This window comes from Lissotriton vulgaris, chromosome 12 (assembly GCF_964263255.1).
Source record: "Lissotriton vulgaris chromosome 12, aLisVul1.2, whole genome shotgun sequence".
Lineage (NCBI taxonomy): Eukaryota > Metazoa > Chordata > Amphibia > Caudata > Salamandridae > Lissotriton > Lissotriton vulgaris.
The window spans coordinates 711,396,717-711,540,895 of record NC_141700.1 but is presented as its reverse complement, the minus strand read 5'-3'; the positions used below and the strand labels follow the sequence as shown (position 1 = coordinate 711,540,895).

Below are 144,179 nucleotides of genomic sequence, written 5' to 3'. Positions count from 1 at the left end.
GTTTTGGCACTTCTGCCTGGATCGCAAGATCTCAGTAGTGGCAGAATATCTCCCAGGGAAGTTCAATCAAGTAGCGGATTGGAACTCCCGCTTCCTTCGGGACTACAGCGACTGGAGACTTCATCCCTCGCTGTTTGCTCAGATCATGGCTATGCAAGGCCCATGTCAGATAGATCTGTTTGTTATTCGCCTCAATGCCCAGCTTCCCCTGTTCTTCAGCTGGAGACCAGACCCGATGGCGATGGGGACGGATGCGTTCCTACATCATTGGGGCTTGCAGAAGAACTATGCTTTTCCTCCGTTTGCATTGATCCCGAAGGTGGCGGCCTTTGTCCGGCGCCAGATGGCTTCACTAGTGTTAATGACCCCGTTTTGGTCGACTCAGTCATGGTTTCCCACTCTGTTGGAGTTGTCTGTCAACCTCCCCTTTCTGCTTCCATCTTTTCCGACGCTTCTCCAGGACCCAGTGGGGTTGTGCCACCCACTGGTCCTGCAGAATCAGCTAACCTTGATGGTGTGGACGCTCTCCGGAGACATGAGAGCATTGCAGGACTTTCGCAGGCAGCTGCCAGCTTTATTCACCAAGCGTGGGCTCCTTCCACCCGAAAACGATATTCTGCTTCCTGGAAGAGATGAGTGGGTTGGTGCCTTTCAAAACAGGTGGATCCCGTGGGATCATCTATAACTGATATGTTGAATTTCTTGTCAGAATGTGCAGAGTCAGGCCTTGCATACAGGTCGGTAAATAATTTCAGGTCTGCTATTTCTGCTGGTCACGATCAGATCGATGGTAAGCCTGGGGGGATGCATCCCCTGGTCTGTAAATTGTTTAAAGGTGTTCGAGTGGCTATCCCCCCTCAGTCCAGGTATTCCACCTTATTGGATGTTACGAAGGTTCTTAATCTTTTAGAATCCTGGCCCGAGAACAAGGATCTTTCTTTGAAGCAGATTTCGGCTAAGCTTACTATGTTACTCTGTCTCATATCATGTCGTAGAGTTTCTGATGTTAGAGCTTTAGATCTGGCTGGAAGAATGTTTTCTCCGCAGGGTGTTTCTTTCGTCATCACAAGGCAGACTAAGACCATGGCTCAGTCAGTTGAGTATCCTGTTTTTCTACATAATTACAAGTTATGCGTTTTGCGGTGTTTAAAATGCTATGAAGAACGTACTGTTTCACAAAGGGCTGATCCTTTAGGTCAATTGTTGATTGCTGTGCAAAAACCTTTCAATACGGTTGCTGCTGCTACTCTGGCTAGATGGGTTCGATGGATTATGTCAGAAGCTGGCATTGATGTCTCAGTGTATGGAGCTCATTCTGCTAGGGGTGCTATGGCTTCTAAAGCATATTTATTAGGGTCCCGGTTGGAGGACATCCTTAGAACAGCAGACTGGTCTTCAGATTCAATGTTTAAAGTTTTTTTTATTACAAACCTATTCCTCATGTTTCTGATGCTGTGATTGATGAGCTTTGAACCAGCATAATCAGAAGCCTCCGGTCCTGCCATAGAATACAACATTTTTAAGCTATTGCAGCAAGAATTTTAGATTCTATTAAGGACACGGAGGCGAGGATTATCCCACCCGTTGGGACAGTTATGCAACTGTAAAGTTGTTTGATGTTATGTTGTTTAACAACTTTGATTCCCACCCGATGAGAAATGCAGTTGTGGGCTCCCTTTCTCAAACTTGTTTTTCTGTTTTAGGAAATGGTTCCAACAAAAGTTGAGTGCCTTCTCCGGACGGAGATGCTGTACCTTCACGACGAAAGTGGACGCCTTCGCTGGTTTGGGATTGTTCTCCGTTGAGAACTTATTACTGGAACTGTTTATCTCTCCGTTGAGAGTTTGAGACTTTATTCTTGGAATGATTAGCACAAAGAAAGAGGAGGCCAGATTAGTGTCTCCCTGCTTTGTATGCTTAATATACACTGTGATTGGTTGTTGTGATAGAGGCGTGGTTCAAAGCCTCATTGGTATTGTAGTTGTTCAATACTATAGTTTTATTTTCATTGGCTGCTGTGTTTTGCAGTAAAGAAATGAGAAAGCATAATCCTCGCCTCCGTGTCCTTAATAGAATCTAAAATTCTTGTTGCGATAGCTAGAACATTTTGTATTCTTCTTGCACAGACGTTGTGAGAAGTTGGCCTGGTATATGGTGTTCACTATTCTAGTGAGCACCTTGCACCAGTCCAAACGACCCTTATGGTGATTGGTTGTAAGTCAACCTTATAGACCAGCTATCCTAATGGTAGCGTGGACAAAGCAGTCGTAGGCTAAACTCAAGAGGGCATGTGAAGCCAGCTGTTTTACCATATGCAATCCATTTTAATACCAAATGAAAGGACACCACACAAGTTATATATTACATAATATATGTATTTATTTCTAGAATAATCCCCTTACCTCTTTATGAGCACAGGAGCACAAGCGTTAAACAAAGAACACAGTATAACATACAATAAGTTGCACAATTATGGATAGGCCGGGTGGCCACTCAAGCCATATATTAAGAAAGTGGTATAAGTACCACATCACGAACAATGAACAGGCCTAGGGCCTTGGGAATTACTGGGCCTACACTGGACTAACAAAGGTTAGGTCGGGGGAGGCCCAAAGTATACGGGTGCAGAGTCTATAGGCAACCGCGTTTACCATACAAGTCAATGGTGCGTAAAAATCAGAAAGTTATAGGTTTCGGAGACTTCCGACTGGACTAAAACTTAGCCACTTAAAACTAGGACACTACAGGTGTACTCCACTATAGGAGCACCGGAGTTAGATCGTTACCTCACCCACAGGAAGCGGGTGCATAGGTGCCAAAGTGTGTCGGGTTTCGTTGTGAAGTTCTATGGAGCCTAGAGATGAAGATGCTGCAGGCGGCCAGGAGAGAAGAGTCCGGTTGGATCCAAGGGTGGATCAAAGATGTAGAGTACCTGAAAGCAGAGGGAGCAATGTTCAGGTCACTAGCCAGTGACCAGCGAGGAACCAGGCGATGTCGGGTTGCGATCAGGTGATGTCGAGGTGTTTGCCTCCGCTGCCACGTGGACCAGGAAGGATCGAGGATGACTAGCTGGTGAACACGAGCTGTCCCACGAAGGCTCTTGCTGTCGGCAGTGTCGGTACTCGATTCGGAGTCACCAAGCCTTGGCAAAGGCAACCCACGCAGGACTCGAAGATGTCTTCTTGATCGGACCGGGAAGGTCAGAACAATGGCTCCTTTTCAGGGGAGCTGGGGCCAGTCTGGAGCAACCAGACCAGTAGTGTAGTTTTGATGTTTTGTTGTCACAGAGTTCACCAGCCAACAGGCAAGCGACCGGACAATGCGTCAAGCAGGAAAAGTGCAAAAGGGCCCCACGCAGCACTTGAAGAGTGTGGAGAGGTGATCTTTGGAGCACAGGCTTCTCAAACCCCAAAGCACAGCGTCGAGGGAACCTTGGGAGCTGCACAGGAAGCACTTCATCTACATTTCAAGATGGCCGGTCCCACGTCTCTCGTCACCTCCACAGGTCTAAGCTTTGCTAGGACTGTGGATCGGGCTGTTGGAAGTCTTGTTGGTCTCTGTCGTTCGAGCTCCGGCGGGAGCAGCGGCAAAGAAAGTCTTGTCGCGCTGATGGTGCCTGCTTGCACAGGGTGGCCAGTCCTTGATCACAAGGGAGATTTTTCAGTCTTCTACGTTGAGTAGGATGTCGAAGGGTCCAGAGTTTTGTTTCAAAGTTTCAGTCAGGATGATCTAAATTGCATTGCACAGCTCCTACCTTTATTCCAAATCAAGGGGCTGGATCACCTGCTAGGTCCCTCCTATTGGTGGGACCCAGGATGGGGATGGTTACACCCCTTTCCCTTTGTCCAGTTTCGCGCCAGAGCTGGGGCTGGAATGCCCCAGCACCGGTTTGAACTGGACTATGCATGGGGTGCCTTGTGCGCCCCAGGCAGTGTCTAGTTTCATTCAACCCTCCCTACAATCCACTATCTCCTGTCTGGGGTGGTGTAACACCTCCCTGTGACAGGATACCAATTTTCCAGGTCTCCCCTGCCGGAGTTTCATTCAGCAGCAGGAGGCCAGACTTGTGTCTGTGGCAGCAGCATCCATTTTGTAATGCTGGGGCTCTGGTTAGATTTAACCGCGTTTAAGCAAAGTAACATGTCTTCTCCCTCTAGAAGGGGGGAATGCTACCCCCGTCGCCAGAACTTGCGAGGGGGTAGTATTCCAAAGCGTATGACATCTTATACGACATGTTTTGATAAAGCCAAACCAAAGTTAGCAAGTAACCGCGAGGATTATAATGCACTTAAGAGTATATGGTATGGCAATATCCCAGAACAGCTAAGGGAGTTGGTCCCGAAAGCTGCAGACAGGCTCAGCTCCTGCTAGAGCACCATCTCACATAAAACCAAGCACTCTGCCTCCAGGATTGATAAGGCCTGCCATAGGAGTGACTTATAGGTGTATAGGTGTCCAGATATAGGCTTAGATATAGGTATACTATATCTAAGCAAGGGGTGATTACACCACCTTGCCCCAGCTGAGTGATCAGTCAGTTGTGTCATTTTGGATGGCCAGCCAGGGGTGGCAAAAGATATGCTGTAGCCCCGGGTAGGCCTTGGATGCACCTATGCCCTGGGTACCTATAGTACACTGTACTGGGGCTGATAAGGTGACCCAATATCCAATTGGAGATGTACCTAGGGTACATGGAGTCCATTTTACAGAGAGAGCAGATAGCCTGGGACCCTGATTAGCAGGATCCCAGGCCAACTAAGTTGAAAACCAGCTAAACACTAGGCAATAAATCTGGGGTAACCATAGTCAGGTATCCACCTTCCTACAGACGTGCCTTAAGCCACTCAGCAAATAGTCACACTAGGTGCTGCCATTTTGAAATTGGCACTTTTCCTCCTATCAACTCAAGTTTACTTTGTGCGACTCCTGCCAACCACGTTTCTATTTGGGAATATTAATATTGTTCTCATGCAGCATGCAACTCTACATATTTTAGTTTACGATCTTTTCACCTTCGAGTCATTACCCTTGTTAAATTTATGAAGTACATCTTCAACCTTCTTTATATGCATGGAGCTAAACTTAAAGGTCAACGTTTCACCAGACTGCGAAAATATTTTATTCTAATTGTTATTCCACTCTAAGAATTCGGACGATTTGGATTTTCTTGAAGAAGACATTTAGTTCAACACTGCCATCTAGTGGTTTTCACTCCTAACTCATTTGAACATTCATCATTGTTAATATTCACAAAACCACCTTTACAGATCATCCTCTGTCACTACATACTTATCGTCGAGGGCTCGTTTTCCTTTCCAGTTCCTTTGATGAACAACGGTGACTACTTTTATTATTTTCTTTTCTTATGTTTGTAATTGTGTCAGCTTTACATTTTAACAAATTTATTGTGCGCTTGATGGTCCCATCTTTATAATTTATTGTGATTCATTATATATTACTTTGTGATTTTCACAGATCACTTCATGCATAACAGTTCAAGTTCTTTGAAGTTCAGGTTGGTTCTTAGCTGAGCAGTCTAACCTTTTGTTGGGAGCCATTCTTGATGCTATATATGTACGTTTTGAGGCGCTTCATTCTCTTATTCAGTTTACTTTTCCTGGAATGAAAGATAGATAGAATGCTCTGTTCTTTCTAGGTTTGCTTTATTAGCTTTCGGGAATGTATTTCATTGGCATTATGTGGCATTGTAATGTATTTCTCCTTCTTTCATTATTGTTCCTTTGATGTCATAGAGAACTTTTAGGTGTAATGTAAAATGTTCGGTATGTAATGTGGATTGTGTTGATTGGTGAACTTTGGTTCTAGACCAGAGAAGCGGTTGGAGCTGATCTGGTCTGGACGCATAGGTTTGAGCACCAGTGGGTCTTTTGTATAATTTAAATAAACTTTAAATTAAACTAATTTCCGCCTCCTCCGCTCTTTACATTGGCGACGAGGGTGGGTTGTTCAGTGTGTGTTAAGTCGGACAGGCACTGGAGGGTGTCTAATGCACCGTTGCCGATTGGTGATGGTCCTATAGGTCCCTGGGAAAAGCTTTCTATCGACCTTTCAGGTCCTTATGAGTGTCTTGGCAAAGAGAGAAGATTTTGAATTGTTCTTATTGATGACTTCTCCAAGTGGCTATACTACTCTTTTGTTGAGCATCCCAGTACTGATGAGGTCATATGTTTTCTGGATAATATTTTCAGGATTGAAGGGGCACCTATCTCCATTATGTCTGATAATGGTGTTCAGTTTATTTCCAATAAGATGCAAGTGTTTTTGAATAGATTTGGTGTGTCTGCTAAACGTGCTCCTCTGTATAGTCCTCGTTCTAATGGTCAAGTTGAGAGAGCCAATAGATTTTTCAAAGAGGGTATTCAAGTTGCTTTAGAGAGTAAAATTGATGTGTTTGAATTTTTAAAAGAGAAGATTTGGAGTTATCACTTGACTCCCAATTCCTGTACTGGGGTTTCTCCTTACACTTTAATGAGAGGTAGACAGGCAAGATCTATGTTTATGCGTCTGTTAAAGAATAATAACAATTTTGCAGAAAGTTTTGAAACTTCTGTTGGTAAAGCCAGAGATAACATGGCTTCTGCACGCATGTCGGGGAAGTTCTATCATGATGATTCTCATCATTCTAAGAGCAAAAATTTGAATGTTGGTGATTGGGTGAGAGTTATCAATCCTTCTTTCACACCTAAAGGTATGTCAAAATTCACCAAACCTTTTGAAGTGGAAGTTGTCACTGAATCTGCTGTTCTGCTTAAAGGCAAGGGGTGGTGGAGCAAGAGTTCTGTGGTCGTTCTCAAACCTGGTCAAGAACGTTTTTTTGGTAAAACGGAAGATGGTGAAGATATTTGGTTTGATGATTCCTCCTGTGGTCCATTACGGTCTGAGCGGTCTGAGCGGCCTGCTCATTCTAATGATGGATCTTCCTGTGGTCCATTACAGTCTGAGCGGTCTGAGCGGTCTGCTCATTCTAATGATGGATCTTCCTGCGGTCTATTACGGTCTGAGCGGCCTGCTCATTCTCATGATGGTCTTGACAGTTCTGTTCTCTTAGATACTGATCCTGTTTTCGATTCTTCTGTTTCTGATTGTGATGTTGGTACTAATTTATCAGTTTATGGTTTACATGATTCTCTTAAGAGATGTGTTAGGTTGCCAAAGAAATTTGATGACTATATCTTAGATTAATTCTGTTTTTCTTGGTTTTGTTTTATTTTATTGTGGAAAAGGTACATGTGGTATTGTAATGTCTTTCTTCTTCTTTCATTATTGTTCCTTTGATGTCATATAGAACTTTTAGGTGTAATGTAGAATGTTTGGTATGTAATGTGGATTGTGTTGATTGGTGAACCTTGGTTCTAGACCAGAGAAGCGGTTGGAGCTGATCTGGTCTGGACGCATAGGTTTGAGCACCAGTGGGTCTTTTGTATAATTTAAATAAACTTTAAATTAAACTAATTTCCGCCTCCTCCGCTCCTTACATTTGTATGATAAGTGTTCAATTTTATTGCTTAATATTTATTATGAACTACCATAGTACTTTAATTATTAGTGGTGTTCAATGTTTTATACATGCATCATTTTGGTTCTAATTCCAATTTTATGATTCATTTTGTAGTTCTGCCATATTTCCATATTTCTGATGAAAGTACGTACGTTATTTACTTTTACCGGTTTCTAATGTTAATTTCTGACGTCAGCCTTCAGGTTCAGTGCACAAAACCTGTTTCTGATTTTCATGAGCTCAATGTTTGTTATTCAATTCTTATGCCAGTTTCTTCCTTTGCGCAAAGGTGTTATTTCATGAAATTTCCTGGCAATTGAGGTTTTCTTCTAATTAAGTTCGTACTCCGTCTTTGTTATTCTTAAGTTTCATTTACTCTTCTGTCAGGAGTACCTTTCTTCCATTATTCTAGCTGTTTTCTTTCTGCCATTATTTCTGCCGTTCGTTGGTTTTCATCTCCACTCCTGTCTGGCCAACAGTTGTGTTTTGGATGTATCTCTCAACTTTGCGTCGTATCCTTTTTTTTGCTTTCTATTTTCTTTCTTACTGTATGTTTTCCTTTCTTTTCTGTAATATTTCAGGGAGAAGATATGTTCCATCTCTTTCTATTTCCTATTTGTTCCTCTATTATCTCCTTCATTATTATCTTTCTTCTTCGCTTATCTCCTATTCTTCCATTATCTAAGTGTATCTTCTGTTCTCCATTTTATATTTTTGCTTTTCCTTCTTCTTTACTCTGTTTCCTTACTGGAGAAGTGTGGCTCACTGATTAGAGCAAAAAACACAGTTGATGGACAGAATGTAGAACAATGTCATACATTCACCCCAGTACAAGGATCTGGGCCTAAACCATCGTTTTTTTGCACTCCACACCACCCTGGGTTAGACACTGGCTATATGCAAATCAGCTCTGACCCTGTGCCTCATGGGAACAGTCCAGTCTGAACTACCAAGCCATGTCTTTCCCAGACCGGAATCAAGCATCCAAGGACCGGTTTCTGGTTATCAGCCTTCATCAGCCTGGATAGCTTGACTCCAGTGGTGTGGAGAGCCTGGGACTCACGTCTGAGTATACCCAGCACACTCGGGTGAAAATTGCAAAAAACACAGTTGATGGACAGAATGTAGAACAATGTCATACATTCACCCCAGTACAAGGATCTGGGCCTAAATCCATCGTTTTTTTGCACTCCACACCACCCTGGGTTAGACACTGGCTATATGCAAATCAGCTCTGACCCTGTGCCTCATGGGAACAGTCCAGTCCGAACTACCAAGCCATGTCTTTCCCAGACCGGAATCAAGCATCCAAGGACCGGTTTCTGGCTATCAACCTTCATCAGCCTGGATAGCTTGACTCCAGTGGTGTGGAGAGCCTGGGACTCACGCCTGAGTATACCCAGCACACTCGGGGTGAAAATTGCAAAAAACACAGTTGATGGACAGAATGTAAAACAATGTCATACATTCACCCCAGTACAAGGATCTGGGCCTAAATCCATCGTATTTTGCACTCCACACCACCCTGGGTTAGACACTGGCTATATGCAAATCAGCTCTGACCCTGTGCCTCATGGGAACAGTTCAGTCCGAACTACCAAGCCATGTCTTTCCCAGACCGGAATCAAGCATCCAAGGACCGGTTTCTGGCTATCAGCCTTCATCAGCCTGGATAGCTTGACTCCAGTGGTGTGGAGAGCCTGGGACTCACGTCGGATTTAGGCCCAGATCCTTGTACTGGGGTGAATGTATGACATTGTTCTACATTCTGTCCATCAACTGTGTTTTTTGCAATTTTCACCCCGAGTGTGCTGGGTGTCGAAAAAGACGACAAAGTGTCACCTTTGTCACCAGGTGGGACATTGGAAACGCGAGTGTCCCTATAACCCTGAAAATGGAGAACTAGAATTAGAGGAGGAAGAAGTTCAGAGCAGTCCGGTAAAGGGGACAACGATACCCAAGGGTAAGGTGGTCAAAGGGGGGACCCCGGCTCCTCGAGCCCAGTTCCCTCAACCACCCAGAATTGCGACTGGAGGAAAGACATATAGACAGATGCCTCTTTTCGTAGGAGGAGAAGAGTGTTACTACGTTGATCCTCTAACCGGACAACAAGTGAATAGAGAGGAAGATTGCACCCTCGGGGCAGTTCTAGAGGTGGACCAAACGGGACCGTATGTAGAAGCTGAAGTAGCAGGGTGTCCTACGACCTTCTTGGTGGACACGGGAGCCACTCAATCCACTTTGAGATCAGCAGTGGTTCCGGACCTGCCAATGTCAGGGGAAACCATTCAAGTGGTAGGAGTTGCCAATAGGAGAATAACTAGTCCTTTAACGGAGCCAGTATTAGTGAAAATAGGGAAATACAGCGATGAGCATCAGTTTGTGGTCTGTGACTCTAGCCCTGTGTGTCTGTTGGGAAGAGACTTATTATGCAAACTAAATTGTACGATATATTGCACACCTCAGGGAGTGGAAGTACAGACTAACGATGACGATGCCGACTTTAAGGTTGCAAATTCAAGGGTATGTGTAGAACTGTATCCTACCCTGACAGTGGAAGAGCTTCCATGGGACCTAAGAGATACGGTGTCATCTGAAGTGTGGGATTTCACTGGGGAAGAGATAGGACTGATCAAAGGAGTTGAACCAGTGAAAATCATGGTAAAACCAAATGTTGAATATCCAAGAACGCCCCAATACAAATTGACCCCGGAGACGATTGCAGGAATAAAACCCGTGATTGACTCCATGATTAAGCAGGGAATACTGAAGGAAATCGTGGGTAGTCCATGTAACTCCCCGATTATGGGTTTACAGAAACCTAGTGGGAAATTCAGAATAGTGCAGGACCTCCGAAAGATTAATAACATAGTTGTTTCATGTTGTCCAGTGGTACCGAATCCATCAGTAATATTGTTTCAGATACCATTCCAAGCTGAGTGGTTCACAGTGATAGACCTTTGCCAGGCCTTCTTTTCAATCCCATTAGATGAAGAGAGCCAATTTATTTTCGCTTTTAAGCTGGAAAATCGCGTATTAACATGGTGTCGTATCCCACAGGGGTATACAGAAAGCCCATCGATTTTCAACCAGCTGCTGAAGAAAAATCTAGAAAGTCTAGTACTGCCACAGAACTCGGTTCTAGTCCAGTACATAGACGACCTGCTTGTTGCGTCAGAAACCGAGGAAGCTTGTAAGATAGACACCATCACCTTGTTGAATCACTTAGCTGAGAACGGACACAAGGTGTCACCGAGCAAGTTACAGTACTGCTTGACGGAAGTACAGTACTTGGGTCACAGGATTGAAAAAGGGAAACGGAAAGTGTCGCCAGACAGGATAGAGGCGATCATGAAAATGAACTCGCCAACGACACAAAGAGAGGTCAGGATGTTTCTAGGAATGGTTGGGTATTGCCGACAGTGGATAGCTAACTTTTCACTGAAAGCAAAACCCTTACAAAAACTGACGCACAAGGAGGTGAGTGATCCGGTACCATGGGACAAGGACTGTTTGATGGCATTCTTGCAGCTGAGAGAGGACTTGTGTCGTGCTCCTGCTCTGGGAATGCCGGATTACGAAAAACCATTCTTACTTTACTGCTGCGAAAGAGAAGGTTGTGCTTTGTCAGTTCTGGCCCAAATTCATGGAAATGCCCGTAGACCAGTTGCGTACTTCTCGGCTACGTTAGATCCAGTAGCCGCAGCGTTGCCCGGATGTCTTAAATCCGTTGCTGCAACGGGTGTCACCATTGAAAGGTGCGAAAGCATAGTCATGGTACACCAGTTAGTGGTGTATGTACCCCATTCTGTGGAACTGTTAATGACCAGGACCAAGACACAGCATTTGACAAATAACAGGCTCACGCGCTACGAGCAAGTTATTCTTGCTGCGGAGAACGTGACCCTTAGGAGATGCTCTGTTTTGAATCCTGCTACTTTGATGCCACTTCCAAATGATATAGAAGATGGAGAATGTGAAGATCACGATTGCCTTGATGTGACTGAACTATGCACCAAACCAAGACCAGATATTGTAGATGAGCCGTTGACTGACCCTGATGAAATTTCCTTTGTTGATGGCTCATGTGTAAGGGACAATATTGGTCAGTTGACAGCAGCTTATGCTGTTTGCACCATCACTGGAGTTGTGGAAGCTGCTTGCCTGGAAGGAGTACACTCCGCTCAGGTAGCTGAAATCATTGCATTGACCCGCGCCTGTATAGCAGGTAGCAAAATTCGAGTCACCATTTACACCGACAGCCAATATGGTTTCGGGGTAGTTCATGACTATGGGCAACTGTGGTCTCAAAGAGGTTACATGACTTCTTCAGGATCACCTATTCAAAATGGGGAATTTGTACGATTGTTGTTAGAAGCATTACAAGGTCCGGCAGCCATTGCCGTTGTTAAATGTTCAGCCCATACCAAAGGAACTGATTTTTGTGTCCCAGGGAAACAGATATGCAGACGAAGTTGCACGTTATTGTGCAGAGCAAGGATACTCTTTTACAGAGGTAGAAGTAGGAGGGACACAGGAAAAGACAGAGTTAACAATGATGTTGGAAACTGTAGACACCTGGGACGATTTAAAGGGCATACAAGAGAATGCAACAGATTTTGAGAAAAAGACATGGGAAACTGCAGGCTGTGTAAAAAGTGAAATGGACTTTTGGGTTTCAGCAGACGGAAGGGCAGTGTTACCAAATGAGTTAGTGAGTCCCATGGCAAGACAGATACATGGCCCGGTACACCTAGGCAGAGATGCTATGCTTCTGGTATTTAGACAGACGTGGTATAACCCCAAGTTTAGAGTAGCCGCAGAAGCAGTGTGCCAGCGATGTGTGACCTGCCAACAGTTGAACGTAGGAAAGAGAACACGAGTCACGTTGAGTCACATAGGGAGGTCTGGGGGTCCGTTCAATCGGATGCAACTAGACTTCATTGAAATGCCAAGATGTAACCGCCTCCGATACGTTCTGGTGGTTGTTTGCATATTTTCCAGATGGGTCGAGGCTTACCCTACACGCAGGTGTGACACACTCACAGTAGCAAAGTTATTGCTTAGGGAGTTAATACCGCGCTTCGGGGTGCCGGCCTCTTTGGAATCAGATAGGGGAACACATTTCAACAGCGAAATTGTGAAGATGCTTTGTTCAGCATTGAATATTGACCAGAAGCTGCACTGTAGCTATCGACCAGAAGCTTCAGGAATTGTGGAGCAGATCAATGGGACGATAAAGTCCCGAATTGCTAAAGTGTGCTCATCGACATCTCTGAGCTGGCCTGATGCACTGCCATTAGTACTTATGAGCATACGTAGCACACCAGACAGGAGAACTGGTCTCTCTCCTCATGAGGTGTTAATGGGGAGGGCTATGAGACTGCCATCAGTTCCAACTGCAGCTTTGTTGAATATCACAGATGATCTGATCCTGGATTATTGCAAGGGACTTTCTGATGCCATTCATTCTGTGTCTCTTCAGGTGCAGGCTGCTGAAATCCCATCGTCCCAAGACCTGTGCCACGACCTGTGCCCTGGGGATTGGGTCGTGGTGAAGAAGCACGTCAGAAAGAACTGCCTAGACGTGCGTTGGCGAGGACCCTACCAGATCATCTTAACATCGAATACTGGTGTTAAGGTCGGAGGGCTGCCCAACTGGATTCACGCCTCCCATACGCGGAGAGTTCCAGCACCCCTGGAAGAAACAGCTCCTCTCTCGGATGAGAATCCAAGTGTGGACGAAGAATCGATAGAGGGGACCAGCCAAGCTGTGGGGGTGTCGGAGGAAGCTGGGAGTGTGTCAGATCCAGTGGAAGAAGGGCAAGACGACAGTGAAACCGACGTTGCCACAGAAGGAGAAAGTAGCTGTGAGTACGAAACAGACACTGATCAAGCTGCAAGTGATCAAGAGTCGAGTGTGAGGACAAGGAGCAGGAGAACAAGGCGTGGAGAGATCAGTTGGCCTGAAAGAAAGAGGAGGCCGAGCCTAAAGTCAACTCCAGAGAGAACCCTTGCTCCTATATCCGAAGACTCAGACCTGGACGAAGGTGCACAGAACTCAGAAGCGGAAGGTCCAAGGAGATCGAGGAGGGTGCGTGTACCCTGCAGAAGATACGCCACTCCTGAGTGGACCTACCTAGCAGCAGATGTTGTGTGCACAGAAATCCGGGAGGGCGAGGGAGGTGACAGTGATCAGCACTGACCCCATCATAGAGCTAAAAGTGGCGTTGTTGGTACCTGGAGTTGAAGCTGAAGGGTTACTAACACTCACTATTCCCAATCCTCCCTACCTGAGCAGAATAAGAGAATTAGTTTTAAACAGAGTAGAATTTCCGACTTTTGGTACAACAGTATCAGCACTCGAGGAGACCATTCTTCGCCTAGAAATATTGGAATACGCTATTAGAGCCGCTGGAACGCGCACCATAGTAGACACTTAAAGACTTTGTAAATAAACAAGATTGAGAAGATAACCTAGCGCCAAGTGGAAGAAGAAAAAATTTAGGGACCTTTCCATTTAGTTGACGGAGAAGCGCTAGGGTTGTCTGTTGTTGCGATTCAAAAGACTGATTTCGAAAGAGATTGCCAGCTTCCTGTTAAAAAGGGTTCCAAAGACAACCGGTAACCAAAGACCCTTTTATGTTGCCCGGCAGTATCGCCTCTATGACCCACCAATATTAATCAATGAAGAAGCAGGCGCTGGAGACTGGAAGGCGGGAAACGAGGATTTTATTCTCTCCGGAGGAGAACACATCAATTCAGACAGCAAGTATCGTCACGAGGTGCTCTAACCACATCTCTGAGGCCTGGCCTCTTATACTAGGGTTTACGACCTTTATTGCACATAACACATTCTCGCAATACTTTAGAACTTGAAAGAACATCCTCGGAATCTCCCCTTCAGACCCGTTCCCACACACATTTACAGTTGGATTCCCCACCCTGGTCACAACAGGTGATGGTCGTCGCACAGCAGGGCATTCCGCCGATTCACGGAATGCATGGGGTTGATCGGATCTCATGGGGTGGGGGCTTTGATCGGTTCGGGGGTCTTTTGATGGAGAGGGGAAGCTTCCTACTGTACGGGGTAATAAACAGTATCCGCAGAGCCAGGTGGCGGCCTGGGAACAGGGAAGACAAACGGGGGCACAGGAAAAAAGGGGTTTGTATCAGAAGGATCTGAGGCCATGAAAGGAATGAGGGGAGGTGTCGCGCTGGGAACAGGATGGGATTCCGTGGTGAAGCTGCGCTGAAGAGGGGTTTATGACCCGAGGCATGAGAGAGCGGGGGTTGTCAGCGTGCGGGGGAATGCTTGCGAGGTTAAGAGAGAGAGAGACGCGCTGGCTATTAGTGAGGGGCAGGGAGGCCATGGTGCTCAAAATGGCTGTCGCTTACGCGCACGAATGGGCCTGGAAAGGGGCAAGATGGCGCCGATAATGTTCACTAAGTTTGTATTTATTTTTCACAGTCCTCCCTTTAACATTTCCAAGACATCTTGCTGGCCTATTTCCTATCTACCCCTATATGCAGTGATCATAAGTAAGGGAGAGGGGACTTAGGTGAAAGAACTGTACGTAAACATCACATTATAAACATCATATTGAAAAATCTCATCAGTTAGTAGGCGGGTTCATCGTTAAGTTGATTGCAGGAAAAGTCATCGTAATGCAATATCAGACTAGAATTACGTAGCGAGGGCGTTGGGTACAGATCATAGAATAAGAACTGGTAAGTTATCATATGAGTAAGTCCTTTTTGTATACGGCGAGTGCGTAGTCAGTCCAATGGTGCTTGGGAGAGAAAGGAGAGACAGTAAAAATATCAGAGTTCTCGTTGTCTTTTGTCATCTTCTGTTGGCACTGTTAAGCACCTGGATTACAATTCGGTCCGTCAACAGGAATGTTCATGTGGATTGAGTCGTTGGAGGTCTGCGGGCAGGGGTACATTTTGTCTTGTTTCGCCAGGCCTCATAGGAGCAATGCGTTACGGTTTTGGGGCAGGTGCATCTTCTTCCGTAATGCAGAGCATAGATTTTGCAATGGAAAATGCAATTTGTTCCAGAACTGTGAGATCTGTTCGTTCCTTGAGTCTCTGTGGTGGGCACTTCCCGTTGCTTCCATCATCTTCAGGGTGCTTGGTAGCGGGCAGAACCACAGACTTTGTTTATCTTTTCTTCGGGGGTGACCCTTGGTGGAGTTCTAGGTCACCGTTCTGGGATTTAACATAGTTCGTGGTCTACTTAGTCGGAGCTCCCCCCCTTTCTGACGCAGGGAGTACTCTTCTCTGGGTAGCTCAGTAGGTTTTGGAGGAATTTGGGAGTTCGGATGGAAAGGTGCGGGTGTGAACAGTCCTTATGGTAGGTCGGAGGGGGAGGGGATGGAGCAAGGCCAAGTCGGGGACAGATCAGGGGGAGGCGGAGAGTTTGCGACAGGCGAGTCCGTAACCATGTTCAGAGAGCGGGGACTCTTGGCACACGTTGATCATAGAGCAGGGGCTTCAGGTCAGCCCTTTCCTTAGCTTTGTTTGAAACAGTGCCTCGTCCGGCGTCTCCTTACTGCTGTGGTCTCGCCTCGGCCTCCGTCGCTGATGTTCCACAATCCGCAGTCAGGCCGCGTGCTCCCACATCCGGTCTCTTTCTCCTCCGACAGTGATACCCTTAAATGAGTTTTGAAAAGACAGTCTTTAGAGATTTTGCAGAAAAAGGTAATTACATAAGTCTATTTCTCTCCCAACACCAAGCAACTGGGGTAAGCACTCGCTACATTGGAGATTCTTGCGGCTAACGTATAAACAATTGATGATGGGTTTGCTGGATTCCTTACAATTTCCTTTCGCTGGCTAATTCTTTGGCGCTTTGATGATTATTTCGTTCATTTGTCATATGTCTAGTATAGTAGATGTCAGTTCTTCTGGCAGAGACCCATTTCCCTAGTACAAGTCTTGAAAGGCTAGGCTGGTCTTCAGGGCCTTGTATTTTACAAAAAGTGCAACGTGCTATTCACCATAGTCTGATAGGCATCCTTCTGAGGGATGAACATAGGCTAAACAAGTCTGCATTACATAAAAGCATCTTATTTTCAACCATGCTTACTGCAACAAGTTCTTTCGTTTTTCAATCTAATTTTCAACTTTGCACACATCCTTCTAACTTTCTATATAAATCCTCGCAACCTGGTTACTACAAAAACTCGGGAGGGGTGGTTTGCAATAATTATTAAACTTATCCTCGGGGAAGGAGGGATCTTATGGATACCAAACTGGGGGCATTTTGGGTAGATGGGGGTGTCTCGATCATTTCTTACAGCTTGGGGTACGGAGACAATTTTCAATGGGGATGGTCGCATTACCACAGACACATTTTTATCATAGGAGCCACTGACAAATAGTTCCCTGAGAGTGGGTCAAATTTAGGGAACCTTAGTCGTCTTACCTGTCCCTTTCCTATCGGCCAATTTAAATTTCATCCATATTTTAGTAGAAAAGGAGAGGTAGTAACGTGGTACCAATACAATTTTATTTAGGACAAATTTGCGCAAATACTTGTGGTATTTGGGGCCAATCAGGAGGTGCACCAGGTTCGCCAATTAGGTGCCAGTTGCTAGGAAGAGGGAAAGTGTGGAGGGGTGGAAGAGTGAGTGAGAGAGAGAGAGAGAGAGAGAGAGAGAGAGAGAGAGAGAGAGAGAGAGAGAGAGAGAGAGAGAGAGAGAGAGAGAGAGAGAGAGAGAGAGAGAGAGAGAGAGTAAGAGAGAGAGAGAGAGACAATAGGCCGAACAGTACACGTGTGACATAGAGAATGACCGTGTATTGTTTGGGCTATTCAGTGCGTTACCCAACGTTAGACGTTTCGGGTCTGTGTTAGGAGGTAGGAAGCATGCAGTTTTGGGACAGAAAAGCGTTAGATTTGGTAAAAAGGTCGTGAGAGCGTCCTTGTTGTGCCATTTTGTAGCGCTAGTCCGTCTTCCTGCATCGGGCGTGACGTGGTTCCAGATCCCTTATGATACTCTAATCGGGATTCTAATGTAACCTGCAGAGGAAAAAGGGGGGAGAAATAGGGGAGGTAGGGGGACAACATTCGAACACATCAAATGTAAGGGCACGAAAATCCTTTACTTACCACATACTCGTACTTGTCTCTTCGGGATATAATCCCTTAGGGTTCTGGTTTCTTAAAGTCATGGGGGCAGGCAATGTGATAGGTGGTTCATGGGGAGGTTCGAGGATGGCATTAAGGATCGTGTGTAGTGAAAAACGCTAAAAAGAGGAATCGGAGGTGCCTAGCGCGAGGTACCCGGTTTCGTAGATGTATCCGGTCATCGGGGTCCCTAAATCATTCCCAAAGCTGTGATGTTCTTAAGGCATACCAGTTCTTCGTTCAACTGTACCTTAGTACCTTCGACCACCATATCCTTATAACAATTTATCAATCACACCATTTTACTTTACCCACTCTCTGAAGTCGAGGTCCTTCTTCATACGTCAGTTCCTGAGCTTAGTCGCATATCTTGGAGGCAGCGTATCATACCTTCGATTTGACCATCAACCCAGGGCCGAACAACCATTTCTCGGATAACCTTAAAAAGAGAGCAGAACAGTTGCGCACAGAAAAACCCTCCCCCCGATACCCGTATTTACAAAAGTACGCGATGCCTATCCATAGCTTTTAAGACTTTTATTTGTAGAATTATTCAGTACGTAAAATGTGAGAGCGCAATTCATATTTTGGTCTGACATGTCGTCGATGGAAGCACATACAGTAGGGGGTTATTTTGTAGTACAAGAACATGTAAAAAAGGTCTAATTAATTATTTGTAAGTAACCAAAAACATTTCATTGCGTGACGAAGGAATCAGGGGCATTTCAGTTCATAGATGGAAACACAGTCAAGCTCATCGTAATCACATTTCCTAAATGCAAAACCGCGGGCGTGCATCATGAGCGACGTTATGTATCAGTTACAACAAATATCAAAAATAAATTGTTCATTGAAATCAACATTTTTACGGAACCCTTCTTAAATGTTCGCCAAGTGAACCCTCCTCCCTTTAACATCGAGTGTGCAATGGTTCGTATATATATATATATATATATATCTTAGTACATCCAGTTTCATTAGCTAAGGAATACCACGAGGCATCCGTTAGTTTCCATTGATACCAGCGCCATTTTGGGCGAGGCCGGTTTAGTCCGGAAGTAGCATCAGGGGCAAAATATCCCCGCCAATTGGCGGTTGGACCAGAGTCCCTTTCGGTAGTCCAAAAGAAAACTGTGCTAACAAAGGGGGCTGGTGGTGTGGACCGTCAATCAAGAGAGGGAGGGGGTAAAGTCTCTCTTACCAGGTCATGTTGATGTTCAGCCGGAACTTGCTCGAGTTCGTTAGCCCATAATGTTCCTGGGTGGTTCAGACGGAAGCTGATGCAGACACGAGAGCACCGCCATCTTGTTGCTGTGCCGTGGTTATTTCATTTGAGATCAATGCAACTGTTCCTCACCGGAAGCCTAAAGAGGCCGAGGGCTCTTGGGACTTTGGTAGAATCTTCAAAGTCGAGGGGATGTTTGTCGATGGTGGGGGCTTGCGCCCAGGTGGGCAAGCGCCCGAGTTGCAATTTCGGACAAAGTTACTCCAGCGGCCTAGACCCGCCTTTCGAGGGCCCAGATGCCATTTTGAGGCCCTGCAGCAACCTTTGCCGTATCCATCAGGAGTGGAGGAAAACTTCTTGTGATGGCGAAAAACAGAGCATCATGCGGTTGGAGCAGGACATTTTGGTTCGGGGCGCCAGGGTGCAGCGGTGGAGCCTTCGTCTGGGGAGGTAAGGGAGGCTCGTCTGTGCCGTCTCCCTCTCCTGGCGCATCCTACACCGTCCCTTGGAATCAGGGGCGCACATGATGACCACCCTACACCCCTGATTCCGACTCTTGGGGGACCACTGTACATCCGGTGCTCCGTAAATATGCCCATCGGACATTGTGTGTCCTGTACCACGCAAGTATACCAGCCGGGTCTTGTATATCCTGTACTGAGAAAATATACGAGTCGGGCATTGTGTGTCCTGTGTTGCGGAAATATGGCCGTCGCCCGGCTGGAGGACATCGGTGTCGGGCCAGGGCAGGGAAGCCTCCTACCTGTGGAGGTGGAAGAGGCTCGTCCGCGTCGCCTCTTCCTCCCTGCCCACCCTGCATCCGTTCGATGGAGGAATTCGTGATGGCCGGACCAGGAGATACAAGGGAGGGGGTCACCTTCATCCGCCCCCTCCCTACTCGCGGTCCGGGGGACGCCATCCCTGGAAGGGCAATATGGGAAGACCATTTCATTGCCCGCTGTGTGGGGTCTCCAGTACCTTCTCGCCAGCAATCTCTTTTTGGGCTCATGGTTGCTGGCAGGCCCCGCCCCACACGTGCTATGTGTTTCGGATGGGCGGGACCATCGAACTGTTACATTTCGAGGACTTCCGGAGTGAGCATAACATGTTTTGTATTTTTCCTATTAGTCAAGTTTGCTTTTTAGAGAGTTCTACTAGTTATTCTATTTACTGTTGGTTGTGTGTTTTACCGTAATTAAATCCTAAGTTATATAATAGACGCTTGGCTTTCTTGAATCTTTTCTCTAACGGGGGGTTGTTTACACTGACCTGCAGTTGTGTTTGTTTTTCAGAGTGGGGGAGCAACAGAGAGCAATCAGTCCCAGAACTCTAACATGTCGTTAAAATTGGTCTGACGAAATCTGTGCCACCGAGCATAATCGAACGGGGTGGTCCTGTCTGTTCTGTCTGCACTAGTCTGATTGGTTTTTATCTCACGTCTTTTTCCTTTCTGTCGGTCCGTCCTTTCTGTCAACCCTCCATTCTTACCTATGCTTTGCAGAGTCGGGCATTGGGCTTTCCAGTGTCCAAGACATTTACAGAAAGCACATTGGTTTTGTTTTAAATCTGTCCGTCCTGTGCGTAATGTCGGGGGATTACCTTCGGGTCGTTGTGTTCCGGGGTTGGCTTGTCGGCACATCCCTTTACACCATTCGCTTTTCATGTCTACTCCTCGGGGCTGTGCCATCGCTGGTCCTTCCCTTTGCCTACTAGACGTTTGGAGGGTTGTCCGTCGTGTCCCTTCACCTTTTCTAAATTCGTCGCCTTCCCTTCGTTGCGTGGCTTCTTTGCGCCACATACCGAGACTATCGAGCATAATAGGTGTTGTTTCATTCCTACGAAGGGCTATTTCTACTGTTTCTATTTTATCGAGATCAAAGGATCCTCTCAGTGGCCACTGTCTTTCTCGATCCCTTTTCGTATATTTATGCCACAGCTCACTATAGGCTATAGCAATTAATCCATGCTTCATGAACATGTCCTTATTAGGGGTGCCTTCCAGCGGAGCCGGATGGTTCATCTCTAATAAGCGGTCCGGGTTAAACAGGCTATTGACCAGTGGGGAGAAGACAGGCATGACGGATCGCAATGGGATAATAGTCAGCACTACCTATCTTATCACTGCGCGCAAAGACTAGACAGAATATTTCTATTCTACGTTGTTTGCACGTAGTGAATACCTCATGAACCAATTCTGAGCAATCAATCAATGTTAGGTCAAAAATAAAAAATCAATATGGTCAATGGGGAGAATAAGTAGGCTCGCAAAAGTTCGCGTCACCTACCCTTTCACTATCTGCAAAGAGGGGACCTATCTTTCCCTGTTTGCAGACAGAGAATCTCCAGAAAACAATCTATAACAGTTAATCAATAGGGGGAAGGGGCAATTGTTCAGTGGGGGAGAAAGATAGGTCCGACGGGTGCGTACCTATCCTTCGCTGTTTATAAAGGGAGAGCCTGTTGTTTCTCCGTTTGTAGACAGTGAATCTCCAATAAATTAACAAAAAGTAATACTAGTATTTTCTCAACAATTATCAATCACTTCCTATTATCTATCACTATCGCAATTTCGTCGTGTTTACACGACCTTACCCGGACCGCATGGACAGTTTCTCGTCTTCCGAATCCAGCGCCCGATCGTCCTCTTCTCTTCGTACTTCTCGTGGCACTCCTGATGGTTCCCAGTCAGGACCGCAGATCACTCGAGAGAGGTCTGTTCGGAACCAGTGAAGTTCGGATGATCGGCTGTCAGACGAGGGTCTATCGGACAGGGTACCTTCCGATCGTTGCAGTCGTTCACTCTGTCGTCGGGACCTCTCCCACTGGATCCACGAGTCGCTGATGGGCCCCACGTTTGGGACGCCAATTGTTAAAAAAGGTTCCAAAGACAACCGGTAACCAAAGACCCTTTTATGTTGCCCGGCAGTATCGCCTCTATGACCCACCAATATTAATCAATGAAGAAGCAGGCGCTGGAGACTGGAAGGCGGGAAACGAGGATTTTATTCTCTCCGGAGGAGAACACATCAATTCAGACAGCAAGTATCGTCACGAGGTGCTCTAACCACATCTCTGAGGCCTGGCCTCTTATACTAGGGTTTACGACCTTTATTGCACATAACACATTCTCGCAATACTTTAGAACTTGAAAGAACATCCTCGGAATCTCCCCTTCAGACCCGTTCCCACACACATTTACAGTTGGATTCCCCACCCTGGTCACAACAGGTGATGGTCGTCGCACAGCAGGGCATTCCGCCGATTCACGGAATGCATGGGGTTGATCGGATCTCATGGGGTGGGGGCTTTGATCGGTTCGGGGGTCTTTTGATGGAGAGGGGAAGCTTCCTACTGTACGGGGTAATAAACAGTATCCGCAGAGCCAGGTGGCGGCCTGGGAACAGGGAAGACAAACGGGGGCACAGGAAAAAAGGGGTTTGTATCAGAAGGATCTGAGGCCATGAAAGGAATGAGGGGAGGTGTCGCGCTGGGAACAGGATGGGATTCCGTGGTGAAGCTGCGCTGAAGAGGGGTTTATGACCCGAGGCATGAGAGAGCGGGGGTTGTCAGCGTGCGGGGGAATGCTTGCGAGGTTAAGAGAGAGAGAGACGCGCTGGCTATTAGTGAGGGGCAGGGAGGCCATGGTGCTCAAAATGGCTGTCGCTTACGCGCACGAATGGGCCTGGAAAGGGGCAAGATGGCGCCGATAATGTTCACTAAGTTTGTATTTATTTTTCACATTCCCAAGGTGTAGTGCAAGAAAGACTGAATGAACAAAAAGAGACTGTTGAAGAGACAAAGAGAAAAGACTTACATTGAGAAAGAGACTAAAGGCTACACTGTCCGAAGAACATGGAGGCCGGCAACTCGAACCGCAAAGCGAAATGTATAATAGGTACACTTTTAGCAGGAGTAGTTTTCCTTATAGTTTTAGTAGTTACAGTATCATATATAGTGGGACATGAGAACGAGACGAAAGCTACAGAAGCAAAGGTTGTGGTAACATCAAAACCTACTACTGCTAGTAAAAAGGAGGACATTGCAATACAGGAAAAGGCTTTACTAGCAGCAGAAGCTCGTAGGTTACATGTAGATGAGTCACAGGGAAACTTCAAGTCAAACGCCTATGCCAAGCTGTTGTATGAATACATTGATGTTATGGAGGCGAAGGACTGCTATGTTTGTATGCAGTTACCAGCCTCTGTAGACGAAGGTATTAGATATCATCATCTTCCATTGACTTATGGGATTACATGTAGTTTGTTGCTTAGTGTATTTTATGGAAGAGATAGCTTTGAATATTATTTTTCAAATGTTGATGCAATTCTACCTGAAGTCCCGAACTATAAGCACCTAAATAGGTGGGACTACTATAAAAGTGAGGATCGATTAGGGAAATTTTTCATTCCTTGGAGAACTTTAGATACTTCACATGCCCGAAGAAATAATTTAACCTGCAAGGTATCAGAAATTGAGAAAAAGTTTATAGGGCAGGTGGATGATCGATACAGGAGGCAGAAGATTCTAAAAGCTTCTGGCCAATGGAAAACAGATTGGACTGAGGAGGAAAAGTCACACAAAAGAAAGGGTAGTAACGGTCCAATAGCTTTGGATCGAACACAAAAAGGGAAACTATGTATATATAGAGCCAAGACCTACTATGAAACTGTATTCGTGGGAGAAGTAAGTTGTGAACATGCCTTCCAATTAGAATACTACTCGAAGGATTTCTTAAAGGGGATGCAAGTCATCCCAAATGTGTATTTTGTCTGTGGAAGAAATGCCTATGTGAAACTACCAGACAATTGGTATGGTTCATGCTATTTGGCAATTGTCTTCCCCAAAATATATCACGCTAAAGATTTAAAAATCATAGAGGGAAGCACTTCAGCGAGGGGGAGACGAGATGTAGGAGATGCTGAGGTAGTTGGAGATGTGTTTGGTGCTATGTTCCCTCTTCTAGGATTGATACTGAATGATGTTAAGATCAGGAGATTAGCAACAGTTGTAGATAGACTATCTGCCAGTACTGCTAGATCATTGATGCTGGTGGAAGGAGAGATGCAATCGATAAGGGCAATGGTTCTTCAAAACCGACTTGCTCTAGATGTTCTGTTAGCCAAAGAGGGCGGAGTCTGTATGGCTTTGAAGGTCCAGGAATGTTGCACTTACATTCCAGACAATTCAAAACCTCTTGAGAAGTACATACGAAATATAACTGAGATACACCAAGAGATCGAGGATCTGTCAAGAGTAAATGTGTGGGAAAAGTGGGTCACGGAATGGGTAAAGTTGGAGGTTGGTTCGCCAACCTAGGGAAAAGCTTTGTATGGTACATTCTAAAACCTATCATCATAATAGTGATCTGTGTGATCATATTGTGGGGACTAGTGAGGTTGTACAAATGGTACAGAGCAAATAGGTTGCAAAGATCCATGAGAGAACAGGAGCAGAGACTAGCTGCGATGCAGGACAACCAGTACAGGAGTCTGAGGGCTCTAGAGATGATAAAGCGAGGAAGCCTTGCAACGAGCTCTGTCTGATTCGATTCAATGATGGTGTTGTGATAGTGATGACCCCTGGAGGTCATCAAAGGGGGGAACTGAGAGAGCGCAAAAATGAAAAATGAAAAAAAAAAATGTACAAGTGCACCATATTTACAAGTTAGATGCACGTATTTAGTTAAAGCATTTAGAAGTGTCAAAATTATAGAAATGCATATACTCATGAATGTCTAATCAATATAGAAGCATATTGTAGAGTGTGAAACTAATGTAGTAGTGTTTAGAAATGTTAAAGTGATATTAGATTCCATGTTATGTAGCTGCTGCAGATGAAAATGTGATGCTGCTAAACGTAGAGAAATGCAGGCCTCATGGCAATGTATGAAGAACGAAAACGTGCCTTTACATTTTACATGAGATAGATTTGATATTAATTAGAATCTTATTGATCATATGTTAGAAGTTATGTTTTATAGAAGTGTTTCATATAATCAGAGTGTATTAAATAGAATTGTTTTAGTATTAAGAAATAAAGGTTCACAGAGTGCAGGCCTCTTGCAAGTAATTTAGTAAGCCTGGAAAGATAAAGTTGCTTCTTTGAACTGCACGTGTTAGTTAGAATTGAGTCTCGTCAAGCATAAATTGTCATTCTTGTTCGAAGTTTTATGACCTAAAACAGATAACTGGAGGTTGGAATTTGGGGCCCTATTCATGGGTGTCTGTTTGCAGGTGTGAGGGGGTTCCAATCAAGAGAGTGATGAATAGAGCTCTGTCCGGGGAGACAGGCACAGGCCTGGAGGAGGTTCCAGGAATTTAATGGGGGGTACCAGCGAGCGGAGAAGAAGCCTGGGAAGCAAGGTCAACGCTAACAAGAGACCCAGAGGAGTATCAGTATGGAAGAAACCAGAATCGAAACCACGTGAGATGTGTACGTGAGGGGCGTCTCTGAGGGGCGTTTCGACAACGCTTGTGATTTTGTATTAGGGACAGTGCCCTGGAGTGGAGTTAGAGCAGATGGCCTGAGGACCCTTAGAGAGCGGATGGGTAGGCAGAGAGGGCACGACTTCAATGCACAGGATTACATCAGAGACTAAGGGAAAGTGAGTGAACTTCTTTGGAAGTCACCACTGCTGACACTTTTTTAGCTCAAGGGTTGTGTTAAGTAGGGATGTCACTTAGTCTAGTGTAGGGACAGTCTAACCCGAATTTTCTTTTGCTGTAAATGACACTCAAATTACAACTTGTGTCTATTCTGGTAAACTTACTGATTTTCGAGCTAGTCTTGGTGATATTTTTCTGTCGCTTAAGATCATTTAGAGAATTTATGTTTGTTTTAGTGCCAGTATATCTGATGAACCTTTTATTGAGATGCTTGTATCTCCAGTTAACTTTGGCCTTATAATAAAGCTTTAAAACTGATTCTTGGTAAGTGGTTCTTCAGAGTCGTGCCAATTATTGGTTTGATTAACCTGGTAGTAGATTGTTTTTTCCTCTATGACAGGCAACAAAGATTCAGTCGACCTAAGTGGGGATTTAGATCTAAAGTAATTAGATAGGAGATCACAAATCCCGCCTTTCCAATGTCGAAATAAGCGTCCGCACCGGTGATACCGCGGAGCTCAAGAAAATGCTGCGATCTCCTTTGTGTGCTTAGCTACACCTCCAATATTACTTGAACTATAAACATTTCAACCAATTGCAGATGGAATAGCTAATCAAACCCAATCAAGATTTGTAGCAAAAATTCTGCAAGAGCAGTGTATGTATTTATTTATTCAGCACAGGTTGTATGGCACTGCCATCTAGTGGACAGAGTGAATGGCACAACAAGAAACAGTTTAGCATTTCTTGTGTTTTTGCCAACAAAATCGGAGTAACATCATCACATTATACATCTATGGAGCAACGCGTGACTTTGATATAAAGCATATTTACGAAACACAACTCCTTCCCTATCACCCCTTTATCCTCTACAGTCAGTTCCATGCCCACAATACCCTTTAGTACACCATGGGGCAGATTTACAATACCTGGCGGATCCCTGCATATTAGTTGGTATACGCCAGGTATGCGCCAGTTATTTTAGGTGACGTAAAAAAAACCCTTGCGCCACTATGGATGCGCAGCATTTACAATGTGGCGCACCCTGTCGCAAGGATAGACAGATGCATGACGCATCTGTTGGCGCAAAGGTGACACAGTGCTGGAATCATGTCGCAAGTGCGACCCAACTCCAGCACTGCTCAGAGACGGCCTATACTTGCTGTGCTGCGTCACTCCTTACGCCTGCTACAAGTAGGCGTAAGGTTTTGATGCAGCGGGGTCGTAAAAAGTGACTCAGAGAAATCTTGTAGATTTCACTGCTTCACTTTTCCGAGGCTTCCTTGTGATAAAAAACGCCCACCCGGCATACATTATACCTGACGCAGGTATATTGTAGCACAGGGCTTTACAACGTGACGCATCTCCCTAGATGTTTCACGTTTTAAATATGTTGCATAGTGGTGCATTGTTTACAACACAGTTGCGTCACTAAGTGATGCAACAGTGTCGTAAAAATGTTGCAAGGCGCTTGTAAATCTGCCCCATGTGTATTTGTAAGTTGTAAGGGTGTCAGCATTATCGATGATGAAGACCACTGGCCTGACTTTTATTATTGTTCTGAATACTTGTGTAGCACACAGTCTGCTATTAGTATGGCATCACAGCGCTTTCGGTAGTTTAGAGAGTTACGTTCGAAACTTTTTTATCTCACACTGTATTCTGATTCCGTTTTGTGGCAATAAGAGCCAGTTCAGAAGCGTTTTCACGAGCATAAAACATGCGGTGTGCACTTCATAATTCCTTGTCTTGATTGGCTGAATCAGATTTTATCTTTCTAAGCACATTATGATAGTTCAAAAATCCAACTTGCATCATCTCCTGTTGCTTAGTTATGCTTCGTGCGGTAGAAGAAAGGGTTGATTCAACGGAAGCTTGGCATTCCAAAGAAGAAATGACAATTTAAAACGCATATACAAATGCACATTTTACTATTACCTAGCAGTGACTTGCAAGGGTGCTATGGCCCATAATGCAAGCAAGAAAATGGTCCCCATCCGCCACTGTTGGTAATAAAATTAAACAGCTATAACTGGGGTGCAACGGCCCCACAGATTCATGGACCGTGGTGCCATTGCACCAGCTGCACTACTGATGGCTAGGCCCCTGATACACAATTAACTGGATTTTCCTCTGGGCAGAAGCAGGAGCTATGCTGGTCTATGGTTAGCGTCCATTTCTTTGCTAATTCCTTTTAAAAAAAAAATATTTTATTAAAAGTTTTTTTGGTGTTACAGCACAGCTATATTACATTTTCCGTTAATTACAGTACAAACTTAATCACAGTACAATTTTATTCATCATGTTACTAGCATCTTCACGCAGCATCTTTTCAACCAAGAAAAATGAAGAAGAGAAAGGAAAAAAAAACACCCTGATTGTCTAAACGAGAAAGGGGGAGTGGATGGCCGAGGGACTAAAAACAGAAATGAGAAGAAAGAGAAAGAGGGGGAGAGAGAGGGGGAGAGAAGAGTAGGGAATAGAACAGGAATACTAATTTATAGACATTAACAATCAGTTATGAACATTCATGAACATTTTTAACATGTTCTTTCCATTTCAGGATAGGCTCCCAGATTCGCCTCCCTAGCAATCTTCCCCTTCTGCCTTTTTAGCATATATCCCCTTTTCTAGGTTAAATGTGGCGAGTAAGCAAGCCAACCGTTGATGTAAAGTTGGAGGGGCTCTGTCCAACCAGGCTCTTGTTATACACATCCGCAAGACTGCCGTTTTCATGAATAAGAAGCAAGCGTCGGGTGGCTGCTCAGAGTCCCCACTCACACCTAGTATGATCCAGGCCGGGGTAGTTGTGATCTTAATACCCAGGGAACTCAATAGGAAGTTTTCCATGTCGCATCTGAGTGTATAAAGCTGGGGACAACCTGCAAATATATGAACAATATCTGCTTCCGCTGAGTCACACCATGGGCAAGTGATCCCCGTGGTTCCCCCACATTGTGCTATCCTTGCCGGTGTGTGATATAAAGAGTATAATGTCTTGTAATGTTGAGCTTGCAGCCCGGCCGAGCACAATATGGTATGTCTCAGTCCGAGCGACTCCTGGAAACATTCCTGCTCTACCCCCAGCTTATCTGCCCATTTAACGCTATATTTTTCTAATTCATCCGCTTTTGCATCCTGAAGCTCTGCGTAGAATCTGAGAATGGAACAACCCCCCCCCCTTTCTATGGCCTCCAGGATTTTATTCTTGGCAAAACCTGCCGGTCCTCCCTGTTTATTCAAAAAGAAGCTCCGAACCTGCAGATATTTAAAAAAGGACCTTCTATCAAGCTCATAGGTCGCCTGCAGCTCGGTAAATTGGAGGATCCCATCCGTCCCAATGATATCTCCAAGCTTCTGAATTCCCCTCCTTCCCCAGTCAGCCATTACTGTATCAGAAAATATTTCTCCTGGGAGGGACACATTCCCCGACATACGTGTATAATACGTAAAGCTGCCCAACCCAAATTTTTTACAAAATGCTATCCAGATTTTACTGGCCGCCTGAAGCGTCTTGAATCTTGTTCTCTTGAAATAGCTATAATCAACACATTTGAGGAAGTAGTTCTCTGCTTCCTCGCCCAAAAGTGCCGCATATACCTCGGTAGAGCCGGTCTTTACTCTTGTATTGCTTACTGGCCCTCCTACCAACCCCTGCATGTATTGGAGTGGCACTGCCCAGTAGTACATTTTAAAATCTGGAATTGCCCAACCTCCTCTGTCCCTCAGAAGAGTCATGAACTGCAGTGCTCTCCTTGTCTTGCCTTGAGCCCATATAAACCTATTAAGTGTTTGTTCTAATAACTTAAACCATTTAGTCTCGAAGAAGAGTGGGATCATCCTAAATAGATACAGGAACTTAGGCAGAAAGATCATTTTAATCACGTTTGCACGTCCTACGAGCGACAGATGTAGATTATGAATTCTATCGAGATTGCGCTTAGTTTTAGCAATCAAAGGCTCGATATTTATTTCCACTACCTTATCTAGCTCTGCCGAGATTTTGACCCCAAGATAGACGGCTGAGTCGATCACCCTCTCGTCCTCGCATACTGCCCTGCTGTTCTTAATTATCTGGGTTTTGGCCCTATTGAGGGCATAGCCTGAAACCAGCCCGAAGGCCTGGGCCTCGCTCTCAATCTCTGGAATAGCTCTAGCTGGCTTTGGGGTTACTATTGCGACATCGTCAGCATATGCAAATGTTTTAAATTCTCGCCCCATCGGTTTAAATGCTGCAATCCTGTTGTTTAATTCCAGTCTACGTAGCAGCGGGTCTATATATAGGGTGAAGAGAAGCGGCGAACATGGACACCCTTGGCAGATCCGGCGCTTAATTGACAAAGGTGCCGTAAATCCTCTGTTGATTCTAAGCCGGGCTGTAGGACCCCTATATAAAGCCTGAATAGCTTCTACAAACCCCCCCCCCCGATTTCTTTGGTAACTCCGATTGGCTTTTACTGGAAATGTATGAATGTCGTATTCCAAATTATTCCAGAGAATCTTTGTGCATTAGCCCTTATGAGAGAAGTCAGGACTTCGCAAAGCAGCGTCACCCGCAGGGGGTCATGTGTCTTCGCATCTTTTACCATTAATTATATGTTGTATGCACTGTGTGAAACTGTGGGAGCAGAGACCTAATCTGGTGGGCCGCTTTTAGGTTTCAGACAGCCTCAGATGGCAGATTCTGGATAATCAATACTTTATTTATTTGCACTGATGCACACATGGGATTTATAAAATATTGCCACAGCCAGATTACAGTACAACCTTTGTATCTTCACAGCTCCTTCACTACGTGAGAAATGTTAACTTCCGAAGCACGGCCGGGGATAAGGTCTTTTTTGATTCCAGTGGGAACCCTCCACCAGCCTACGAAATACTGAACTGGAGAATATCCGCAGGAGGAGTGGCTGAGAGTGTGGTGGTGGGAACGTACCAGCCCGGACACACATCAGAGCCAGTGCTGACCATTAACAAGAGCCTCGTCCAGCTGGGCGGGTTTGAGCAGGTGACTGGACAGTCCGATCCCTAAAAGGCCTCCAGATACATATGGTTCCATTTATGGATTCATGCAACCCAAGAGCATCTCCTCAGGAGAGACTGTCCCTAAGGTGGTACTGTTTTTGTTTCCCTGCTTTAGCCCTCTGAATACCATGTTGTGCCCTATACATATCTATGGGGAGTGGGACCTTAGATATAATACTACCTTTTTTGTATACAGTGTAGAAGATTTCAATGAAGGAAAGTGTACAGTGTGTTTACAAAGTTATTGCTACAGTGGCTATTATGCTTGGGTAAATTGCCCTTTTGAATTACTATTAATAGCAAAGGCCTAACAGTTTAGATTTGCTATGAACCACATTAATAATTGACAGTATAAAGGGTCATGCACAATTGCCCTTTAAAACCTCAACTTTGTGATGGCTTGGGCCCTAGGCCCTCTGTCGGTGGAAACAACATGGTTGTAGTTGCTGTAACTGGCCCAGGGCACGTGCCCCCAGCCACCTTTAATTGCAGGCTCACCTGACCCGGACACCTGTGATGGATGTGTTGGGGGTGGGTATAGAGTCAACCCTCAGGGAGTGTCTGGGGACATAGGGCTTATGTCAGAACACTAGAACGTGTCCCGCAGGACACTAGATCCCTCACAACTTTATTGAAAAGAAACAAACAAGTCCAACCTATGGAAAGGTAGAAACAACGAAACAAAACACCACTGAGTCTCTACAGGCAGTCCACAGGTGTGAGAATGTGGCTCTATATATAGTGGACCAGAATAAGGTACAGTGTGTATAGTGTCCGCAAACCCCAGAGGTATAACAGAGGTTAAAACCAGGTGTGACCTTACATTCTAAAGTGGTAGCTTGGTCGAGCAGCAAGGCAGTACCAGAGGACAGTGTAAAGCATTTGTTGTACACACTCAGTCAGCAAAAGGTTTCACACACTAAACGATTGAACTCTAGGCCAATTGTTTTTATATCAAAAGATATAGTTGTTTTATTTTTAGAACGAACAGGTATAAAAAGTTACTTTTCTCGATATGAGTACTCTCATATAATTACTTTGCAACGAGGCAATAAACTTTGTAAACACAATAGGTACAATGGTTGCAGTAGGCAACACAATTCTAAACACAATTTAACCCTTTTGATGCTAATGACGGAACGGTTCCGTCATGAGCATCGCTCGAGCTGTGCTCATGACGGAACTGTCCTGTCATGACCACACCCATTTTCATTAGGGCCCAGCACCGGCGGTAAATCTGCACCGCACGGATGAGGTTAACATTGAGCTCAACGGGTTTCCTACATAAATGCAGTTAGTTACTTTATCAATTACTTTTGTAGTCCAAGGACTGGATCCTAGTTTCAGTCTTGGGGTCTAAGCTGGAAACAGTTTAGGAAAAACGATTTGGTTATTGCTATGATTTTTAGGAAATATAAAGCTATTTCAAAAGTTCACACTTAGAAACTTTTCTATGAAAATCTGGCAATGTTATCCAAAGGGAGGAAAATCAAGTTGCAGTTAAAGTACGTTCGCGTTACTTTTGTAATCCAGGACTCAGCTCCTAGGGCCAGCACTGGGGTCTCTACTTAAAACAGGAAAGCAATTACGTTTTAGTAGTAGGTACGATTTTTAAGAAATATTTGCAATTTTCAAATGTAGACAGAAGAAATTTCACAGAAAAACAGTCAATGGTTTCCTATGGCAGAAATTTAGATTACTAGTAATCACGGTTGTGATTACTTTTGCTGTTCAGTACTGGGCTAAAAGATACAGCACTGGCTTCTCTCCCTATTACAGGTGAGTAATTCGGATTTCGATATTCGGCTGATTTTAGATGAACATTTTAACAATTAAAAACTTCAAACTTAGAAGAAATTTCACAGAAAAACAGTCAATGGTTTCCTATGGCAGAAATTTAGATTACTAGCAAACGTGGTTGTGGTTACTTTTGCGGTTCAGTACTGGGCTACAAGGTACAGTACTGGCTTCTCTCCTGATCACAGGTGAGTAATTCAAAATTCGTTATTTGGCTGATTTTAGATGAATATTTTAATGTTCCAAAACTTCACACTTTGAAGAATTTTCGAGTCAAACCAGTCCATGTTATCCTATGGCAGGAAAGTGAGTCATCGGTTTTCAGGTGAGTACTCGACTGGGGAAGTTAAGGTTCTGGGCATAGACTCAGGAGTCCCCCAGGGTCAGGTAGGTCCAGTTAGTTCACCCTCAGCAGCACAAGGGCGGCCGGGTGCAGAGGTAGTTAGGCCCAATGTTATCCAACGAGAGGCAGGGGGCCTTTGGTTGGTGGCTGCTGGCTAGCAGGCCACGCGGCTGTGGGAGCTGGGCTCCTGGTCACTTGCTCAGGGCAAATGGGGAAGTAGAATAGGGTACAGGTTGCACTGCCAGGGGCACTCGGGCGGCTGGGTGCAGGGTGCTTTTGAACCGTCGGGCGCTCAATGTTATCCAATGAGGATCTTGAAAAGGGAACAAAGGCTGCAGTCTCGGGGACGGTGGATCTTCAGGAGCGACCAACACTTCGAGGGGTAAGTTGGGATCTTGGAGGATAGGGCGGCACCCAGGAGTTGGGCATAGGGGGCCGGGGGGCGCTGGGTGCAGGGGTGTCTTTTGAGGTCGGAAAATCCTACCCCCTGCTGGTCGCAGTCGGAGGGGTCCTTTGTCCTGAGGCTGCAGGCATCGTCTGGGTCGTCGAGGAGGGTCCTTGGGCACTGTATTCTGAGTCAGAATCGCCGGGGGGGATGTCCTTAGGGTCTTGGTTCACTCCAGCTCAGGCCAGGCTTGGCAGGTGCAGAGTGTGCAGGGTTTGCGGTTCCGGTCTGATGCCAGGGCTTGTTACTTGCTTTGAGCAGTACCACTGCTCGTGGGAGACCCAGGTAGTCAGAGTCACAAGGCAGTCAGGTCCTCCAGGGTTTTTGAGGTTGCTGACCACTGGAGACACCGGGGTTTAGCAGTAGCAGGTTTGAGGGTCGACAGGCCGGTAGGGCTGGGGCCAAATCAGTTGGTGTCATCCTTTTCTTAGCAGCTGCACGGCAGGTCTTCTTGTTTCTTGTTCTTCTTTCTTGTTTCAGTATCTGAATCTAAGGAAGGAAGGTTTAGGGAGCCCCTAAATACTGAATTTAGGGGCGTTACAGGTAGGGCAAGGACAGGGGGGGTGGGTATTTTTTTTTTTTTAAAAGAGTTTTGTATAGCGCACACAAGACCCATAGGTATCAGAGGGCTTTACATTCCATGAGGTAGAAAGGAGACAAATCTTGTAAAGTAAGGCTATAAATAGTGATATGACATAATTTCAGTATACAACCCTAAAGATAGAGAAAACAAAATATACAGTAAACACAATATATACAGTGTATGAGATTAGATTTGCGATATAACTATCTCTATATTGTGATTTCCTGATTGCAGAAAGATTTTAAGTGACCTTTCCGAAGCGTTCTATATTCTGCAAATTCTAGTTCCAGGATTAGTACAGTACCAGTCGAGGCTGTCTCCCAAAATATTAGTAGGTCTATACAAATGGGTTAAACATAGTATGAACAGTGACATGAGGTAGATATGGGATACATCCCAGTGTAAGGATTGTAGTTCACTTATCCTATAAATTCCATCTTCTCCATTCCTGGAGTATTTCCCTCGAGTATGTCCAACTCAGCTGTTGTGTTTCTTTACACTTCCTTTGAGTAAATGTCTTGGTCTTAGTTCTGACACTGTGTTAAAGAATATTCATCTAGACTATGGGAGGAACTTTCTCATTAGAAATATTTTTGTTTCCCTCTTAAATGTTGCTGTGTTTGTTATCTTTCTAATGTTTGGTGGAAGAGAGTTCCAGATTCTGGGGGCTGCTCCTGATAAAGCTCTATCATAAGTTATCTTCTTCCGGAAAATGGGTGGTCTCAGGACCAGCTCCTTGGCACTCCTAGCAGGTCTATTTCCTTAAGATAATACAATTTTCTGGGCAAGGTATCTTGGAGTGTTGTAATGAAGCGCTTTGTAGGTGATACATGCCATTTTTAGCTGAATTCTGGCTTTGTACAGTAGCCAGTTTAATGCTTTTAGGTGTGGAGAGATTGGTCGAACTTCCTCGAACCGGTGATAATTCTTGCAGCTGCGTTGAGGCATGCTTTTAGAGGTGCTGTGGAGATTTGTGATAGGCCTGCTAACGTAGTGCACCCATATTCAGTCCTCGAGATGACCAAAGATTGGACTGCCAGTTTGAGGTCTGACTTTGAAATGAAAGGTTTCACTTTTCTAATGTTGTTCAGGTGAAAGCGGGCACTTTTTGCCATTGCTTTGATGTGAGTTTCATATCAAGGTTCTCGTCAAGTGTTATTCCTAGTGATTTAGCTGAGTCAACTAAGGTAGGGGTGCAGTTAAGTGCCACGATCATTCTAGCCCATTCCTTAACCTCTGTGTGGTTATTTGAAGGTGAGATTAGAAGGAATTTTGTTTTTTGAGCGTTTAGTTTTAGATGATTGAATGTTAACCATTGTAATGTCATTTCTAAGGCATCATTCATTGACCTGATGTCTTCCAAAGACGAGATCTTGATGTATATCTGCGTGTTGTCCACATACATATGAAAGGAAATTTTGGGGTATCGAAGAATTTCTGTAAGCGGTTCGACATACAGGTTAAACAGTGATGGAGATAGTGTAGATCCTTGAGGTACTCCAATTGTGTTAGGACATGATGTTGAAAGAGATTTATTGACTAAGAATCTTTGCGTTCTATCCTGTAGGAAGGATTCAAACCATTTCAGCACCATACCAGATACTCCCATCTGTCCTGAAGCCTGTTCAGTAATTTTACATGATTTACCATGTCGAATGCAGATGACAGGTCTAGGAGGATGAGTAGACATGTTCTATTTAGGTCTAGGGCCTGTAAAGCATCATCGACGAATATGTAGAATGGCTGTTTGCGTGCTGTGTCCTGTTCTGTAACCCGACTGGTAGTCATCCAGTAGAGAGAAATTATGTATGTTTTGGCTGAGTTGTTTTTGTACACATTTCTCTATTAGTTTGGCTAGTACAGGAATGTTGGTTACTGGGCGAAAGTTATTTGGATCTGCCGGGTCCGTCGTCGGTTTTTTGATAATGGGGACTACTTGACCAGTTTTTAGGCATGCTGGAAGTACCCCTTGTGATAGAGAGGCAGTAATAATTTTTGTCCATATGGGAATCACGACCAGGCTGATTTCTTTCATGCATTTTGCCGGGAGTGGATCATTATAGTGGCTATTAGGTTTGATATCTAATAGCGTTTTGGCAATGTTTTTCTGGTCTAATAACTTCAAAGTATCCCAATGTGCCTTGTTTTTGCCCTACTCTCCTTAATTATAGCGTTGGTAATGATCGTTGTGGGTTTTTGGTTTTCTAGGTTATCCGCTGCACCCTGAGTTCACTTTCCAACGTGTTGGCTTTGTGGGTGAAGAAGGATGAGAATACCTAACAATTTAGTTGTGTTTATGTGATTTCTTGGGTCGTTTTGGCCGCCTTGTTAGATTGTTGATTTAATATTTCAAATACTTTCCGAGGCCTGTTTTTGGCGGAATACAATTCTGATCTAATAAATTCCTTTTTGGAGTTGAGGATCTTTTTGTTGTACTCTTTCCTGGTTTCTCTGAGGGATTTCAGTTCGGGAGATGAAGGGTGTTCTCTCAGCCAGTCTCAGTTTCTGTCTTTCCTCATTCAGTGTCCCATTGAACCAAGGATTTTTAAACTTCTCTGTAACTCTATTCTGTTTTAGAGGCATTATGGAGTTAACGATATCCGTTACAGATGTATAGTAGTGGTCCGTTAGATCATTTACGTTCTGCAAGTTCTTAGGTGGATGTAGGTCCTTCTCACAGCTTTCTTATAGAATTTCCATGTTCTAGTCTTTAGTGTCCCGCATCCACTTTTTAACTATATTAGGTTGTGCAAGCTTGTTCTTTTTCCATGTGGGAATCATGAGTGTTATGGCATGGCGATCAGACCAGTCACACAGCTCTATTGATAAAACTGAAATGTTCTCGTTTTTTATATTATCCAGTCCAACGTAGTTCCTTTCGAGTGAGTTGGCTGTGTGCATGCTTGAGAGAGATTAAGCTCAGTAGAAAGTCTTTAAAAGCGTTGATTTGTTTGTCATTGTTGTCGTTCCAGTGTAGATTAAAGTCCCCTAAGAATATATTGTTTGTGTCGGTGTTATAGTTTGCCGTGTTGATCTCCATTAGTTGTTCTATGAACAGCATATGGGAAACAACCTTTACAACGCAACTTTTACACCGCACTACCATTACAACAAAACTCTTACAACGCAACATCCATTACAACGCATGCATTTACAACGCACACCACTACAACGCATGCCATTACAACGCAGTCATTACAACACATACCATTACAACGCATAGCAATACAACACATAGTACCTTTACACTATCCAACATTTACCCTACTGTACCCTACTGTTGCACCCCCTGGAGTTAGAATAGTAATTTTAACCCCTACACTATCCAACACTTACCTTACATGCAATGTAATGTTATGCGTTGTAATGGTATGCGTTGTAAAGGTAGTATGCGTTGTAAAGGTAGTTTCAAAGAATTTGTTGTAATGGCATGCGTTGTAATGGTATGCGTTGTAATGGATGTTGCGGTGCAAAAATTGCGTTGTAAAGGTAGGCGTGGTAAAAGTATGCGTTGTAACATCATACATCCACAGCATATTGTTACCTGGTGGGTGATAAAGTGCATGCAGGTTTCATCTTTGGTTGTTCGCTGATCTTATATTGAGACCAAGGTATTCGCACGATTTGAGAGGTTCTGAATGTATTTGGCCTACTTCTATATCCGAGCGGTGGATACAGGCTATGCCACCCCCTTTCTTTTTTCGTCTAGCCAGTCTCACAATGTTGTACTGAGGGGGCACTAGTAGGTCCATAACCGGAGATGATGATTCCGATAGCCATGTTTCCGTGAGGATTGTCATGTCAATTTCTTGGCTAATGATGAGGTCAGCTATGTCTGGTGCATGTTTAGCTGCGGACCTACAGTTGATCAGATGGCGTTTCAGCTTTTTTCCAGCGTTGTTTGGGGTCAAAATTTGCGGTTCTGAGATTATCTGGACTTGTAAGTTATTAAGGTTGGGTTTCCTTTCATTCTCTCTGGAGGTTCTATTGGTATTGATCTGGACTGCTCTGATTTCCTCCCCTCTACTTCATTCCGACATCTCATATTCGCGGTGTAAGGATTTGGTTTCTTCTTCCGTTAAGTCTTTAAGTTTCCTGTCTGGTCGATTATGCCTGTTTGTTAATGGCATCGCCGTCTCATTACTTTTTCTTTGAGAGTTATATATTAGTTCTATGATGTGCTTTACTTTTTTGTGGGTGTTTTCTGTAATTTCATGCAGTTTTTCCATCTCTTGCAGAGAGCTTAGTATGTCTTGCGACATGTTGTTCATTTTTGTTTGAAGCTCTTTAATTTCTCTCAAAGTCTGAGGTAATGTGTTTGCTGTGTTCCCCCGTTTGTTACGTGATGCACCTTTTGTTTTCCCTTTTTTTTAGTTCTGTTCTTTTCATCAGGATCCTTGTCTTTTTGAGATTAGTTCAGTTTTCTGTTCCACCTATATTTGTCTTGTTGGATGCTCAATCCTGACTTTGTCTACTTAATACCATGTTTGGGTGAGATACCTTTTTTGTAATTCGAGATGTTCTTTGAGATGTTCTTTGAACTGGAGTAGAGTGTGGTATAGCTGTGGTGGGGTTTTCTATATCTGGAATTTCCCGAAGATCAGAAAGTAGCCTAATCGTCAGAGATGCTCCTTGAATGGGGCGGGATGTTGCATCTTCCCTCTGACCTTCTATGTTGTTTTTCAAATATCGAGTAGATATTTCTGATATATCTGAATCATTTTTGGGCGACGTGCTTCCTAATCCACTTCTGTCTGTTACTTGCGTAGACTGTTGTGGTTCCTGAGATTCTCTGATTATTCTGTTGTCTGTGGAAGTAGTGTTCCCGGAGTCCGGAGTCCCTTCTTGTTGACTCAGGTGTTGTTCCAATCTTGTGTTCTCAGTATACCTTTTTAAAGTTGGGAATATGTTGTTACATTTTTCTAATTCGTTGTTAGTAGCTTGTATCAGCACTATACCGTTCTTGTACATAGTTATGCAGAGGTCAGCTCTGCATCTTGGTGCTGACTCCGTCATTATTTTTGTGCCATGTGGTATATTGGTTATGGATTTTACGTTTAGCATATTAGTAATGGCATAGCACCATTTAGCCGTTCTTCTTGTAAAGAATATCAAGTCATTCACTGTAGTGCCTTTAACTATGTTAAACGTGGGGTCTGATATCAGCGTTTCTGGGTTTCTCCTCAATAGGTTATGCTTGAATTTTTTAGCTGCATTTTTGGAAATTTTGGTAGGATACCTTATGATGTGGGAGTTCATGCTTACTGGTTCTATGCAGTTGTCCGCCATGGTAGTTGATTGGTCGGGAGTGTTGCAATATACTGACCGTGTTGAATGTTCCAGTAATCTTCTTGACTAGCTAGATTTTTGTTTTCTTTTCGATTACCTTCTGCTTAATCTGAGTAGCCAGACCAAAGATTAGTGATCTTTCTTTTATCAATACTTTATTTCGAGAGTATTTCAAGAATATTTCAAGATGGCAGCTGTTTTTTTCAGCCTTCACTGTGATCTGACTGCCTTTCTCTATCTCTCTTGCTGAGTAGTCCTCTTTTCCTTGCTTTTACCCCCTAGCCTGCTCCTCTTCTGTGGAGGGGGGCAGGAGCCTAGCTGTGATTGGGCAGGGCTCCCCATCTTCAAGATGGCCGGAGCCCGGGGTCGTGCTTCACCTCGTCTCCCCCACCTGAGGGGTGGGGTTTGCACAGGCTGGCACACCCGCCTTCCTGACGTAGTTTTTCCCGCCAGTCTTCCCGCCAGAGTGGGGGTCAGGACTGGTGGGGGCTAGTTGCTGGGTACAGCAAATGGTCTGGAGAAGCTCATAGAGGCGGCATGCCTTTGAAGCTTCCCCCTGCCCATCCTGGGGGAGGAGACCTAGCATCCCGCCCAGGATGTGCATTGTTGCAGGCCCAGGAGAGCGGGGGGCTTCCCACCCAGGGGTCCAGCAACATGTCTGCTGCGTGACAGCCTCTGCTATCACTCAGCCCAGATGTGGATTGTAGGTTAGGTTTCAGGGGGCATCTCTAAGATGCCCTCTGTAGTGCATTTTACATTAAATCCCACACTGGCATCAGTGTGGGTTTAATGTGCTGAGAAGTTTGATATCAAACTTGTCAGTGTTCAGTGTAGCGAATATGGTGCTGTGGAGTTCATAATGACAACCTCCCAGCACCATATACTCTTAATGGCATCACTGTGCTTACAGTGCCAAGGAATGGTCCTGGGTACTGTAGGGGCACAGGGCTCATGCACCTGTGCCCACAGCACTGGCATAGGGCACCCAGCTAGAGGGGTGGCTGATGTATGCCAGGGCAGTGGGGTTGTGGGCATGGCACACAGGGATGTGTGCCATGTCGCCTCTTTTTTTAGTTCTACACCTAGACACTCAGCCTGCAAAGGCAGTGTGTGGGTGTCAAGGTACAGGGCCCCTAAGGGTGGCACAATAAGTGGTGCAGCCCTTGGGGGTCTTCTCTGGTCATAATGCCCTGGGTACCTAGGGTACCATTTACTAGGGGCTGACATGTGGCCAGAGATGCCAAAATTGGGTATAGGCTTTAGTATAGTTTTTAGGGAAGGAACACAGGCCCTGGGTACCTTATTGGCAGGGACCCAGGGCACACCTAGGAAAAGTGCATCAGGTATCAGGCAAAAAGTGGGGGGGTATCGCAACAGAAACTCACTTTCTCACAACAGGACAATACGGAATCGGCAAAAAAGTGGGGCTCATCGCACCCAGCATCACAGTACGCACCCTTGGTCTCACCAGATGACTCTAGGCACGAGGGTGACGTGGGTGAAGATTCTCTCAATCCCCCGTCCGTGGTGTCACAGTCTCTCTGTGCAGCATTGTTTGATTCCGTTGGCACTCATGGTGTTGGGGTGATTCAACACAGTTCAAACTGGGGAATGCATCATGAGCAGTGGAGCAGTTCACTGCACAGAATTCATTAATGGCGCACTGGCTCCGTGAACGGTAAACCCTCAAAGACAGAGGACGACATTGTGATGGATGGGAGTCTTCCTCGAAGGTCTTGATGCTTCCTAGTACCGATTGGTAAAGCAGTGTCAGACTTCTCTCTCATGCCAGGACTCCGTCACATGGGAACTTCCTTGAGGCCCTTTATTCTGGGCTGCCACTGGCCACGCAAAGGGGTCACTGAGGAACCACCAATAGAACCACATCCAAGTCCTTGTTTAGCCACAAAGGGTAGTTGTCTTATAATCTGTATGATCTTGCCACCAGGACTCAGGTGCATGGGCATCTTCCAGGTAGTCTTTGGATGACCAGTCTCCCTCCGCCACCTCAGTGCCTCCCTGCCTGTTGTGGAGCTGCTGCAGACACATCTCTCATGCTGGGATTCCCTCATGCCGGAATTCCCTCGAGGCCTTTTCCCCTGGGTTGCTCTGGGACTGCGTGGGCTGTGCAGGGCCTCACTTAGAACACGCAAAGGAGTCACTGTGGAACCCCCACTAGTGCCAGGTGCAAGTCACTCATGCAACCCCAAGGTGGATGGTACGATAGTCAAGTATGCTGTCTTCAGCAGGTCTCAGGTATATTGAGTCTAACAGAGCCAACAGTGCCAGGGATGTCATATTACTCTCCAGGTGTTTCGCAGGCATAGGGCTCCACCTTGGCTGTACGGTGCTCCTTGGGTGATCTAGGATATGTCACACACCTTACTTCTTTTCCTTCATCTTCTTCATTGTGATGTGGTGCTGTGGCCTCATGCCACACTCTTCTGCTCATCATTGTCTCTTGCGTCATGGCATCCCACAACTTCATCCCTCTTTCATCTTCTTCTTCGCAACGTGGCAATGAGCCCTCTTGCTACGCTCCTCTCCTTGCCACGGCATCTTGCCACTAGCTTCTCTTCCTCTTTCATCTTCTTTGCAACGTGGCAATGTGACATCTTCTCTTTGATGTGGCATTGTGCTAATCACTTCTCCTAGACATTGCATCATGCCACACTCTTCTCCTTTGCTGTGGCATCGTGTCACTGTCTTGTCATTGACTCTTCTAACCAGGCCTCTCGCTGTGGTGCTCTCTTCACAGGGACCTCCCTGGTCACGTCCTGTTCATAGGATAGACATTCTTCTTCTTGTGCGGCCTATCACAGATCCGGTCCTGTCACCATGACCTGACTCTTTCACTTCCTCATGGACCTCTCACAGGTCCTGCCCCTCCCTCAGGTATCCGCTTGGTGCTCTGCTCCATGGCGTCTCACAGGCCCGGTCCTAAAAATAGGACTTGACTCTTGCACTTCCTCATGAATCTCTCACAGGTCCTGTCCCTCTATCGTAGTTCCGCTCCATGGATGGAGGGTCACGTCTCTTCCTTCCTCCCTTCTTTACTGGAGGGCATATAGCTTGTGACTCAAGGCTACACCATTGCAGCACTTGGTCCTAGCTAAGTGCAGGCATGCTTGGCAAGGTCAGTCACCTTGTGTGATTTTCGCCACGATGGGTCAATCAGTGCCTATTTGCTATTGGGGTGGTCAACTGGCGCAACCTCATTCCTTCCCCTTTCCTTTTCTTTCTCTGAGGGGTCTGTCTCTCTACGGGTTCGGTCCTCTCTCGGGCCAATGCACCTTGAGCCTTCTCTAGCTGCCAGTGGCTAAAAGACTCGTGCTGCTCTACTCCATTTCTTCCTAAGGCACTATCTGTCATTATGCTTTGCTGCTTTGAGTTCAATTGCCTTCTAGAGTCACTACCCTGGCTGGGGCAGTTTTGGGCTTCTTGGAGCTCTCTGGAGTTTTTCGCAGTACAGCCTCAGGTAAGTTACTCCCACGGTTGTACGTTACTCTCGTGATAAGTCTCTGTCACTTCTGCTAGTGGGGCAATAGTGGCCTGTTGCCACCAGTGTGTTGGCAGCCCTCTGCCCATGTGATTACCGACAGTCCTTGGCCACAGGGCAGGTGCTCCCTGCACTGCCAATACTGCAGAGGTAGGCATATTGGGGTCTCTGTGGCAGCATGGAGGACGGGAAGCTGTGCCAGTCACTTCCCTCCTCTGATGAGTCTGTGTAGGGAGTGAAGACCATGTGGCACAGTTCCTGTTTGCGCTAGCAGGAAACAAGTACAATTAACCTCCCTCCTGGCACCTGTACTTCTGCAAGGAGGGTGAGGTCTTGGGGCATTGCTAGCTCACCCTCAGAGCGGGCAGCTCTACTCTCACAAAACTGCAAGCCCCGTTGGGACCTCTTCATTCATGAGTCACTTGCCTGAGTGCTGTGTTCTGGGAAGCAGCTAGGTGGCGTCTATCTTCACAGGTCTCGGCTGTATTCCCTCCAACTGTGGGCCTCGATGGTCACTAGAGATCCCGCTGCAGTGCTTTTTTCAGCCCCCGTGCGGCCACTTTAGCAGCAGGAGGCCTCTCGCAGATCAGACACACCTCTCCACGATGGCAGACCCCGCTACTGGACCAGCTGATTGGTAATGGGGCCTGGAAACCTTCATAGTGGTGCCTCTAATCCATATTCTCTTTGCTCTCAGACTCCTCACGCTGGTGACACTGCTTTGACCGTTACCTCTCTGGTTAGGCTTGCCATTTCCTCATGCAAGTTAAGGCACTTAGTGGTCAGGGGATGCTCTTGTGTGGTTCATGTACCTGCCAGAGCCGCATCACGCGAGAGCTACCGGTGCATGTGCGGGGGATTTCAGAGTCAGTGTGCCACCTCTCTCACTGCTGGGGCAGGCTCAATCTCGGCTCACAATGCTGGCCTTACTCAGTGCGCTCCACACAAGAAACTCTGCCTAGCTATTTCACACTGGGCCATTTCCACTCTTTTCCTCGCAAGCCCTTCCTCTGCTTGCCGTTAGCACAGTTTTATTTTTGCCCCTGCATGCACTGCCAGAATGGGGTAGGCCCCTTGCTTCTTGCAGGCAGGGACGCACAGTATGGAGACGCCTCAAGCTGTGATGTTTCACTCATCATATAGTTCCACTGACCTCATGCTGCAGAGCCGGTCAGCATTACGGCTGCTGGGGCCTCACCAGAGGATGGCGGAGATTGCACTGGGTGGCTGTACTTTTCGCCCTGCAACCATTGACATCCAGCTGGCAGTAGGTGCAGGGGTGAGCCTTGGACTCTAGCCAATCCTTCCCCCATGACAAACTGAAATGCTGCTACCACCTTACACACAGCACAGACCTGCTCCTCGCCGTTGTGGTGGCTTGGGCCCTAGGCCCTCATGCGGGTGGAATAACGACATGAAGGCGGCATGAGTGTAGTTACTGGAATTGGACCAGGGCGCATGCGCCTTGCCTCTTTCATTTGCAGGGTCACCTGACCAGTGACACCTGTGATGGATTGGTGTAGGGGTGAGTATGGGGCTAGCCCCCAGGGAGTCCCTGGTCACAAAGGGCATATATCAGAACAGTAAAAACGTGTCCGGCAGAACACTGCAAACTTGATATGCTCTCAGTTTTTTCAGAGATCAATAAGTTCCTTTGATCAAGTGTTCAACAAGTGTTAGAAATAAATGAATGAACGACAAGTATTGTGTTACTTGACAACATTTGGATTTAGTGTGCCCTGCTAAGGCATTCAGTCACAACTGGGGGGGGGGGGTCTCGCTGTGCAGAGCAGAACAATGTCCTTTAAACGGATAAACAGACTTCCACCCCATAATAATTTGTCTCTGATCAATTACCACAAGCAGCGGAAGTAACCTCAGGAGGGTACCTGGTAAATACCGCTGATAACAGGTACATTTTGGATGTCTCTGGCAGCTTTACTTGTCAGAGGAGATATGCAATAATCAATGGCTGAAACAATGGTTTAGCCATTTTTTTCTCCAAGTACTCATTGTGGATCCGTATTTGTAACAGAAATGGCTGTCGATAATTAAGTGCTATTGCAACAGTGGTTGCTAACTACTAACCTGCAATTATGGGCCTGAGCTTCTGTTGTGTCAGGTTGAGATTTAATTCCCAGCAGGTATGTCCACACCTGTGAGAAAATGCCCCCTTTTGCATGGTCATCCTTATTTTTTGCTGAACCATAGTGCAGGTTTTATAATTCTGCACAATGAGGCACTGCTTTCCAGTGCCCAGTGCATGTGCTCTGACCTCTAAAACCTGTAAACATTGGCTGGACGCTGATTGGCATACTTAACTCCCTTGTAAGGCTATAGTTTATGGTGTAGAAACTACACTCATAACATTATAAGCAAATATGACCTGTGAACTGCAGCACATATTTACCATTCACTAATGTGAAAAGGAAAACATGGCTTCAGGCCTACTAAAGTAGCCTGACTGCTGAAGTCTCAAACTGCAGTTCTGCGGTTCCTTTTGAATATTAATAATTTTCTCCAAAGTAGCCCTTGTAGTCCACAAGTTTGGGTATCTGGTATTTAAAAGTAGAACATGTAGCAATGTACGTTTACATTGACAAGCCCCCAACAGTTATTTTCACAGTGGAAAGGCACTGGCTCTCCTAGGAGGAAAACTAAAGTGCAAAATAATCAATTAATTTTGCTGTGTTGGGTTTGGGACAAGTTAGAGAAATAGTTCAACTATTTTATTAAAAGTCCAATTCAAAAGTGAATTTAGACTTTTTAAAAAGTGGGGAGGGTTGCCCATGGGACCTCTTTCCTCATTGGCTTTCCTCCTTGATTAGGGAGTGTCCAGTAGTCATGCCCATTCAGAGCGTAACCCTGTTAGTGCCTACTAGGATTGGGTATTCAAGACCAAACACGCCAATTTACAGATTTCATCATTTTGGAAATCCTGATGGAGCTTGACAGGTTAATGGAACTTTGCCACTATGTTACAAATGGAGCTGGAACGAAAACACAAATCATTTATATAACATCAACTGTCAGATCCTTAACCTCTTCAATGCTCATGACGAGCTGAGCTCGTCATGAGCCACGGCGATCCGGTGCTCATGACGAGCTCAGCTCGTCATGGCCCGTGGAATGCTCACATGCGGGGATAATTCCCCCGCTGTGCTGAACGTTCCACGGAGCCAATGCACCTGTGACGAGTTCAGCTCGTCATGAGCATGCGGGCGCTGTGCGCGCCCCCCTCCACCCCAGCACAGTGGGGGATTAACCCCCGCAACAAAGGGGTTAATGTTCAGTCAATGATGAGAAGTTTTCAAAACCTTTATTTATCTTAAAGGACTAGTATGGTTATGTCATCTTCATTCAGGCCAATCAAGATTACAGAAATATTGAAAAAAAGGTTGATTAGTGACAGCATAAATCAAACCAGAGTGTTCCATAAAGGATATTGTCACTAAACTAGCGAAGAGCTTAATTTACCGTACGCAGAGAAACCCACAAATATTTTCTTTTTTAGAAAAGAGCACGATTTTGGAGCATAGATAGAAAGAACTACACTTAAAGAGTAATTATGGAAGCTCAGCTGAGTTCCCCACAGCTGCAGTAGCAACCATCAGAATATCAGTGAATGAGGATTGCCAGTTGCAGTAGCATTGATCAGGGAAAAGGGTATAGGATTAAAGTCCCGTTAGCAAAAGCTGTTGTCAACTAAGGGTAAGGATAAAGGGTCTTCTCCAAGCGAGTCCCAGATAAGAATGATGGTTCATCTCTCCTAACAAGCTAAGAAGATTCATTAAAATAAATCACTTAATAATATAATAAAACTTTAGTAATTGTTGGATATTCTCCTCCAATGGAAACAACTCATCCAATGGTGTTGTCAATATCACGCCGAAACATATTTAAACACTGAAGCCATTTGCTGGAAACATGGAGGAAAATTCTCATGAGAACCTTCTTACCTAAGCTAAAATTGCACTCTGTGTCTAATGTGAAAACAATGGCTAGTCAGTGGCTGAAATAAATATCAATGATGTTTTAGCTAACCACATATACAATATATCTATATTATTATTAATTCTATTAGACTATTCATTATGAATTCACAGCAGCCTTATTGTTCTGTAAAATTATCTAATATGGCATGATGAAGCTAAGGAAACATAATATTGAAGTCAGCACATTCTGTAGCAGGATGATGGTACTAGGGAAATTGTCCTAAATAAATGTCTATTTAACTATGAATAAGAGTTGAAAGAAAGAGGCTTGGGCCTAAGCAAATGGGCACATTTAAGTAGGATAGCCAGGTACAAAAGGATTTTCTTCACCTTATTCTCATACACAGTTAAGCAAGCACATTTTACCTACATTCTTTTCACTACTTAAATGCAATATAATGAATTCCTACACATCATGAGGCAAGCACATTTTAATACGTGTCATGGAATGCATTCTCAAGTGATTCTTCTGTACGTTTTTGGCAAGCAGATTTTTAATAGTGTAATTTTCTGTGTGAAAACATTTCCATAGCATGTTAAATGTATTCAAAAGTGCATTTCTAACATGGGCTGCAAGTCGAAATTTGTTTTTAAAACTCATTTCCTTCAACCCCTTTGCTCATAGGCCTTTTCCTCCCCTGTGCTAAGCCTTTTTTTGGCTATTTAGAGAAGTTCGCACTTAGGCCATCATAACGTTTTGTCCACATAAGGTATCCATGCCAAATTTACTCCATTTTTTTCCAACTTCCTGGGTTTGTTGTTTTCTCTGGAGGAGACCAAGAACTTAGCCAAAATACAGCTAAATGTGGGTTTTGTTTGGGGAAACATTTGAAAAAAGTGCTGCAGACGCAAGAGTCTGTTTTTCCCCCCTGCAAAGGGCATCAACAGATGGTTTGCATGGCTAAAATCACCATCTTATCAGCTTTCAGGAAAAGGTGGACTTTTATCAGGAAACCAAATTTTTCAACACAGTTTTGGCATTTTATTGGAACACTGACCATTTTGTTTTGCTTTATACCTCCTTTCAGTTAGTGGTAGAAATGGGTGTGAATTGGTGGATCCCAGAAAGCTATACATTTCTGAAAAGTAGACAAAATTCTGAATTCGGCAATTCTTTTGTGTAGATCCTTCAATACTGAAATTGAGTTTAAAAAACAGTCATTTGTGTTTACGTTATTGTGGTAGGGGTTGGAGAAAAGATCACTAGTGGAACTGAAGCTTGGCAAAACAATGTTTTAATGAACAGAAGTGCAGAGACAGGAACCCATGGCAAGGAGCAGCTGAGCATATAAAGTAAACAGTCCAACTGCCCCTCACTAGGTAACCAGGAATACATTCCACACATCAATTTTCCAAATGACATAAACATATTCTCCATGAGTCTTAAAGAGACACCATACTAAAGTTACCCACATACTGCACCCCCTCTTTACAAAACAAATCAAAATAAATAAATAAAGAACATAGTCCTGCAATTTAACAGGCTTCCTGCAGGTATGCTGGCTACTAGAGGATGCACACTCTTCACTTGGCAGAAAGTGTAAATGATATGAATGTCCCCTTGATTCAATTCCCACCATGTTATCATCAACAACACTGGATGTAGATCTTGAACAAACTCTACTACTATCAGCAGTAGAGGAAGAGGGAATTACATCAGTTGCTCCTTATGATGTTTGATCTTGAACATCTGAGTTGACCACAAAATCATTTCCAACAACAAAAGATGGATTAAAATCATTCTCAACACCTCTATTGGCATACATGTTGTAAAAAATCTCCACCTGATTTTCTGTAAGTTCGATTACACTATCCTTGTTCCAACAACCCCTCCCTTATAACTAAATAGAGGGTTTACTGACCCTAATTACATGTACAGGTAACAAAAATGTAGGCTGACCTTTGCAAACCCTGTATGGCTTCTTGACCTGTCAGCCTGGGATGACTCCTTGTGGCCAACTGCACTGGAGGCAGCCTGACCCCCAGCGACCACGCACGCAACCTGGGAATCATCCTCGACTCAGCGCTCTCAATGACCAAGCAAGTCAACGCCGTCTCCTCTTCCTGCTTCAACACCCTCCGCATGCTCCGCAAGATCTACAGATGGATCCCGTCAGATACAAGAAAGACAGTCACCCAGGCCCTCGTCAGCAGCAGACTCGAATACGGAAACGCCCTCTACGCGGGAGCCCCAACCAAGCTCATCAATCGATTACAAAGCATCCAAAACGCCTCGGCACGACTGATCCTCGATGTTCTACGACACAGCCACATCACTCCCCACCTGAGAAACCTGCACTGGCTCCCCGTCAACAAGAGGATATCCTTCAAGCTCCTCATCCACGCACACAAGGCACTCCACAAGACCGGCCCAGCCTACCTCAACAGACGGCTCTCCTTCTACACCCCCAACCGCCAGCTACGCTCCGCCGACCTCTCACTCGCCACCACCCCGCGCATCCGAAGAACAACCACCGGCGGGAGATCCTTCTACCACCTTGCCGCCAAGACATGGAACACCCTCCCACTGAGCCTATGACAGACCCAAGACCTGCTGACCTTCAGGAGGACACTAAAGACATGGCTGTTCGATCAGTAGCGGCCCCCACCTCCCCCCCACACCGCCTTGAGACCCTCGCGGGTATGTAGTGCGCTTAACAAGTGACTGATTGATTGATTGATTGAGTGATTGATTGATCATAACTCAATCATTCACTGCCTAATGCTCAACTTTGACTCTTGAAATCCTTTATAGAGTTTTTTTGCAACAGTTGTTTGACAATTACTCTATTTCTAACTAGTTGAGTGCTTTAAAAGGTGTCACACCTGTGGTAGAATGTGGCGAAGATATGCCCAAACCTTTTCTTGTAAAAACTCAGCTACATTGACATTGACTGTAATGGCAGTTTGAATTCCTTTTTTTGTTTTAAATCGATTAGCTCTTTCGAGAAGTCCATTAGAGGATGGACTGTACAAGGCAACTTGACAGTGCTTGATTTCAAATTTTTTTTTTTACTTGAAATTTGCCATGAAACAAAAGATAAACTATTATCTGTGACAATGCAACAGGGTGCACCTTCGATCTTAAAAATGTTTTCAAGAAAAGAGATCACAGTAGTGGAATTGGCAGCCTCCACAAATGAGTAATAAATCCATTTAGAATAATAGTCAATTGCAAATAGCAAGTATCTTTTGTCAAAGGGCAACACACTGAATGGCCCAGCGAAGTCCAAGGCAATTTTTTCCCATGGCGCTTCTGGTAATGAAACAGGAAATAGAGGTTTCTTGTTCAACTTCCAATGTTTATCCGAAACTACACATTTAGGAAAATTATCAACAAAATTGGCCACCTGTTTGTCCCTACTTTGCAACCAATACATTTCTTTGAGTTTCTTGCAAGTGGCTGAAGTCCCCTTATGTCCCTCATGAGCCAAGCTAATAATCCTTTCTCTCAACAAGAGAGGAGGCACATACAGACCATTCCTTACGCAAACCCCATTCTCAAATGAAAACTCTCCACTGATCTGTGCAAAGGTTCTCAAATCTTCACTAAGACTCTTCCCTGTGGGCCACTTGTTTTCAATAAAAAGTTCCACCTCTTTTAAAGACTCATCTTGTTTCATAGCCGTAGACCATTCCTCTTGAGGGACACTCCCATTGCAAGTGGATACAGCATCTACCAGGCCCACAACACAATCTTTGTCGAAATCATCATCCCCTTCACTGGAATCAGGAAGAGGAATGCGAGAAAGGCAGTCCACCCGGACATTCTTTTCACCTTGCATGTATTTGAGTACAAGGTTATATTCTTGTAACTTTGGTAACAATCGTACTGATAGAGCACGTAGGTCACCCGGGTCATTAGATTACCAATTTCCACGCACTGGGCCCTGGCGTGCACGTAATGACAGAGTTTTGCATGAACCGGGTGAAACCTTTACCACGCTACTATGAGTAATTCGGGGGTGTCACTTACACCACTTACTATTCATGTACCTGACTTACCCCAGGCACATTACTCCTGATGAATCAGGAGCTAGCAGTGGACAGGTAACAAGATTCCTACAAGATGTAAAATACCTTTCACGATTGATACATTAATAACATTTATATTGTAAAATGACCACAGACACCTGATGGAGTTTAAAGTTTTATATAAGAAAATTTCAGAATGAATATGCCAGAATAATGAGGCAAATGCAAATCAGTACATCGATTATCAATATTAAAGCCACAATGTAACTATGGATCAGGGCAAGTACCATTAGAGAATTTAGGGAACACTACAGAGTTTGAGCATCAGGGAACACGCTATTCAGCATAGGCTTAAACTAAGGCAAGGGACATGAGAAGGACCTAACGTGTGCACTAATATTCTTAAGCCTAATCCCTAGATCTTATGCTATTCTTACTAAGTTCACGACAATCATGCTAAAGGGAAGGGTAAAATGGAACACACTAAAATAATATGACAGTTTAATAATATCCTATAGGTAGGGAGAGAAGTGGAACATCACTAATAAACAATTGCATATAAATTGCTTTCAGAGGTGATAGAGCAATATCACCAGGGAAGAGAGCTTTATTAAGAAGAGATGGAAGAGTGATAGAAAGACGTACACCCACAGTTAATAATTACCTATGCAAAAATGAGGACTAACCCTGGCCACGGGTCAGTTTGGAAGGATGGGGGCAAGGACTCTCAAGGATTGGAATACCAGAAAGCGAGCAGGTACAGCTCGTGGACAGTCAGGACAGGATACCCCTCAGGTTTGGATCAGGACTGGGCCCACCAAGGTACGACCAACACCCATAGCTTCGGATGCAACGCCTGCGTTACCCCCTCTCTGCAAGTAATCCGCCAGTAACCCCGATTGGGTTTTCGAATTTCCCAGCAAAGTGCTCCGCCAGCACTTAAGACTATTTCCACCCCTTCTAGTTTTGTGGAAAATACGGGCAGAGTGCTCCGCAGCACTCTGTATCAATCACCTATAGAGTTCGTAGGGTCAGTGACAGGTCTGCTACTCGGACAAGTCGGACAATTTCTCCAAGCTATACTAAGCTAGTTATACTGTTTTGGGACCCCTAGACCACCCACAAATGTTGCAAGTGACAAAATTCCCACGTTATGATTGGTCAGGAGAGGTGACTTTGTCATTGTCACCACCTATAATTCAGTGTTCCCATCATGAATATATAATTTTTCATACCCGCCCCTTGGGTTCACGTTCCCAGGCATAGGAATATAGAAGACAATGAGAGTGTACAGTAATATAGAAACATTGTTGCATTAGCAAGGTGAACTGCAGCATCTTCTAGGTGGGTTCCCAGGCGCATCGTGCTTCGGGAGCCAGCTGGCTTGTTTCAGCTTCTGCGCAGTGGGGTTTCTCCCATGTCACGTGACAGGGTTTAGAAGAGCTTCAATATGGAGCGACTCCCCGTCCCCAGGCCCATAGATACGCGGTACATGAAAAGTAAGCGAGAACAAATTAGAATCATACGTAAAAATGATTACACTGTATACCGTTAAAAGCTTCAGTGCACCCCTTACTTTATAATATCTATAGCATTAAGGTTTAGTGCAAAAAGACAGATAGGCATAAGCAGCGGTGGCAAGCAGAGAGCATGGTTAGAGACAAGCGGCCATGTTTGCAACAATTGCTCATGAGCAACAAAATCCCTCCAGAATGCGAGTGCGTCACATCACGTGAGTATGACCGACGCATGCGCAGACTGGATTTCTGCGAAGCAGCCATTTCCGTAGTGCAAGCATGGTTAGGATGAAAAGACACACAGGCAAGCCTCCTGGGGACACCCGCCTGTTGGGGAAAACGCTAAATAAATGACGGACAGGTTGAATTAATATGATTATAAGTTAGACGAGGTTCTTGATTAAGAGCAAGTCGCTTTACGTGCGAATCCTTGCTCCATCAATCCCCTCTTTGATGATATTTACTATCATCACTACAAAGGAAACAGATGCCAACCTCATTCTTCCATATCATCCATCTCAATTTCAACAGACTTATTGTTTAATTTTCTTTCGGCTTCTCTATGAGAGTGGTGATTCTTAGCCTTTTTATAGATTTGGTTCCTCAATTCTTCTAATTCTAACTCAACAATATTTCGCTTCACTCTTCTCTTATTCACAGTGTACTTTTAGCATTTTTGACATTTACAACAGATAAAGATGATCAGTACAATCACACCTATTCCTGCCATTGGCATCAGTATTTTCCACAGAAGATTTTTACCTAAGTTAGAAAACCAACTACCTATAGAGGAGAGACCTCCAGTCAGTCTCGTCCAGGCACTGTCAACCTCTAATGGTTTGAGTTCTTTTTCCAAATTAGTTATGTTCCTTACATATTTCTTAAGTTCGAACTTTTGTCAGGTATGTAGGTGCAACAATGTTGCGCCTTCAGCATTCTACAGACTCCGCCCTCTTTTGCCAATAAGGTGTCAAGAGCAAGGCGATTCTGTAAAACCATTGATCTGATCGCAACCATCTCAGTATTGACCAGCAGAAATCCGGCAGCAGTGTCAGTTGATAACCGATCCACTACTGTAGACAATTTGCAGATTCTGTGAGTATTCAGAACTACCCCCATTCCAGGTATCAGTGCACTAAAAATATCACCTATAATTTCTCCTACACTTTCTCTTTTTCTACGCGCTAAGCCATTAGTTTCTTCATTGCTTCCAGCAGCGTTATTCACATGGTATACTTCGGGAAAACAATGCCAAAGTAGCAGCTCCCATACCAGTGATCCGGCAATTTGAAATAAGCCTTGTTCCCACATATATAATAAATTCCGGGAAACACAGGTTCTGACCCATTTTTGAAATCCCAACCTCCAATTACCTTATAATTATGTTCACACTCGCTGGAACCGATGAATGCATTGTTATAATAATCTGTCCTTTCTCTATGGAGACAAAGTTTCCCTTTCCGTTTAAAATCCAGCAACAAAGCAGGAGTAACTTCGCCTTGTGAGGTGTTATCCATATGTTCTGCCCACCTAGGGATTCTATCTTTTTCGTCATTTGCCTTTTTTCTGAAACTTTTCTCTCCTTCTATCTGCCATTTTTATAAACATCTTTTCCTGTTCTTGTAAGGAACAGGTCAGATTAGCTTGTCTTGCTTCATTTAAGTCTATTTCACCTATGGTCAGGAAATATTCTCCCATGTAGCGGGTCACCTCACTTCTAATATGTACAATGTTCAGGTTTCCTCGAATAGGGAGTTCTGAAAAAATTACGTCAGTATTTGAGTAATAGTATTGTAAAGTGCTTCTATAAAACAAGCTAGCTAATATACTACAGGAAATTCCATAGGTTAGGGGATAATGGTGATAGGTCACACCTTCAGCTACAGAAGTGGGTAGCTTCATGCAGACATAACAATCTTCTATTTCCATAGCCTCTGCATAATGCACTAAAAGGTTAGCGAAAACATTTAAATGTGTCCTGTTTCTCATCTTGTGAAAATGTAGTCCACCCTCATATGATGCTTCTAGTTTAGGTCGGGTGTGTCTCATACTAACTGTATTGTCACGTTTTTCTAAACTTCGTGGTGTTTCTTCAGTCTGTACAACATTTGTGTCTAGTGTCTCTGGTTCAGTAGGTGACAAGTTAGGATCTTTACTTATCATGAAAGGTATAAAGACTGTTAGTCCTATCCATATCACTATTAACAAGGCTACACTACATAAGCATATTTTACAGCAAGTTTTGCAACACCTAAATTTGGATCTTCCATTGACATTTGAATTAGACATTATAGCTTACAGTTGGCTTTTCAACCCCTCTTTGTTTCTTTACACCAGAGGCTCACTTAGGTGTGTTTCAGGGAGGGTCTTCGTCAGAGCTCCGATCAGCAATGGACTCTTCGTCACTTTTGCCACTGTGGTTGGGCTCGTCAATTTCTTCCAACACCAAGTAAGTCCATTCAGGGCTCCGATACAATCTGTTCTGTTTCTTTACTCTGTCGCCTTTTCTGAGAGACTTGCCTCGGGCTTCTTTCCTTTCACTTTCAGCCCTTTTTCGGTCTTTCAGTTTTTCTTCAACTGTCTTTGTTCGGAGTCTCAGTCTTTTGATGTACCGGGGTTCACCCTTACTTTGGTGGCTTTCAGTGGTCGAGGAAACTTGGCCTTCCTCGTGCACTCTTTTTATTTCACTTTGTCGTGGCACTTTTGTTTTGGCAGTGTCTATTTCCCTTCCTGTCTGACTAGTTCCAGGTCTTTCATCTATTTCTTCTGCCTGGCTTCTAAGCTGGCCTTGTTCAGGTTGGAGTGGTAGGCTTTCTTTACTTTCAGGCGATCTGGATTCTGTTTCCTGAACACGTTCGTCTATATCTATCTGCTCCTGTTCATGCACTTCGTTCTCTTGATTTTCTTCTGCATGAACTTCAACTTTAATCACTATCTGTCCCTTTCCAGATTCTGGAGTTTCAGGAGGAGTGTCGATGACTTGATCTGTCCCTACTTGGCCTACTTCCTGATCAGGTTTGATGTGAGTCTCGTTGACCTGACCTTCGTCCTCTAATTCTGTCTCACCTTCACTATCCAACTCACTATCTAGGTAGGAATATTTTCTGGTTCGTATTGGATCAAGAACCTGTTCATCAGCAGGGAACCAATCAATGTTTTGACTTGTGCTCGGTAGTTCGATGTCAGCAAGATCCGGACCCTCCTCGGGAGTCTCCTCAGCTGGACTACCTTCAGCTTCAGTCGCGTTTTCTCCGGTTACCCGCTTCGTGTGGCTGGCATGAATCCACTTCGGTACACCAGCACACTTTACAGCAGTTGTGGTGACAAGGATCACTTGTCTTGGCTTTCCCCACTTCGGTCCAAGGCAACTCTTCCGGGTGTGTTTCTTTAACACCACCCAATCACCTGGTTGCAGTTTATGTGCTGGAGTCTTGGGCCAATCGTCAGCAGTCTCTCCAATCTGGTGAGAGATAGAACGCACTTGGTCACCCTGCTGCCGGCAGTATTCTAGTACCAAATCATCAGAGATACTTAGCAGTTTGTGTCCAGGTACCCATGCCTGTCGCATCACTCTCCCCATTAGTACCTCATGGGGGCTCAGGCCTGTTTTTCGGTTTGGGATGCTTCTCAAACTCATCAGCACTAGGGGCAAAGCTTCTATCCAGTTCATTTTGGTGGAATCACACATCTTCGCCAGTCTGGACTTGATCGTCCCATTTATCTGTTCCACTATTCCAGAAGCCTCTGGATGATATGCACAGTGCAGCCTTTGCTCCATTTTAAATGCTCTACAGAGTTCTTTTAGGACATCGTTTGAGAAATGCCCACCTTGGTCTGTTTCAATAGTCTCTGGAATTCCATATCTAGGTATCAGTTCCCTGAGTAATAGTTTGGCCACGGTTATGGCATCATTTTTCTTTGCTGGGTAAGCCTCCACCCACCTGGAAAACAGGCAAACTATGACCAGGACATATCTATATCCCTTGAACCTGGGCAATGTTATAAAGTCCGCCTGCATCCTGACAAAGGTCCCTTCTGCCTTTACAATTGTACTTTGCTCGACTACTGTCCTCTTTCCTGCGTTGAACTGCTGGCACACTAGGCACCTCTGGCAAAGTCTTTCCGCTTGGTTCCTGAATTTTGAATTATAGAACACTTTGTCAAACACTCGACACATTGCATCCCTTCCCATATGTGTTGGTTCATGTATCATTCTGACCATGGGGTCTACCAGGCTGTCTGGCAGTACAGGCATACCAGTTGGGTTCACCACCACACCATCATTCCTTATTCTGCATTCGTTCGCCCTCCATCTGCCCTTTTCTTCCCTGTCTGTGGCCTGTTGTAAGTTTCTCAATTCCTCCCATGTAGACACACTTTCAAACAACATCAGTTGGCAGCTGCTTCCACCACCCCATAATCCAATTTGGAGGGACATTTTGTGTCGGGCACAAAACTGGGCAATTTGGTCAGCGTATCGATTTCCGGCTGTCACATCATCATTTCCAGATCTGTGAGCCGCACACTTGACCACAGCCAATTCTTTGGGTAATTGAATTGCTTCCAGTAAGTTCTGTACCACCTTTCCATTTCTGATAGGGGTACCTGAGGAAGTCATGAATTCTCTTTGTAACCATAGTTGGCCGAAGTCATGAACAACCCCATAACAGTACTGGCTGTCGGTATAAACAGTTACTCTTTTGTTTTTCCCTCGCTTACAAGCTCTTGTCAATGCGATTAGTTCTGCTACTTGGGCAGATTTCACTTCGCATAGGTAAGATGCTTCCAGGGTTGTCGTCAATGTGACTACGGCATAGGCAGCACTCAGACCTCCATCCTCATGTCTTAAACATGAGCCATCCACAAACATCATAATATCCTCATCAAGTAAGGCTATTTCTCTGATATCAGGACGTGGCTTGGTGCTAAACTCTGTTAAATCTACACAGTTATGCTTCATTTCATCCTCGGCTTCTACATCCAGAGGAATAGGTAACAGGGTTGCAGGGTTCAGGACATTGCACCGGGAAATAATTACATTCTCGGCACCAACTAGAATTCTCTCATATTTAGTCAGCCGACTAGGAGTGAGATACTGGGTCTTTGTTCGGGTCAGTAAGATCACAACAGAATGAGGAACATATACAGTGACAGGATGTCCCATGACAATGTTCTCACTCTGTTCTAGACTTACACAAGTAGCAGCTACTGCTTTCAGACATCCTGGTAATCCAGCAGCCACTGGATCTAAAGTGGCCGAAAAATAGGCCACGGGACGCCTGATCAGCCCATGTTCCTGGGTTAGGACTGAGAGCGCACAATTGTCTCTTGTGTCACAGAACAATTCGAAGTTCTTGGAATAGTCAGGCATTCCTAATGCAGGAGCTGAGCACAGACAATTTCGCAATTTTACCCAGGCGGACATGCTTTCATCATTCCACTTTACTGGATCTTCAACTCCCTTCTTGGTCATGTTTATCAGAGGCTTTGCTAGAGCTGCGAATCCTACAATCCATTGTCTGCAGTATCCCACAACTCCTAGGAACATTCTCACTTCTTTCTGGGTCACGGGTAGGCCCATATTTTGAATTATCTTGATCCTTTCTGTAGTGACTTTTCGAATTCCTTTCTCTATCTGGTGCCCCAGATATTTTACTGAGTTTCTGCAGAACTGCAATTTGTCAGGTGAAACCTTATGTCCTCCCTTTCCTAGGTGATTTAACAAGGCAATAGTATCAGTGACACAGTCAGTTTGATTTTTAGACACCACCAGAAGGTCGTCTATGTACTGTACCAGAACAGACTCTCTTGGCAGTACTAACGATTCAAGGCATCTTTTTAGGATCTGGTTGAAAATCGATGGACTTTCGGTGTACCCCTGGGGGACACGATTCCAGACATAGACATGGCTGTCAAATTCTAAACTAAAAAGGAACTTGCTTTCTGGATGTAATGGGATGGAAAAGAATGCATGGCACAGGTCAATGACAGTAAACCATTCCGCATCCCAAGGAATTTGGTATAGTATCACTGCAGGGTTGGGCACAATGGGACAGCAAGGTACAACAATTTGGTTTACCTTGCGCAGATCCTGCACTACCCGGTACTTTCTGCTAGGCTTTTTAATTCCAATTATGGGTTAATTACAGGGACTGCTCATTACTTCCTGTATTATGTTTGCTTCGAGCAACCGCTTTACTTCAGTTGCGACTCCAGCCTTTACTTCTGCACTCATCTTGTACTGCCGAGTTTTTGGATAAACAGCATTTGTTTTTATGGCTATTTTAACTGGGTCTACATTTGCCATTAAGCCTACATCTCTTCCAGTGAAATCCCAAACTTCGGGTACCACTTTTGACTGTAATTCTTCAGGAAGGTCTTCAATTGACAGGGGTCTAACTTCTGTATCTGGCCTTAGCAGCATCAATTTGTACAGGCCATCTTCCTCAGGGGTCTGAATTTCGACACCATTTGGTGTGCAAAATATGGTGCAATTCATTTTACACAGCAAATCTCGTCCTAACAGGTTCACGGGACTGGAGTCACAGACCACGAATCTATGCATTTCCTTGAAGTTCCCTATGGAAATCTCCATTGGTTCAGTTACCGGAGTACTGATTATCTGATTTGAAACACCCACTACTTGGATTGCTTCTCCCGAGAGGGGTAGGTTAGGAACATCCACTGTTCTCACAGTAGACCGGGTAGCACCAGTGTCCAACAGAAAGGTGACGTCTTTTCCCTCAACCTTTCCTTCAATATATGGTCCGGTCTGGTCTACCGGTAAGGAGGCGCCAAGCACGCACTCCTTGTCCTCCCCTCTCAGGCCCCGTCAATCTTGATCATCACAGGGAAAGGAATCATTTAACAAAAACTGTGGAATCGCTGCATTTCTCTCATTCTCTCCTTCCCATACCTCGGCCCTTTCATTCTGCTGACCCTGATTCTTATCATTCGGTCTAGGAGCGCGAGGCACTGGAGGTAGCTTTACCTGTTGCTGGTTCTTTCGTATCCCCTCTTTCTGCACCTGTGGATTTAAACCATTTACAGGGGCATTACCAGCCTGCAGATGTGGACACTCGTCTCTCCAATGCCCTATCTGACCGCACCAGTGGCATGGGAACTTCTTCATAGCCTCCTCCCGACTCATTTTTACCCGGGGTTTCCCTCCTCCCCCAGCATTGGGATTTTGGGCATTATTAGCATTATTCATTTTACTTAACTGTTTTTCTTGCTGTTCAGCCAATTTCACTTGTGCCCACATCACCTTCTCCTTTAGGGCTTTCTTCTTATTTTCTATCTCATCCTCACAGTACTTGGCATACTTGAGGACATCATCTATGGGCTTGCCTTGCCAACTGATTTTATTATCTCGAATCCACTGGCATATTTCAGGCCTTAATCCTAACACGAATCTGTAACTGAAATGGGTCATGTCTTTCATGTCCACATTATCAATTCAACTGTAAGTTTTGAACACCTGCAGTAACCTTTCATAAAAGGAATGAACAGTTTCATTGCGCTCTTGGGTAGTTCTATCTATACGGGTCCAATCAGTTTCCTTTGCGGGCACCTTTTTCTTCAGGTATTGTATGACTTGCTCATACTTCCTCATTACTTCAGGCGAGGGAGCTCCGGTTCTAGGGTCTCTCACATATTCATCATTGGGCCAATCAATTTCAATTTTGCAATCGGTCCACAAATCTACAGGCACCACAATGTCGAAAAACCCATCCAGGTCTTTCAGAAGGCATTTCTGAACCTTTATGAAGCGTTCAACCTGTCGGTACCAGTCGACTGGTTTTTCCCGCAATTTTGGAAAGTCATTAGTAAATGACACAATGTCTTGTCGGGACCAAGGGATATGGACATATTTTCCCCCCGGTACCTCTCTCATGGGACACAATTTTTCTGCTGGCTCTATCTCTTTCAGTAAGTATTCTGAGCCCTTTGGATTAGCCTTACTCTCTTCTTTCTTTTTCGCACATCGGGTCTTCCATTTTTCTACATTTCCCCAATTCTGGAGGACTTTCAGTAATTCCTTTATCTGGATCTGTTTTCCTACCATGTTCATGTTCTCTAGGTCTTTGTCGGAAAAATCTGCTCTGTAAGGTTTCTTAAGGACTTTGGATCGACTAATATCGATTCCCATGTCAGTGGCTGTGTCCATCAATCTCTCATGTAGCAATCTAGTGTTTCGGGTAAGGTTTTTGCTGATAAACAGTAACTCGTCTTCACTAAAGGAGTTTAACCGGTCTAATCCTACATTACCAGCCACTAGTTCCTCTATTTCTATCCTTAGTCTATAGATTTCTAAGGGTTTTGGTTGGGGTGTGGTTTCTTTTTCCAACTCTTTGGTCCATCTGTCCAATTCCTCTGGAGATACTACTGTGGCACTCCTGACCCCAGAGGTGCTTTCAATCATTACCTCTTTTGTCCTACTCTGACTTCTTGCCCTTGGCACACTGGTTCTAGGTTCCCTTATGGGCAGATCCATTAAGACCACTGACTCACATTCGCTTTCTTGATCATCATCTATGAACGTCTCTTTTCTCGGGAGTGGAACACTAGGAGTTGGCATATTCGGGGTTATAACAGGAGTCCGTGGACTGGCCAGTCTATCCCCGTAAAGGGGATTAGCTGGACCTATAGTTACTGGGATAGTCAGTGAATCTGGATGGGGATGTATCTGGGCTATGGTCCGAATTAAATCATCTTGCTGTCTGGCTAGGGCTTCCTTCTCTCGCTCACGCAAAGCCCTTTCTGTGGAATTGTCATGCACCACTTGGGGTACCAAGGGAGGGTAAATATTTGGGGCTGTTGGAGTAACCACCCGAGGTGGGTCTTCTCCAAACGGACGGTAATTCGGGACTGTAGAACTAGGTCTGCAAAACCCGTCCCCATCACTGGTTTTACTATCTGTACCCGTTCCATCTGTTTTACTATCCCTCCGACATCTAGGATATTTAGAAAACGGGTTCGTTGAACTCAAAGGCTCTGACTCTGCAACATAGGGAGGGGGGTTTTTCATCAACAAATCTTCTAGGTGTTCATCTTCAGAGTCCCCCACGGTCATTAAGTGGTGGTTTTTTTTAGTACATTTTCCTTTCCCTTGTTCCAGTACCCCCATCATTGGAAACAACCCCTCAACCATCATATTCTGCCTCCACTGTTTCATTTTCTGCTCTTTGGTTTCTTTTGGCAATTTTGGATACCATCTACTCAAACCCTTATCCATTCTGGGCCTGTCTCTGTCCAGAGCCTCAATCTCCCATTCCTCTAGTGCCTCGTACTGTGTTAATCTGGGTCTAGGATGCAATTCCTTCATCCGGTTTCTTAAATTGAACAGGATTCTGCCATTAAAGGAACCATTAATAGGAAATGCTAGAACTCCGTCATCTGCAGTATACTTTACCCAATTTTCTAACCATACGCAAGTATGATACCCCTTATCAAACATCATGAAAGAGGCAGGAGTATCTGGTGGAGGAATGATCACACCTTCCCTAGTTCTAATGGGCTGGTCTTTCTTGAAATAATTCTTAATTTTGTCAGCAAGAGACATCTTCCTCTTAACTCCATACATTTTGTTTGGTCTACCTCGTAAAATCTGTTCCTTATAGAAGCCTAAGTGCTGTGGATTAGGTATAAACTCAGGGTACCACATACACTTTTCCAAACTATCCTCAAGCTCCTGTTGCTTAATTGTGTCTACTTTAGTGCTTCCAATGCTAGCGCGACTTTTATCTCGCAGCAACCAATTAAAACCAAGATTGCAAAACTTTTTAGCCAATGGGTGCGCGGCCTTTCACGAGACACGGTCTCACGCTCCGGCACTCACCCCTCCCTTACAATCTCAGCTTCGCTACACACCCGCTGTTCTGACCAATACCAGCGCGGCACGAAGTGACGTCAGGGCAGTCTTCCGACTGACTCCCTCCTTCACAAGGTAACGGAAACTTTGAATTTTTCCTAAAGTACGAACGTTTATTTTAGTTAACAATGTACAACATTCGCCGCTGTGTCTGAGTGTTCTAAAGAGATAGAAAGTTTTCTTTTCACTGCAAGTAAACCACTTCTGTCTACTTTTCATTCACTTAGGGTAGACTTCTCTGCCTAACCTCACAAACGCGCAATATAGAACCTGCTATTCCCCTGACTCATCCACTTCTTTCCGGGATATATACTAAGTCAGGCTTTCACCAGTGGACTACCTTGCTTCTCATTCAAGCTTTGGAGACCCTATTACTCCTTCCGTATGTGACCCTTACTAGGTGATATCACCAGGGAAGTTTTATACAAGGGCTCGCTAGCTATCAATCACTCAGATACAACAAAAGATCCTAATTAGCGCTTCTGGTCTTCTCCTGACCCTGCACTAATAACTCACGACAAGCGACCTCATCAGCTAACCAGATTCTACTCACCGTTAGCTATAGACTTCCCCGGGGATTCGGACTACACTGAACACTTACAAACAATTTCTGTTAATGTAACATATAACACTTATAGCAGCAATGCAAAAATCATATATATATATATCAAACCTCTTTAAAACATCCGTGCAATATTTGAAGCAATACAATCAATAAAAAGATTTTTTTTTTTAGCAGCACATTTTATTTTCACGGTTTGTTTATTAACTATCTTGTCTACCTATCTTAACTAGTCCTAACCATTTCCTCTGCTACCAGAAAATTACTGATAGAGCGCGTAGGTCACCCGGGTCATTAGATTACCAATTTCCACGCACTGGGCCCTGGCGTGCACGTAATGACAGAGTTTTGCATGAACCGGGTGAAACCTTTACCACGCTACTATGAGTAATTCGGGGGTGTCACTTACACCACTTACTATTCATGTACCTGACTTACCCCAGGCACATTACTCCTGATGAATCAGGAGCTAGCAGTGGACAGGTAACAAGATTCCTACAAGATGTAAAATACCTTTCACGATTGATACATTAATAACATTTATGTTGTAAAATGACCACAGACACCTGATGGAGTTTAAAGTTTTATATAAGAAAATTTCAGAATGAATATGCCAGAATAATGAGGCAAATGCAAATCAGTACATTGATTATCAATATTAAAGCCACAATGTAACTATGGATCAGGGCAAGTACCATTAGAGAATTTAGGGAACACTACAGCGTTTGAGCATCAGGGAACACGCTATTCAGCATAGGCTTAAACTAAGGCAAGGGACATGAGAAGGACCTAACGTGTGCACTAATATTCTTAAGCCTAATCCCTAGATCTTATGCTATTCTTACTAAGTTCACGACAATCATGCTAAAGGGAAGGGTAAAATGGAACACACTAAAATAATATGACAGTTTAATAATATCCTATAGGTAGGGAGAGAAGTGGAACATCACTAATAAACAATTGCATATAAATTGCTTTCAGAGGTGATAGAGCAATATCACCAGGCAAGAGAGCTTTATTAAGAAGAGATGGAAGAGTGATAGAAAGACGTACACCCACAGTTAATAATTACCTAAGCAAAAATGAGGACTAACCCTGGCCACGGGTCAGTTTGGAAGGATGGGGGCAAGGACCCTCAAGGATTGGAATACCAGAAAGCGAGCAGGTACAGCTCGTGGACAGTCAGGACAGGATACCCCTCAGGTTTGGATCAGGACTGGGCCCACCAAGGTACGACCAACATCCACAGCTTCGGATGCAACGCCTGCGTTACCCCCTCTCTGCAAGTAATCCGCCAGTAACCCCGATTGGGTTTTCGAATTTCCCAGCAAAGTGCTCCGCCAGCACTTAAGACTATTTCCACCCCTTCTAGTTTTGTGGAAAATATGGGCAGAGTGCTCCGCAGCACTCTGTATCAATCACCTATAGAGTTCGTAGGGTCAGTGACAGGTCTGCTACTCGGACAAGTCGGACAATTTCTCCAAGCTATACTAAGCTAGTTATACTGTTTTGGGACCCCTAGACCACCCACAAATGTTGCAAGTGACAAAATTCCCACGTTATGATTGGTCAGGAGAGGTGACTTTGTCATTGTCACCACCTATAATTCAGTGTTCCCATCATGAATATATAATTTTTCATACCCGCCCCTTGGGTTCACGTTCCCAGGCATAGGAATATAGAAGACAATGAGAGTGTACAGTAATATAGAAACATTGTTGCATTAGCAAGGTGAACTGCAGCATCTTCTAGGTGGGTTCCCAGGCGCATCGTGCTTCGGGAGCCAGCTGGCTTGTTTCAGCTTCTGCGCAGTGGGGTTTCTCCCATGTCACGTGACAGGGTTTAGAAGAGCTTCAATATGGAGCGACTCCCCGTCCCCAGGCCCATAGATACGCAGTACATGAAAAGTAAGCGAGAACAAATTAGAATCATACGTAAAAATGATTACACTGTATACCGTTAAAAGCTTCAGTGCACCCCTTACTTTATAATATCTATAGCATTAAGGTTTAGTGCAAAAAGACAGATAGGCATAAGCAGCGGTGGCAAGCAGAGAGCATGGTTAGAGACAAGCGGCCATGTTTGCAACAATTGCGCATGAGCAACAAAATCCCTCCAGAATGCGAGTGCGTCACATCACGTGAGTATGACCGACGCATGCGCAGACTGGATTTCTGCGAAGCAGCCATTTCCGTAGTGCAAGCATGGTTAGGATGAAAAGACACACAGGCAAGCCTCCTGGGGACACCCGCCTGTTGGGGAAAACGCTAAATAAATGACGGACAGGTTGAATTAATATGATTATAAGTTAGACGAGGTTCTTGATTAAGAGCAAGTCGCTTTACGTGCGAATCCTTGCTCCATCAATCCCCTCTTTGATGATATTTACTATCATCACTACAAAGGAAACAGATGCCAACGTCATTCTTCCATATCATCCATCTCAATTTCAACAGACTTATTGTTTAATTTTCTTTCGGCTTCTCTATGAGAGTGGTGATTCTTAGCCTTTTTATAGATTTGGTTCCTCAATTCTTCTAATTCTAACTCAACAATATTTCGCTTCACTCTTCTCTTATTCACAGTGTACTTTTTGCATTTTTGACATTTACAACAGATAAAGATGATCAGTACAATCACACCTATTCCCGCTATTGGCATCAGTATTTTCCACAGAAGATGTTTACCTAAGTTAGAAAACCAACTACCTATAGAGGAGAGACCTCCAGTCAGTCTCGTCCAGGCACTGTCAACCTCTAATGGTTTGAGTTCTTTTTCCAAATTAGTTATGTTCCTTACATATTTCTTAAGTTCGATACTTTTGTCAGGTATGTAGGTGCAACAATGTTGCGCCTTCAGCATTCTACAGACTCCGCCCTCTTTTGCCAATAAGGTGTCAAGAGCAAGGCGATTCTGTAAAACCATTGATCTGATCGCAACCATCTCAGTATTGACCAGCAGAAATCCGGCAGCAGTGTCAGTTGATAACCGATCCACTACTGTAGACAATTTGCAGATTCTGTGAGTATTCAGAACTACCCCCATTCCAGGTATCAGTGCACTAAAAATATCACCTATAATTTCTCCTACACTTTCTCTTTTTCTACGCGCTAAGCCATTAGTTTCTTCATTGCTTCCAGCAGCGTTATTCACATGGTATACTTTCGGGAAAACAATGCCAAAGTAGCAGCTCCCATACCAGTGATCCGGCAATTTGAAATAAGCCTTGTTCCCACATATATAATAAATTCCGGGAAACACAGGTTCTGACCCATTTTTGAAATCCCAACCTCCAATTACCTTATAATTATGTTCACACTCGCTGGAACCGATGAATGCATTGTTATAATAATCTGTCCTTTCTCTATGGAGACAAAGTTTCCCTTTCCGTTTAAAATCCAGCAACAAAGCAGGAGTAACTTCGCCTTGTGAGGTGTTATCCATATGTTCTGCCCACCTAGGGATTCTATCTTTTTCGTCATTTGCCTTTTTCTGAAACTTTTCTCTCCTTCTATCTGCCATTTTTATAAACATCTTTTCCTGTTCTTGTAAGGAACAGGTCAGATTAGCTTGTCTTGCTTCATTTAAGTCTATTTCACCTATGGTCAGGAAATATTCTCCCATGTAGCGGGTCACCTCACTTCTAATATGTACAATGTTCAGGTTTCCTCGAATAGGGAGTTCTGAAAAAATTACGTCAGTATTTGAGTAATAGTATTGTAAAGTGCTTCTATAAAACAAGCTAGCTAATATACTACAGGAAATTCCATAGGTTAGGGGATAATGGTGATAGGTCACACCTTCAGCTACAGAAGTGGGTAGCTTCATGCAGACATAACAATCTTCTATTTCCATAGCCTCTGCATAATGCACTAAAAGGTTAGCGAAAACATTTAAATGTGTCCTGTTTCTCATCTTGTGAAAATGTAGTCCACCCTCATATGATGCTTCTAGTTTAGGTCGGGTGTGTCTCATACTAACTGTATTGTCACGTTTTTCTAAACTTCGTGGTGTTTCTTCAGTCTGTACAACGTTTGTGTCTAGCGTCTCTGGTTCAGTAGGTGACAAGTTAGGATCTTTACTTATCATGAAAGGTATAAAGACTGTTAGTCCTATCCATATCACTATTAACATGGCTACACTACATAAGCATATCAGCAAGTTTTGCAACACCTAAATTTGGATCTTCCATTGACATTTGAATTAGACATTATAGCTTACAGTTGGCTTTTCAACCCCTCTTTGTTTCTTTACACCAGAGGCTCACTTAGGTGTGTTTCAGGTAGGGTCTTCGTCAGAGCTCCGATCAGCAATGGACTCTTCGTCACTTTTGCCACTGTGGTTGGGCTCGTCAATTTCTTCCAACACCAAGTAAGTCCATTCAGGGCTCTGATACAATCTGTTCTGTTTCTTTACTCTGTCGCCTTTTCTGAGAGACTTGCCTCGGGCTTCTTTCCTTTCACTTTCAGCCCTTTTTCGGTCTTTCAGTTTTTCTTCAACTGTCTTCATTCGGAGTCTCAGTCTTTTGATGTACCGGGGTTCACCCTTACTTTGGTGGCTTTCAGTGGTCGAGGAAACTTGGCCTTCCTCTTGCACTCTTTTTATTTCACTTTGTCGTGGCACTTTTGTTTTGGCAGTGTCTATTTCCCTTCCTGTCTGACTAGTTCCAGGTCTTTCATCTATTTCTTCTGCCTGGCTTCTAAGCTGGCCTTGTTCAGGTTGGAGTGGTAGGTTTTCTTTACTTTCAGGCGATCTGGATTCTGTTTCCTGAACACGTTCGTCTATATCTATCTGCTCCTGTTCATGCACTTCGTTCTCTTGATTTTCTTCCGCATGAACTTCAACTTTAATCACTATCTGTCCCTTTCCAGATTCTGGAGTTTCAGGAGGAGTGTCGATGACTTGATCTGTCCCTACTTGGCCTACTTCCTGATCAGGTTTGATGTGAGTCTCGTTGACCTGACCTTCGTCCTCTAATTCTGTCTCACCTTCACTATCCAACTCACTATCTAGGTAGGAATATTTTCTGGTTCGTATTGGATCAAGAACCTGTTCATCAGCAGGGAACCAATCAATGTTTTGACTTGTGCTCGGTAGTTCGATGTCAGCAAGATCCGGACCCTCCTCGGGAGTCTCCTCAGCTGGACTACCTTCAGCTTCAGTCGCGTTTTCTCCGGTTACCCGCTTCGTGTGGCTGGCATGAATCCACTTCGGTACACCAGCACACTTTACAGCAGTTGTGGTGACAAGGATCACTTGTCTTGGCTTTCCCCACTTCGGTCCAAGGCAACTCTTCCGGGTGTGTTTCATTAACACCACCCAATCACCTGGTTGCAGTTTATGTGCTGGAGTCTTGGGCCAATCGTCAGCAGTCTCTCCAATCTGGTGAGAGATAGAACGCACTTGGTCACCCTGCTGCCGGCAGTATTCTAGTACCAAATCATCAGAGATACTTAGCAGTTTGTGTCCAGGTACCCATGCCTGTCGCATCACTCTCCCCATTAGTACCTCATGGGGGCTCAGGCCTGTTTTTCGGTTTGGGATGCTTCTCAAACTCATCAGCACTAGGGGCAAAGCTTCTATCCAGTTCATTTTGGTGGAATCACACATCTTCGCCAGTCTGGACTTGATCGTCCCATTTATCTGTTCCACTATTCCAGAAGCCTCTGGATGATATGCACAGTGCAGCCTTTGCTCCATTTTAAATGCTCTACAGAGTTCTTTTAGGACATCGTTTGAGAAATGCCCACCTTGGTCTGTTTCAATAGTCTCTGGAATTCCATATCTAGGTATCAGTTCCCTGAGTAATAGTTTGGCCACGGTTATGGCATCATTTTTCTTTGCTGGGTAAGCCTCCACCCACCTGGAAAACAGGCAAACTATGACCAGGACATATCTATATCCCTTGAACCTGGGCAATGTTATAAAGTCCGCCTGCATCCTGACAAAGGTCCCTTCTGCCTTTCCAATTGTACTTTGCTCGACTACTGTCCTCTTTCCTGCGTTGAACTGCTGGCACACTAGGCACCTCTGGCAAAGTCTTTCCGCTTGGTTCCTGAATTTTGAATTATAGAACACTTTGTCAAACACTCGACACATTGCATCCCTTCCCATATGTGTTGGTTCATGTATCATTCTGACCATGGGGTCTACCAGGCTGTCTGGCAGTACAGGCATACCAGTTGGGTTCACCACCACGCCATCATTCCTTATTCTGCATTCGTTCGCCCTCCATCTGCCCTTTTCTTCCCTGTCTGTGGCCTGTTGTAAGTTTCTCAATTCCTCCCATGTAGACACACTTTCAAACAACATCAGTTGGCAGCTGCTTCCACCACCCCATAATCCAATTTGGAGGGACATTTTGTGTCGGGCACAAAACTGGGCAATTTGGTCAGCGTATCGATTTCCGGCTGTCACATCATCATTTCCAGATCTGTGAGCCGCACACTTGACCACAGCCAATTCTTTGGGTAATTGAATTGCTTCCAGTAAGTTCTGTACCACCTTTCCATTTCTGATAGGGGTACCTGAGGAAGTCATGAATTCTCTTTGTAACCATAGTTGGCCAAAGTCATGAACAACCCCATAACAGTACTGGCTGTCGGTATAAACAGTTACTCTTTTGTTTTTCCCTCGCTTACAAGCTCTTGTCAATGCGATTAGTTCTGCTACTTGGGCAGATTTCACTTCGCATAGGTAAGATGCTTCCAGGGTTGTCGTCAATGTGACTACGGCATAGGCAGCACTCAGACCTCCATCCTCATGTCTTAAACATGAGCCATCCACAAACATCATAATATCCTCATCAAGTAAGGCTATTTCTCTGATATCAGGACGTGGCTTGGTGCTAAACTCTGTTAAATCTACACAGTTATGCTCCATTTCATCCTCGGCTTCTACATCCAGAGGAATAGGTAACAGGGTTGCAGGGTTCAGGACATTGCACCGGGAAATAATTACATTCTCGGCACCAACTAGAATTCTCTCATATTTAGTCAGCCGACTAGGAGTGAGATACTGGGTCTTTGTTCGGGTCAGTAAGATCACAACAGAATGAGGAACATATACAGTGACAGGATGTCCCATGACAATGTTCTCACTCTGTTCTAGACTTACACAAGTAGCAGCTACTGCTTTCAGACATCCTGGTAATCCAGCAGCCACTGGATCTAAAGTGGCCGAAAAATAGGCCACGGGACGCCTGATCAGCCCATGTTCCTGGGTTAGGACTGAGAGCGCACAATTGTCTCTTGTGTCACAGAACAATTCGAAGTTCTTGGAATAGTCAGGCATTCCTAATGCAGGAGCTGAGCACAGACAATTTCGCAATTTTACCCAGGCGGACATGCTTTCATCATTCCACTTTACTGGATCTTCAACTCCCTTCTTGGTCATGTTTATCAGAGGCTTTGCTAGAGCTGCGAATCCTACAATCCATTGTCTGCAGTATCCCACAACTCCTAGGAACATTCTCACTTCTTTCTGGGTCACGGGTAGGCCCATATTTTGAATTATCTTGATCCTTTCTGTAGTGACTTTTCGAATTCCTTTCTCTATCTGGTGCCCCAGATATTTTACTGAGTTTCTGCAGAACTGCAATTTGTCAGGTGAAACCTTATGTCCTCCCTTTCCTAGGTGATTTAACAAGGCAATAGTATCAGTGACACAGTCAGTTTGATTTTTAGACACCACCAGAAGGTCGTCTATGTACTGTACCAGAACAGACTCTCTTGGCAGTACTAACGATTCAAGGCATCTTTTTAGGATCTGGTTGAAAATCGATGGACTTTCGGTGTACCCCTGGGGGACACGATTCCAGACATAGACATGGCTGTCAAATTCTAAACTAAAAAGGAACTTGCTTTCTGGATGTAATGGGATGGAAAAGAATGCATGGCACAGGTCAATGACAGTAAACCATTCCGCATCCCAAGGAATTTGGTATAGTATCACTGCAGGGTTGGGCACAATGGGACAGCAAGGTACAACAATTTGGTTTACCTTGCGCAGATCCTGCACTACCCGGTACTTTCTGCTAGGCTTTTTAATTCCAATTATGGGTGAATTACAGGGACTGCTCATTACTTCCTGTATTATGTTTGCTTCGAGCAACCGCTTTACTTCAGTTGCGACTCCAGCCTTTACTTCTGCACTCATCTTGTACTGCCGAGTTTTTGGATAAACAGCATTTGTTTTTATGGCTATTTTAACTGGGTCTACATTTGCCATTAAGCCTACATCTCTTCCAGTGAAATCCCAAACTTCGGGTACCACTTTTGACTGTAATTCTTCAGGAAGGTCTTCAATTGACAGGGGTCTAACTTCTGTATCTGGCCTTAGCAGCATCAATTTGTACAGGCCATCTTCCTCAGGGGTCTGAATTTCGACACCATTTGGTGTGCAAAATATGGTGCAATTCATTTTACACAGCAAATCTCGTCCTAACAGGTTCACGGGACTGGAGTCACAGACCACGAATCTATGCATTTCCTTGAAGTTCCCTATGGAAATCTCCATTGGTTCAGTTACCGGAGTACTGATTATCTGATTTGAAACACCCACTACTTGGATTGCTTCTCCCGAGAGGGGTAGGTTAGGAACATCCACTGTTCTCACAGTAGACCGGGTAGCACCAGTGTCCAACAGAAAGGTGACGTCTTTTCCCTCAACCTTTCCTTCAATATATGGTCCGGTCTGGTCTACCGGTAAGGAGGCGCCAAGCACGCACTCCTTGTCCTCCCCCCTCAGGCCCCGTTAATCTTGATCATCACAGGGAAAGGAATCATTTAACAAAAACTGTGGAATCGCTGCATTTCTCTCATTCTCTCCTTCCCATACCTCGGCCCTTTCATTCTGCTGACCCTGATTCTTATAATTCGGTCTAGGAGCGCGAGGCACTGGAGGTAGCTTTACCTGTTGCTGGTTCTTTGGTATCCCCTCTTTCTGCACCTGTGGATTTAAACCATTTACAGGGGCATTACCAGCCTGCAGATGTGGACACTCGTCTCTCCAATGCCCTATCTGACCGCACCAGTGGCATGGGAACTTCTTCATAGCCTCCTCCCGACTCATTTTTACCCGGGGTTTCCCTCCTCCCCCAGCATTGGGATTTTGCGCATTATTAGCATTATTCATTTTACTTAACTGTTTTTCTTGCTGTTCAGGCAATTTCACTTGTGCCCACATCACCTTCTCCTTTAGGGCTTTCTTCTTATTTTCTATCTCATCCTCACAGTACTTGGCATACTTGAGGACATCATCTATGGGCTTGCCTTGCCAACTGATTTTATTATCTCGAATCCACTGGCATATTTCAGGCCTTAATCCTAACACGAATCTGTAACTGAAATGGGTCATGTCTTTCATGTCCACATTATCAATTCCACTGTAAGTTTTGAACACCTGCAGTAACCTTTCATAAAAGGAATGAACAGTTTCATCGCGCTCTTGGGTAGTTCTATCTATCCGGGTCCAATCAGTTTCCTTTGCGGGCACCTTTTTCTTCAGGTGTTGTATGACTTGCTCATACTTTCTCATTACTTCAGGCGAGGGAGCTCCGGTTCTAGGGTCTCTCACATATTCATCATTGGGCCAATCAATTTCAATTTTGCAATCGGTCCACAAATCTACAGGCACCACAATGTCGAAAAACCCATCCAGGTCTTTCAGAAGGCATTTCTGAACCTTTATGAAGCGTTCAACCTGTCGGTACCAGTCGACTGGTTTTTCCCGCAATTTTGGAAAGTCATTAGTAAATGACACAATGTCTTGTCGGGACCAAGGGATATGGACATATTTTCCCCCCCGGTACCTCTCTCATGGGACACAATTTTTCTGCTGGCTCTATCTCTTTCAGTAAGTATTCTGAGCCCTTTGGATTAGCCTTACTCTCTTCTTTCTTTTTCGCCCATCGGGTCTTCCATTTTTCTACATTTCCCCAATTCTGGAGGACTTTCAGTAATTCCTTTATCTGGATCTGTTTTCCTACCATGTTCATGTTCTCTAGGTCTTTGTCGGAAAAATCTGCTCTGTAAGGTTTCTTAAGGAATTTGGATCGACTAATATCGATTCCCATGTCAGTGGCTGTGTCCATCAATCTCTCATGTAGCAATCTAGTGTTTCGGGTAAGGTTTTTGCTGATAAACAGTAACTCGTCTTCACTAAAGGAGTTTAACCGGTCTAATCCTACATTACCAGCCACTAGTTCCTCTATTTCTATCCTTAGTCTATAGATTTCTAAGGGTTTTGGTTGGGGTGTGGTTTCTTTTTCCAACTCTTTGGTCCATCTGTCCAATTCCTCTGGAGATACTACTGTGGCACTCCTGACCCCAGAGGTGCTTTCAATCATTACCTCTTTTGTCCTACTCTGACTTCTTGCCCTTGGCACACTGGTTCTAGGTTCCCTTATGGGCAGATCCATTAAGACCACTGACTCACATTCGCTTTCTTGATCATCATCTATGAACGTCTCTTTTCTCGGGAGTGGAACACTAGGAGTTGGCATATTCGGGGTTATAACAGGAGTCCGTGGACTGGCCAGTCTATCCCCGTAAAGGGGATTAGCTGGACCTATAGTTACTGGGATAGTCAGTGAATCTGGATGGGGATGTATCTGGGCTATGGTCCGAATTAAATCATCTCGCTGTCTGGCTAGGGCTTCCTTCTCTCGCTCACGCAAAGCCCTTTCTGTGGAATTGTCATGCACCACTAGGGGTACCAAGGGAGGGTAAATATTTGGGGCTGTTGGAGTAACCACCCGAGGTGGGTCTTCTCCAAACGGACGGTAATTCGGGACTGTAGAACTAGGTCTGCAAAACCCGTCCCCATCACTGGTTTTACTATCTGTACCCGTTCCATCTGTTTTACTATCCCTCCGACATCTAGGATATTTAGAAAACGGGTTCGTTGAACTCAAAGGCTCTGACTCTGCAACATAGGGAGGGGGGGTTTTCATCAACAAATCTTCTAGGTGTTCATCTTCAGAGTCCCCCACGGTCATTAAGTGGTGTTTTTTTTTAGTACATTTTCCTTTCCCTTGTTCCAGTACCCCCATCATTGGAAACAACCCCTCAACCATCATATTCTGCCTCCACTGTTTCATTTTCTGCTCTTTGGTTTCTTTTGGCAATTTTGGATACCATCTACTCAAACCCTTATCCATTCTGGGCCTGTCTCTGTCCAGAGCCTCAATCTCCCATTCCTCTAGTGCCTCGTACTGTGTTAATCTGGGTCTAGGATGCAATTCATTCATCCGGTTTCTTAAGTTGAACAGGATTCTGCCATTAAAGGAACCATTAATAGGAAATGCTAGAACTCCGTCATCTGCAGTATACTTTACCCAATTTTCTAACCATACGCAAGTATGATACCCCTTATCAAACATCATGAAAGAGGCAGGAGTATCTGGTGCAGGAATGATCACACCTTCCCTAGTTCTAATGGGCTGGTCTTTCTTGAAATAATTCTTAATTTTGTCAGCAAGAGACATCTTCCTCTTAACTCCATACATTTTGTTTGGTCTACCTCGTAAAATCTGTTCCTTATAGAAGCCTAAGTGCTGTGGATTAGGTATAAACTCAGGGTACCACATACACTTTTCCAAACTATCCTCAAGCTCCTGTTGCTTAATTGTGTCTACTTTAGTGCTTCCAATGCTAGCGCGACTTTTATCTCGCAGCAACCAATTAAAACCAAGATTGCAAAACTTTTTAGCCAATGGGTGCGCGGCCTTTCACGAGACACGGTCTCACGCTCCGGCACTCACCCCTCCCTTACAATCTCAGCTTCGCTACACACCCGCTGTTCTGACCAATACCAGCGCGGCACGAAGTGACGTCCGGGCAGTCTTCCGACTGACTCCCTCCTTCACAAGGTAACGGAAACTTTGAATTTTTCCTAAAGTACGAACGTTTATTTTAGTTAACAATGTACAACATTCGCCGCTGTGTCTGAGTGTTCTAAAGAGATAGAACGTTTTCTTTTCACTGCAAGTAAACCACTTCTGTCTACTTTTCATTCACTTAGGGTAGACTTCTCTGCCTAACCTCACAAACGCGCAATATAGAACCTGCTATTCCCCTGACTCATCCACTTCTTTCCGGGATATATACTAAGTCAGGCTTTCACCAGTGGACTACCTTGCTTCTCATTCAAGCTTTGGAGACCCTATTACTCCTTCCGTATGTGACCCTTACTAGGTGATATCACCAGGGAAGTTTTATACAAGGGCTCGCTAGCTATCAATCACTCAGATACAACAAAAGATCCTAATTAGCGCTTCTGGTCTTCTCCTGACCCTGCACTAATAACTCACGACAAGCGACCTCATCAGCTAACCGGATTCTACTCACCGTTAGCTATAGACTTCCCCGGGGATTCGGACTACACTGAACACTTACAAACAATTTCTGTTAATGTAACATATAACACTTATAGCAGCAATGCAAAAATCATATATATATATCAAACCTCTTTAAAACATCCGTGCAATATTTGAAGCAATACAATCAATAAAAAGATTTTTTTTTTTAGCAGCACATTTTATTTTCACGGTTTGTTTATTAACTATCTTGTCTACCTATCTTAACTAGTCCTAACCATTTCCTCTGCTACCAGAAAATTACTGATAGAGCGCGTAGGTCACCCGGGTCATTAGATTACCAATTTCCACGCACTGGGCCCTGGCGTGCACGTAATGACAGAGTTTTGCATGAACCGGGTGAAACCTTTACCACGCTACTATGAGTAATTCGGGGGTGTCACTTACACCACTTACTATTCATGTACCTGACTTACCCCAGGCACATTACTCCTGATGAATCAGGAGCTAGCAGTGGACAGGTAACAAGATTCCTACAAGATGTAAAATACCTTTCACGATTGATACATTAATAACATTTATGTTGTAAAATGACCACAGACACCTGATGGAGTTTAAAGTTTTATATAAGAAAATTTCAGAATGAATATGCCAGAATAATGAGGCAAATGCAAATCAGTACATCGATTATCAATATTAAAGCCACAATGTAACTATGCATCAGGGCAAGTACCATTAGAGAATTTAGGGAACACTACAGAGTTTGAGTATCAGGGAACACGCTATTCAGCATAGGCTTAAACTAAGGCAAGGGACATGAGAAGGACCTAACGTGTGCACTAATATTCTTAAACCTAATCCCTAGATCTTATGCTATTCTTACTAAGTTCAAGACAATCATGCTAAAGGGAAGGGTAAAATGGAACACACTTAAATAATATGACAGTTTAATAATATCCTATAGGTAGGGAGAGAAGTGGAACATCACTAATAAACAATTGCATATAAATTGCTTTCAGAGGTGATAGAGCAATATCACAGGCAAGAGAGCTTTATTAAGAAGAGAAGGAAGAGTGATAGAAAGACATACACCCACAGTTAATAATTAGCTAAGCAAAAATGAGGACTAACCCTGGCCACGGGTCAGTTTGGAAGGACGGGGGCAAGGACCCTCAAGGATTGGAATACCAGAAAGCGAGCAGGTACAGCTCGTGGACAGTCAGGACAGGATACCCCTCAGGTTTGGATCAGGACTGGGCCCACCAAGGTACGACCAACACCCACAGCTTCGGATGCAACGCCTGCGTTACCCCCTCTCTGCAAGTAATCCGCCAATAACCCCGATTGGGTTTTCGAATTTCCCAGCAAAGTGCTCCGCCAGCACTTAAGACTATTTCCACCCCTTCTAGTTTTGTGGAAAATACGGGCAGAGTGCTCCGCAGCACTCTGTATCAATCACCTATAGAGTTCGTAGGGTCAGTGACAGGTCTGCTACTCGGACAAGTCGGACAATTTCTCCAAGCTATACTAAGCTAGTTATACTGTTTTGGGACCCCTAGACCACCCACAAATGTTGCAAGTGACAAAATTCCCACACCGGCTGAAGTGGATGTTGTTCCCTCCTGCGAAGATGGGGTTGATGGTTCATCCTGCCTTATGGGTGGGGGTAGTGACAAGCTGTTTCAGTCTGATGTTGGCAAGGTAGTCCACAAGGGTGGTGGAGTTGGGGTCATTGAGGTTGTTGAGGTGGAAGTTGAGGTCTCCGATGAATATGTAATCCATGGAGGCGATGGTGTGGGGCTCGATGAGGTCACCAATGGTAGTGATGAATGAGGTTCGAGGTCTGGGGGGTCGGGCGAGGCTGCCACATAGGGTCGTTCTGGGGCTGGTCTGGATATGGAAATGGAGGTGTTCCGGTGGTGGATGGAGAATCGCTCCTGCTGGTAGCGGAGAGTCGGAGGGAGCTCTTGTGTGCAATGGTGAGTCCTCCTGGGTGGTCCTTCCTCTGGATCTTGTATCCATCGGGGATTGGGGTTGGCCATGTCAGTGGCAGAGGTGGCATTGGTGAGAGGTCCCAGATCTCTACAGCATGTCTGTGAGGGAGCACACATTGAGGAGGATGCACCTCAGGGCTTCGGGGGTGCTGGCGTCCGGCGTGAGTGCAGCAGCTGCGGGGTTGCGGAGGATGGTGTAGGATTGTCAGCAGTGTCGGAAGGAGAACTGGCAGTGGGTGATGTTGGGCAAAGACAGCTGTTGTTTCTTCCGGGGTGAGTGCGTGGAGGTCAGCTGAGCTGTAGGGGTGGGTTGTCAGAGAACCGGGGTCCCTGGCACTGGTCATGGTCAGGTCCTGGACAGGTGCAGACCGGCTTGCCTTTGGTGCTGCCGCCATTAAATAGGGATGGGAGGGAAGCACAGCAGCGAGGCGTAAGGGGAACCAGCAGTGGAGAAGGTCCGCGGGGGCAGCAGCAGCGAGAAAAGGGTGGGACATGGGCACGGTGGACACAAAAAAGGGCACTTGTAACAAAACAGGCAAAAATAGACAGAAATACAGAAGATTACAATTAAAAGCAAAATATTAAAGGCACAATAACAAAAGACAGAAAGACAGACAAAAAAACTGAAAAACAGTCATAAACATGAAGACAGACAACAGCGGACCATCAGGTGAGCAAGTATCTCCCACCGGCAGGAGCCTGCGGGTGGAGTTGGGCTTCGAACACCTACCATACAGAGAGGTGTAGGGGCAGCAGCACAACAGCGGAGCTGCTGGGGCAGGAAGCAGAGTCTCTGACCAGGATACTTCTGAACCACCAGTGGAACCTTTTGTCTTTAGGACAGTTATCCAATTTAATAAATTGACATTAACCAAAAAGGTAGACTTTATTCATATGTTGTTTAATTTAGGTGAGGGCCTTAGCTCATGGTACTGAATGCATGGGTAAGATAACAGCAAGCATGTGAAGAAGTACTTAGTACACACTTAAGAAAAGGAGAAGTTTGTATTGAGCTGTGTGAGGAATTATAATAAAAAAACTCTGCTACAAAAATCCATTGTTTCCTGAAAGTTTGTTATAAAGTTCAAAGAAATTGTTCAATTGTTTGATTGACCTTCTCTGCTTTTGCATCTGAATGTGGATGATAACTGCTTGACTTGATTGAATCTCCAGTGGTGGTGTAAATGCTGACCAGAACCTGGAAATCAAATGTGAAACTCTGAAACATTGATTGATTTTAGCAAGGCCATGAAGTCTCGCCACCTCCTTTTGTAAGAAGAACAAAATGGCTCATCTTAGTAAATAAGTCAATAAATATCCACAGGGATGTACACCCATTGTATAAATATATCGTCCATATTGTTTGCTTCTGTGGCTATGTTTGAATTGGTATAAGAGCCAAAGAACGTCTGAGTTTCCCATGTTCAAGTTTGGCTTGAATATAAAACAATGCATATTTTCATATAACCAGTAACCATGTTCTTTGTATTAAGCCACAAAAACGAATGAGTTAAATAATCCTGTGTGTATTTGATTTTGCCCTGTATGTTATTTTCTCATGGCAAGTCTGGATGGCTTGTCATGGGAGCGTTGTGATGTCATTTGATGGTTTGTCATTGCACCTATTTATTAGGAATGAATAACCTGTCTTTTTTTAAAGTAAGTCACTCTGAGCCTGGCATGTCAGGAAAGTATCTATTACCGGAAGAACGGTTGGAGCAGGTTGTTTCAACCTCTTTTCTGAAGGACATGACAGAGCTTCAGCTTTCCAATGTCTTTTTTCAGATCTTCAAATAGCAACAATTACATCTAAAACAATCATTTGCAATGCAATCGGTCTAGCCTTTGGGACCTTATATGTATTTAGCTATCCAGCACATTAGCCTGGGTGCTGAAACATCTACTGATCTTTAACATGGAGGGAAGGTAAGCACCAAACTGCGTGACACGCCAAGTTTGGGAACACATGGAGAGAAATATTGCCTTTCAGCAGGAAATGGTATAGTCCAAAGCTTAGTTTTTAATATAAAAGCAGGGCCTTGGGTGGTCGTATCACTGAAAATACAAGATTTGAAAAATATATTATTGTCTACGGGTGCACCTAAAAATAAAATTTCTATAGACTGGAATCTAGAGATTGCTAAAGTGATTCTGGTATTTTACTGACATATGCTGGTTGTTTTCTGTCAAAAAAGTTAAATAGAGGCAGTTGCCAGAAAAATTTAAAAAAGAAAGTCCCTCAGCAGAAAGCAGTTCTGGTATTAAGCTGGTCGTGTTCTATAAAGACAGTTAAATAGAGGCAGTTGAACAGAAAAAAAGTCCATCAGAAGATGCAGACAAGTCCTCTGGCTGATCTTCCATAGCCCACAAAGTACATACACATATAAGTATATACTAAAGTATATATACTAAAGTATATACTAAATTATATACAAGAGGTCTCGAATGCTCGACCTAAAAAAGTGTTGAGCATGTCTGTGATATTTGCACAGATTTGAACATTAAATTATATTTATGGCCTGTCCAGACTGTGACCTCCAGACCTGTCACCTCCAGAAAATCACACTAGTGAACTAGTGAGTCCTAAATAGGCAATAGTTATCACTCGAAAAATTGTGTAATGTTGTTCTGTGAATGAAAGGGATTCAGAATTGTTAGAGCTGTCAACCTTGGCATGGTATTCCCACAAACGTTTTGCCTTCATTTGTCCTATTTGGCTGAATTAATTTTTTGTTGGCATTAGGACTTTGTTTACTTCACCACTGCTTATCAGTGCTAAAGTCCTTAAACTCTCCCCCGAAAACATTGGCAAAATTGGCCTACAACTAATTAGCACATTTAATTCACATGTAAGTCTCTGTTAAATGGTACTACGTGTACCCATGGCCTATAAATTAAATACTACTAGAGGCCCTGCAGCACTTATTGTGCCACCTGCTAAAGGGTGCCACCCATTTCTAAATCTTCTTTGATGACACTTATGAACAACCCCTAAGGTACTCAGGCAGGGTCTTTAAACAGTAGGACATGTGTACTTACATTTTACATGTCCTGGCAGTGGAATACTCCTAACATTCCAAATGACTAACACTGGCTTACCTTATTACATTTAGTAATTGCTAACTTTGGATTGGGAACAATTAGAGATATACAGTTTACCTATAACTAATTATACTTTAAAATTCTCTCCAATGGTGTAGTCGGATTTTAAGTCACAGTTCTGAAAATGTCACTTTTAAAAAGCTGGTAATCTTTGTCCTAACCTTCAGCCAATATCCTGAGTAACATGACTGTGAATGGCTATTCTGTTGGGGGGTTGTGTATTCCTCCCAATAGTGACACAAAGGGTGCTTAGGTGTGAACAGGATAGGTTATCTAGCCAGGGTGGCAGGAAAAGGACTGTACTCAGCCCCACATACACTTCAAAGAACCTTGCATACTCCACATACAAAGGAATCTAACACTAGGACTGCCCTCTATTTTATCACCACAGACAACTTTGAGCCTTGACAGGGGAAGTGGAGTCTTTTCCAGAACCATATGTGTGGACAGGACAGGGATCCTCCCACACAAAGGATGGCAACAGGTGTAAATATTGCACCCCCAGAACCACTCATCATTCAACTTCTGGACCTTTGAGAGACTCAGAAGAAGTACTGTCCTGCTGCTGTATGGGCTGCCATACTGCCTGAGAAAGGAAGATTGAACCTGCTCCATGAACCCAGGACTACCAAAGTGACTCCAAAGATTAGCTGACTGGCTTCCTGTGTCAGCTAAAGTGAAACATTAGGCTCCAGAGATACTGCAACTTGACTATCTGGCTGATCTCTGCTGAAGTGAGTCATAGCCTCCAGGCAGAGCCCCCAGATTCTGGGTGTGGTGCTAGAGTGGTCTCCTCCTACCAAAAACCAAAACCTAGGGCTTATAAAATTTACCAGCAAAACACTGCTCTAAGATCCGACAGAAGACCTGGACCTACCTGCAGGCCGATCCGACTAAGGTGCATTGACTGTGGGATTGACATCACCGCAACTTCTTCTACATTCTTTTCCATACCAAATTGTCTTTAGTTGGACCTCTCGATGACAGTATTTAGCCTCATGGAGCCCTCTTTGGCTACAGTCTACAGCCCCGTCCAGCCCGAGGAATCCATCCTCCAAAAGAACCTCTAAGTCTGAAGTTAGAAATCATTACCAGACTTGATGACGACTAACACCCCATCGATGATGACAACCTCCTCGGCCTGAAAACCTAGCTTTTCTTGCCTTCATTGTAGGCTTCACCGAGACTTCATACATCGGATTCATACGGAGACTTCGATGACCTCTTCCCCGCTACACCCTGCTGCCTGGCCCCGCTGAGGACTCTATCCCGTTGAGGACTCTACCATCTCTAGGAAATATTCAGAATTTATTCTTGGTGGCTGTATCTGATGTGGGCTCAAGCGGGGGCGGCCTTAACTTGTTACTTGGTTCCAGTCTAGTGCAACCAGATACCTGTGAGTGACATTTTGTACTTTTTTGTGCTATGTTTCTCTGAAATCTTTAAAAATTCATAACTCTGGATACACAAATTGTTTTGGTGTTATTTCATTTAGTAAACTTTGCTCCATTCTTCTAATCTGGTTTCTGATTTTTCTTGTGTTATTTTTTCACTTTATTACTGTTTGTGTGCTGCATAAATACTTTACACAAGGCCTCAAAGTTAAGCTTTTTTCCGGAGTTTTATATAGCGCGAATTTGACCCAAAGGTATCAGGTATCAGAGCGCTTTCTCTGCAAGTAGCATCCAAGGAGCAAGAGCTGTGCAAGTTCCATCAGAGGAATCAGGTTAAACAAGCCAGTCTCAGTTGCAGGTGAGTACATGGGAAAAGGGAACCAACCAATAGGGAAGGAGGAAGCACAAAAATGTGCTGCTAACAAGGTTGGGTGCAAACTCTGTAAATAAAGTAGCCTTCCCGTAATGAACTGCTGCTAGACACTTGATATCAACCTTTTATACTGTTGTCTTCGTTTCCCTTCCTTCCTTGACCCAGAAGTGGACGTCACCATCTTGGATTAGAAGAGGTCTGCCATTCTTGTAAGGTCAAGCTGTCATGCTACTTTGAGTTGCAAGTGGATTCAGGTGATAATTGCTAATTTTGAGGACCAAGGTTGCTATCATTTTAAACAGCTTCTAGGCCTAGTCCTACCTAGTGTTATTCACCCAACTTTAACCCTTTATTTATGAATGAAGTGAACTTTCCTTCCATTATGCCCGTGTGTCTGCTGACTGTACCGGTGAGTTCTTACAGTCTGGGGATACACAACATTGAGATAGAAACATACTTATTTAACACTTCCAGATGTCATGTCACCAGCCCAAAAATCCCAGGATGCCTGAGGCAAAGCTAACGACCTAGCATAATAATGGATCTAGAAGACTTCCAGTGATGGGGCCAGATAATATAATTTTACTAATATTGTAATTTGATAGAATTGTAAGACTGTGGCACAGCCACTCACCTGATGTCCAGGTTGTCTGCAGGAGCGATGAACTGTCCTATCTTATTCTAGAACAGCTCTCGGCACTACTGAACTCACTACAGGAGTCCTGGCAGGTGTCCCAAATGGGACAAAAAAGAGAGAACACTGCTAATCCCACAGCCTGCCCCCCTTGAGGGAATCTGTTTGCAGAATAAGGTCACTTTTTTGAGGACTTGCGTTTCTCTATAAAAAAAGAAATGCAATAGATAAATACAGAGACACTTCTGGCCCACCCAGGTTCACTTAACACAGAACATTCATAATAAGCCAGTTATGTTAATCACCTGCTTCTCAAGGGGAGCTGAGATACTCTCTTAGCCTTTGTCTGTAGGGTGCAGGAGAGTATACTCCAAATAATAGTTCTCTAAAACCAATGCTGCCAAAAAGGAGTCACTGGCCATGATTATGTGTCATCTACAGCCAGGGAAATGAATGGCACCTAGACAAGTCATTTTGCTTGCACAAAACACCCATAAACAAATATTCACATCTAGGAACAGGCCCAAAAGGCTACATAAACCAGTGTCCATACAATGTGATGATCAGAGGGTAACAGGATGCCTTCATGCACAAGGCACGGTATCAAGTTTACAATATTAGTCTTAATTTCAAAGTCACAGAAGTCGATAATGAGTTCAAACATAAAACGTCCCCAAGCGCTAAGCTGAATACAAATATGAAATTAGTTTAAACATAAAATGACTCCAAATGCTAAGCGTAATACAAATATAAAAGGATTTCAAACATAAAATGACCCCAAGCGCTAAGCGTGAAAAAATATGTAAAGACCATAGTCGTGAATCAAAAGTCACTTGGGCCAAATACCAGATTACCAATTCACATGGCAAATATGCAAGGATCAGCCTTCCGATACCAACAGAAAATGTCAAAGTCACACACCCTTTCATTTCACACCCAGCCCTAAAGCGCGCTGCACTTTGCTGTCCGATGCTGGCTGCAGTTCCAGACCGGCGTGTGTTTTTGTTCAATGGTGAGGGAGGAAATCCTGAAGTAGTGACAGAAGCAGTCTTCAGCTGAAGTGGGAACAAGGAGATTAAGCCAAGTACTGACAGGTGCGAGGCTTGGGCTTTTATAGCCAATTCAGGGGCAGTTAACCGCACATGGCTAGCCACGCCCATAAGCACGCCAGGTTCCTTGCCACGCCCATAAGCATGACAGGTGCTTAGCAACAGCACATGTCCAATAATGTGACACTGTAGCTAGCACCCAAAAGCAACAAGCATTGGCAAAACAAGCACTGGCACCAACAAATACAATGACAAGAAACAAACATTGGCAGTGGCAAGAAAAGGAAGAAACAAAACCACTTAGTGGACAAAAACATGAGCAAGCAGTGACCCTTGAGGGTGCTGATGTACCAGACAGGACGAGGAGCTCCTGACAATAATGTGGCTTGGCTAGAGTTAGTGCAACGTGTAGCCCATGTTTCGAGCTGGAATGGCTGGGCATATTCAACCACATACTGGGCTGCTGCTTTGGGAAGATGAAAAGGGCTGCAATGGAGTCTGGGTCAGAAGCAATAGCATGTCATGCTGATTTCTATGGGGAGCCCGTAGTGCTAGCGCACCGGTAAGCCAAATGTTAGAAGCCTGTTTGTGTTGTGTTACAGTTAATATATATTCCAAACTTGAAGAACCATTGTTACAGAAAGTAACTTTTAATCATCATGTGTTCCTTGAAAGCCTGATTTACCTTGCACCCTCTTGTATAAACCTAATTCTCATACACATAAATGTATACTTTCCAAGCAGTGTTTGTTTCTTTCTCCAGATCCCAAAGTCCTCATGCAGTGAAATGTGCACTGTTGGCTTCAGAAAATCCACTCGTGAGGGCCAAGGAGTCTGCTGCTATGATTGCATTCCATGCTCAGATGGAGAGATCTCCAACCAAACCGGTGAGCTTAGATGGCTTCGCCTTAGAGAGCCACCAATTGCCTCAATACATTCTCCACAATATGGTATAAATAGATATATATGGTCAGCATCTGTAATTAAACCAATAGCCAAGAGAAGGGCCTTATATATATTCCAAAGGACAGTATTTGTATATAGGAGCCACAAGAGAGGCATGTCCTGTATGTATGTATGTGGTATGTGTATACCATAAACCTAGGCAAATGGAAGTCCTATACATGGACTAAGGCAAAGATACAGTCAACAAGTAATTGGACTGGTGGCTATGTTCTCAGAGTACAGTACCATGATTTACTCGTCTATGAAGCGGTGTGGGAGAACTACAGCAATTGAAACCAATTGGATGGTCTGTTTTAAAGTAGGACTGTACAAGAGAATTCTCCATGAAATGAGAGAATCTTCAAATGTAGATCCATCAGCATAACCATTCTAAGCAGGGTACAGCAGTTGTGAGACATTGCAGCAGTAAAGACTTTAACTTCTGCAAATGTTGGGATACTATTGCACCAGACACAATTGTGCATCAGTTGCCCTTTCTAGAGTATTATAATGGGCACTTTCACTGCTACGATATGGTTGCATTTACTTCTGCTTTCCCAATGGCTGATAAAGTTAGAAATCAAAACACACTTTTCCACAAATCCCAAGGGAGGCTAGAGATTGTTGGTGGGAGGGAGGACAATGCCTCATCCTCTCTCACCAATATCTATAGTCTCTTGTTTAAGCCTCACCCAATTCTCACCCTAATGCGAGTAAGTAAATCTGTATTTGCATAATAATAAAAATCATTGCAGAAGCGGTCTGGTAAAAAGTTAAAATGTGCTTGTATAGGGGAGATAAAACACAGCTTTGAATAATACAGCAAGCCTTTTATTAAAAATGTGAGTGAGTTAAAAAACGTTAGCCCCTAAAAAGATACAGGATCGCAATAAATACGAAGTATAGTACGAGTGTTTCTTAGCAAATTGTGAAAAGGCAGACACATGAGGTAGCAAGCGGGAGGCTGATGTATGGTGCAAAATTCCCTGGCTACGTTAATAACATTCTATTAACTTGTAGTAAAAACTTTGTTGCCCTACAGGAGAGCTGGATCGAAGGGCTTTTCAGTAGTGTCATCACAGCACAGTGGCAGGATCTTATCTGGAGTGCCTGGAAGGCAGGCATAGCAATTTCCATCAGACATGATTGTCGGCAGGGGAAACATCCATTACAACACAGTCATTACATCACACTGCATTTACAACGCAACTGTTACAATGCAATTGCCTTTACATCACATGCCATTACAACGCATGCCATTGCAACGCATGCCACTACAACTTATGCCATTACAAAACATACCATTACAATGCATGACATTACTACAGATTATAAGGAAAGTAATGGTGATTTTTTAGTTTTAGGGTTGGTATGGGTTTTGGGGTAGATGGGAATAGTAATTTTTACCCCTACACCAGCCAACACTTTCCATACTGTTGCCCTCACTAGAGTGGTAATAGTAATTTTCCCCCTTCTCTCCAACACTTACCCTACTGTTGCCATCACTGGACTAGGAATAGTAATTCTTACCCCACACTATCCAACACTTACCCTACTGTTGCCCTAAAAGTATTATGCATTGTAATCTTATCCGTTGTAATGGAATGAGTTGTAATGGTAGTTTTAAAAAATGCATTATAATGGCATGCGTTGTAAAATCATGCGATGTAATGGTTGTTGCGATGTAAAAACCATGTTGTAAAAGCATGCTTTGTAATTGTTTGCGCTGTAACATCATATATTCTGAGGGCAGGGTAAATGCACAAAAAGTGTAATAAGCTTGCCTCAAAGTGACCGCATAACTGGCAATAGTGGTCCGGTCATGTTTGTTTTCAGGCTGGAACCTGGTCTTTTGATGGGAAAGGCTCCCATACGAATTAGAAGAAAGAAATGTTGGATAGTCAGAGAAATGTGACTTGTAAGGTAGGGTTGTGGGCCGCAATTGGTGTAGGTTTGGAGAAGAGTCCATCCATGCTTTGTACAAGCCATCTCTGCTTTGTCAAGTGTCCAGGATTGTAATTTAGCTGCTTTGTTGGCAATTATTTTGAATGTGGCGAAACTAATGTTTAAGTGCCAGACATTAAACAGGTTAAGGGTGGTTAGCACTTGCTTAAGCACCGTTGGCCAGTCGTTTTTGCATGTTTGCTGGTTCTTCATATCTGACCAGCACAGGGCAGCCAGGGAATCAGGTGGGGCTGATCTCAACTTCCAGCACAATTTGATAAGTATGGCCATCCTTACCGGTGATTGCTGGAATAACCTTAATTCCAATTGCGCATGTGTTTGGGAAATATGTCACGGTAGTTGAAAGATGTGTGTGAGCAGGATGAACTGAAGTTGATTTAGGATAGTTTCATTCCTTCCCTTTAGGAGTTCCGAGCCATAAGTGAGTGAAAGAGAAACTTAGCTCTTCTCACCTTAATGTACATATTTACCCTAGGGCTAAGCGATGATGAGGGAACTGAAGGAGTGAGAGCTGCAATGTGACAGTTATTTATTTCTCTTGCACTGGGTCTTGCATTTCAGACATGTTTAGAATTCAAGGAATGCGCATGGCACAGACCTTGCACAATCCTGGAACCATGAAGCAGCCAAAAGAAGATATGGCCCTTTTTATTGTTCAATTTCCTTGTATAATGTATCAAGCACTTTTATACATACACCAACCTACAACCAGTGGTCAGTGGGGAATGGCAATCACCAAGATTGTTTAAATTATGCTCACAACTCTAGTACAGGAGGCCAAGGGACCTTTTGAACCTGGAAGGGTGGGGAGATCCTTTCATATCTGAAATGATGAGGGGATAGTACTCCCCTGAAATAATACATTAACCTGTAAGGTATCCCCCTGCTTAAAAAGACAGTTGTCATGAAGAGGGGAAAAGTGTGTGGTAATGTGCCATGCCTATACACCACCTCAATAGGAGGTGGGATAAAGGGAGACAATATTTTTTATAAGTAACTCTCACCCACTCTAGTAGTGGAATGCTTCATCATGTTCACCCTGACCCGTAAATGTCAGGGCGGGCTTGACTGTATTCCATTGAGTTCTTTGGGGGTGGGGGATGTAGTAACAAATAAAATTCCTCATTCAACCCCAAGGTTCCCTTTTATTAATGGGGAGGATTTGAAAGATTCAGTATATTGTGAACCTATGACCCTTAAAATTCCAATATGTTTCTGCCCTAGACTATTGGCATTCGTCAGGGCGGATTTGTTTTTCTAATATTACCCCAATTCCATAATTTATGTCCTATGCAAACTGTGTGGCATGCATACCTAGTTGTGGGTAAATTTTACCCTTCAGGGTGTGTAGTGGTAGACCCTGTAGTCAAGCCATTTGCTTTGTTTTATCTGCCTAATAATTGCAACTTATTCTTTCTATGCAAGATTATGATTGTGTCACTGAATGTATTGAAAACTCTATTTGTAGTTCCTTCTGTTCACCATGGAAACAACCAATCCACCTAAATACTTTATTTGGCTCTCGTCAGCCATAAAAGTTTGTAGCTGCACACATTGCAATACACATAAATAAAACGTACATTAAAAATAGATACACCAGTCTAAAATTCATAAAAGGGACGACAACAATAAAACTTCAGGTTCTTAGCGCAGACCTTGGGCATGCATAAGTAAGCAACAAAATGGGTAATATCTGTTTCCATGATTCCCTTTAAGAACCACGAGTCTCCTGAGGCGGAAGCCGGGAGTGAGCTTGTCATTGAACCCTTTTAAAATCTTTGTTGTGTGATACTTTGTGTATTTTTAATAATCACTCACCTCTTAGCTCACGAACAGCGGATTTAGCGCTGCAACGCTTGATACTCTCACATCGCCATTCCCGAGGGCGAGGCGCGACGTAAGACACGCCCACCTCACCTGGCCACGCCCCCTGATACGGGTATAAATAGTGCGCGCAGCTGGAAAGCGCGACACTAAGAACCACGAGTCTCCTGAGGCGGAAGCCGGGAGTGAGCTTGTCATTGAACCCTTTTAAAATCTTTGTTGTGTGATACTTTGTGTATTTTTAATAATCACTCACCTCTTAGCTCACGAACAGCGGATTTAGCGCTGCAACGCTTGATACTCTCACATCGCCATTCCCGAGGGCGAGGCGCGACGTAAGACACGCCCACCTCACCTGGCCACGCCCCCTGATACGGGTATAAATAGTGCGCGCAGCTGGAAAGCGCGACACTAAGAACCACGAGTCTCCTGAGGCGGAAGCCGGGAGTGAGCTTGTCATTGAACCCTTTTAAAATCTTTGTTGTGTGATACTTTGTGTATTTTTAATAATCACTCACCTCTTAGCTCACGAACAGCGGATTTAGCGCTGCAACGCTTGATACTCTCACATCGCCATTCCCGAGGGCGAGGCGCGACGTAAGACACGCCCACCTCACCTGGCCACGCCCCCTGATACGGGTATAAATAGTGCGCGCAGCTGGATAGCGCGACACTAAGAACCACGAGTCTCCTGAGGCGGAAGCCGGGAGTGAGCTTGTCATTGAACCCTTTTAAAATCTTTGTTGTGTGATACTTTGTGTATTTTTAATAATCACTCACCTCTTAGCTCACGAACAGCGGATTTAGCGCTGCAACGCTTGATACTCTCACATCGCCATTCCCGAGGGCGAGGCGCGACGTAAGACACGCCCACCTCACCTGGCCACGCCCCCGTGACGCCCCTTTCCCACAGCATAAACCATGTGTCTCGCCAGGAAGCGCAGCGGACGGGCGCAGCGGGCGCGCCGTCAGCGCGCCGAAGGCGCGCCAAAGGCAAGCCCGTCTGGGCCCAGACGGCCTTAGGCCCAGCCACTATGCCCAATCCGCAAAACCGCATCTCATACTCCAGAGGTTCACTGCTTGCCTGGAACCTGGAAAAACATCCCCAGTGTAAATATGTCCACAAGGAAGACAACCCCTTTGTAGGATGCACCCTCTGCAACAGACCAGAGGAAACGGAATGCCAGCAAGGACTCCGGCTCGGCCTTCTGAATTGCAGATCCTTAGTTAAACATGCCCACGAAATCAACATCCTCGTCCAGGACTCTATGCTGGATTTACTGTTTCTGACGGAAACTTGGTTGACCCCGCACAGTGACTTCGATGTGGCTAATGCAACACCCCCTGGTTATCAAATATGTTGCTTAAATAGACCAATTGGTAGAGGTGGCGGATTAGCCATACTCTACAAAAACCACCTCAAATGCAGAATCGAGTCCGGAACTGTCAAAGATTGCGAGAACTGCCACTTCACTATCCAGATCTCGCCATCTTCCTCCCTTTCGGGGCTGTTGGTGTACCGGCCACCAGGCACTCTAGGCAAATTCACCAATACCTTGATGGACCACATCTTACTCAAGACTACCTCAGTCTTCAACTTCCTCCTATTAGGGGACCTTAACATGCACTTTCTGGACCCCACTGACAAAGCCGCAGCAAACCTGCTCGCTGACCTCGCTACAGCTGACCTCCATCTGCAAAACCCTAAAGCCACCCATGAGAAAGGTCAGCTCTTGGACCCCATATTCTCCAACGTCGGGAACCTGTACGCCCAAGACCCCACTCCCCTACCGTGGACTGACCATATGCTGATCCTCATGCACTGGTCACTCGAAATGACACCAGCGCTCAAACATAAAACAAGGATACAAGCCAGACGATGGCACAAGTTATTACCTGAGGAATGGGAGACTAAATTACGCGATACCATCGCCCCCTTGTCCACGGACCCTAACACCGCGAACAGAGAATTCATGGACTGGCTAGTCCGACCCCTAGACAGCTCCATTCCTTTGACCAGCACTCTCAAACACGTCAAAAGACTTAGCCCCGCTCCCTGGTACACACCCGCCCTTACTGCCCTGAAAAAACTATGCAAAAAGTCAGAACGCACGTGGAGAAAAAGCAAATCAACAGAAGAGAAAAGTGCATACCACTACTCCATGAAAGCATACAAACGAGCCCTACAAGATGCCAAAAGGACTTACTATGAGGAAAGAATAAAAGACTCCTCCTGTTCATCCAAGGAGACCTTTTCAATTCTCAAAGAACTCCTTCATGTCCCGGACCCCCCTCAGAAACCCATGGACCCCAAAGCCGCTGAGGAAAAATGTGCTAAGCTGGCCTCCTTCTTCAACGATAAAATTAAAAAAATTCTCACCTCCCTCCCGCCCGCCAACTCTGACTCCTCAGAGAGAGTCGAGGAGCTGATGCCCCCCGCCAACACACCCTTTTTGGAGTCACTTGGCCCAGTTACAGAACAGGAAGTAAGGGCCATACTCACCTCAACCAAGAGCGGAGCTCCTAGCGACCCTGTCCCCATACGCTTCGCAAAAAACATCACGCAGACCATAGTTCCCCAACTGACAGCCCTGATCAATATCTCGTTGGAACAGGGAGAGGTCCCTTCCAACTGGAAGGAAGCTGTCGTCAAAGCGCTCCTCAAGAAACCGTCGCTCCACCCCACAGACCTGTCCAACTACAGACCTATCTCACTCCTCCCGTGGATAGGTAAAGTTGCAGAGAAACTCGTGAACAAAGAGCTGTCCCACTACCTCGAGTCAAACCATCTCCTCAACGACTCACAGACAGGCTTTAGACCAGGTCAGGGCACGGACACTGCTCTCCTCGTAGCCGTAGAAAGAACTAGGGAAATCATCGACACAGGAGGATCAGTGGCAGTGGTCTTCCTAGACCTAAGTGCGGCCTTTGACACGGTCAGTCACCAGGTCCTAACCCACCGTCTCGAGAATATTGGGGTTAAGGGCAGAGCACTGAAGTGGCTATCGTCCTTTCTCTCCCGACGTTCCTACCAAGTATGGGAAGGCGAAAGCCGCTCCTCCTCGATCCCCCTCCAGTGTGGTGTGCCTCAGGGCTCTTCCCTGAGCCCTACGTTGTTTAACGTTTACATGGCCCCACTGGAGGAACTCGTCTCACCCTTTGGAGTCACTATCGTCAGCTATGCTGACGATACACAGCTGGTGGTGACACTCTCCCACCCCAAGCTTGAGCCCTCCAACCTCCATGACTGCCTCTCCAGCGTACATAAGTGGATGAGCGACTCCGCTTTGAAGCTAAACGGCTCCAAAACGGAGATCCTGCTCCTAGGACAAAAAACTATGAGCCTCCCCTCTAACATCTGGCCTGCCTGCATGGGGGAACCCCCCACCCCCAAGAAGGAGGTAAAAAGTCTCGGAGTGTGGCTTGAGACGGACCTTACCTTTCGGACCCAGGCAAGAAAGACAGCCGGCATATGCTACGGTCTACTTAAGTCTTGCAGGAAGGTAATCCCACTACTACCTTTCCAGTCGCGTCTCATGCTGATCCAGGGCCTAATTTTATCTAGGCTGGATTACAGCAATGCCATCTACCTGGGCGCCCCTGAATCCACCTTTCAAACCCTGCAAAAAGCCCAAAACGCCGCAGCCCGACTCCTAACAAACACCCCGGCCAGATCATCTGCCAAGCCCGCTCTTAGGAAGCTGCACTGGCTCCCTATCAGGGAAAGGGTCGCTTTCAAGGCCCTCTTTCTTGCCTACAAGGTTCTCCACAATACCGGCCCGCCCATACTTAACAACTGGATCAGTCCCTACAGACCCACGAGAGCGCTTCGCTCGGAGCATGGAAACCTCATCATGATCCCGAAGGTGAAAAAGGCCCGCATAGGTGGCCGCCGCTTCTCGGTTAATACTGGCAAGAAGTGGAATGCACTCCCTTTGAGCATCAGAACAGAACCCAACCTTCTTCGGTTCAGAAAAGCACTCAAAACCCTACTCTTTCCCTAATCTGGCATCCCCCTGACTACACCCTCAGTGAGTAACAAGGTTCAGCGCTGGGATACCCATCGGGTGACTACGCGCTCTACAAAACTATAAATAAATAAATAAATAAAATCAGAGTGTCATGTTCGATGTCACAAAAATCAACTGCCATATCAAGAAGATTAGGGGTTCTGGTGAGGCACTGTGTGCTATTCAGGAATTGGGCCGACAGTCTCTGATAGTGTAGATTGACTACATTCCAAAATTCTGTCATCCTGATTCACAGTCTTAGCTTTTTTACTAAGAACCATATAAAATGGCACCACCAATGGTCTCCTGGATAGTTCTTGTGTGTGCCCAGTGTACCTAAGTCACCTTTAAACATAAACGTCTGTGGTGATAGGGATGAATCTTTTCAGCATTATAGGGAGCACATATCTTTCTATGTAGGTTGTTCAAGCTTGAAAATTTAAAAGGATACCCCACTACAGTTACTCCTTCTCTGAATTCCATTCACACAATGTAGTTAATATTCCTGCTAATTGCAGACATGCTCTTACAGCACATTTAACATTAAATGGGTTACCCAATGGGGATGGAGATGTTACCTTCATTTTTGAGGCTCACAAAGCTTATAAAATCTGAAGTATTTTATTTATGGGAAACTTTTCCAGCAGTAGATGCTAATACAAACATTTCACACATGTGATCAAGCTGCCTTACCAGGCCAATACAGAGCTTATAATGACTTAGAAATAGCATTAACATTTCAGGAAAATCAACATTGGTTCCAAGGTGCTCTACCACATGTATTACAAAACATGCAACCTAGTCTCATCAGTAATGACAGGATTACAAGGCCAGTCATAGCTGCTTATACACCATTCCCAAGTTTAGGACCACTAATTGCAGGTGTATTACTGTCAAAACCCTCAATTCTCCACAGGAAGAGAATGGGTGTAGGCTCCCAAAGCCCACCTTCCAGTACCACCAGCCTATACTTGATCTAATGTCACCAGCAAGGGGGAAAGGGGACTGGGATAGAGAAGAGACAACTCCTATCTGACAGGTGGACTCACTCTCACAGGATTCGTCTGTTTCACTGTTACTTCAGTATAGTTGTGCCGTCTTCCACATGAGGAAAATCCTGGATTATAAATGTTAACACATTATAATTGATCTTCTAACTAAGATTGGTTCATTGCTAATTCTGTATGTCATAGATAACATCATACCTAGTTTATTGGAGGTATTGCGTCTCTCCTGAATAATGAACAATTACAGTCTTACAATTTGGTCTCTACTTTTGCTGTTGATGGACTCAACAATAGTTCAAATATCTGCAATGTTATTTCAATCTTCCTTTGCAATTTGATCGGTTCTTTGCATCTTTAACAACTTTAGTCTTTTCCTTGAAGTCTTGGCTAAATCTTACTTAGTATGGAGGAATTGAACTTTGACCCTCTGCATATGTCTTATATTCATTTTTGAATGAGGATACTCCAATACAAATAAAAGAACTAGGATAGAAAGATAGAGAAGGGAAAACAAGAGGGAAGACGCCCCGAAGGTAACTATATTTAGAGAAACCGTCGTCACGTACCAAATTAATACTAATCGACAGTCAGACTTCAATTGCAGTGAGTCTTAGAATCAGCTTGTTTCCTATGACTTTTGAAATAATCAAACATCAACAATACCCGAAACAATGTCTGCAATTTATCACTCTGAATCAATGAATAGTAAAACTGACTCATGCGACCTCTATGAATCGAATTCAGCAGCACTGAAGAACCTGAGCCACAGATGCCACTCAATACCTTGTTCCGTCTTCACAGACGACTCTGCTGAAGACTGAGCAGTTGAGATGCGGCTGAACAGATCTGGACTCTTCTTTCACCTGCCATCTTTAGAGATATATCTAAGCAGCTTCATTCACAGATGTGCAGATCACTGTCACTGTCCCGCCTTCCAGGAAGTTAATTCTGTCGTTGTGCTGTACTCGACCACTTCTCCACCTACCAGGAAGACAATTCTGGAAGTGCTCCGATCACGATCTCTTCTTCTATTTTCCAATAATTATTTACAAATGAAAATAGGAAGAAGGAGCTCATCCTTTTGTTTTATAATACGAAAACGGAGGAGATGTCAGTTTTAACATTTATCTCCCTTCAAAATCAAATTGAAGTGCACAGCATAGAATTTTAACAGGGCAAAACAAATGAATTCTAAGAATACCAGATGCCTTATGATCCTGAACTAAAACAGCGGCCACCTTGAAGTAACTATCCTACCCCTACACAGGCTATTGTTTCCCAATGATTGATCACAGGACATCTGAAACAAATTTGCTTTTTCTTAGAACCACCAACCCTCCTCATATCTTTCCTTACTACAGTATTGACCCCTCACAGTCCTGATAATTACGTACACTATACAATGTTCTAGTTAGAGATGCTTAACACAATGTGTTATGTGCACAATACCAACTGCCCCAGCGAGGGCTGTTCAAGCTGCCAGCCACAGTTATCTGTGCCTGCGATGAGCCCAGTAAATGTAAATATTAAGTTGAGGTGGTAGACCAGGAGCGCGATTTACCAAACGTTTTTAGCAGAAAAATGTGCGTCTACAGTTTGATATAATTTGGAGACCAGACCACATAAGCCTAAGCTTAAAGTAGTTCTGAAAAGGACAATAACAAACAAGTACCCAAGTCTTCTAAAAAGAAAATCTGGGACAAACAGATCTCTGCCACCCAAGACCTCTGATAAACGCTAGAATTTTTGTATCCTTGATACATTAAAATAGACTGATAGGTGTCAGTACACTGATAAACATCCTTCTTGTTCCTTTCATGACTCATTGGACAAATAATCTGAGAAAGGGAAGCGATCAGAGCAGACAGGAAGAGTATGTGAAACTGAAAAAGGACTTACAATGCTCATGTGGCATCAGCATAAAAAAGGAAGAGAAACTTCCACAACAAAGACTCCAATTTAAACAGAAGAAGGCTGCAAGCATTTTGGCTAAATAGGCCACACATATTGAGATCTTTCCTTCAGAACAAGACGTGGGCAGTGATTCTGATAGACAGCATGGCAGAGGTCACAACAGTTTGCCGGAATTTTCAAGAGTTTCTGGATGTAACAGAAATGGACGACTTTATTGAAGTTAAAATCCCCAGATCAGTGAGTCAGCCATTCGGATAGACTTTACAAATTAAACATGCAGATTGAGGGTGACATAATGCGGCCTATTAAAGTAATATTCTAGGAAAATGTAACACTTAGTTTAGACATTTTCTTGGCACAAGTTGATTGGCCACTGGAGTTTGTAAGAACTGCCCCACAAGGAGAGGAAATAATTTAACAGTCTTTCTCTGTGTTTGTCCTTGAAGAGGTTAAACAAGTGTATGCAGTAGAATGGGCTCTTGTACAAGCCACAGCATTACACCGCAACCATGTAGGCTGGGATAAGAAGTCACCTTATCACGTTATGCCCATAAAGTCAAGCTCACAAGTGCAACTAGAATACTAAATTAAACATGAAGCAAAAGCTCTTGTGAAAGAAATTCTCTCACAATTAGAGTACCAGGGAATAGTTAAATCCTGTGTATCTCCTATGATTAATCCCTTATTTCTGGTAGCTAACCAGATCAGTCTTATAGCATAGTCTTAGACTACAAATATTTAAACAGTCAGAAACGTACATTTTCAATTCAGCATTCATACAGTACGGCTTTAATGAACAACATAGTCCATAAAAAACACAAAACAACGTTGAGTATTTCCAATGCTTTTTTCAGCCAAAACATAGATCCTGAAAGCAGAGATCTAACAGCATTCTCCGCACTAGGCTCACAAAGCTGCTTCTATTGGCTTTGTAAGGGTTATAGGATCAGTTCTGGATTGTTTGCTGCCCAAGCAACATCAGTTCTACATGATGTTGTCCCGGAAGCATTGTCCTATGTCCTTGAAATATATCCAATGGATGGAACACACATTTAGCCAGAGAAGATCCCATTGTTTTGGGTTGTGCTGATCAAGGCTACAAATTCAATTGCAAGTAAACAAAAATTGCCTTTCTCAGTGTCCCATTGTTAGGATACAAATTATCAAATGAGAACAAGAGCCTGGCAACACATTTCTTAGATACATGTGTTGTTCACAAGCTCCAAACACCATTAGCAAATTAGTGGAGAGGTGTGGCTCACTGGTTAATTTCTTCTCATTATTTTCTCTTTCTATGTGTGCTGCATTCTGAGGAATAAACCTCTTAGGAATGTTTCTGTACATGAATGCGCCCTTCCTACACAGAAATAATCCTGTCCACAACACAGGTACCCTTGCATCATGGTGCAAGGGGGTCTGCCTTAGCGCCAGCACGGGCAGAAAGGACAGGAATGCAGCATATTGAATAAATACAGTGCCTTCCTGCCCTTTCACGTTGCATAAGGCAGCACATCAGAATGACTTCCCCCACTGCCCAATGCCAACCCCACATAAATAAGGGCAATAATATATACTGATGTCTCAGCCCAGCTGCTATAGGCACCAAACACCTATACTCGGCGGTCTGCGCCTCAGTACATGGTGTCATGATGGATGGAAAATTCCATCCTAAAAAAATTTACACAGTCCGTAGGGGTTTGTACTGTACAATTGGCTGAAGAAAAACATTGATTCTGGCACTAGAAAATACGGCTCCTGAATTTCCCACACTTATAGTGTGCGATTTGTATTATTATGTCCAGTCTTTTAATAAAGATATACATTAATGGCACATGAATGGATTCAGAGTCTCAAAGGCAAATACTAAAAAGTACAAGCGGCTTTGTGGGAAGGTGGCAAAACTTAAAGACAGTTTGGCACAAGTTCATGTGATACTCACATTGAGTCATCAGAGTGTTGGACTACACACAAGGAATTGTTCCCATATGAGGGTCAATGAAATCAAGGCTGCAGTTAATGTGTTGCACAACTGCACCCCTCTACCTAAAAAATATCTAGCAAAATATTTCCTTAACTTAAGAGCCAAAACTATTCCTTTTGCTACCATCCCTTGGGTCACTAATCATAACATTTCCAACCAAGACCACATACTTTAATTTATAATAGCTGCCCATGAGGATGTAGCATCTGCCCACGCTGGTGTGGCTACCACAGTTTCTCTACTACAGAAGCACTATTGATGCCATGGTCTGTGCAAGCAAACAAAACAATAAATCCTTAGCTCCACCAAGGTGCGTGCACCACAGACTCTCCTCTTACTTTCAAACAAACCACTCCAATGTGTGTACTTAGATCATTGCAATCCTACAAATTCAGATGGTGCATTTCAATTAATTCTGCTTGCTGTAGATTCTGGCTCCATATTCCTATTGTTGTGGTCACAACAATTGGCTAAATCATGAATTGCTGAGCTGTTTCTGAAAAGAGGGGGAATGTATGTGCCAAGAGATGGGATGGATATTGTTAGTGTCAAGAAGAATTACCCCTGGGTATCCATTTTGTTGGATTTAATGCTCTCACACACCTTTGCAGGTGTCATGCTTCATCATTTGGGCCAGCTCCTCGTTAGGTTGGCGGTGCAATACCCAACGGGCAACACCTCAAAGAGGGGATCTTTAGCTGAGATCTTTTTCCAACAGCCGTGTAGGTGAAGTGCGAGTGTGGGACCAGTGAAGGATGTAGACATTACAAGGTGATTAAAATAAAGCTAGGGGTACCAAGGAATGATTCATTCTGGCGGTCCGCTGCTTTAATTAAAAAGAGAATCTGGAAGGTATGTCTGGATTATTATGCTTCCGGAGATCTTCCAGAGTGTGCTAATGTCCGGTCAACATGTTTCTCGCTAATGTTTACTAACAGGTGATTCTTCAGGACCAATGGAACTATTTAGCAGGTATCTACGGAGTGACTGGCTACAGGAATCCCTCATGTATTATGAGTGTACACTAGTATGAGTTAAAACCATGAAATAACTGGAAAAACGGGGGGATTAGTTGTATCCCTATGTTACCGTTCTTCCGTGAATAGCCTGTGTTAAGCTGTCATTACCTAAAAAGTGTAATATTCAGATAACAACAGTATCCAGCGGATAAAGCTTCAGGTTAGGTCTTCCACCGCAAGGTTGGGAGTTCCTGAGCTACTCGTCTAGCGCCGACCCCTCGCCGCTGGATCCGGGTGGAGGTTGAATTGGCTGACACTCAGACTGTTAGTAGAGATTTGCAAGACTTGATTAGCACATATGCAGGAGCTGCATTCCACTTGGACCAGGGCTCTGCTTTTGCCTCCAAGGCTTACCTGGATACTAGGGGATTCCTGAGTGTTGCTGTGTATTATTCCTCACCATATCATGCAGACCAAAACTCGATAGATGGATAGAAAAAACTGTGAATTAAAGCTATCTTTAACAGTTAGAGTATTAGGTCTACCAACAAAGAAGGGGGTCAGAGTTTTAAAGGTCCAGCACCAAACGTCACTACTTGTAAAGCCTATTGAAACTACATTGTATCTTGGTGTGATGGGTCTAGGATGTGACCCACATGCATCCCAAAAGGGTGGGTACAAACCACCACTATCCAAGACTAACGATTGACCCTGCACCTGAGAAAGATATCCTATTACATTATATTTTACAGTAAAAAAATACATTAATAAATAGCTTTCCAGATGAAGATAACAGATGGATGTGTTTCTTGATTGTAGTCAAAATTAATCCAATGGGAGCATTACATAATCTACCTAAGTGATCCTTGGGTGGCCAGACCCCATATAAAGTCTTGTTTGGCATCCAGATGTAAGTTCCATACCTTGACAGTACTGGCACAGTGGCGGCAGATACACCTTTTGACATGAACGTTTCACTATCTTAAAGGAATTCCAAGGCTTCCAGGATGAGCGGTCTAATGAACTTTCCAAACATTGTGCCATTGATGGAGTGAAGGAGCAACCAGCACCTTCTGGCTAGATTCCTAAAGGTTGGGATCTAATTTGAGAGAAGTTTGCACTAAAGGTGTTTGTCCCATCATACTGTACACTGGTGCAAATCCTTGGCATCCAATGTCCAAGAACCATGATTTTACCAGGGCTTGCTGGCTGTAAAGAACTGTCTCCATTGATCAAGTTAAAAAACATTATGTGACCTGTATTACACAGTAGGCAGTAAGGATTCCTGGGCAGTTCTGTTACCCCTCTCAGTACCTGCAGGAACTTCCTCAACACATTTTCAGCTATACCAATGTTGTTTCCCTCACTGCTAGGCAGGGCTGAAAATGGACTAATGTTGATTTCAGTTACTGCTACAAATACAAGCCATACATCAAATGTGAGTATACAACTTGGTACAGCTACTTCTGTCAGCAGAGGGGCTTATTTACAACAAGAGGGCTATGCACTGCAAGCAATTTAGCTGTGCTGCCGCATTTAAAAAACACAGTTATGTGCCATATTTACAAGAATACGGCGCACCCCTGTATGTTCCCCGTACGCTGGTGCAAAAAAAGCTGCCTAGCGCCAGCACAAGCACCCTTGCACCATGGTGCAAGGGCATCTGCATTGCAGGGGTGATTCTGTTTGTGCAGGAAGGGACACCATACTGCACAAAAAAGAATTATTAATGGAATGTTGCTCCTTCTATGTGTGCTGGAGTGAAGCACACATAGAATCAGCAAAAAACTAGGATGAATAAAAGTATTCTCCTTGTTGCTCCACTGTAATGCATCCTTTTAAAAGTTGTTAGATTTTGGCGCTGCCTCTGATTTACAAATCCTTGTATATCTGGGGCAATGGCAAAAAACAATGGGTGTTGCCTGGGAATGCCCACAGCAGCACCAATTGCACGCCCCCTTGCTGCAGAAAACTACAACGAGGAGGGCCATATTTACAGGCTGCATTAAGCCAACTTAGAGCTGCCTTGTAAATATGGAACAGGGTATTGCACCACCGGAGCATTGGAAAAAGTGATACTCCTATGGTGCAAATGCCCTTGTAAATATGCAACAAAGTTGTTTATGATAAACCATCTTTGAAGGTGTCTACCCATTCTCTCTTGCCTACTATGGCTCCTAATTTCAACAGACTGCTTCTGGTTACTTTGTCTATGCTTATGACTTCTCTTCTGATTCTTCTCACACTTCAATACAATACAGTATGTGACTTTCTTTTTGGCCTGAAATCACTTATCTGGTCTTTCCATGGCTTTGGATTACCATGTAATTGCTTTTCCTTCTTCTTTGGACTGGATTTCTGATTGTTTTCATCTTGATAATAAATGGACAAAAACTCCCAGAACGCTCTAATGCAGAACTGGTGTAGAGGTGTTAAAACCTCATCTGTCTTCACACAAAGTAGGAAGAGACATGTCCCTTGATAACATTCCTGCTTTTCTATTACTCAATGGAATTGTTTGGCATGAGGTCGAAAATAATATTTCTGGTCCTCCAGAGACTCTGCAGATTCCTTATGTCTTTTAGGTTGGGATCAGGGACGTGATTACCCCTGTTTTTATTCTGATGATTGGGATGTAAAAAATAGTTACTTCAATGCTCTCAGAGCTTGAATATTATACTGTATTTGATAGTGAAGATATGTACCTTAACTAATTATGAAGAAATGTTTTGTTATCATCACTATGTAAATCAATATGTACACTGAGCTAGTGTCCCACGTACATTTTTCAATTTTACTCAATAAAAATATTTCCCGACTGGTGCCGATTGCTCCAACTGGGTTAAAATTGATTCCAAGAAGCGAAGGTATATAGGATCTGTTTTTTCATGAATTCTTTTAGTTAGGATTCGTTGGTGAATTTTGGCTAAGTGTGCTGTTTGGTTTGCAGTTTCTTGTAGGAATACATTAAGGACTTCAAGTGAGTTTTTTTGATTTGAGATGGCATGTTACACAGGTGCTGGTGATTGGGCAGGATGAACTAATATGTAGAGAGTAGAATTGTTTACGTTTTTCAAATGAATTTGGTCTCATGACATATTTTCTTTTGCAGCTATACCCCTGAAGAAGAGACCAATGTCTCGAAATGCATTGGGTGTGAAGTTAAAAATGTACATTGTGATATTGATTGTAACATTTGAAAGTGTTTAAATGTTATTGGAAAGTATTTTGGATGCAAAAATTCTTCTAAATAAGTTTGTTGAAATATAAAAGTTTATTTTGAAAAAACAAGTGAGAAAATGAATTGAACATTTTATTGCCAGAAATACTCATGTGTTGATGCATGTTGTTGTCCCAGTCACTCTTGTGGGGCTGGGCCTCTAAATTCATTATTACATATGCTCAGTAGGCATTTACACAACATTGCACACGTATCAAAATATCAGTGATATCTGAATCAGAGTGCGCCAGGTACACTATCAATCATCTACTTCTTCCAGGGCAATATCCTGATCTTTATCTTCCACAATTGGCTGTAAAAATGATGTGTTTTTTTTTAAAATAAGATGTTAAATCCTTCAACTAATTCTGGTGACTACAGTGATTTGCATAATAGATAAGTGGTGGTGGCTGTTGCAGCACTCATGTAGACACCACTGTTAAAGAAACATGGTACACATTGTGCAAATTGTGAAACATATACAGGCAAGCACTAAGATAATGACACCATAGAGGTGAAAGGATGTGAGTTGCATGAGGGCACCATGTTTCTACTGAGATCTGTAAACCCTGCTAGATTACCTAGAGAGCTTCAACAATTACCTAATTATGAGGACAGAGTTTTAGAGTTGAATTGTTTGATGAAGCATGGTATGTTTTTCTGAAGAATCATTAGGAACCATGCACAGCTCTTAAAAAATCAATCCCTGTTGTGCAATTTTAATGATTTACCCTTCTTTATTCATAACGCTAATATCAGGGGTACCATTACTTGAAGCAATATCTCTGTGAGGAAATGGAGGCGCATTTCTAGACTGTGATGTTTTCAGTATTTTCTGTAGACTTCAGTAGTGTTTGCCAAACCATTTGAAATCAGTGCTTATCAATGTTTATTCACCAGTCTAACCCTCAAAATAGACAAAAACTGTGTTTTTCCAGTGTTTACAAAACATGTTGTTATGAAGCACATATTTAAATGAAAGTAGAAGTAATGCACGGAATGTAATGTCTTCCTATTGGCAGTGTGTCTCACATCTCATTATAATCTCTCAAATCACATTACCTATCAGACTTGTCTGGTTTACAGAGCTAGTAAATGCACAAAAAGTAAAAGTGTTATATTCAAATGTTTTAATAAATAACTTTCCAAACATACCTGGGGCCATTCACTCCTTACTGCTTATTATAAAAATGTAGAGATGGTTATCCCTGCCAGCAGCATAGTTCCTTGTGAAACCTTTAAAGTAATGAAGGTCACCAGAATAACTTGGATCCCTTCATTCTAAAATGCTCAAAACTTGATTCTTTAAGGATGCTACCACTGCCTCTCTGCTCTCTTTGCTTGACTATATTACAGTTGTGCTTCTGTTGTGTGGACATTCATAGGTGCTAAATATCCGCATGGCAAATGTCTCACTCTGAGTTAGTCCTGACCTTTTAACGGACTTCACATTGCATTCTGGGTCTTGACATTTTGCTGTTAATATCGCAATTATGTGCCCCAAAACACCAGCAGTAAAGTGCAGTTAAGTAAAAAGCCAGGATTAGCTGGAGGCCTCACACATAACTTAGGGGCACCGTGCATCCATGAATTTGATTTATATGTGCATGGTGACAGTAATTTTTTCACAGGCATTTGAACCTGCACCTTGAATTGAATGATTATCGCCTGGTGTGTTTGTCAGTTCACCAGCTATCAATATTGACTTGTTAGAAAAAGGGTCTGATATATCAAAAGGGTTTTACCCATGTTGCGTCTGTAGGTAAATGTGAAATTACATATTGGTCAAAATTCTTATTAGCCAGTTATTTCACTATGGGACCAATTCCGATCCGGGCCGGAAGGACACCGAACGCGATCCGGCCAGAAAAACTACGAGCCGTACGTGTGTATTCCGCCCGACTTGTACAGCTGTACGAGCGAGCATGTACAATGCGAGCTACGTGAAATTCACTGACCGATTCGTTTGCGGGTCCGAACCGCTGCGTACGTCTCGGCCGCAAGCTAACCATGGCGTGCAACGGATGCAATTTATGACCGAGCCAGTATGATGCACGCGTAACACAGCCGATCCCGGCCGGTCCGGCTTGCTAAACGTCCGGGAAGTTTCCTTTGGGGGTCCAGCTCTAGGACTCAGACACAGGGGGAGACCCAAGTGTCTCCCCAACAGAGGCATGTACAGTGTGGATGGCACAAACGCATACCCACTGTAGGGGGGGCACTTGTGCGAGGCGTACCCATTCAGTCAATGGGAGCCCATGTACACGTCGTACGACAGGCTCCCATTGACTTCTATGGGAGTCCGACCGAACCGAGTCCAGCAGCATAAGGCCGCATTGTACTCGCTCGGTCATACTGCAGGACTCTGGCTTGGTCGGAAAACACTCCAGATCCGGCTTGGCCGGAGAGCTTTCCGACCCGAATCGGAATCGGCCCCTATTTAGTGAAATAATTAAGCACTGCCAGAAGATCACATTTTATTTTATTATTTCCATATTCTTTAAAGTGTATGAAATAATTAGATCAGACCTAAAACATGTTCCTAAATCCTACACCTTCTAAGCATAGCAAACTGGAAGAAAGAAAAGGAAAGACATTTTTTTAGTGACATCCCTAAACAACAAAACAAAAAAATCTTTCTTGCTGTTACCTTATATGGCAAAGTTACATTGGTCGGCCCCTTGAGGAAGATATAAAAATGACTCATTCTGTTTGACTTTCCTTTCTTTGAATGGCATTTTAGTTTGCGGTTGTGCAGGTTTTTAACAGTATATATAGGTGCATACCTGTATGGGCTGTTTCCCTTTCATTGGGGATTTCTCAGCTATAATAGGTTTAATGTCTACATGTGGTAGGTTGACTACTGCTGTCCTTGCATTAATCACCCCTCATGGAAAAAGTGATTTGATCTCAGTGGCTTTGAACATAAATTTAGCATTTCTGGGTTCTAACTAGAAATCAGTGCCTCAGACGAGTGCACGAAGTTCAACCAATATGTACTAGCTCAAGAAAAGGCTATCCATTCTGACTCCCTAAGTGGAGTAACATCCACAATTGGCAAAAATCAGGACTGACTAAACCTCGAGACAGCATTCCCTGCTAACCAGTGTTCAACTCTGAACAGATCTAAACATGATTCACACAGATTCTTCGCTCCTAAGAAAGTTTTATACCTGTACATCTGCTGGGGTCTGTTGCGGGGTACTGTACAGCCTAGGACACTGAGATATTATCATACAGTGTCCCAAACAGATTTTTCAAAGAAGGTAACCTGAAAGATTAACAAGGAGACATAAGGCCATGGCATGTGGATTATGAGGGGGTCTCTAAGGCTTTTTCTAATTTTTTCAATAAAAATTCGGAAGTGAACAAGTTGTTCTAGTGGTCGTAGTGGTGGTGGATTCAACAGTTTCAGCATGGCATTAAACAAGTCCAGAAAAGTCTTAAGCATTCTGTTCCTTCTTGAGCTAAAGAGACAAGATACAATAGTATTAGTCAGAGGGTGGATTAATAATGTAGATGAGTTTCTAGACAGACCTTTCTAGCAGTTTAGTCTGGCAAAGTGATGGTCAATGTAAATGGCATGAACAGGTGATTCAAACCAATTGCCTTTACATGTGTCTAAAACCTCCTTAGGGGTGTCATAGGCAACAAGAAGTTGATGGTAGGGCCTGAACAATTTTTTTCAGTTTCAGAGAGAACACTGGGTGGATTCTTGTTCCATGCAGGTATCAAAATCAACAGCTGCAATTCCTTTATTAGAGTTTAGACTCAATTGTGTAGTTTAAACAAATGAAGATGAACCAGGTCATTTGTAGCAAGCCTTTTCATCTGAAAAAAGATAGATGTTTGCTGGTGTTCGCTCAAACACGACTGCTAAAATCATTCTTGTGTATACACCAGAAATCACTTTTGCATAGTACAGGACTGTGCGTCGTCATTTCCCTAGATGAATCCTCACTGCGCCCTTTGTGTCTGGGGTTTAGGGTTCATTAAGCAACATTCTTGCATCCCAAAATAATGTTATTCATATGCCACAAATAAACACTAGTGCCCTCATTTAATGTTTGACCGGTCATCAAATAGAATGGACAACCTCTACTACCCTAGCTATGTATGGCCTGCCAGCATTAGAGATTATCACTTGATCTCATTTATTTTTCCTTAAAATCACTCCTGACTGTCTGGTTAAAAATATAGGGCCTCATTTATGAGGGCTTGCATCAGTTTTGCGCTTCCGATGCGTCACTTTTTGTAACGCATCGGCGGCGTAAAACATGCCTCCTGTTGCGCACTATTTACAAAGTGACGCATCTAAGCAGATGCGTCACTTTGTAAACCCCTGCGCGACATTATACCTGTGTCAGGTATAATCTCTGCAGGTTTGGGGGTTCCCCCGCAAGAAGCCTCGTAGAAGTGACGCAGTGAAATCCATGAGATTTTACTGCGTCACTTCTAGGACGCTGTTGCGTCATAATCTTGCACCTGCCTCACAGCAGGTGTAAGACTGACGCAGGGCATTGCTGGAGTTGCGTCACTTTTGTGACACACTCCAGCAATGCGTCACTTCTGCACTTACAGATACGTCAGAAATACTGACGAATCTGTAACTCCTTGCGACGTGATGCGTCATACATTAAATATTACGAATCAGGTATGTCGCAAGGAGTGCGCACTGAGAAGTGACGCATCGCTGATTTCACGCAGCAATGCGTCATTTCATATAAATGAGGCCCATAGCGACTGTGCATTGACAAAGTCCTAGACCCATCAACTCTTTGTTATCTTTTCCGAAGACAGACCTGCAAGGCTGGGATAAAAAAATCAGAAAAAAAAATTCTAGACACATTTCTTTAAAAGACAAGGGGAGTGTCCCAACAATGGATTTGCTATGGCGCCGAAGATGTGAAAACCATTAGGTGTATTGTTTGTTAATCTTCTTCAAATGCAGTCTTAGGTATTATATTAACAGTTGCCCTGATACCAAAAAAAGATAGACTTAGGATTAAAGAACCTAAGACACAAATGACTATTTTAATGAACTAAAAACACAAGTTGTCTGTCCCAAAAAGACTTGTCCATATTGCTAACGAGTTTGGGATTCATGCTGCCCATGTCACCTGCAGTGATAAGCAACCTTTCAAGCGTGTGACAGGATTTATGCACTGATGGTCTATAAACCACAAATAAAATCCATGCAGTGCTGCAAAAGTGTAAAAAGTAAGTAGCAACAATTCCGTTGACTAGGTGAAACAAACACACTTTGGGCTCCTGTTTTATAAAGATGTTTAGAAATTATTGTAACCCCTGATCCTCATCTAGTAACTTGGATATCAATACTGAAAGTGTAACCCACGGGGTGGCATGTCAGCAGATATGTTTGGCTCTCAGCATTTAAGAAACGAATGCCTCTATAATGAGCAAAAAATGTAGCTGGTGGGACACCAATATGTAAAAAAATTGAATTCGAGCTCTGCATCACTTTGTGTAAACTACTTATTCTAAGTAATCAGACCAATATTTTTCTTTAATAGTCACTATTTCTGTTTCTTCCATTCTCACCATCTGCTCACCATCTGATTATCTTCCCCCTACTATAATACCATTGTGAGTCATTCTATTTTTGACTAGATGGATGCAAAGAAATCCTCTCAGCAGAAATGAGTGTTTGCCTCTTTGCAGAAACTTCACCAAGTACACGGTCAGGATGAATGGGCATTGTTGGAGAAAGATATTTGGAAACCCTTTGTTCTCCCTCAACAAATGTTATGTTTGTGACAGTAGCCTTACGCTGGCAGGCTTGCATGGCCCTGCCACCCCTTTAATAAATCAAGTCATTTGAGAAGATAGATGCAAAATGTTAATCTACTATTTTGTTCATACCTTTAAGTCACCCGAAGTCAATGATTGTGGTTGTGTTCTCTCATAAACATTTGTCTCTTGTTCAAGATTCACCAGACTGCATCAAGTGCCCAGATGACCAATGGTCGAGCAAAAAGCGAGATCAATGCATCCCCAAAACTAATGACTTTCTTTCCTTCAAAGAGCCCTTGGGTTATATCTTGATTGCTGTGGCAACAGCAAGTGCATTAGTGCCTATTGTGATCCTAATCATCTTCTTCAAACATCGAGAGACTCCAATAGTCAAAGCCAACAATCGGACTCTGAGCTGCCTTCTTCTCGTGGCCTTGTCACTCTGCCTTCTCAGCACCTTCCTCTTCCTAGGACACCCCACAGACACCACTTGTATGCTCCGGCAGGTTACCTTCAGCATCCTCTTTGTTATGTGTGTGTCTTGCTTATTGGCCAAGACTGTATTGGTGCTGATGGCCTTTGGAGCCACTTACCCAAACACCACCCTCCGAAGTGGGTTTGGTCCTAAGGTACCAGCCATGATAGTTTTTACTTGCACACTTGTACAGATTCTAATATGTGTTGTCTGGTTGGCTTCATACCCTCCTCATGCTCAACGGAATATGAAGTCCCTGATTGGGAAGGTGGTGATTGAGTGCAATGAAGGCTCCCCCCAAGCCTTTTGGTGTGTCCTGGGATATATGGGGCTCTTGGCTTTTGCTAGTTTCCTGGTTGCGTTTCAAGCTAGAAAGTTGCCTGACAGCTTCAATGAGGCCCAGCTCATCACATTCAGCATGGTGACCTTCTTAACTGTCTGGACTCTGTTTCTTCCAGCCTACCAAAACACCAAAGGGAAGTACATGGTTGCTGTGGAGGTCTTCACCATCATCTCCTCCTCAATGGGGATTGTAGTTTGCATATTTCTTCCCAAGTGTTACATCATTTTGATCCGGCCTGATCTGAACAACAGAAATCACATAAAGGGTAAGCAAAGTCTTTGAGAACATGGAACTAAAAGCATTCGGTCAAGGATTGAAGAAACAAATGGAGAAGAATGTACAACTTCAGAAGAGACACTTGTTTCTTCTAGACATCTCATTTGACAGCGTGCTTGATGCTGAATATCTTGCATATCTTTCTGTTTTGTGCCTAGAATGTTAAACATTGAAAAACAAAATCTTTATATAAAATGGTTGTACAAGTATCCTATTAGAATATTACTTTACTCAGTGACTAATTTGAATGAATAGGCCTGTTGTATCGTGGGCGCCGCACTAGGAGTTTGTATGCTCTTCTATGTGATTTAATGGTATAAATAGTTTAACAAGCTTAAAACATTTAGGTTATAACAGTGATTTCACACAGTTGAAAAATTACATTTCCCAGCACACCAAGCCCCTAAGACTACATTTCCCATGATACTTTTGATGATGCACTAATGGGCTGCATTAATTTGACATTTGTGCAAAACATGGGCTGGTGATCCTATTTCACATTGACTCTGCAGAAGTTGTGGCACCCTGGTGCTCTGCACTTTGAACTAGATACAGCAATTCCATATGAGCATCCAAGAGAAATAATCAGGTTTTTTTTCAATAGACTTGTACATATACGTTTTGTCCTCAAACTTTAATGGCAACAGGCTCCAAACATTTTGATTTATCTTCAACATGATCCCCCGGCCTTCCTTGAGCAGTGATTCTTAACATGTGGTCCTGGGACCCTTGGGACCTCTGGAAGTCAGTAAAGCCTAGTCAGGGGGTCTGTGGATTGTTTAGACAAATATGATGAACAGATTCATGAAGTGTATATAAAAATAAAGCTAAATAATTTTTTTTTATGTTTTGTGATTGTTAAGGAATTTGAAATTGGGGACTAAAAATTAGAGTTGGTATCCTCAGAATAATTTGTGGGATCGCTGAGAGTGTATCAAATAGAATACAGTATGGTGGCTCCAATTTGATTTAGAAATCTGCACCCTTCCTAATAAAATTCATATTTTGATTACTTCATATTGTATGTGAATTAAATTAAATATTTTATCATATGTGTATTTGTTTGATGGATGCTTTCTTCCATATTTTTGTGTATTGTTTGCAGTTCAAATCATTGCAAATGTTTTTGTGGGATCCCTAGATTCCCATATTTATTCAGTGAGGATCCCCATAATCTAGTAATAATTAAGTGGAGGTCCTTATGAGTCAAAAGGTTAAAAACCACAGCATATAATGGCTCTTTTATAGGCAGGATGTTTTTTTTCACATTGTCCATATATAAAAGAAAATGAACACCTTAACAATAGTCTCTTCCCTTCCCTTCACTTGTATAGAGTAACATCTCAAAAGTATGTAAGTGATGCACCCCATGCTTGGCATGCCATTAGTCCACGTTCCAACTACAGAAACATCTCAAGAAAGCTCCAATGTTTGTTCTGTATTTTTCTTGAACCCACTATTGGCAAAGATTGTGTGACAGGTATGACCTCCCATGTCAAAAATTGGGTTGTTGGTTGACTGTAGTGTGAGCCCTGATCAAGCAACAGTCACAATTCATCACAGAGTGAACCAAAAAAAAAGTCACTACATTGATCTGGGCTTAACCCTGGGTAGCTTGGTACAAAAGGCTGTCAGAATTAACTTAGAGGGGTTCTGTAAAGTATTTATTCATGAGACCATCAGTAATAAAGTGAAAACACAGCACACGAAAATTCTCAAACCTATTTAGAGCAATAGAAAAAAATGTAATAAACTATTTGTCACCATAATGCAAAAATCTAATCAATAGAATCGGAGTCATAAATGTACATTTTTTTTTGTAAAAACAAGTGCGTAAAATATCAAAGCGACTATCACAGATAACTGGGTCAAATTTGAAAATTTGGACAGTGATGGTGCGCCGTTCATATACAAGAAGCTGTTTTGGCCCGGGCAGTGCGCTTACCTTCGAACTTCGAACAATTTCTCGGGAAAAGTGACTGAGAAGGTAAAGTTTAGAGTGGGAAGGTTGCAGAATTTGTCCGAGGACGGAGTGCTGTTGTCGGATTGTCTTGGGTCAGAGCCGCAGTGAAGACTTCTATGTTTGCACTTGATCTGTGAAATGGAAGTTGAAAACTCCAGCATGACGAGATTGTGGGCTGTAGCCGAAGACAGTTTCATGAGATCAGATGCCTCATTGGTAAAGGGCTGCTGAAAATGATTTGTTGCTGCGGATTAGAATTTAGCAGAAAAAGACACAAAATTTAACAAATGCACGTTTGCAGGATAGGCAAGCAGGTTGGCCCAGGCCTCCGGCGGTTTTCAGAGCACTTTGGTGCCAAAATTTCTCTAAGTCCTCAGTTTGGAATTTTGGAGTCTACTAAAAAGCACTATAACCTACGTAACCGTGAAACACCTAAAGAGCCTGATAGGTATCTGTAAGCTGACACACGTCCTTTCAGGTCTCACCCAACAAGTGCTCGGCCAGATGAGGCCAATCAGAATGCAAACCAGGGGAGTACATGAAACCAGGAGTGGTCTCACAATGTTCATCTGAAATCATCATAGAAAAGGAAAAGAAACTTCCACAACAAAAGCCTAAATTCAAAAAGAGGAAAGTGACAGGTATTTTTGTTAAATACACCACACTTATTGAGGACATATCTTCAAACAAGGAGTGGGCACTGATACTTCTAGACAGCAAGACAGAGATCATGATAGTTCACCAGACTCTTCAAGAGTTTCTGGTGGTGAATGAAACTAATGATTATATTCAAGTGGAAACACCAGATCATTAGGTTAGCTCAGTGGTTCCTTAACTTTTCACTCCTGAGGACCCCCATTGAGTCACTACTGGAAGCCGGGGACCCCCAAGCAATTTGTATGATTTTAATGTCAAACATTAAAACTGTAATTCAAAAAAATAAACACATGTATGCACATCAAACAAAGACTAGACTTGAATTATTAACGATTTTGGTATTTTTATATTTAAAATATTTGCAAAAATCAAAAAATCTTAATGGTAAGGTTGGTGCTGCATCTTGTGACTAACTTATCATTGTTTAGCTGCCCGAGGCTCCTGCCAATGGTTGGACTGGAAAACTAAAGCTGCTTTGGCGAATGTTGTCACACTAGTCCCTCAACAGTGAACATCAAGTGCACAGAGTGAGCCTGACCACTACCAAAGGGGCTTTGAGGGGCTCTCCCCAAGAAACTTTGGGGGCAAATAGTGAATTTTACACCACATTTATCATTATATATTTAATTGTATTAGCTTTTAAAGCATAGTAAATAATGAGCTGACTACGCACTAGGATACAACAATCTTTTGGCAATCTTCAGTGATTGACAATATTCAATGATTCCTTCACTACTGTCCTCCAACAGTGCCTCTCATCTTACAATAGCCTCACTGTCACATGTATTTAATTTATTTTTAGCACCTCTCATACCACTGTAGGGTGTCAGAGCACTTTACATCACACACATACAGAGACAATGAATCATACGTGTGTAAATCAGTGAATAGAAAATGTTACATAAGGCAAAGGGGACTACAAGGTTTAGGATTCACATGTTATCCATACGGGTAGACATTGTTTAAGAGTTCTTGGTCTGGAGAAGCACAAACTCAGGATTCAGAACATAACACAGGGGTTAGAGTTGACTTTAATAATAAGGATTTATTTCTACCCAAACAATTTTGTTTTAGCAGCATCAGGATAATGAAAGACTGGGAAAAAGCATAACTTACTAACGTGTATCATGCAGTGTGCATGCAGCTCCTTGATGGCAATTCAAAGCTCACTGTGCTAGATTACGATTGGAAATTGTGAACTGCACAATAGCAAAATAATCTCTATGGCAAAAGCAGGGACCCTCTGAGCTATGCACAAAACAAAATACTGCTTTTAAAAAAATGCATTGTTGGCATTCTTCACAGCAGGCATATTAACCATCTGCGCTTCCAAGCTGCCACTGGAAAAAAAAACATCCCTCTCCAGCAGGTACATTAATCACAGGAGTTATCTTGACACTTTTATTGCTGCCCAAAAATGGATGATTATACAAGGAACTTTTCAGTGCTTTTAAAACTTCTGCCTGCGGACCCCCTGGGAATGTGTCATGGACCCCTGAGGGTCCATGGTCCACAGTTTGGGACCCACTGGATTAGCTCTCCAGACAGATTACTTAGTATGGACCTTCAAGTTGAGGGTGATATACCTTGTACCATTAAAGTACATTTTGGGGAAAATGTGACACTTACCTACGACATTCTCTTGGCTGAAATGGATTGGCTGCCTGAGTAAGTTAGAAAAGTCCCACAAGGGGAAGATGTAATAATAACGCCTTTCTTCGTCCTCATTTCTGAAAGAGTTTAAGAAGCTTATGCCATGGAGTGGGCTCTTGCACAAAACCTCAGCATTATATCGCAACCATGTAGGCTGGGATAAAGACTCACATTGCCACATAATACCTATAAAACTCAGCCTACAAGTGAAACCACAATACAAAATTAAGCAGGAAGCTAAACGCCCAGTTAGAGAAATTCTAACACAGCTAGAATATCAAGGCATCATTTAGCCTTATATATCACATATGAAGAATACTTTATTTCCAGTAGCGAAACCAGATCATTCATTCCATTAGTCTGCGACTACAGATTTTTAAATAGTCACACACACATTTGCAGTACGAAAGGCACACAGCACTGCATTAATGAAAAACATAGTGCGCAAAAAATACAAAACAACAGTGGATAATTCAAATGTCTTTTTCTGCCAAAACATAGCTCTTGAAAGAAGGGATTTAAGTGCATTCGCCACATTAGGGTCTCCGAAAGATTCAGTCGACTCCCTCAGGGGTTAAAGAACAGCTCATTTCTGTTCTCTACTCAAATAACATCAATTATATAACATTGACTCAGAAACATTGTCCTATCTTGCTGACATAGACTTTATGGATGATGACTTAAACACATAGCTATCGGGATTAGATTGCATAGTCGTGGAATTTGCTGAACAAGGCTACAAATTCAACTTCCCCAAAAAAACAATTGCCTATCTCAGTGTCCTGTTCTTAGGATACAACTTACCAAATGAAGGCAAGAGCTTAGCTCCACATTTTTTAGAGAAAAGTGCACTCCGACAACTACCAAATACAATTAAGAAGCTCCAAACACTATTGGGCTTTAGGAACTTTGAAAGAACATACAAGCCAGATTATGCACAATGGGTAAAACCATTTGATAACTTAATACATCCAGAACACATTGGAAATCAGGACACACACACAGGTTCTGAGAACACTGCAAACTGACATGGATGTATCCAGACATTTACACACACCTGTTAACACCACAAATTCTGTGATCCACATAATTGCAGGGGCCACAGGCTACCCATGTGTCCCTTTTAATGAAGGCGATACTGTACTGATTGCATTTAACATAAACAAAATAGAATCCACTCTGGTAGTGGTGCTGTTCCCTACATTGGTGGGGAGCACAGCGTGTTGTTAGAATACCCCTCACACACCAACATGCCCCTTGGTGTCATTCTACCATCATTGGGGTCTTCGCACCCCTCTACGGAATGCGGCGTGCTACGACTAACGGCTGCGTAGGAGCACTACAGATGTATTATGTGTCGGTGTGTGGAGAGTGGTTAAGTGTGAGTGGTGAGGTGGTGAAAACGTGATAGTTTAAAAAATACCTGGCTCGTAGGGTGTGGAAAAATAAAAATGTATTAAGCCCTCGGCTGGTATTGGTAAAAGGGTGCAGTGTGAGGTTGTTTATTGTATATTTAGGTACAGCAACCTCAGAAAGTGCGTCGACATGTTTCGGGGTACAAGGACCCCTTCTTGCATTTAAATCACATTTATATTCAAGTGCTGAAAGGCATTTTGCACCAACAAAACATATACTGACTTCAGTACAGACTGGTATTATAAAGGAAAGATCGTTGACACAGGGGAAACACATAATTGTGGTTACTCCCATCCCAGCCTTGAGGCTGTCACAGAGACCAGCGTTCCTAACGTGAAAGCCTTGCATTTAAGATGAATTTAGTGGGACACCTACTTAACAGCTGCTTATGTAGGCTATATATTTGACCCAATGCTACAAACACAAGAATTCCTCCAATATGAACTAGAATACTCTGTGGCGAGTGATGTTTTGCCTCTTAATCAATATGACTTCATTGCCTATACTGATGTTTCAGCCCAGCCCACTAAACAGCACTACTCCACCACTTGCAGTGTGCGGAGTCATGAGGAATGGAGAATTCCTCCCTCAGAAAACCTTTGCATAATCTCTAGGGGATTGTACAACTCAGCTGACTGAACTCAAAGCTCTAATTCTGGCACTAGAGAATACTGATCCTGAATGCTGCACACTCATAGTTTTTAATTCATATTATTGTGTCCAGTTTTTCAATGAGCATCTACACTATTGGCGCTTGAATGGATTCAAAGACTCAAAGGGAACACAATAAAATGTGAATTGCTTTGGGGAAATGTGGCGCATCTAAAAGAATGCTCGACACAGGCTCATGAAATTCATACAGTGTGTCACCAACATGTTGGAATACATGTTGCAGGGAATTCACTGATTGATGAAGTCGCAAAGGCAGCAGGCCAGACTGCTGTGCTAGCTACAATAACTTGTTCTTACACAAGAGTGGACAAAGACATCATGGTAGCTGTGAAAGCTTCACACACTGGCACACCATTGCCAAAAAGATTTGCAACAAAATACTTCTACCTACTGAGTGCCCATAACGCATAGGAACTGTATTAAGAACCAGGACTCAGCTGAGCTCTGTAATAAGTTCTGGGAATGCTGTATGGTGCACAGGGAATGCCTCTATGTGTCTGGAGTGCACTTTGTTTGAATGATAGCAACATAAGATATGTGCCTGGGGTGCACTTTGTGTGAATGATAGCAACATAAGCAGCCTTGCCACATTTAAATTTAGACTTTGCAAGCACATTCTGACATCCTGGTAATACAACCTGAATGATGAGCTCTCTATGTGTATGTGGTTCAAGGGTTATCAAGCATTCCATAAGACATGAGCACTGTGGAACACAGCAGAGAATAGGTTTGTTGCTTTTGGGATAGTAATAACCTTCTTGCCATATCATGTTGTTACAAAGGTCAATTAAAATGTTACTCTGTCTCATGTGCTATGTCATTGTACTAATGGCTCCTTTATCTTCAAGTATATTGACACCGGGAATGTGAATACATGCAAACCTATTGGACTGCCATACACCACACACTCAGTGAGATCCTAACTATCAACCTGCGCCCGGAGGCACGTAGATGCCTATTAAACATTTGGGAACCGAAAGACGTCATCTCCTACACTAAGCAATGGGCAACATTAGCCGTAATGATCGGAAAAAGGAATATAGTGCAGAACTGGGGAGCCCTCCAACCACCTAGGATAGAAAAGTGGAGGGAAGATCTAGATTGGTGCATGTTCCGAGAAAAGTCAGTTTATATAGCTAGAGGATGTCCCAGGAAATGGAACAGAGTCTGGGGGCCTTGGAACTCATACAGGTGAGACATCTGCACCCTGCCGGCACCACTGGATGATAATATGAAACTTAAACCCCCTTAGGTGTTATACATTGTACACTGTGTTTTGACTCTCTGTGACCTAGTACGGATGCTTGAAACATATACGGTCTCCTAATCATGTTTCAAAATTGCTTGTCATGTCGATATTGTTTAATACAAAGATTTATACAAAAAGAAGTATATTGACACCACCTCTCTCAATAATACACATCATTTATGGTCTACGCCATTTGTATGGAACACAAAGGGTGCAACTTTGGTCCATTTACTGTGGCTAATGAAAGGGTGGTTCGTCAGTGTCATAATCATACCGTATCAGCATTTCAGAGAGACTAGAGTAATTTTCAAACCCTTCCCCTTGTATTGTTTTCATTTTGAGGAGCTGATTTGTCCACCTTGCTTAGTTTTGCATAAGGAATGACATTCCTTACTTGTAACTAGGCCCTCACCCATTCACGTGATTTTTCTTCCTTCTGTAATCCCCTTTTCACTTCACCAAATTTATGTACAAAGAAATCTTTCACGCTCCACCAGGTCTTACCATCTATAATAACTGCAGGGGGCACCTCCAGCAGAAGCTTTAAGAACGTTTTTTGTTCCCCCCCTGGCTCCTTGTTCACTTTGGAATTCACATTGTACCTGTCCTTTGTTTGATATGAGAAGGTGTTCCTCAGGGTGTGTGACGGCTGGGTGTTCAGGGGGTGCAGAAGGCATGACCTTGGAAAGTGACTCTTTGTACCCCGCCCGCCCAATTATTTTGCACTAAATCTCATAGTTCATCTATAGGTATAAATGCAGTAAAGTCACAGTAGTTTCTGGTTTTGGAAACAGTAGTAGAACAAGCACATCAACATATATCAAAGTCAGTAGATGGCGGTATGCCAGGAAAGAAGGTTGATAAGGAGTAGAGTTCTTGTTGTGGGAAGCAGTTTATTGTTTCTCTTGTTATGGCCAACACGTGTTTCATCGCAGGGAAACCAGACTGCGAATCTTCAGGGCCTTTTAAATAACAGAAACCGGGATTGGTGATCAGACCAACGCCCAGAAAGGCGAGTGTATGAAGGACGCGCTGTATACGCGTGGTAGGTTAGCTCCTTATCGGGCTCATCTAGATGACTGTAACCGGGAGGAGAATAGAACAGAGCTGTAACGCTCGAAAAGGCTGCAAACAGGCGGGTACACCTGTTGCCATAAGTTCCCCCTCCTGTGGTTCCCGGCGCCGTTTGTCGACAAACGGCGCCGGGAACCACAGGAGGGGGAACTTATGGCAACAGGTGTACCCGCCTGTTTGCAGCCTTTTCGAGCGTTACAGCTCTGTTCTATTCTCCTCCCGGTTACAGTCATCTAGATGAGCCCGATAAGGAGCTAACCTACCACGCGTATACAGCGCGTCCTTCATACACTCGCCTTTCTGGGCGTTGGTCTGATCACCAATCCCGGTTTCTGTTATTTAAAAGGCCCTGAAGATTCGCAGTCTGGTTTCCCTGCGATGAAACACGTGTTGGCCATAACAAGAGAAACAATAAACTGCTTCCCACAACAAGAACTCTACTCCTTATCAACCTTCTTTCCTGGCATACCGCCATCTACTGACTTTGATATATGTTGATGTGCTTGTTCTACTACTGTTTCCAAAACCAGAAACTACTGTGACTTTACTGCATTTTTTCCTAGAGCAGGGGTATTTGTTGCTTTTTGTGCCTACCTGTGTGGATTTATCCACCTTGAGCGGTCACGAGGGATTTCCGCCCGCCCCTTTGCCTGGAATCTGTTACTTGAGCCTACCTTATAACCCTGCGAACACACGGTTGTGCGCCTGTCCTTATCTGGAATACCTAAAACCCTCCCAGCTGCATAATAATCATCTATAGGTATAGTTGGCCTTTAATTAGCCTAAAATCGATCTGTATGCCTTACAAGGCGGAGTGCGGACCCATTTTCCCTGTGGCAATCTGCTGACTCATCATCATAATGTTCAGCAATGTGATTCTTGACTTTCCTCTATAATTTAGTGAAGGTGGGCACAAGCTTGTTTTTGTGACTCTACAGGGCTGCTCTGGACCTGTACAATTTCAATGTCATGGACCCATATCATCTGCATCCTACAAAAATAAAGCTGAAGGAAGTTTTGTAGGTTCCTAAAAGAAGTGATTGATGGCATCTTCTACAGTAAGAATATGCGACTATTCTTGCAATAGAGGGAGTGGGACTTGCATGTTTGTTCATAAGTCCCTGGGTGTCATCTTTGTAGCAAGAGTGGTCCTGTCCAGAGTAGAAGACTTATTCATGTAATTCTTCCTGTGGGATTCATGGCTTTGCTAAGTATGGAACACTGCTTTTCTTGGGATATCTGGATACCATCTATTTCAGTATGTATTTTTGCCATATGTCGGATTGTATTCAATGATGTAGGTTTGCCTTTAAAAAGTATGGTAAATAGTTTATTCTGTCTAATTATGGCCTCTGCTCCTGTTTGTATGTACTGTGGAATAGTAAAGGAGGGATTTGGCCAGGATAGTGGACTTGGGGATTTTAATGTCAAATATTCAGCCTCAAAATTATTGCATTCTGCTGTGAGTTTGTTCATATGTTCAAGGAATGTTTGACAATTTTCCTTGTATGCTCTAATGACATAGTTTGTATGTCGTGAAGTTTGTATTTTGCCTTTCCACCCAGGATTAGAGAATGTAAGAAGATAATAGATCTGGAGACGGTTGAGACATTTAAACAATAAACAGGGCTCTAATTTAATGACCGCTCAATCCCCAAACATGCATTAGAAATATGGTGCTTGCTGGATATAGAAAAACCCGATATTTGTTTCATTACTGAAACCTAACTCCATGAGTTTGCCCTCCCTGATATGGCAACCGTTTTCCTTCCCGAATACCTTTTAACCAGACTAGACAGAAACATAAGGAGAGGAGGTGGAATAGCATTAGCTGCCAGCCTGTGCAGCAATTGGGGTGACTGAGCAGCTAGAGAGCAGAGACTGCAGCAAGAGAAGGTGGACTGAAGCAGGAGAGAGGTGATTGTAAGATAAAATTTGGGGGAAACAGAAAGAGATGAGGCGAATGTACAGCAAGAGAGGGTGATTGAACTATATGTGGAGTGACTGTGCAGCTAGAGGGTTGACTGTATCTAAAGGGCAGTGAGTGCATAGCTAGAGATGGATGGCTGTGCAGAAAGAGAGGGGTGACCGTACAGATGGAGTGGGTGGGTGTGAGGCAAGTGAGTTCAAGATGCTTAGAAGTAGAGTAATGCTATACTTATCTATATGCACTTACACTTATGTATCTGCTGCAAAATTTTGGTGACACAATATTTAAAACTCGAAATTCAGACATACCACCCTTTGAAAGTCCTAACACAGCGCCCAGTCATGTCTGTGAGAGGCATGACACATAGGCTTGGGTCATCCTTGTAAAAAAAGTCTTTGAAGTACAACCTCAAGCCTTCCTTCTGAGTAGTGATTGTTTGACAAAGGAGTAAGAGAAAAACACACCTGCAAAAGCCATTTGTTAAGGCTTACCTGAGCTAATGAAAGCACATATAAACATGCACAAATGCGCCTGCATGCTTTGCATGCACGAATTCTGTTGACCTAGTGGGCTTACCAATGGAGGGGGAAACAGCAAAAATTAGTTGTTTTCTGTACAGAACACATATAGAAGATAAAGAAGTAAATGTGACAAATAGCGAGACATTGAAGTATACCGTACTTTTCAGATGTAAAATTGCCCCTCATACATTCCAATGGAAGGAGTTCCTGGAACGCAGACTAATACACCAAATGGCCAACTGCATGCAGTTGTGTGTAAATGATGAAGGCCTGACACACAATGTCAGGTGTTGTATGTGGATGAGGGTCTGAAAGCCTGTTATAACGTCTGTGACAGGCCTGACACACACCTTGATGTGTGTGTGGCTGGGCCTGTGTCTCCGTCTCCACCCTGTTTGGGTTCTGGGGTAGCCTGCTACTCACAGAAAAGCGCTTCAACACCTCATGATTGGCAGCAAGCACTATATAAATACAAACCTTTTCCCTCTTCTAACCCTCCACTCTCTCTTTCCAAATAACTGACTTACTTATTCACCACTCAAACTACTCTCATATTTCACCATACTAATTTACCACTAATTCATTGTAAGTTCCTGAGTAGCATCGTACTCGCCGATAAATAGCTTTGACGCCTCGTCAGGTGTAGATAGCACTATATAAATGCAATGCAATACAATATCACAGAGCAGAGGTCTGGCCTCTCATCAGTACATACTCTCAGTAAGGTAGGGGCTGTTTGGGGTACGATCAGTGCTTTAAATGGGCCAGTACTGAGTACTGGCCCTTTTTTATTTTGAGAGGGAGAGTACCTGCACTTTTCAAGAGAGGGGTAATAGCTTTAATTGGAGAGTACTGGAACTTCTCTGAAACAAACAGGTACTCTGGTAAAGTGTACCTGCACTTCTATTTTTCAATTTCAAGCACTGGGTACAATGCTCTCATTGGATAGGTAAAGAAGGGGCTTGGGTGTTTCACTGGAGGATGGGTATGGTCCTTATATCTCACAGCAGGTTGGGAAACAGGATCTGAAGTCTGTTAACTGGAAGTCAGTGGAGGTTCCTCTCACAAAAAATCTGTCTGTCACTTGTGAAAGTGGTTTTTCGCTACTTAAGGAATTCATTTCTGTCACTGAAGGTGAAGGAAGTAGAGTCACTATTAACGAAGAAGCTGGTAGTCCTGAAATAGAAAGAGTGTGTTATTTAAGGGATGTGTTTTGTTTGTGAAGGAGATTGGTTTTGTTGACACCGCTACAGGGTGATGTTTCTGTCAGTGTAGGAGAGTGCCATTCTAATTGAATTAAGTGTGGCTCGACAGGTATGTTACTGGAGATGGGTATTTGCTTGGGTAACCGGATAAGGTGTTTGGTCTCTGTTGGCTGGCAAGAAGTGATTCCTGCTGGTACCCTGAGAGCCCATGTGTGGCAAAAGAAACCGTAAGATAATTCTTGTGGTTAAAAATTTGGCCAAAGAAAGCTTTGTTTTTTTCTCGTCACAGTTTTGCCTCATTGTAAAATAGCGCAGAGGGTCAATGTGGCGGCTGTAAAGGCTGTAATGGCAGCCACATATGGCAGATTTCTTCACGCATTAGGCACATGTCCTCTTTGGTATTGAGTTGTTTGGTTCCAGTGGATTGGTGGTGGTTTCCAGACAGTGCCAATTGCAGTTCCGATCTGTTATGCTAATACTTAGCTGGACTACAAGTGATTTATCACCATGTGCAATCCGTATTCTTGCCATTCAGCCTGCAGCTGGCAGTGCAATGGTTATGATCCTGTGACATTTTGGCACCACTGAGAGGGTAAAATTTGTATCTAGCCTGCAATGATTACGCTCAGCAGTGCTGGAATCAAATTGTATTGACTCCAGTGCTACCTGAGCACTATTCTCATGTACCCTGCGTGGTGTGCAGCCACCTCTCGTGCAATCCACTGGTGGTGTTTCTGTGACTTTCGGAATGCTTGACTGAAGTGTTCTCTTCTGTTCTGTTAATTTGTTTTTAAGTCAGGGGACCCATTTATTGTGGTTTTTATCTTTGGAAGAAACCGGTTTTTACTTCCTTCCTGAAATTACTGTGGACTTGTAGATTTCGTATCTTTGCTGGCAAGGAGGTCGAGTGTTTTCCACCTGTACTGAGATTGTAGCTCCACCAGTGGCCTTTTTTTAATTAGCAGGTGCGATGAGTTGAGGTGCTATTTTCGACAGTAGTGTCCTTTTCTGTATCATTGGAATTTCACTTGTAGCTACTGTGTGCCTTCCCCTTGAAGGTCTGTAAAGTGCTTTAAAGACCGAACATCTGACTATTGACGCTTGTAGGGTCTCCTAGTTTTAGAATGATCTACATGTCATCGGCATAGTTGTAGCAAGTGAGGTTGATTGATCTGATCAGGTAAGTTAGAGGTTGAACAAGACTGGTGAAACGAGTAACGCTTGTGGGATGCCGCAGAGCAGGATGTGAGCAGCCGAGGTAAATGTTGATTTGTATACAAAGCTTTATCTGTTGCTGAGGGGGGAGGTGATCATTTATTTATAGGTCCAGTTTCTCAAGTCACAGTAGTAGTGTCTGATGATAGACAGTATAAAAGGCTGTTTATTAGTATAAAGGTACCAGGCCCAGAAGCAAAGGGGTTGAAAGCAATTGCCTCAAGGCCAGAGACCATTTGCATATTTACATACCTTTGTAAACTGGTTACCTAGACGTAGTTTTGTTTTCTGATTCCAGTACCCACTGGGCCCCCACTCTGCCTATTCCTTACATTTGAAATTTACATTTACTGCTGTAGTGTGAGAATGCATTTCATGAAAAGGAATATAAAGTAGGGTTGAGTTGCCAAAACAAAAATGCCAGCCATGTGTTGTTTAAAGACCCTGAAAGACCTCGTCTTGGCAATAAATAGGGTTATAAATAAAAATGTATGTATTCATTTGTAATGTGACTTTTCTGTCTTTGTTTCCTTTAAATATTAGTCATGGATCATGCATGCATCCCTAGAACATAATTAAAAGTGTTTTCTATGTATATTTGCTGTTCGAAGTATGCACATATAAGTGCTGAAAATATGGCTTTAGGAGATGCTTATTTTTGTCCTGTAGGGGCATCATAATAATGAGCTGGCGAACCCTAATCATAAGATTGGAAGTTTGTTGCACGATCAGCACATTATTTTTTACACCCTCTATCCCTATTAATGCCAGAATAACAATAGTTTAACTTATACCTGAAACCCTACGCCGCCGTCAATAACATGCTGAGTTACTTCAAGTGCTCGGGAATGCACGCTGCATTCAGACAACTCACTCCTCATTCTCGCCCTTCACTTTTACGCTTACCTCGCACTTACAGCAATCTCAATGCACTCGCACAGACCAACATGCACTCTCACCATTCACCCGCTCAGCCTGCACTCAGTCATCACTCTGCACTCGCTGTGCAATTGTGACTTGCGCAGTTCACCCTGTACCTCACTCTGCACTCATGTCACACTTCACTCACCTGTCCCCTTCGCTGCTCAATCTGCAATCTCACTCAAATCAAATAAGCCCATCACTAACAATGCATTCTTTTGTCCAACTCTACACTTACATATGGTCACCTCACTTCCCCTGCAGTCGCTCCTCTTACCCTACTCTCACACTGTTGCATTACTCACTGTGCACTCTTTAATCTATGCGTACTCCGGCCCATTAACTTTAAACAGTAGGCACAGTATTTTCAGAATGGACGACTCTGTGCAGTAATCACCAAGGTGGGATTTGAACAAAATAAATACCATAAAGGGACCTGCATAGAGATGAAAAACAAAATGGTGTGCATATCTCTCAGCTCGTAACCCATTGCTAAGCGCTGCATTCTATTGCACAATAACCTGATTGCACCCCAGCCAGTGGTCCTCATGCACAACATGGAATGGAAACACTTCCAACATAGCATCAAAACAAATACAATGCCCTTCCAACCACACACCCTACACATATTGGAGCTTGCTACTCATGTACGCAAGTGCTTCAGTGCTCCACATAGGGGTAGTACGCCCTCTATAAAAACAATACAGTACATTCAAGACCGCTCCAGTCCCGGTCTTCTTGGCTCTGTCCTTTAGCTCCTGCCTCCTTGCCTAGATTTCAGGGTGGTAGAGCACAGTGGTAGGTGGTGGTCCGAGCTGCCGGGGGGTCCTCAATGTGCTTTGCAGGGGGGCCCCCTCAAGTTTCGTTACGCCACTGCTGCCAGGGTTGGACTCCCATCGGTCTGCCAGGCATACTAGTCCCACAACTCTTCTATGGTAGGCCTGACTATCGCAGGCCGCCTGGTGCAAAATGGCATCCCTGGTCTCGTAGCTCACCTCATTCGGGACCGCGGGTACCTCAAACTGGGGTCTGGGACACAGGCTGCCAAGTCCACATTTATGAAGAAAGGTAGGCTCGCACACTGCACGGTAGCTCCCCTAGTTAATCATAAAATCAAAAGGTCGGGGCAAACACCAGACCTAAAGAACATATAAACATCATCCACTGAAAAGGGCTGATACAACGGCCACTCTCTCGCTCTGTCTTATATCTTGTACTTTTGTAACGTATTGGTAACAAAATCTATCTCTGTCTGTGGGAAACTTACAAAGAAACCATTTGCATGCTGCTAAAGCTATTATAAGTATGCTGTGTGTGTTTATAATTGGGAGAGTAGCTGAACATGTTATTTGTAATAATTTTGTCCTAGTAAATAAATATTAAACAAATGTCTTCTTTTTACTGCTGTAAAGAATACAAAGTAGTATCAGTTCATATCATGACCACATACCTCTCCCTGGAGGCCTGGCCATGCTGGGCATGGTGCAGGGAGACCTTGCCTCAGGTGTTACAAGTTTCGGAGCCTGATATTTTCCATTTCACAAATTATCTGAGGTCCCCTGAACTGCATGGTTACTTGAAAGCAGTAATTTCATGCTAGGTTATTAAAAATAATTGGCAGTCTTTCCCTGCACCCTCATGAGAGGGCTGTGCCCAGTTTGTTTGTGTACAAATGTATAAAGATCACTGGGGCACTTGGGGTTCAGTGCTGGCATTTACTTGCACAGACATCACACGCTCAGACTTTACACCCCTGGAATATATGGAGGTGTAACGTTTGTATCTGACTCCATCAGAATCTATAAGGTGACACCACAGACTGCTGCTGATCTCTCATAAAAGAGACCCGTCCCTACTCTTGCCCTAGAGCTTCCTCTCTCCTCTCACTGGGCCCTCTTCTCAGTTGTCTTGAATCTGCATAAGTTGCAGTTAAATGTCTCCTGTAGAACCTCTCCTTTTGATGCTGTCTTCTATACTCTGCCTGACATTTGGGGAGGCTGCGTGTGGGATGCAAGGGCTGCAGGCGGAGGGGTACACCAGGAGAGGAGACTTCATCTTGGGGGGCATCTTCCCCATTCACTTCAGCCTCTTTACATCCACCTTTGCATTTTCTGAGCTGAAGGAAGCCATTCAATGTCACACGTGAGTTTATGTTGACTTGCAATAAGTCCGTTCAAGGAATGTACTCTATTTACTAGGAGATGCTTTGCTATGTGTGAGGGACTCAGGGTTCCCTTTCCACCAAGGGCGTCATTAACTATAGCGTTTTCAGATGGTTAGCTGTGCTGGTTAAGGTGACATCATCGAAAGAATGTCCCGAACCCAGGCTTTTACATTTCTTTTCTGAAGGTAGAATGAAGTCCCATTCAAATTGTAGACATGAGTGATTTTGTAATAAAGCACTTGATAAAATCCATGTGTTCAAAGACAGAGCTGGTACTTACACTTTCATTTCAATGTTTCCTTTCAGTTTTTCATGATGTAATTAATGAAATTGTATTGTTTCCAGTGATGCAGTGACAATTTTCCCAAGTGGAAACTTCCAGCTAATCACAAAAACATAATAGAGGTCTTCATTGATGAAATTATAAACTTGGGTCAGTATTACCAACAACTAGCGATAATTATCGCTATGTTGGCTTAGCGGCAATATTATTATCGCTGAGCTCCGCCGATTTTTATCGCAGATAAACCTTGCTATAATCAAGGTTTATCTCAAAAGCGATAAAAATTGGCCGAAATGCATGAATATCGCTGAAAAGTCCGCGATATTCATGCATTACCGAGCTAATGCTCTTAGCCATGTTATCATCCCTACCATTGGATAACATGGCTAAGAACTGCTCTGGACAGGCGTTAGCTTTTGGAGATATTCGTGCTTAGCGTGAATATTTCCAAAAGTAGGTAATAGGAGATAGCGATCTTAGCGACTGTTTCCAGTCGCTAACATCTTGGCACGCCCACTTTGCATGTCATTAGCGATAAATATCGCTGACATGCAAAGTGGGCCCCAAGATGATCGCTATCTCCTACTAGCTGTCGCTAACTGGGGTTAGCGACAGCTAGGTAATAGGGAGATAAAATGATCGCCGCTTTCGCTGGAAAAATTCCCGCTAATGCGGCGATAAGGCCCTTGGTATTATGCCCCTTGATTTTTACAATATTTGTGTCCTGGTAAAACTAGGATTGTTTCTTTCTTCTTGCCTTTGGTGATGTCGCTTCTTTTTTTGCTCTCCCCTCGGATTCTCTTCGGTCGCTGCACTCGGTGCTTCAAGGTTTGTTCCCAGAAGTGATTTGCTCCTGGGCGGTTCAGCCTGCTTCATTGGGAGATCACTGAGAGTGCAGAACGGCGTGTCCCTCTCCAGCTCAGCCTTTGTAAATACAACCACATGAGACCAGGCTGTCCTTCTTGCAATGGCTTGCATGGGGTGTGTATCATTGGTCAAACTGAAACCCTTTTCAAGCAAGGCTCTTGTTTCCTATTGTAATTCATTTTGTTTAGTACATGCCAGCGACGTCATTGCTGTCTTCTGTCTGTTTATGTATCTATAGTAAAAGCAACACCATGAGAATTAGTAAATGCCTTGAGCACGAGCACCTGGACCTGATAGCACTTGAATCACTTCCCACCCTGCAGGGCACTAGAGAGTGGCTGTAATACAGCACCCAGGGAAGGAGATCATTGGAACTGAACACAAGCCCCCTTATCGACATAAACTTATCTATAGAGGAGCAAAGAAGCTGCGGGCCACACTTTATCCATTGTGTCCTGCAATTGTAGTGAACTGAACAGTTACTCTAGTGAACACATTGTGCTGTTTTGTGTCAGCTTGTACTGTGCAATTGAGATTTGCCACAGAGTGTGTTGCAGGAAATAATCTAGGGCCACAAAAACAATTTGTGCAGGTCTCATGTCACACTCCTTGGGAGCTTTAAATAACAATCTGATTCTTTATATGTAAGTGTAGCAGTAAAAAGATGTAAAAAAATATATGTCTATCAAGTCTCCACAGATCAGCACATCCTTTGTTACGGAATGATTTGCCGTTCGCAAGAACTGTTCTTAATGAAGTCTTTCCTTGTCGCTATGTGTACTGCAAGTGATTACAAATGTCTTTGGTCTTTCCCTCCACTAAGTATTTCTTTCCTGGAATTTCACCCCAAAGTTCACACTAAATCGTTCACTCCTCTCTGCAGAGTCCAGTATTACTGAAAAATGTCTTTTGTTTTCTAAGTTGTCGTTCAGTTCCATTCTTTAATGTCTTTAGGTTGTGTTGTCCATCTTATGCAGCACTTGTCAGTAGTGTTTCTTGCAGCTTGCAGCTCTAAGCAGATGTGATTAATGGAAAGAACATTCAACACTACTGACTACTTAGTGCTATGTCCACAATTTACACTGACATCCTAAAAACCATTAGTATTACTTGGTCTCTCTTTTGCAAGGTACTTCTCATTAGTCTGAGCCAGGTCAGTTCCACCCAGGCTCCCACAAGTCCAGGGCAGGCAGGCAAAGTAAAAACCTTCCGCTGCAAAGCAATGCATCATTAGAAACAATCCCTCGGTGAAGCTGGGTGTGGCTTCCCAGCATTCATTAAGGCTTAGTTTACCCCACCGCAGCTTACAACTAACTTGGGGGCATATTATCAAGCAGGGCGTTAAAATTATTGCCGTTGTAGCGGCAGAACACCGCTGCTAAAGCGGCGATAATGGGCTTGATAATATGCCCTGGAGAATTCCAATAGAAGTCCATGTTCACACCAGAACGTGGGTTTCTATTGGAATTCCCAAGGCCATATTATCAAGCCCATTATCACTGTTTTAGCTGCAGTTTTCTGCCGCTAAAACGTCGATCATTTGTAATGCCCTGCTTGATAATATGCCCCTTGCTTTCTAGTCTAGTTTAGTTTGCTCTGAAGGGCCACTTGTAATATTTGGAAAGCTTCATACTTTGTCAAACCTGCACAATTAAAAAAAAAAGTTAAAATGTGAGAGTTGGAAGATTTTGCACACCTTCATGTCCTCTTCTCTGAAACCTTATGATCTCTGCTATTTTTTGTATTTCAGCATGAATAGGCATCTTGTTAGGTCTAAGATACTAGAGTCTGTCTGTTGCAATACATACTATTAGCTTAGGGTGGGTTTTCTACCTTCCTTGTGGGGTTTCTCAGGGTTCTTCACTCAGCCCCCCTCTTCTTAATTTATGTGACCCTCTTGGCCGAACTGGTGAGATCCTGTGGATTCCTGGTGCTCTCCTATGTGGATGACACCCAGAATATTATTTCTATCACCAAGGACCTACATTCAGTTGCAGAGCAGTTCAACACTTGCATGTCCAACATTATTTGTTGGATAAAGGGCAATTCTCTTGAGATCAACACAGACAAGACCAAGGTATTAGTGTTTGGACCTCAAAACTCCATTTGGTCGAATGTATGGTGGCCTACTGAATGCAGGCCCCTTCCAACCCCGGTAAAAACAGCTAAAAATCTGGGGGTCATCTTTAATGAGGGGCTGACTATTGACGCCCAAGTCAATCGTACAGTTGGTACATGTTTTTATATCTTAAGTACAGCCGCGTAGCTAGGGGGGGCGGGGGGGGGGGGGTAGGCGGTCCGCCCCAGGCGGCACTTTTTTTGAGGCGGTCGCGGCCGCGTGGGCGGGCCGGCACTCACTCCTGGACTGAGGAGGCCCGGCAGAGGCCCGTTGCGGCCGCGGATGTAGGACAACACTCACTGACAGTCTGACACTTGTTTCAGTGCTGAGTAAGTCTGACCCGGCGTCACCCTGCTGTCAGTGACTGTGACAGCCATCATGATCTTCTATAGCAGCAGCGCTCAATTGAATAAATCATGTCGGTGGGTTCCGATTCCGAACTTCCGAATCAATCACGTACGTCATAGCTGTGTTGGGGGGCCCCCACCTCCCAGCCTCACTCGCTCACAGGGCCGTCAATCAGTGGTAGCGTGCGCGGTGCGCACAGCCGCAACCAATGACGGCCCTGTAACATTTTGGGCCAGCCCTTTCGCCGCCGCGTAAGCCAGCCAGCCAGTGTGACGCGTTACGCGCTGCGGCTGCGCGCTCACCACACTGCCAGTGCCCCTCCCGTCGTGTCAAGGAGTGTGGAGACCACCACCATTCTTTTTGCCTGGTCTGGTCCTGCTCAGCAGCCCTGTACTCAGTACTGTCTCTCTGTGGGCTGTGGCTGCGGGCGGCCGGCACTCTGCGCGACCGTGACGACCAGGCGACGACAGACTGAGACATATAAAATAATTCATTGAGGTGAGACTGGAGAGAGTCGGGTCGGAGTCGAGTCCAGCCAGATCGGGGCCCGGGGCAGACATACCAGGGTGGTGGGGCTATGATGCATAGGCTGCCACGGTTAGTGTCATCTGTCTGACCTTACTATGGTTTATCTGTTACATCTCAAATAGCCGTTTATGCCCCTCGAGCCATCTCAGCCACTGAAAACACTTGCAATATTTGTATTCTCAGAGGTACTTGAAAATAATCATTTTGGAAGTGTTTCTGTCATTTCTTTTCTTTTATTCTATTATTCTTCTCATCCTTTTGAGGAACTGGGAACTTTTAAGTTTTTAAACATCACTGTAATACACATATTGAATGTAAATGTCCCTTGCAGAAGAAATAAAACTGACCTCATGATGAAAAATAACAAATGTTGGGTTTCGAAGAAATAAATGGTTGCTTTGCAAGCAACCTGGAATACATATGGATTAAATGTTGATTACAAATAAAGAATCCCTACATAAAAGTGCAATTCAAGCTGTAAATGGCTTAAGTATGACAGTATTCAAGGTTTCAAAAATCGCTATGTGTGATGACATCTTCATAATTTCAGTGTAATTATGATGAGTGACTTGGATCTTACATCGGCTTTTCTTTTTACTGACTTAATAGAAATAAACTATGGGCAATCCTATTTAACATGGGAGTTGACAGAGACACAGGTTTTTACGTGAATTACATAAAGATCTAACAGCCTTGGTAAGATATGATCATTGATCTTGATGGGAGTTGTACCACACCTTTTAAAGTCCAGCGGGGGAGAGACAAGGGTGTATATTATCTTCACTCCTCTTTACCCTGTATGTCAATGGCCTGAGTCAAATATTATGTGCACAATGCAAAGACATCCCACGGGTGGAAACAGGCCCATCTCATTCCGGCACTATTGCATGCCAACGATACAGCGTTAATAGAGAGAACTGCAGTCCGCTTGCAGCAGCTTCTTAAGTCCTTTGTTACTTTTATGAATAGTTAGGATTTAAGTATCAACTAAATAAATCGCATAGATTGGTTATGGGACTTAGGGGCATTAGAGTGACATTTCAACTACTATGAGTGACACTGTCTTGCAAGCAGAATATCATACATGAAGACGAGCGAGGGAAACTTATAAATATTTTAAATTAGACTCACTTGAGCATAGAGAAACTCTGAGAAGATCTTAAAACTGCTGCAAATGACCGAGATGGCTGACTCACAATTACGAACTAAATTATCAAAATCATGTCACACCCAGCAATCTGAAACCTTGGCAGCGATGAAAGAGGGTGAGCATCACTTCACATGACAAAGCTTTGAAGACCATGCCCATACTAACATATTTCATAAAAGTGTCGATAGGAAGTATGCATAGCTGCCAAGGTTTCAGATTGCTTATGTGTAACATTATTATAATTTCAGTGTAATTATGAGTGACATTCAACGACTATGAGTGACACTTTTTCACGAGTAAAATCTAGCAATGATGACGAGGGAAACATATAAATATCAATTACATCCATTTGCGCAATGAGAAGCTCTAAGAAGATCTTAAAACTGCTGCAGAGCACCAGAAATGGAATGGTGCGGTAGGACCCGACTGTACCAAATGGGATGTGAGAGCCCCAGTGCGGATAATCTCAGCTGCATGCTAATAAATTACGATAGTTACTTAGTCACGATAGCCGACTCACATCCCCATGTTAGACTAATGTTCTGATTTGTTACCTTTGCCTCAAATTGTAAAGTGCTCTGATATCCTTCGGGTTCAAGTTGGCGCTATATAAAACTTTATAAATTACTAAATGTAACTTTCCTGATCAAGGCAACTGTTAGCAGCAATACTACGTGTCTCTCCTCGGAGACTCGGACATCTTTCAAGTGCTCACCGTCCTTTTTCCCCAGCACCCCCCTCCCAACCCCCCCCCAAGGGGCGGCAATCTGAGGGGTAGCCCCGGGCGCCACAGGCTCTAGCTACGCCCCTGCTTAAGAACTCTCAGAAAGGCACTTCCACTCATTCCTTCTGAACTACATCTGCCAACTATCACTGCACTGATTACCTTTCACCTTGATTACTGTATCGCCCTCTACCTTAATATCTCCACTGCATCACTGACTAAGTTCCAGGTGGTACAGAATGCTGCAGCAAGACTGATTATTAAAATTCCCAAATTTCAGTCTGCTAGAGCAGGGATCCGTATCCTACATTGGCTTCCCATTAAGGAGCGCATCTCATTTAAGGTCCTAAGTACAGTATACAAGGCCATGCATAGCAAAGGCTCATCCCAACTCAAATCTTTGTTTCAATGGTACATTCCAGGGAGGACCTTGAGATCATCCACACAGAACAAACTGGTCTCGCCCAGATTCCACAGCTCCAGGTGGGGCGGCTGCTTCTTCTCTGTTGCCGCTGCCAAACTCTGGAACTCTCTCTCCCTTGGCCATTACCAACGAAAGCTCTTTTTCTGCTTTCAAGAAACTTCTGAAAACTTGGCTATTCCCCCTCTTAATTTGCTGTTGCGCTTTTTCCCCTGCTTTTTTCTGCCGAGCACCTTGACACCTCCGGGTATAGTGCACTATACAAATATTATCTTATCCTATCCCATCCTAAAACCTGCTCATTGCTTGTCATTGGTGTGCTTCATTGTCACTCTTCTTTGCTCGTTTCCTATTGTTTTAGCATGTGTGCACATTCTTGCCTCTTCTTGTGTTTGTCTCTACCCTGAGCATATGCTCTTACACTGCTTGCAATTTTTGGTGCTTATTTTTGATTTTTCTTTAAGCACTCCAGAAGAGTGCAGGTGCTTGTCAGCCGTCTTCCTAATGTGTTTCTCTTCCCCTCTCCTAAGCTGTTCCCTCTCAACTCTGCAGTTCTCCCCAGCCTCTCCATGATGCACTTGCCCTCATGAGCTCCATCGCCCCTTTTGCTTTCTCACTTTTGTGCTTCTCCACCCTTCCAGCTCCATGTTGCTCGCTCTCTCTCTCTCTCTCTCTCTCTCTCTTGACGTAGATCTCCCTGTAAAAATATATAGCAGAAAGATGCCCCTTTTTCAAGTACTCCCCTTAGTAACTCCCACAGTCACTACTGAGCATTATATATACATGTGAAAGGATCTTCCTATAGACAAGATGGACTCAACTGTAGAAATGGTATAAGACTTTGTCCCTTTCTATCTCTGCGTATATGGCACTGTGCTAATCCTATGCTTAAGACTTTAATAGAAATGCAGACATTTGAGGTGAGCAAATGTAGAGTGTTGCTGGTGCTGAGAGTGCTCTATTCTGGAGATGCTTTCCACCTAATCTTGAGAACTAACCAGAGTTCTCTGCTTATTTTTTTGCATAATTTATGCATCACTCTATGCCTGAAAGGGTTTTGTTTTGACTTATACTGGGTGATCCCTTGTGTCTGGACAAAGCTATACCTCTCTGAAGAGCTCTAATGAGAGCAAACTAGTGTCAGGGGTGGCCTTTATTCATTTCATGTTGGCTTGGATGATATTTTACCAATCCAAAGCTGTAATACTGTGCCTGGAGTGGTAAAAGGCTATGCCATTTTACAGCTCGGCATGGATAGCACTGGGCAAGTCCTATGCTTAAAGACTTTGCTGTAGAAATGGCAACAGACTTTGTCCCTTTCAATCTTGGAGTGGATGGCACTGTGCTAATCCTACGCTTCAAGACTTTGATAGCAAGGCAGACATTTGAGGTGAGGAAATTTAGAGTGTTGCTGGTGTTGAGAGTGCTCTATACTGGAGCTCCTTTTCACCTAAATGTGAGAACTACCTAGAGTTCTCTGCTTCTTTTTTTCATAATGTATATGTCACTCTATGTTTGAAAGGGTTTTGTTTTGATATGTATATATATATATATATATATATATATATATATATATATATATATATATTGCTACACGTTCCTCCTCTCATCCGTTGTTTCGGAAAGAATACGGCTGGCACACTGGTATCCGTTTCAAGAATTTGTTACACCAAACCCCCCTCACCCCAAACAGACGCGTTTCGCCTTTGCAAAAAAAAAAAAAAAATATATATATATATATATATATATATATATATATATATATATATATATATATAAACCCCTTCAATGCTCAAGACAGAACCAAGCCGTCGTGAGCCACGGGTGGCCTGTGCACATGACGGCTGAGTCTGTCACGACCACGCCCGCGATTGGAAATTGGAGTGTCCAGCACGCAGGCAAGGTGATATATATATATATATATATATATATATATATATATATATATATATATGTGATCAAGGGCAGTTTCTGCCCGAAACGCGTCGTGCCAAAGAAAACCTGTACAAGGATAATAAACTTACCTGGTGACACTCGTAATGCTGCGTGGTGGTCCGTGATTCCTGTGGTCAAAACCGTTACAAACAGAGACCTATTCATATATATATATATATATATATATATATATATATATATATATATATATATATATATATATATAGATATATATATATATATATATATATATCTATCTATCTATCTATATATATATATATATATATATATATATATATATATATCCAAACCATGTTCCCCTCCAAGGAAAAGAACAAGCCACACCAGTTCAGCAGGTCAGAAACGCGCTTTATTAAGCATTCCAGGCATGACGCGTTTCGTCGTTAGACTTTTTCAAATGCCCTTATGATTAGGAAGTGCTTTTAGTGTCCACCTTTTCAAACCCAGCTGGCCTCACTGCGATTGGATGACGCCTGCTGGCAAGCGTCAGGGAGCATCACGAAACTCGGAACTCCGAGTTTCACACAAGGCAGTCACATTATGTCAGTACTCCCCCAAGTGGGCGGTGACTGCCTCCTCTCACCTGGCGCTCGGATCTTGATGGCAAAAGCGGCTGACCTGGAACCATCATCCACCCGCAGGGCACCATCTGCAGCCTCGGAGCGACATCCCAGTGCGAGACGCTCCCTCGTGTAGTCACAATCCAAACAAATGGCAGGTCACAGTAGCGCGATGCAGTGGTTCGGTAGCATCCTCAGTCCGTGAGGCAAAAACCAAAGAGAAAGTTTGCCACTACTGCCGCCGAACAGCTTTGTTGGGTGGGGGGCTCAGTGTGCTGTGGCCGCACACAAACATCTCCAAACCACATTCCCCTCCAAGGAAAAGAACAAGCCACACCAGTTCAGCAGGGCAGAAACGTGCTTTATTAAGCCTTCCAGCATGAAGCTTTTCGTCGTTAGACTTTTTCAAATGCCCTTATGATTAGGAAGTGCTTTCAGTTTCCACCTTTTCAAACCCAGCTGGCCTCACTGCGATTGGATGACGTCTGCTGGCAAGCGTCAGGGAGCATCACGAAACTCGGAACTCCGAGTTTCACACAAGGCAGTCACATTATGTCAGTACTCCCCCAAGTGGGCGGTGACTGCCTCCTCTCACCTGGCGCTCGGATCTTGATGGCAAAAGCGGCTGACCTGGAACCATCATCCACCCGCAGGGCACCATCTGCAGCCTCGGAGCGACACCCCAGTGCGAGACGCTCCCTCGTGTAGTCACAATCCAAACAAATGGCAGGTCACATTAGCGCGATGCGGTGGTTCGGTAGCATCCCCAGTCCGTGAGGCAAAAACCAAAGAGAATGTTTGCCACTACTGCCGCAGAACAGCTTTGTTGGGTGGGGGGGCTCAGTGTGCTGTGGCCGCACACAAACATCTCCAAACCACGTTCCCCTCCAAGGAAAAGAACAAGCCACACCAATTCAGCAGGTCAGAAACTAGCTTTATTAAGTATTCCAGGCATGACGCGTTTCGTCGTTAGACTTTTTCAAATGCCCTAATGGTTAGGAAGTGCTTTCAGTGTCCACCTTTTCAAACCCAGCTGGCCTCACTGCGATTGGATGACGCCTGCTGGCAAGCGTCAGGGAGCATCACGAAACTCGGAACTCCGAGTTTCACACATGGCAGTCACATTATGTCAATACTCACCCAAGTGGGCGGTGACTGCCTCCTGTCCTTATATATATATATATATATATATATATATATATATATATATATATATATATATATATATATATATATATATATATATATATATATATATATATATATATATATATATATATATATATATATATATATATATATATATATATATATATATATATATATATATATATATATATATATATATATATATATATATATATATATATATATATATATATATATATATATATATATATATATATATATATATATATATATATATATATATATATATATATATTTTTTTTTTGAACCAGTCCTGATATCAATAAAAACACATGCTGACTCCATGGGAAATTTTGCCAAAGAAAGATTCTTTATTCCAAGATTATGTCCTAGACGTGTTTCGGTGGCGGACCGCCTTGCTCACTACATCAGGTATCTCTGAATTTTACTACATATAAGTGAGCGAGGAAAACACACTGAGATGGTTGATACAGCAACCGTCTGTGGTTCAAAGACATAGAAGAATTGGTTTCGCAACCATGATAGTGCAAAAAGTGATGAAATGGAAAACATATTTTGCTGTTGTTAAAGCTACTTGTGCAAACGTCACAACAGATTAGTATTTACATACATGTTAAATAAACTGTGACAGATGTTAAAAACCAATTTAGATTTCTTCATATATACAGTGTACTAAGGGTGCTACTACAGGTTCATATTCATGTTGAAGGAGACATAGAAGAGTTACAGCCGCTTCGGTGCCCAAACCGCATTGTTAATAGAGAAATCTCTTTGTGTCTGTGCCTGTGTATGACAACGGCTAATGCACTAGAAGAGAGATGTGTGTGCAATATGTGTCAATCAATTGAGCAATGTAACTACCATCTCACGTTTACTTTGGGATAACAGTCAAGCAGGCAAATGTGGGGATGGCAGGCAGCGGACGTGTTATAAAGCCCAAGTGGGCAATTGGTACAGATTTTTTATCTCCTATATTATTTATCTGAATAGCTGCAAGGACCCTACAAAACTGTAAGCTAACAATTGGTGTTTAACATAAATGTGAGACAATGTGCCAATTAAACCTTATCAAAAAAGTTTCTAAAGTGTGAGAACCTAATGCTACTGACAGGGTTAAGGTGCAGGCCAAGCGGCTAGAGTATCAGAGGTATACATTTTGGGCCCGATGTAGGTAGGCCGTTACCGATCGGTAACGGCCGAAAATACTGATTTTCGTCCCTTACCGATCGGTATACAGCCATCCAGATGTAGGGCAAAGAAAATCGTCCAAATCGGTATATATACCGAATCGGAATGACTACCGAATCGGAAATAATCCGATTCGGAAATACCCCGAATCGGAAAGATAACGAATCGGTAACATACCGATTCGGAAGAAATACCGATTCGGTCCATGTACCGAATCGGTAGTGACACCGAATCGGAAAAAATACCGATTCGGTCCATGTATCGAATCGGTAGAGACAGCGATTCGGAAAAATGCAGAATCGGATAACCTACTGATTCGGTAGAGTTACCGAATCGGAAATCTCCGATTCGGACAGATAGAGAGATGTAGGGAAGCACAGAAATACAGATTTTGGCTCAAAATCGGTATTTCAAATTCGGTATTTACCATGGATTACAATCAGGTGGTAACCAACTTCAACCTATAAAAATAGACCCAAAATGCATTGCAACTTGCAGGATGGCTGCTTTTTATGTCATTGCAAGGCGGCTACGGCTACAGCAGGAAGGAGAGAGGGAATGGCAAAGAGAGGAACAGGTCTACAGACAGAGGATCACCCTGTTCATGCTCACAGAGGCAGAGATCCTACAGAGGTACAGGCTGGACTCAGACATCATTCTGGAGCTCATCAGGGACCTCAAACCACTGTTGGACCACCCCACCCCAAGGGCACACGCCATCCCAGCGCACGTCCAGGTGCTATGCAGCCTACACCTGCTTGCGTCTGGCAGCTATCAAAGTGGAGTCGCTGCGGTAGGAGGGGTGACCCAGAGCAGCCTGTCAAGGTTTTTCCACAACTTCCTTGACGCCATGATACACAGGATGGACCAATACATCTCTTTCCCTGCAACCCACGCGGAACTGGTACAAACAAAAGCTGATTTCTACCAGATGGCACAATTTCCCCAAATCATTGGCTGCATAGATGGCACGCACATTCCGATTTGCCCCCCTGCTGACACAGAATACATATACCGCAATAGGAAGTCTACGCACACCATCAATGTTCAGGTGATCTGCAATGCGAAGTGCACCATCACAGACCTGGTTGCAAAATTCCCAGGGAGTACCCACGACTCCTACATTTTTCAACAGAGCGGCATCTATGCACGGCTGATGGCTGGCGAATTTGGTGAAGGATACCTCCTAGGTGAGACACATCATCAGACCCCCATAACACAAAGTAGCTAAGTGAAATACATGTATGCATGTGAGTAATGTTACCCCTTTTCCTTCTAGGCGACAGTGCATATGCCCTCCGCTCATTCATACTCACCCCCTACCTCAACCCCTCTACACCCAGCCAAAGGAGATATAACCGGGCCCACAAAAGCACAAGGAATGTAGTTGAACGGACCTTTGGCATCTGGAAGAGCAGATTCAGATGCCTGCACAAGAGTGGAGGTGCAAGGCAGTATACCCCCATCACCTGCTGCAAGATCATAGCTGTCTGTGCAATGTTGCACAACCTTGCGGTGAAGAAGGGCACTGAGGTTGAGTTGTCAGACTACGAGGACCATGACGACGACGTTGCTGTGCCACAAACACAACCTGCTGGGGTGTCTACGCCAAGTGATGGCAGATACAGACGTGAGGAGATTACAGAAAACTATTTCTGAGTAAGTACAGATGCACAGACAGGTAAATGGTTGTGAGGAAATGAAATTTTTAATAATGTTGCAACACCGTTACTGCACTGATGTGCAACAAAAGAAAATGTTAACGAAAAGTAGTTCAATGTCAATGGTCCGGGTTGCCTCACCCGCCCTGGCAAGCCTATTTTTTGCTGCGCTTAGCAGCCCCACTGGGGTGTGCCTCTCCCCCTTCCGCATGTCCAGCAGCTTCAGCAGAGCGCCTGGTGCTCCGGCGCGGCCCCGACACTGCGCTGGCCGGCCTGCTGCGGCTGCTGCTGTCCCCAGCCTCGCCCAGGTCCAGGGCTGGATTGCCCACAGTGTTTGAAATAATAAGTGCCTCCATGGCGGTCGTTATGCGGGGCATGCCCCTCGTGACCTCAGCGGTGTTCTGGGTCAGGCTGGCCTCCATATTTGCCCCACGTTGTCATAGTTGTGCGGTAGCAGCAGCAAGGCGGCTTATTGATCTATTGTGCATGCGGGCATCCCGGCGGCGAGAGTGCTTGTGCTCGTCCAGTTTGGTACATAGCTGCATGATGGCTGTGGTCACACGGCCAAGACCTGTAGCAATTTCCTCATTGCTGTCTACGAAAGTCTTATACCCCTGCGCCATCTCTCCCATTTGCAGGTTATGCTGCCGCAGCTGGCACTGGCAGGCCATGATGGAATTCGCCTGCATGCGCTGTATCTTCACCATGCTGCCCTCCAGCCCTTGAAAGACGCTGCCCTCCCGTGCTGGAAGTGCAGTGCTGGAAGTTGTACGCCTCCGGGGATTGCTGCTGCCCTGCTGTGTGGGCTGGGGTGCCACTGGTGTTACTGTGTTGGTAGCTGGGGCCTGACCCGCTGCTCCCTCGATGGAGTTCAATGGAGCCACTACAATACTCCTGGCAGGAGATGTGGCAGGTGCAGGGTGGCCCGTTGTTGGTGAGTTCTCTGGGGAGAACGCCAATGGGGGTGTGCCAGATATTCGGGGGGAGTGAAGAAATGTGAAGGAAAGTCCTAGGTCTTCCTCATTTCCCTGGCCAATGGTTTTCTCATCCTCCTCCTCCTCCAGGGCTGCTTGACTAGTGCTCGGCCCTGCCACCGCACTGGAAGAAGTTGCTGGTGCTGGTGCCTCAGTTGCTCCTGCTCCTCCGCCTGATGGTGCCCCTAGGTATAAAGAAGCATTTGTGAATTGAGTGCTGATGTATTACAGTCACTACAATTAAAGCATTGCACATATCATTACTATTTCTTTGCTTCAGTTCCACTATTCTTTTAATTATGCATCTGCACTGGCATTTTTGCCAACTTCTGCTGACTACATTTACTATGATGCTTTTCTCTTGTCTGTTGGTAGCAGTACTGGGCTGGGGTTTGGCTGTGCATTGTGTCTAAAGGGGAGGTGTCTGGTAGGGTGTGTCATGATGCGCATGCTTCTTACCTTTAGCTGTAGCTCTGGCTGAGCTATATAGGTTCCCCACTCAAACCACACTCTCCCTCTCGATGGTAGTCGCCACCAGTTCCTCCAGCTCAGTGAGGGGTGGCTCCGGGTTCCTGCCTCCACCAGTCAGTCCAGCTTGCCTCTGCAGCTCTGCCAATTTCCGCTTTGTTAGGCTGCGGATATCATAGAACCTTTTTTTTAGGTCATCAAGGCTCCTGGGGGTAGCACCAACTGAGTTAACTTTCTCCCCAATCTCGCTCCACAGCCTCCTCTTTGTGCTCTCATGTACAGTGAGGGACAGCCTCCCAAACAGCTGCCTGTGTACCCTCACCACCTCCTCCACCAACACTTGCAGCTCCATGGTATTGAATTTAGGTTTTCTCTTGTGCCCAGCCTTTTGGCTCTCACTGCTGCTAGCCATCTTTCTCTCACAGTGCTCTGGATCCTGCTTCCACTGCTGCTCACTGTGAATGTTCAGCTCAGGGTGCCTCTCCAGAAAGTTCTTAATGAGCTGCACCTGCCTGGGTAGCCACTCCCTGCTTGGGTGGGGGAGGGTGGATCCACCTCATTGGCTGTTGTCTCTGGTTTCAGGTTGACTAGCTTGCCGATTCGGCATTCACCGATTCGGATTTTACCGATTCGGATTTTACCGAATCGTTTTTTACCGAATCGGATTTTACCGAATCAGAATTTTCAATGCATTCCTATGGGCCTTTTGGCCATGGGGGTGTATTGCGATCACCGAATCGGTATTTGCCGAATCGGTAAATTCCGATTCGGTGGTTGCCGATTCGGTAAATTCCGATTCGGTGGATGCCGATTCGGTAGGTATCGAATCACAATACCGATTACGACCGAATCGGTATTTTTCCGATTTTTTTTTCCTACATCTCGTTTTCCGATTTCAAAATACCGATTCGGTGCGATTCGGTATTTTCAAATCGGAAAAAGCGTTTTACCTACATCGGGCCCTAAGTGCCTCATCCGCGTTCATCCCATTTGGGATTTTACAATCCAGTAGGATTATGTACCATGATTCTAATCTTCTGAGTGACAGTTGTCTATTCCCTCCTCTGATGTTTCTAGGGATACTGTCAATCACAAAGAAAGAAAGTTCTTGGATTTTACCGCCATGCATTGTATTCATGTGTCTTGCTACCGGATATGCTGGGTCATCGTTAGTGATGGCCCTTAGATGTTGTAATATCCTCACATGTACGGGGTGTATGGTGCTTCCCACGTACAGTTTACCAAATGTGCATTGGAGGACGTACACTGCGGAATTTGTTTTGCATGAGTAGCTTCCTCAGATTTCAAAGGGAGTTTGCCTTAGCGGTAAAGGGACCATTCTGGTGTGTACGCCGTGTTTACACGCTTTGCACTTAAAGCATTTGTGAAACTTTCTCTGAGGTTTAAACCAGCCAGCTCCCTTGTCAATCGATTGTGCATTACAGACTAGTTCCTGGTGCATAGATGTGGCTCTTCAGAATGGTATTTGTGGGAGTTTGTACATGTGGGACCTATGACAGGATCGCTACGTACTAGTTGCCAATGTCTGTGCAATATTTTATGCAGGTTAGTATGGTAAGCATTGAACCCGGTAATAAGTCTAGGTGTAATTCCTTTGTTTTGTTTTGTACTGTGTTTGTTGCTGTTGTTGGGGGAAAACAGGAGATCCTCCCTCTTGGTGTTTACACATTTCTGCTTTGCATTGGCCAGTGTTCTAGTGTTGTAACCCCTACATTTGAGTCTCTCAAAGAGACCATTCGTAGATTCTCTCAATCCTTCCTGTGTATTACAATTCCGCTTCATCCTGATGCATTCAGCTTAGGGTATTTAAATATCTTCCTTAATAAATCCAAGATATATTGAAGTTCTTTAAAAGAAGTTTATTCCATGAATATAAGATCCCATCCAAATACAAAGCTGACAGGCATCAACTGACTAACATTAGAAGCTTTCTATGTCAACCTAATGCCTGACATAGATAATGACATATATAATGTTCTATTAAAGAAACAGTGTTAAATATCACACATCTCCTTTCCTCCAAAAATAAACAAACCACAAAAAAAAATATATATATATGTATGTATACAATATAGTAATTGTTGAATACCAGCAATATTTACACTATACAAAATCACTAAGATAACTAGGCCTTTTGACACTCTTGTAGAAGACCTAACATTTCCAGAATCAATTCCTTTACTATTTTTCAAATCTGTATTTTTCTTATCCTTGACAACAATTTTTTCTTCTCCCTGCAATTTCTTTCTAACAATCACAACTCTATTTAGATTCCATATGTGTCTACACTGCATTGTTAAATATTTTAATTACTTTGATTTGCTTCATGAACTTTGTTTCTGAACTACCCACCATGCCAGGGTGTCTGATCATGAACATATCCCCAACACACACAGCAGTTTTCTTGACACTTTTTTTAACATCGAAATATTATTTTCTACGCTCAGCTTTATCCTTCTCTTTCTTCATAACTTCTTTTTTGTTGCACACACTTTTTACCCTTCAACACTTCATACTTATTGACCCAAAAAGGTTCAACAGGCGTGTTGGGAATTCTCCCACGAAATAACAAAAATGGAGTCTTCCCAGTTGTAGAATGAGGAGTATATCTGTATTCTTCTACTTTTGCCAATACACATTTTTTCCAATCAGATGACATGTTCTTAGCTAAACTAATAGTGTCTTTGATCACTTTATTAAATCTCTCGACCATACCATTGGCCTCTGGGTGGTACAGAGAACAAGTCTTATGTGTAATGCCCTTAGCAGATAAATAATATTCCATTTCCTTGGAAAGAAATTGAACTCCATTATCTGACAAAATGGTTACAGGAAAACCTTCTTTAGAAAATAACTCATTTAAAAGTTGAATAATTTTACTAGAATCAATACCTGACAAAAAAAAAACACCTCTGGCCATCTTGAGGACATATCAATAATCACTAGTACAAACACCTGAGAATCTCTATGTTGTATCGGACCCACTAAATCCAGAGCTATGTCTTGCCAAGAACCAATAGGTCTTCTTCTCAAAATCATAGGTTGCATATGCGTACTATAAGACTTGTCACTAACATTGCAGTGAGTACAATCTCCGATTACCCTTTCAACCATTTTATCCATGCCTGGCCACCATTATGACATGCAAAGACTCTCCTTACTTTTGGATAAACCTGAATGAGCAACATGAACCAGATCTATCAAATCTTTCCTAAGACTTGATGGAGGAATCAACCTCGTCCCATGAAACAACAAATCATTATCAACAGATAATTCACTGCGTACCGTCCAAAAAGGCTTAGTCAAAGCAGAACCTACTTTGCTTTTGATCCAACCATTTTTCATCAAAGACATAACTTCCCATAAAGTATCATCATTTTCCAATTCTTCTGACCATTTTTTTTCAGATATAAAATCATAGTCAACAGTACAAACCAACTCATCATCCAACTCAGAAAGTTCATCTTCCAAATCTCTATTAGAAACTAAACGTGAGAGAACATCCGCTACACCATTATCAACACCTGGAATATATTGAACTCCAAAGCTATATTCTTGTGGACCAATGACCCATTTTGATATTCTCCCAGATACAAGATCCAAACCTTTCTTACAAAACATTTCCACTAAGGGTTTATGATCCGTATGGACATCAAAGTCTAGACCCCAAAGAATTTTTTTGAGCTTTCTCACTGCCCAGAACACTGCCAATGCTTCCCTCTCTACAACAGGATAACGAGTTTCAGCATCTCCCAAACTTCTAGACAGAAACATTATGGTTTGCATGCCTTCTGGACCATTTTGCTTTAATAAAGCACCTAACCTTTCTCACTTGCATTAGTAAGTAAGATGGACTTGATCTTGGGGTTGAAGCTTTTTAACGAAGGAGCACTATTTAATCTTTGCTTAATTTCATTAAACTCATTCTCACACAGGTCTGAAAAATGAAATTCCACACCTTTCCTTAACAAACACCTCATGTTGACGTTAAATTGGAAAAACCCTTGACAAAATTTGCATAATACTCTATCATGCCTAAAAACTTCATAAGTTGATTGTTTTCAGGAGCAACCATTTTGTTTATAGTGTCAATCAATTCAGTTCTCGGTCTCACCCCATCACCTGAGATGTTATGTCCTAAGTAATTTATAGAATCAGATCTGAATCTACACTTGCTCGCCTTTACAGTGAGATTGTGTTTGCTGAATTTTTCCAAAATCATATTCAATCTTACATCATGATCAGATACATTCTTTGCAAAGATTAATACATCATCCTGATATATACAAACAGCAGAAACATCCTTTAAGACTTTCTCCATTACCCGCTGAAACACAGAGGAAGCAGATACTAAGCTAAATGGCATCCTCTTGAATCTATACGTGCCAAAAGGTGTGATAAAGGACGTAAAATCTCTGCAAGACTCCTCCAATTCAACCTGGTGATACGCAGAGGTAAGATCTATTGTACTAAAAACCTTAGCATTTTCGAGCAATACTAACAACTCTGCAATATTTGGAAGAAGATATCTCTCGACAATTACACATTTATTAAGTTGTCTCAGATCAATGCATATGCGCAGATCGCCATTAGGTTTTCGCGCTTTGACGACCGGAGTCATCCATTCACAACCTTCTATTTCTTCAATTATCCCATTTTCAATGAGCTTTTCAATTTCTTTTTTCATATCTTCTTTTACTGCTAAAGGTACACCACAGACTTTACAACTCACAGGAATAGAATCATTCTTTAACCGTATTTTATGTTGGTATCCTTTAAGACAACCTAAAGTTTCCTTAAACACATTAGGATTTTTTTTTAATTCACATGCAAATTTGGCTTCAATTAGTTTCCCTTCAATTAAATTTCCCTTCTCATTTACAACACTAAGAATTTTATCTTTCAACTGTATGCAGGGATTGGCATTAGGGTCCAAATATACCCCCAAATCACCTTGATGTATCCAGCTAATAATGCTGTCTCCCTTCTTCGAGACGTACACTTTACCAGACACAAATCTAGATTTGTACTCTATAAGACCTATGAAATAACCATGTAGTTTTATTGGTTTTTCTCCATACGCCAATGGAATGATGTCAGGTTTTAGAAGAGATACTTTACCTTTTAATTTGCTAGTGAAAAACTCATTGGAAATGATTGTGATTCTGGCATCAG

The 144,179-nt window shown here is 43.7% G+C and overlaps 1 protein-coding gene across 1 annotated transcript; it reads left to right on the top strand.

Annotated features, from left to right (window-relative positions):
- The first annotated feature begins 41,036 nt into the window (after positions 1-41,036).
- On the top strand, positions 41,037-107,932 carry LOC147678075 (vomeronasal type-2 receptor 26-like). Its single transcript, XM_086945621.1, has 3 exons — positions 41,037-41,222; positions 84,017-84,140; positions 107,028-107,932. The coding sequence occupies exons 1-3, from the start codon at positions 41,037-41,039 to the stop codon at positions 107,930-107,932; spliced, it is 1,215 nt and encodes a 404-aa protein (XP_086801747.1).
- Positions 107,933-144,179: the final 36,247 nt, after the last annotated feature.

Coding starts and splice junctions, on each gene's coding strand:
- LOC147678075 (XM_086945621.1), top strand. CDS start 41,037: ATGCCGGAATTCCCTCGAGGCCTTTTCCCCTGGGTTGCTCTGGGACTG. Junction 41,223..84,016: donor CTGTCTTCAGCAGGTCTCAG/GTATATTGAGTC, acceptor TTCTTTCTCCAG/ATCCCAAAGTCCTCATGCAG. Junction 84,141..107,027: donor AGAGATCTCCAACCAAACCG/GTGAGCTTAGAT, acceptor CTCTTGTTCAAG/ATTCACCAGACTGCATCAAG.